The sequence below is a fragment of the Arvicanthis niloticus genome, chromosome 2 (genome assembly GCF_011762505.2).
Source record: "Arvicanthis niloticus isolate mArvNil1 chromosome 2, mArvNil1.pat.X, whole genome shotgun sequence".
Lineage (NCBI taxonomy): Eukaryota > Metazoa > Chordata > Mammalia > Rodentia > Muridae > Arvicanthis > Arvicanthis niloticus.
In genome coordinates this window covers 102,770,873-102,915,051 of record NC_047659.1, presented here as the reverse complement: position 1 = coordinate 102,915,051, position 144,179 = coordinate 102,770,873, and the positions used below count along the sequence as shown (strand labels likewise).

Genomic DNA, 144,179 nt, shown 5'->3' with positions numbered 1-144,179 from the left:
CCTGGGGAGATGTGAGAAGACCGATTCATGGTACTAGAACTTAGATAACCAACCACATGGCAGGATGTAGGTCAAAATAAGTAGGTTACCTTAAATTGTGATTCCAGTCAGAGAAGAGCCTAGGTATATGGCCGAGGTTTTTGTAAATATGTTTTGAGTCTGAGTCTTAGTTCTGAAAGCATGGGGCTGGGAGAAGAACTCAGGCTTATCTTTTACAGTTGAGAGTTGTACATCTTGACCCTCAGGCAGCAGAAGCAACGAGGTGCTACACTGAGTATAGTTTGAGCATATGTGACCTCAGAACCCACCTCTACAGTGACACACTTCCTCCAACAAAGCCATGCCTCCTAATAGTGCCACTTCCTGTGGCCAAGCATTCAAACACATGGTTCTATGAGGACCATTCCTATTCAACTACCTCAGTCGTACTGTGACTTCCTGAGTCACTTAATCAGTGAATTAAACTCATGGGGACCATATCAAGAGTGTTGGGAAATAGGCCTTGTTGGGTGGTATGCCCCTTTGATCCCAGCACTTGGAAGACAGAGGCAGGGAGAGGCTGCCTACCCTAATCTGCATAGTGAGTTCCAGGCCATCGAGGGTTACAAAGATTTGGAAAGAAAATAACACAAAAGTAGCCGAAGGGAGGAATGGGGGGAGATTGTGTAAATGATTTGGAAACAGTGCTGGGTCTGTGAAGGGGACAAACAACAGTCATTTCCATGGGAGGAAGGCACAGAAGGCAAGAGAAGGAGAAGGCAGGGTAAAACTGGAGCTTAAACATTTCCAAACCAGGTTAAGAATTTTTAAGAAGAACACAGGAGGCAGAAGAGTGAACTTTACAAAGGCTGAGAAGATAAAACCCGAAAGTAAACCTGGGTATAAAAAGGTGGGGGGGGGGGGGAGGTTTAAAAAACGGGAGATTTTTAAAAAATCCACTAGCAGCAGCTGGGGAGAGATGAAAGAAGGTTTTTAGGCCAGGTCAGGCTTCTAACACGTCCTAAAATAGGAAGGAAAACCACAGGTGCTGGCCTATGTAATTCCCTATCTGTGTCTCACACTCAGTGAGCAGGACACACTTCTACTTTTGGAGGCCTGGGCAGAGTTTTCTAGATCACTGCTTCTAGGAACAGGCCCTGGAAGCTACAGCCTCCCACTTCTCCTGTTTAATGGGACTGCAGGACCTCCCATCCCACCCTAGTCTCAAACCAGCATCTGCCTTCTAACTAGATCAGGATCTGAATATACTCACGGAGAAGTGCTACTTTAGTGGGCGTGGTGCCTGGCCTACAATCAGCTGGATTGGTTGCTCCCAGCATCACTCAGCCTGATTTCACCACACTGAGCCCCTTCCAACCATGACCACCACAATTCACGTACTTCACCAGACCCGGAGGTAAAAGGACAGTCTTTCAGGTCAGGGCAGTGCTGCTTTCGGGTATCCTTCAGAAGCACGAAGGAAATTCATGGCCACCAGGCAGAATCCTTTCTGCTCAAAGCACTTGATGATCTGGCCCACCAGGCTGCGCTGCATGCCATCTAACTTGATGATAAGGCGCGCAAGGTTGGCCATGGGCTGAAAGCCCGCACAGGTCGGCCAGGTTTGAGATGAGCAATAGGAACGAGGAAATGAGAATTCTTTTGTTTGTTTGTTTGTCTTCCCAAGACCCGGACTCTCTATGTAGCCATGGCTGTCCTGGAACTCTCGTTATAAACTAGCCTGGCTTCGAACTCACAGAGATTCACCTGCCTCTGCCTCCCAAGCGTTGTGAGTACAGGTATACGCCACCACCGTCCAGCGAGAATTCTTAAAAACTATATAAATTAGGGCTCGAGAGACGGCTTAACAGTTAAGAGTGCTTGCTACTCTTCCCGAAAATTGGATTCACTTCACAGCGCCCACATCAGTTGGCTCACAACCACTCCAGTTCCAGAGGATCTCATGCTCTCTTCTGGCCTCCTCCCATACCTTCATGCTCATGGTACACATAAACTCATCCGGATCCTGTTGTGTTCCCTGCCCCAACAAAATCAATCAACCAATCAAATCAATCAATCAATCAACCAATCAAACATCTACTTACCTACCTACCTATCATCTAACATACTCTACCAGTTAAAAGTTGATTCTTTATCTGACCCATTTTTTCCTTTTCTATGTGTTAAAAATTAGCCATTTTATTTTACTTTTGATCATAGGTTCCTTACTGGTCCTGTTTCTGTGAGTAGGTGAGACCAGGGAAAGAGGAAGCAGGACCAGCTGGCTCTGAGAGGGTCATTTCCACAATATTCTAGTTACACACAGAACAGGAAAGCTGAGTCACTATTGCAATTCGATGTTGACAGCACAGGCTGGAGAAGGGCTGAATAGGGGTGTTGTTAAACCTCTCCCACAAACTAGGTGGCTGAGGGGAGTTTGTTCAACCTAAGAAGAACAGGAACATCAAAAAACAGTTTGGGAAAGCCAGAACCTTCAGAGATGGAGGGAGGGAGGAGGAGGTCAGGATGTGAGAGTGACATTTTACAACTGGGGTAAAGGGATTGTCTGTCCCCTGCTAAGATTCTGTCAGCCCATCTAGTCTGGAGGAAGTGGGCAACTTCAACACCAAAGAGGAAGAGTGGAGCGCTAAATGCTCCAGGAAAGAGCAGGAGGTGGTTCACAAAGGCTTGCCCTTCAGGGAGAGATGACAGTACCATCACCTAATTTTTCTGCCAGTATGCAGTGGTCCTTGGCCTCTTCCTAGCCGTTTGCTCATATTTCATCCTTGATCCTTGCTTCCTGCTGATAGAATCCTTGGAGCTGGCATAGCATAGATCATTTTGTTCTTAAAGTCATACTCTAAGGTCCCAGAAGACCAGCAGCTAGTCCTACTTGCTGTCCTTGGGCTAGGCTGTAGCCGCCCGAGGCCACAAGTAAACTGGGTACACCTGAAAGGGGGGCTGGGAATTGAAGGGGGAAGGAGGGCAAGAAGAGATGAGGCCGAGACAAAGTTCTCTGATCAAGGCCCCAAGCTTTAATGTTCAGCTCTCAATTTAAAGGGGAAGACCCAACCCACAACCCCTCCTGGTTTCTGATGGGTGGGATAATCCAGGTCACTGCCAGAGATGTCTCAAGGCAAGCCCAGGGGCAGTTCTGCTTCTGAGTTCTGGGCAGCCAAGGTGGGTAACTCCACCTAGATCCTGTCACTTGACCTTGTTGTGGTAAACAAGGTCTCTCAGGCCTGCTCATGGTGGGGGGAAGGGTACACTAGGCTGCATCATAGAGAGAATAACGGCTGTCCTGATATGACAGCATCTTGTTTTGTTATTTTTGAGACAGAGTCTCACTAGTCCTGGCTGGTCTAGAATTTGCTATGTAGATGTATAACAGACTGGCCTTGAATTTACAGAGATCTGTCTCTACCTCTCTAATGCTGGGATTAAAGGTTTATGCCACCATGCTTAGTTTAAAGTTTTTTTTTGTTTGTTTGTTTTTTTGTTTTTTTTAAATAAATATGTTTTAAGAAGTAAGAGCCAGGCAGGGCCATGATGGTGCACGCCTTTAGTCCCAGCACTTGGGAGGCAGAGGCAGGCGGATTTCTGAGTTCGAGGCCAGCCTGGTCTACAGAGTGAGTTCCAGGACAGCCAGGACTACACAGAGAAACCCTGCCTCTCAAAAAAAAAAAAAAAAAGAAAAAAAAAAAAGAAAAAAGTGAGAGCCAGGCATGCTGGCACATGCCTTTAATCCCAGCACTCAGGAATCAGAGGCAGGCTGCTCATTGAGCTCAAAGCTACCCTAGTTTCTACAATGAGATCCTGACTGAATTAAAAAAAAAATTGGCAGTTCCATATATGTATATAATTTTGATACCCACCCATCCCATGAGCCCTCCCCAGCTCCCGTCTTTTCCTACTTTCTCCTTTCTTCTTCCTAGCAGTTAGTTGTTAGAAGTCCAACCGCAGTTCAGAACAGACCACTCCAGACCACACGGTTCCATGGGGGAAGAGGTTTATTCAGGAGATAGGGCAAAGGTGGGAGAAGAAGGTGGAATAATAAGAGAGAAGAGAAGTAGAGGCCGGCCATGACCACGTGGAGGGGGGGGGTAAAAGAGAGAGTAAGAGAGTAAGAGATTAAGAGATTAAGAGTAAGAGAGTGAGGAGGGGGCAAGCAGTGCAAGAAGTGGGCCAGGCCTACCTGTCTATTGCCAGGTAATTGTGGGGAGGAACATACCTGGCTATTGCCAGGTAATTGTGGAGGTGGAGTTTAGACAGAATACTAATACTAGCTAGTCTTCCTGTTACTTTACTTTTGCGACTTACTGTTATTAATTAGGGTTGCTTGCATGACTCTGGGTAGGGGGTTACTTACAAAAGCAATTTACCAGTGACTAGGGCACTGGGGCAGATGACTCCCCATCTTTCAACAATCATAGGGAAGGGTGAGGTGTTGTGAGCCCTTCCCTCATTGATGATGGGATGCCATGCATGTCTTGTACATATAGTCATAGCATGTTCATGATCACAGTGGTCATGGCATAGCCAGAAGTTTCATAGCCCTCCTGGTTCTATCGCTCTTTCCGCTCCCTTACCTATGTTCCCTGAACCTTGTAGAGCGTGGTACAGAAGTTATGTTTAGAGACGAACACCCAACAGCTGCTTATTTCTCAGCACTTTGACCAGTATGATTCTACCCACCAATTATTGTTCACTGTAAAAAGAAGCTTTTCTGACAGAGGCTGAGTACTGCACTGGTCTATGGACATTAAATATTTAGGGGCTGGAGAGATGACTGCTTTTTCAGAGGGCTTACATTTAGCTCTCAGCACCCACATGGTATTTCATAACTGCTTACAATTCCAGGTCTAGTGGATCTGATGCCCTCTTCTGGCCCCTGCAGGTGCCGGGCACACGTGTGGTACACAGACACACATGCAAACAAAACACCCATGCACGGAAAGTTTTTAAAACGTAATCATAAATATTTAAGTTAAATTTTATTTTTGGTGTGTGTGCACAGTCAGGCAAGTGTGTACATGGTGCTCACGTGGATGGATGGAAGAAAGATCAAATAGGAGTCTTTTTTATCAGATACTATAAAAATTGAGTTTAGGAAAAGAAATTAAAATTTTTTTATCTCACCTTGTAAAAGGTTTATGCAAATGTTTTAATCCCCCTCCGCCAGTAAGCCCTTTGTTTATACTAAGGCCCACAGCTCTACTCCAGGAATTTGATGTCCTGGGTTTCCCTCCTCCATTTCCCAAACACCAGTTCTTTTTGTTTTTTGTTTGTTTGGTTTTTTTGTTTGTTTGGTTTTTTTGTTTGTTTGTTTTTGTTTTGTTTTTTTTTTTTTTGAGACAGGGTTTCTCTGTGTAGTCCTGGCTGTCCTGGAACTCACTCTGTAGACCAGGCTGGCCTTGAACTCAGAAATCCGCCTGCCTCTGCCTCCCGAGTGCTGGGATTAAAGGCGTGCGCCACCACTGCCCAGCACCCAACACCCTCTTCTTGCCTTAACAGGCAGGTGTGTGGCACAGGTACATGCAAGCAAACTATTAAACCAACTAAATAAATAAATTAAAAAAAAAAAAAAAAAAAAAAGCCCTAGCCGGGCAGTGGTGACGCAGGCCTTTAATCCCAGCCCTTGGGAGGCAGAGGCAGGCGGGTTTCTGAGTTCGAGGGGCCAGCCTGGTCTAACAGAGTGAGTTCCAGGACAGCCAAGACTACACAGAGAAACCCTTTCTCGATAAACCAAAAAAACCAAAAAACCAAAAAACAAAACCCCTAACCTCCTAAGTAGTCCCATCATTATTGTGCCAGTGGGCAGGCCTTGCTTCCCGGGTCACTATGATAGCACGCAGGGTCTACCACTGAGGAGGACCACTGATGCCTTTTATCCTACAGCACCTCTGGCATTAAGAATCCTAGCCCAGGAGGAGGAACCTTTCAGCTCAGTTCCAGCTTCGTTTCTCTATGACTTGTAGCTAAGGCAAGTGGTGTCTTCAGCAAATCTTCCCTATCCTTGAGTTCCAGTGGACAACCATGAGCATTGGCGGTACCTTGTATTGCTTCAGGAGCCTCTGGAGTCTCTCTGACCAACAATTCATATGGAAGTGGACCACATTCCATTTCCCAACTCTTGTGAATGGAACAGCAATGAACATGGATGTGCAGGTATCTCTGTCTTGGGTCAAGGAGTCTGATCTAGTCTGGTTCTCTTTTGCTATGATAAAACACTAACCAAAACCAGCCTGGGTAGACAAGGGTTTATTTTAGCTTACAAATTGCAGCTCACCAAAGAAAGAAGTCAGAGCAGCAGCTCAAGGCTAAAGCTGAAACCATGGAGAAATGCTGCCTGCTGGCTCGCTTCCCTCTGCCTTGCTCCACTTTCTTATTTACAGCACCAGCCTAAGGATGATCGTGCCCACAGTTCCCTGGGCCCACATCAGTTGCAATCAAGAAAATGTTCCACAGATATGCCCACAGGTCAATCTGAGGGAGGCGATTTCTCTACTGAGATTCTATCCCAGGCATATCTAGGTTTGTGTCCAGTTAACAAACTAACCTTTATGTATATGCCCAAAGTAGATCAGCAGTGAATAGAGTTTTTTCCTCAGATCATGCTCATAGAATCATTGGGTGCTATTTATTGAGATAAAGATCTCTCCAAATAACCACAGATGTCCTGAAACCCTATGGAGACCAGGCTAGCCTCTGCCTCCCAGGTGTTATGATTACACATGCCCTGCCCCCATTTTCTTTCTTTCTTTCTTTCTTTCTTTCTTTCTTTCTTTCTTTCTTTCTTTCTTTCTTTCTTTCTTTCTTCCTTCCTTCCTTCCTTCCTTCCTTCCTTCCTTCCTTCCTTCCTTCCTTTTTTTTTTTTTTTTTTTTTTTTTTTTTCCGAGACAGGGTTTCTCTGTATAGCCTTGGCTGTCCTGGAACTCACTCTGTAGACCAGGCTGGCCTCAAGCTCAGAAATCCGCCTGCCTCTGCCTCCCAAGTGCTGGGATTAAAGGTGTGCACCACCACTGCCCGGCACCTTACCCCCATTTTCTTGGCAACCATTCTGATAGAATGAGAAGGAATCTCAAAAGAGTTTTAATTTGAATTTCCCTATTGGCTAACAATGTGGAACACTTTAAAAATGTCTGTTCATCATTTGCAGTCCTTGTTTTGTGGGCTCTGTGTTCGGATTCAAAATCGAGCTCCTCCCCCCCTTTTCTTCTTCTTCTTCTTCTTTTTTTTTTTTTTTTTTTTTTTTTTGGTTTTTCGAGACAGGGTTTCTCTGTGTAGCCCTGGCTGTCCTGGAACTCACTCTGTAGACCAGGCTGGCCTCAGAAATCCGCCTGCCTCTGCCTCCCAAGTGCTGGGATTAAAGGCGTGCGCCACCACCGTCCGACTTAGCCTCAACTTTCTAGAGGTCTGCTTGCCTCTGCATCCTGAGTTCTGGGATTAAAGACATAAGCCATCACACCCAGCCATAGAGTACCTTCCATTTTTTGAAGCTGTGTGCTTCTGGATGTTTTGTTCTTTTATTTCATTGTGTTTTCTATCTATTAATTCTTTGCCAGGTATACAGCTGACAAACCTTTTCTTGCATTTTTTTTGGTTGCCATTTCAATTGCCCGACCATTGCCTTTGCTGTACAGAACATTTTTAGTTTCCTGATGTCACCTTTGCCAATCACAGCCTTATTTCCTGAGCCACCTGAGTCCTAGTTACAGAGTCCTTTCCTACACCTATTTCTCAAAGTGCACTCTGCTAGCATTCGTCTGCTAGCGTTTTCAGAGTTTCAGGCTTTATGTTGACATCTGCAATCCATTTGGAGATGATTTTTTGTGCAGAGTGAGAGATAGCTATCTAGTTGCATTCTTTCACATGCTCATATCCGGTTTTCCCAGCACCATTTGTTGACACAGCTGTCTTTTATCTTATGTTGTTGTTGTCATCGTTGTCATCATCGTCATCATCGTCGTCGTCATCATCATCATCATCATTTGACATTTCTGTTAAAAATCAAGTAGCTGGGTGTGGACTTACAGCTGGGTCCTCAGTTCTATTCCCTTGATCTACGCATCTGTTTCTGTGCTATTCCCACTGCTGTTTTGTTTTTGTGGCTCTAAAGTATAACTTGAAATCAGGTTTATTAGTACCTCCGGCATTGGTCTTTTTACATAGGAATAAGTTGGCTTCCTGGGGTTTTTTTACACATCCATAGGACTTTTAAAATTGTTCTTTCTATTTCTATGACGAATGGCCTGGAATTTGGGTTGGGAATACATTGAATCTGTAGATTCCTACTGGAAGGACGGCGACTTTCACAACGTTTCTTCCTCTGATGTACCTGCATGGAGGTCTTCTCATCTTTTCAATTTCTTCCTTTAATGTCTTAAAATTTTTATTGTAGAAGTCTTTTACTTCTTTGGTTAGTCTTTTGCCATGGTATTTCTTTCCTCCAAGGTATTTTATTGAGGCTCTTGAGAATGGGATTGTTTCCCTGATTTTTTTTCTCAGTATGTTTCTCATTGGCATATGGAAAGACTACTGAACTTTAGGAGATATTTATGAACACTGGAAGTTCTTCAGCTCTGGGAATTCTCTTAGGGTCTTTTACATACAGAATCATGTGACCTGTACATTAGGATACTTTGACTTCTTTTCCTATTCATATCACTTTTATTTCCTTCTCTTGTCTGATTGCTTTAGCTAAGACTTTAAGCATTATGTTTAGTAGGAGCGGGAAGAGTGGACACCCTGCTATGTTCTTTATTTTAGTGAAAATGCTAAGAGTTTTTCCTGTTAGTGTGAGGTTGATTAAGCAGACGGAGGTAAGTAGCTCTTATTATGCTGAAATACATTTCCTCCATCCTTAGCCTCTCGAGGCGTTTATCTTGAAAGACAATGGCCTTTGTCAAAATGCCTTTCTGCATCTATTGTTATTGAGATGATTGTGTGATTTCTGTTCATTCAAACCGCCGCAGTGTCATCAGTTGAAGTGAGCACACTGATTGGATAAGATTGTAACTTGGGGTGGAGATCTGTTGGAAGACCCCCAAGGAGCCTGAGGACCCCACACCAAGCTGTCAGATTCTGGTGGGTTTATTTTGCCTGAGGAAATCTCTTTATTTTTAGCAAAGGGTGTATCCCAACCCTGCTCTTAGGTGTTGCACTCTCTGTCCTTGCCTGAGGGAATTAATCCTGTATTGGCTGGAACTGGCATTGATTCCTGGGAAGGAGATATCAAGCAAGACAATACTGGTGTCTCTTAGCATCCTGTTTTGTTTTGTTTTGTTTTTTTTTGCCTGTAGATTGTTTACCAGACTCAAGGCTAAGCAGGCCCTAAGCCACACAGAAATTGTGGTCAGTGAGGAGGAAAAGCACAGCTTACTCTCCTTAGAAATTTTTTTATTTGTCCCTCCCTTTTTCCCTCCCTCTCTCTCTCTTCTCTCTCTCTCTCTTCTTTTTCTTTCTTTCTTTTTTTCAAGATTTACTTTACTATTTTGTTTTGTTTTCAAAACAGGGTTTCACTGTGTAGCCCTGGTTGTCCTGGAACTCACTGTGTAGACCAAGCTTGTCTTGAACTCACAGAGATCCCCTGTCACTGCCTTTGAGTGCTGGGTTTAAAGGTATGGGCCACCACCACCCAGCTCATTTTACTTTCTAATTACTTGTATATGTGTGTATATATCTGCACAGGGCTTTATGTACTGAGTACAGATGCTTGAAGAGGCCAAAGGAGAGTGTCAGACGCCCTTGAGCTGGACTTGAAGATGTGCAATGTCTGATGTGGGTGCTGGGAACCAAATGAGTTCTCTGTAAGAACAGTCTGAGCTCTTAATCAAGGAACCATCTCTCCTGTCTCTTTCTTTCTTTTTAATTTATTGCATATTTATTTTGGGGAGAGGGCACAATGAGCTACAGTGTGTGTTTGTAGGTCAGAGGATTATTTACTGGGGACAGTTCTCTCCTCTCATAATTTGAGTGCCTGGGATCAAACTCAGGTCATCAGGCTTGGAGGTAGCCACTTTTACCCACTGAGCCATCTTGCCAGATCCTTTTTCTTATTTATTCGTTTGTTTGTTGTTTTTGTTTTGTTTGTTTTGTTTTGGAAACAGGGTCTGACCATTTAATTTTGTGTGTCCTCCTGAGTGCTAGGATTAAAAGCATGCACCACCAAACTAGGCTCTTTTTTAAAAAAAGATTTAATGTGCGTGGGTATTTTGTCTACATGGTAAGTTTGTAGACAAACATGTACATGGACCAGAAGAGGACATTAAATTCCCTGGAACTGGAGTTGCAAATGTTGTTAGCCACTCTGTAGGTGCTGGGAATCAAACTCGGGTCCTCTGCAAGAACAGCAAGTACGACTGATTCATCATCTCTTTAGGCCCTTGATTTCTTTTTTTATCACAGTGATAGTCTATGTAGTTCTTAGGTCTGTGGAGCTATCTTGAGGGTATAATGTATAATATAGGAAAGTTTAGCACTTGGACCTAGAAAAACAAAATCAAAGAATGAGAGCAGAGCTTAATGGGCCATTCTCATAGGAGTTTGGACAGGGGAAGCTCAGATTATGGGATTTCAGCAGGGAGCAGAGACTTGTATTAGGAAGTAGCCTGGGGCCATTGATGTGCCAGGCTGGTTAGGAATCCTGCTTCATTCTGCGCATGTCCTGAGGCCTTGACTGCAGCTCAAAGTTGAACTTCAAGATAATGATTCATTTGGTGGAGGAAGAAGTTTCAGGACAAGAGAACATTCTGCCCGGTGCTGAGAAAGCAGCTGCAATTGTTAAAGAGGGCATCTCTGAAGAACATCCTGTGTTGTACTGAGACAACAGCCAGGGTGTCCCAAGGGCAAAACCATATCCAACAAGGGCTGCCCAGGGAAAGATACAAATTCATTTAAAGGAAAGGCACCTACCCTGAAGGTATTTTAAAGTTCCGATCCCCTTTGCCTTGTCTCTCATTCAAAATAAAGCATCTCTAGCTCCAGCCATTGCACCCAACATTCAAAGGGAAGGAAGAAGAAAGACAGTAGGAATGGCACTTATGTGAGGAGGTAAAGCATCTCAAAAATCACTCCAGAACAGCAGCTTCTCTCTCCCTAGGCAGGTTCATTCTTGGCTACGCATAAGACAGCACAACACCCCAGTTAATGCAATCTTCAATAACACTACAATGCTATCAGCAAGGGAAAGGCCCTGGAAAACCTGTGCACCTCTGACCTCTATACTTTCATCTCTGACCGTGTCGCTGTGTCCAAAGCAAACTAATAAGTGTCACTCTCCAAAATGGATTCAAGTCTATTCTTTTGTTTTGAGAAGTCCTAACTCTCAATACCTTAAAAAGTGACTGTACTTGGAGGCAAAGACTTCAAAGAGGCAACCAGGAAGGAAAGGGCCTGATACAATAGGATTGCTGAGCTCAGAACAACTCATAACAAGGACATTTGAGGAAACACATACAGTGGAGGCTGAATGAAGACACACGGACACACACAGACACACACACACACACACAGAGAGAGAGAGAGAGAGAGAGAGAGAGAGAGAGAGAGAGAGAGAGAGAGAGAGAAATCATCTACATGCCAAAGAGAGCAGCCGCCAAAGAAATGAGCCTGTGGGTCCCTTGGGCTCAGACTTCTAGCCCCCAGCAGGGTGGGGGGATAAGTTGCTGTTGTTTTAGACACTGTGTCTTTGTGCTTGTTATGTCAGCTCTAAGGAACTAGTACACTCATCCTGCTACAGAAAAGAACCAACATTTCATTACTAACCCTACAAATCTCTGAACAACAGATTGAACAGACTTGGTGTCTACTGCTTGGAGATTCATTGTTTTAGTAAATTGGAAGGTTACAGAATTCCCATTTTGACATGGAAACTGGATCAACAGAGTTATTGCTTCAAGATAAATCTAGCATTGGGTGGAAAATTGGTCATCAATAAATATTAACCTTCATGATGGCCACATAAGTTAAAATTTCATCTCAGAAAGTCTAGTCACTTCTGCCTCCTTCCCTTTCCAACTGACCTGCCTCTCACAGAAACAATTCTTAAGCTCTTTATAGATGTGGGCAAGACTGCACAAATCACCCAGGTCATTAGACCTGGATATGGATGCTAAGGCTAAGGGCTGAACTATAGCAACACATGCAATTACCTGCTGTTTATTGCTAAAGGGTTATAAATCTCTAAGCTATTGCACTGTTTCATCAGGATGTCAAAGCTGTGAAGAGAAGTTGGGAGAGCCAGTTGGCTTCTATCCACGGAAGGCAGCTGGTATTCCATCAAGAAAATTAACTAGTTCTTATAGTTGGCAACAAAGAGAGAATGCAGGCTTAAATGAGCTAGGCTGGAAGTTAGGAGGGAGAAAAGAAAAGGGTTTGGTGAAGAGGCTCCTTTGTGACGAAGGGACACCGATAGGACCTACTATGTTCGCTGTGCCTGACATAACGATGCCACAGACCATGTGGCTTCATGAACAGTAATGAACTTTCCTAGGCATTCTGGAAGTCCAAAGGTTTCAGTGTCAGCAGGATTGGTATCTTGTGAGGTGGCTCTCTTCAGTTTGTAGATGTCTATCATCTTGCAATGTGCTCACATGGTCTTTCTCTGTGTGCTTGACTCTGTGATGTCTCTGTGTGCCTGCGTCTTGGATGCTTCTGTGTGCCTGCATCCTTGTTGTCTCTGTCTGCCTGAGTCTCTGATGTCTGTGTGTGTTCCGAATACCCCTTTTGTATAAGAACTCCAGTCAGACTGCTGTAAGAAGGCATCTTAAGAAATTCATTCTAATGTACTTTCCTTGAAGTCCCAGTACAGTAATATTGGGTTTGGTTAAGGGCTCCCAGTGAATTTTTGAGGGATAAGAACTCAGTCCATAGGACGGTCTAGTACATTCCTCCCTCGGCTGTTGGAATGATTGACTGTTGCTTACTGCTTTTTTGCCAGTCAGGGCTGCCTTGCTTGGGAGGTTATCCACCCTCGGTAGCTCTCAAACAATGCTGCCTGGTACAGCGATCTTGTCTCCAGATGAGCCAGATACTCGGATGTTCTCCACGCTCCTGAGTGCACTGTGGGATTGGACTAAGAACAGCTCCTAGGTGAAAATCACGTCTTTTTTCAGCTTCTTCCTCTGCCACCTCCTGCTTCCCTCTCTTCCATACTCCTTTCCTTTATTGAGGTACTAGCTCAGTAAATCAGATTGTGCACTCCTACATCCTATCTCAGCCTAGGTGCCTCTGCCTTGCCTGGTGGTATAGGCCTGTAATCCCAGTACTTGGAAAGCTAAGACAGAAGGATCATGAGTTCAAGGCCTGCCTGGAATGCAAAGAGATTTCATACTCAGACTGAGCAACTTACTTAGAATGAAAACATCATTTAAAGGTTTGTTTTCTTTCTTTCTTTCTCTCTTTCTTTCTTTCTTTCTTTTTTGTTTTTAGTTAGCTTGTTTATTTTATGTGTATAAGTGTTTTTTTTTTTTTTTTTTGCATGAATATCTGTGTATCATGTGTGTGCCTGGTGCCCTTAGAAGTGTTAGATCCTTTGGAATTGGAGTTTTGGACAGTTGTGCACCACAAAGTCGGGGCTGGAAATCAAATCTGCAGCTTCAGAAAGAACAAATACTCATAAAAGCTTAGCCATCTCTCTGGCTCCCTTTAAAAATTAAAATATATGTTATTCGTCTTGTTTTATGAGTATGTATATATGTGCCAGTAGGTACTTGTGGAGTCCAGAGGCAAATGCTCTGGAAAAAGATGTGGCTACTGGGAACCAAACTTGGATTATCTCTCTGCCTGCCTCTGCCTCCCAAGTACTGGGATTAAAGGTTGCACCATACTCGGCTCCAACAAGCACTCTGGTTCCACAGAACCATCTCTCCAGCTCCAACAATGAAAAAAAAAAAAATCAAAGGCTGGGGATTTAGCCCATCAAGAAAGCACTTGTCGCTGGGCAGTGGTGGCCTTCTAATCCCAGCAATTGGGAGGCAGAGGCAGGCAGATTTCTGAGTTCAAGGCCAGCCTGGTCTACAGAGTGAGCTCCAGGACAGCCAGGGCTACACAGAGAAACCCTGTCTCGAAAAACAAAACAACAAACAAAAAAGAAAGCACTTGTCTAATTTATGACAAGATTTAATCTCTCAGTAAAGTGTTTGCACACACGCAAGCACACACACACACACACTACTCACACACAAAGAGACACTTTTAAGATTATCCAATTTTATTTTTAAAATAAAATCACTTTATTGCAATTAATTCACAAATAAAACATTCCATAACTGGTTTAAGGCAGCCACTCAGCTATTTGCCCCGCCCTAAGTTCTATGGCTCTCAGTGAACATCTGTGCAGTTTGAATGGCCGTTCTGAAGCCATGGAGCTTTGCTTAGGGCCTTATACTTTCACTATCAATTATAGCTCTTATCCACCTATTTATTTCAGTAATTAGATGACATCTGTGTTTTTTTTTTAATAACGACATTGTTTTAATTTGCTATTTATTTTGATAGTAATTTATTGCTACTTCAAAACTCAGAAAGTTGAATTCACTTGTCCAATTAAAAACAAGGAAAAAGCAATGACACAGTTGCTCTGTACCCTGTTCTAGTTTGCTCTCTGTTGCTGTGATACAACACGGACCAAAAGCAACTGGGGAGGAAAGGGTTTGTTTTTCTTACAGATCACAGTCCATCATCAAGGGAAGCAAGTCAGAGGCTCAAGTCAGGACCCTGGAGGCTGGAGCTGAAGCACAGATGTGACAGCTACTGGCTTCCTCCCAGGTTCATGTTTACCTAAGTTTCTTCTGTAGCCCAGACCCACCTGCTTAGGGATGGCACTGCCCACAGTGAACTGGGCTCTCCTGCATCAGTGGGCAATGAAGACAATGCCCCACAGCATTCCCCAGGTCCATCTAATGGAGGCAGTCCCTCAACTGAGGTCTCTTGGCCAAGGGCCATCAAGTTGACAAGGTAGATTAGCCATCACATAACCTCTTCTATGTCTCATATGTTCCTTTGCCTGCACTCAGTTCCTCCTTGTCTTTCAATATGGCCCTCTCTTGGTCTCCTTTCTAAATTGTAGAGGACACTGGCTTTATTAGTCATGGGTCTCTAGAGGAGCAGAACTGATAGAGTGAATATTTAGGAAAAGGGAATACTGTCTGAGCAGTCCAACAATGCCCAGATCCCTCAGGAGAGGCTGACATCTAGTAGTTGCTCAGGCTAGAAGGCTGCATGTCTCAGCAGCCCCAATCTGGTGCGGAAGACCTGGAGCTTTCCTGGAGATACTTGTCTTCAGTGTGTGCTGAAAATCCAAAGAAAATAGTCCTAATAGCAGTGAACTAGTAGAGCAGCAACAGGATAGATGACCTTGCCAACAAAAGTGAAGGCAAGCAGGCAAAGACCAAAGTTTCCTTCTTCCATGTTGTTTTACCTGGGCTGCCACCAGAAGGAGCTTTCCACTTTTACACTGAGTCTTCTTACTTCAAATAATTTGAAGTTTCCATTGGCTTGTCTTTTAGTTAGTTCAAGTTCCAGTCAAGTTGAGAAATAAGACCAGTTATCATACCTTACACTCACTTATGCCTGTTTATTAATGTACAAGGATACATTGTAGCCTATATATGTATATACATATATAGAGATAGATGGATGGATGGATAGATAGATAGATAGACATATGTATATATACCTGAGGGAACAATTTATTTCTTTCTGTTTTGATACCTTGTTTAATATTATAATTCCCAAGACCACATATTCATGATTACATTTTGTACACATGCCACATTTGAATTATCTATTCATGTGTTGATGGACATCTAGGTTGGTTCCATTTCTTTGTCATTGTAAAAAGAACAGCAATGAACTTGCTTGTACACATATTTTTGTGGTAGAATATGGAGTTCTTTGGGTATGTGTCCAAGAGAAGTATAGCTGGATCATATGGTAGTTCTAGTTTTAATTTTTGATCAATCTCTAAACAGATTTCTGTAATGGATATATTAATTTGTACTCCAACCAGCAACTAATAAGGGTTCCTTTTTTCCCCTCCCATTCTTTCCATTTATCAAATTTCTTTTTCTTTTCTTCTTTCTTTTTTGTTTTTTGTTTTTTTTTTTTGTTTTGTTTTGTTTTGTTTTTTTGTTTTTCGAGACAGGGTTTCTCTGTATAGCCCTGGCTGTCCTGGAACTCACTCTGTAGACCAGGCTGGCCTCTCGAACTCAGAAATCTGCCTGCCTCTGCCTCTTAAGTGCTGGGATTAAAGGTGTGCGCCACCACCGCCCAGCTCTTTCTTTCTTTCTTTCTTTCTTTCTTTCTTTCTTTCTTTCTTTCTTTCCTTCTTTCTTCTTTCTTTCTTTCTTCCTTCTTTCTTTCTTCCTTCTCTCCTTCCTTCCTTCCTTCCTTCCTTCCTTCCTTCCTTTCTTTCTCTTTCTCTCTTTCTTTCTCTCTTTCTTTTTGAGACAAGATTTCTTTTATGAGGTGTGGTAGCTATTCATCTGTAGTGTAAGGATAAATTTTAGAATGTAGCAAAGAGTTATGCTAGTATGGCAAAGTAGTGGTAGGATATTACCCTTAAGATCATGACATCATTAGCTCTGGGAAGTGTGGCTATGTTTCTAGTACTAGGTTTCACGACTTCCTTCCTGTTGACTGGCCTTAAGTCTAATTAGATAGATTTTTGTTACCACCAACAGGTGAGTATCACTTACTGTCCCCTTACAAATACCTTGCCATGCTGGTCCTTGTTGTAGTTTATAGGTGTTGTAGTTGGGTAGGATAATTAACTGATTCCATGTCTTGGTAGCTTGCAAACACTGAAACCAAGTAAATACACAACAAAAATCTAAACTATAGACAAATATCCCTGATAAAGAAAGATGCAAAAATCATTAATAATATACTAGCATACTGACTATAGACAGTTACATTACAAGAAGATCATTCACGATTTTCAAGTTGGCATTATCTGGGAATTGCAGGGTTAGTTCAATATATATGTCAATAAAGATAATAAATAACATTAACAGAACTGAAGACAAAAATCACATGACCATCTCAATAGATTTAGAAACAGCCTCTGGAAAAAAAATCCAACATGCTTTCATGATAAAAGTCCTGCAGACAGTAGGACCAGAGGGAACACACTGAAGCATGGCAAAGGTTGTAAGAGATAGATCCAGTCAATATCACCTTAAATGGAGGAAAACTTGAAGCAACCACTGAAATCAGGAATGAGACGGGGCTGCCCAATGTCCCCACTCCTTTCAGTATAGCCCTGGAAGCATTAGCTAGAGCAATATGGCAAGAGAAGGGAAGTGAAGGCATCAAAGGGGAAAAGAAGTCTTTCCAGGTGATAGTACACATCAGAGATACCAAAAGATCCACCAGAAAAACCTTCTAGGAATAATCAACAATCAGCAATTTCAGCAAAGTGGCTGGGTATAAAATCAGTGCTCAAATCAGTGGCCTTTCTATAGACGAACAACAAACACTGAGAAAGGGATGGTGGCCACACTCGCAATTACAGCATCAGAAAAAATCAGGGAGAGTGGAATAAACCCAAGAAGAGAAGGCCTGTGCACTCATTGTTAATGGTACAGCTGGTAGGTACAACTCACTGTTTTCAGAACTGTCGCATAAAAGATTTTGGTGGGATTAGAAGTTCCTGGTTTATCACTGGATCATTCCTGTGACAACTGATAGGGTTGATAGGGTTATAATTCTGAAGGTGAATGGGATCCAGGAAGCCAGGTTATCCTCATTGCATAAGCAATTTTGCTTGAGATTCTCAGGGCAATGTCTGGGGAAAGCCCTAACAAACCGAGGCCGTTTCTATTCTGATATAAAGTATCTGTATAGTCTGGGTGGTGGTGGCGCACGCTTTTAATCCTAGCACTTGGGAGGCAGAGACAGTTGGATTTCTGAGTTCGAGACCAGCCTGGTCTACAGCATGAGTTCCAGGATAGCCAGGACTACATAGAGAAACCCTGTCTCGAACCCCCGCCTCCCCCCCACACACACACAAAAGGTATCTGTATAGAAAAAGATTAACCTCAAGTTGACTCATGTCACTACAAATGTTCATTTTGCTCACTTCTTCCTTCTCAGCTGGCAGAGGCTTCGACCAGACTCCAAGATGATGGCGCTGTTCCTGTCTCATGTCTCCATAATTTCCCTGTCTTTTAAAAACATTTTATTTTGGATTTAACTTATTATTTTATGTGTGTAAATAAGTTATGTATTCATGTATATACATGCCATCACATACATGCCTAATGCCCAGGGAGGCCAGAAGAGGTGGGATCCCCTGGAACTGGAGCTTCAGATGGTTGTAAACCACCTTATATGGGTGGCGGCAAGTGAACTCAAGTCCCCCAGAAGAGCAGTAAATACTCTTGAGTGCAAAATCAGCTTTCCAGCCCCGTCCTCCAGGTTTCTTGCCCAGCATTTTTGGGATTCTCTTGAAACAAGTTTTTATGCTGTAGCTTAGCATAGCACCGAACCCACCATGTCGCTCAGACTGGCCTCTAGCTTGTGGCAATCAGACCTCAGCCTCATGATACAGCAAGAAATGTTTTTTTTTTTTTTTTTTTTTTTTTTGTTCTTTTCGAGACAGGGTTTTTCTGTGTAGCCCTGGCTGTCCTGGAACTCCCTCTGTAGACCAGGCTGGCCTCAAACTCAGAAATCTGCCTGCCTCTGCCACCCAAGTGCTGGGATTAAAGGTGTGCGCCGCCGCCGCCGCCGTCGCCGCCGCCTCTGCCGCCTCGGCCACCACCACCACCCGGCTTGAAATGTTCTTTATTTAGATAGAATCTCATTGTGTATGTCTGGCTGGCTCAGAACTCATTATATAAATCAAGCTGGCCTTGAATTTACAGAGATCCACCTGTCTCTGCTTCCTGAGTGCTGGGATTAAACATGTGTGCTACCATGTCTAGAGGAATATTTTTAATGTGTAACTCAGTAAAAATTGGTCTGTAAATTTTGTGGTTGTTGTTATTGTTTGTTTTTGTTTTTTGAGACGAAGTTTCTCTGTTTAAAAGCCTGGGCTGTCCTAAACTCACCTTGGCCTTGAACTCACAGAGATCTGCCTGCCTCTGCTTCGGAAGTACTGAGATTAAACCACCATGCCCGGCTCTTCCAAGGTTTCTTATGTGAGAAAAAGAACTTGCCAAGTTGGGGTGGTGGGGTAGTGGGGTTATGGGGTGGCAGTGGTGGTGCATCCATTTAATTCCAGCACTTGGGAAGCAGAGGCAGCCTGGTCTACAGAGTTCAAGGACAGCCTGAGCTACATGGAGAAGCCCTGTCTCAAAAACCAAAAGCAAAACAAAACAAAAAAATAAAAAAAAATTCCATTAATCACTAAGAACTTAGTGTTTGATAGATAAAAGATACTATCTCACTGTGAGTTTGTTTTGGCTTTTGAGAAAAGGTCTCACTATGTAGTCCAAGTTAAGCCTTAAATTTAAGTTTCTTCTCTCTCAACATCCCAACTATAGAATCATAGACATCTTCCACATGTAAAAATATTTTACGCGGTGGTGGCGCACGCCTTTAATCCCAGCACTTGGGAGGCAGAGGCAGGCAGATTTCTGAGTTCGAGGCCAGCCAGGTCTACAGAGTGAGTTCCAGGACAGTCAGGACTACAGAGAGAAACCCTGTCTCGAAAAAAAACAAAACAAAAAAATAAATAAATAAATTTTTACATAGGGCCAGGTGTGGTTGTGCATGGCTTTAATCCCAGCACTCCTGAGACAGAAGCAGGTGGATCTTTGTGAGTTTGAGGCCAGCCTAGTCTACAGAGTGAGTGAGTTCCAGGACAGCCAGGATTTGCAGACAGACTGTCTTGGAAAACCAAATATTTTCCTAATCTGTAACTTTCCACTTTCCTTGGCTGTGGAAGAGTTTTCAATGTATGTGAATAGACAGTAACGAATCTTTTTTGGTTTTGTTATTTTTGGTCTTTTGAGACAGGATTGCTCTATTATATAGGCCACGCTGGCCTCAGACTCGCGAAGCTCTCCCTGCCTCTGGCTCCCAGTGCAGCCATTAAAGCTATGAGATAATATAGCCAGCAACAATGAATCTTATTGTGATTTTTTCCCCCAGTTAAAATATGTAAAGATGTCTCAATATTTTCATCTAGATTTTTGTTTTTGTTGGTTTTATTTTGAGACATGGTCATACCCTGTATCCCTGGCTGGCCTCGAACTCACAGAGCTTCCCCCTGCCTCTGCTTTCTGGCACTTGTGGATGCATTTTCACTTCCTGGCTTACTGTCCCAGTCCTATTTCCCATGAGTCCACTCCTTCTCATACACATGTGCCTCCACCCAGAGCTCATGAGTTTGAGGAAGGCAGGGCATTGCTATGAAATAGTCAAATATGAGGTTGAAGCGGGGGAGGTTCTTAAAGCCAAAGTAAGGAACAAATGTTTGTTTTTTGGCACAGTGCCTCCGTCATGCTGGGCAAGCGCTCTACAGCCAACTATAATCCCTGTGCTTGAATTCTTGCAACAGAGTCTCACTCTACCCCTACTGTCTTGAACTCTCAAGGAGGAAGGAAGTTAGGTCATTGGGAACATGTTCTTGAAAGATATTGAGCCCTGGCCTCTTTCTCTTTTATTTTCTGCTTCCATGTAATGGGTGACTTTGCCCCAGCGACTTCCTTACATCTGCACCCACACTCTGTGACATCCTGTCTTGTCATAAGTCCAGAAAAAGCAGGACCTCAAAAACGGTGAACCAAGACTGCAGTTCCCATTTCTCTTCACGTTTTAAATGGTGGCAATTAAACCTATAGGGCCTCAGGCATGCCAGTCCACTGTTCTACTGCTAAAGCACAACTCCATTCTATCTGTTCACTTTCTTAGCTGTGTCTCCAGGGGACACCTATTATCATAATGCCACAAGGTATAAAATGTGTATGAATAGGCCCATGTGAAGAACCAAAGCCAGGCAAGAGCCACAAGGGCACGAATACAAGCGGGCCCTTACACTGGCACGTGATGGCAGCCTTCTCAACAACTTGCCTTCAACTTCCTGGGAGCCTAGGCATCCCTGCCATCCCATAATCCTCACTTTCAGAAAGTGGAGTAAATGTTTGCAGTAGCTTGCATTGGGATTACTTCTTACACAGCATTAACTAACTGATAGACCCAGCAGTTCTGGTCTTTCCGTGGCAACCATAAGGCCTGCAAACTGTGGTAAGCTTGTTGGTTGTGTCTTTTCCAGTTCTTCACTCGTCTTCCTTTTCACTAACTACTCTTTATCAGGAATAAAAGTACTGCAAGAAGGTAAACCTGTCTCTTTAAAAAAAAAAAAATAGGCTAACATTTTTTCAGTTTCACTGTGCAAACCTGACAACCTAGAGCCTAGTTCTCCCAGTGGAAGGAGAGACCGACTCCTGAGAGGTGACCTCCATGTGTGCACATGGCAAGCAGGTATCTGTATCCTATACACAATAATAAATTAACTTTATTTATTTATTTATTTTTGGTTTTTCGAGACAGGGATTCTCTGTGTAGCCCTGGCTGTCCTGGAACTCACTCTGTAGATCAGGCTAGCCTCGAACTCATAAATCCACTTGCCTCTGCCTCCCAAGTGCTGGGAATAAATTAATTTTAAACAGTCCATTTGAGAATAATGAAAAGCATATAAAGGCCATTCTATTTCATGTGTGAGAGGTGTGGCAAATGCTCTCTGGGCCTTGTCACCTCAGACCTTTCTGGTGCCAAACATCTATTAAAAGGCTGGCATTGGTGATGGTGTATACCTTTAGTCCCAGCACTTTGGAGGCAGAGACAGGAGGATCTTGTGAGTTCTAGGCCATCCTAGTATACATAATGAGCTTCAGGATAGCCAGGACTACTTAGAGAGAACCTGTCTCAAACAAAACAAAACAAAACCAATGACAACAAAAATTGTTGGCATTTCCGGGCAGTGGTAGTACATGCCTTTAATCCCAGCACTTGGGAGGCAGAGGCAGGCAGATTTCTGAGTTCAAGGCCAGCCTGGTCTACAGAGTGAGTTCCAGGATAGCCAGGGCTACACAGAGAAACCCTGTCTCGAAACACCTCCCCACCCCCCACCCCCTTGCAAAAAAATTGCTGGCATCATCTTCTATGGGCCTGTGGTTTTCCCTACTCTTCTCAAGCTTCAACATATAGACTTGTCCAGTGGCAAAGGCTGAATGCGTTGAGCCCTAAGATTCATTCTAAGTCGCCATGTCTCTTGGGAACTAGAATTGTTTTTAACCCTTAGCTCCCACCCCAGTCAGGTAGGATAACTGACAGGTATGCATTTTGCAGTGTCTCTGAAATCCCTGCAGGGGCTGAAACCTACTCCTCTGGGCAGCGTCTCTTTCCTGTCTCACTTCCTCATCCCCCAAGATGGGTGCTTCACTTGGCAAACATACCCATTTTACCTGTTTGTACTTGAGCCTCTTCTTAGTTAGGGTTGGCTTCTGGGGGACCACATGGAGACTAGATGCACCCACAAAAGGCTGGTAGAATACGTTCTGATTCTCTTCTTTGAGTCTACTGAGATGCTCAGTTCTTGCCTCATTACTCTGAAGCTGTGAAAGTCACATTGCTGCTTCATGACAGGAAAACAGCATCCTAGTCATCCTGGAATAAAAAGTACTGGGTGGTCCTTGTGTTTGTCATGCCTCAAAGGAGTCTGCCTCACTGCCACAAATTATGTATTCCTGTTTCCCACATTGGGGGAAATCACAGGGTCAGCACATCCGGAGTACAATAGATCATGGCATCCTGACCATGTCTTTCATGCCCCGCCCCCTGGAAAGAATAGTTAATGCTGTTCCATAATTGTCAAATTATGGAAAATTTACGAGTGAAGCAGAGCCACCACTTTCTTCCATTGTCCTTTCTAGTTTGGTGACAGATCTGCTGGAAGTGACGGGGTCTTGTTTCTTACTGATGGCATGGCAGAAGGTACTTGTTCCTCTGTGGTTATGAAAGTAGCTCATGCTCACTTAGTTCGGTGAAGTGTTTAGTGGCTAGAATTTTAAATTATTTTGTTTGTTTGTTTCTTCTTGAACAACTTTTTTTTTTTTTTTTTTTTTGGTTTTTCGAGACAGTTTGTTTTTTGTTTTTTTTGGTTTTTTTGTTTTTTGTTCTTTGAGACAGGGTTTCTCTGTGTAGTCCTGGCTGTCCTGGAGCTCACTCTGTAGACCAGGCTGGCCTCGAACTCAGAAATCTGCCTGCCTCTGCCTCCCAAGTGCTGGGATTAAAGGCGTGCGCCACCACTGCCCGGCTTGAACAACTTTTAGTAGTTGGTATTTTTCAGTATCTTTTCCAGTTAAGTGTTCCAATAGTTAGTCTGATGTACATAGTTCAGGAAGGGAATGAAGAAAATTGATGAACTGCACCCTCAAAAAATGGGAAAGAGGCCATTTGTTTCTTAAATACCCTGTTCCATCCCTCAAACACTTAGTGTAACCCTAAGAATCTAACTAAAGGCTGAGGGGCTCAATGGTAGACACTTGCCCAGCATGTGAGGCCAAGCTGGATCCTTGTACCACTTGTGGAAATACAAACAACTTTTATCAAATAATAGGCACATTCTGAGCAGGAAAAAAAAAAAAACAAAACAGGAAAAACAAAGGTAATTCCAGTTAAAGGTGATCCCAGCACAGAGAAGACATTCACTTCCTGAGTCAGGCAAGGAGACAAGGCAGGAGACTGACCTAACAGTGATGGACACCTTGAGACCAACATTCAAGGATGTACAACTGTATCACAGAGCCACCTGGTCTTCAGCTCTTTGGTAAATGCTTCATCTTCAGGAATTGCCCTGGAAAAAATTGGAAAATCAAAGCTGGCTTCCAGTAGTGATCCCCCACATGGGTGAGAAAGAGGGAAAGATACAAACTGGCTTTTTTTTTTTTTTTTAAGTTTAATTAATTTATTTGAGACAGAGTCACACTATGTAGCTGACCTAGAATTCACTATGTAGACTAGGCTGGCCTTGAACTAAGAGATTTGCCTGCCTCTGACTCTCAAATGATGGGATTAAAGGTTTGTGCCACCACATCTAGCCCTTGGTCTTGTCTGGTCTTGGCCTGGCCTTCTCTCTCTCTCTCTCTCTCTCTCTCTCTCTCTCTCTCTCTCTCTCTCTCTCTCCCTCTCTCTCTCTCTCTCTTTCTCTGAGGCAGGGTTTCTCTGTGTAGCCCTGGTTGTCCTGGAACTTGCTCTGTACACCAGGCTGGCCTCGAACTCAGAAATCCACCTGCCTCTGCCTCCTGAGTGCTGGGATTAAATGAAATGTGTGTACCACCACCACCTGGCTCCTTGTTTTTCTCTAAAAAAATTTTTAGAATTACATTTACCTATCCAGTGTGTGTGTGTGTGTTTGTGTGTGTGTGTGTGTGTGTGTGTGTGTGTTGGGGGATGTGCTTATAGAACAGCTTCTATAGAAATCACAGAACAAATTTCAGGAGTTAGTTTTCTCTGACACTGGGAACTACTGTAAGCACGTGGAGGTCAGAGGAAAACTTGTGGGAGTGGGTTTCCCCTTCTAATGTATTGTTCATAGAGTCCTCTCTGGCTTGGCAGAGCCTTTATCCTCTGAGCCATCTCCCCTGCACACGCTTGCTGTTCTTTTTTTTTTTTTTTCCGAGACAGGGTTTCTCTGTATAGTCTTGGCTACGCTTGCTGTTCTTACACCGTCTATATACCATTTTAAAGACAGTTTGAGTACTCACTTCAGCACACACATACTAACATTCAAATAATACAAAGAAACTTAACATGCCCTCCCCCACAATACAGAACACACAACCAATGGGTTGTGTGAGTAAGGTGCTGACCTTATAAGCATGAAGATCAGAGTTCAATCCCTAGAGTCCATATAAAAAACTGCATGTGATGGTATTCACCTGTGATCCCAGTCCTGCAGGGGTAGAAAAAGGATCTTTGAAGCTCACTCAGCCAGCTTAATTGGAAACCCCCATGTCCTAGACCCATGCACGAATGCACACTTTGAAGTCAGGAGATGTTAGGATGAAGTGATGCTAGGGGAGCAGAGACTGAATATGCCCTTGGATTAAAAATGCAGAGGGTCCAATGTGGTAGTGTGTGGCTTTAATCTTAACACTTGGGAAGCAGAAGCAGGTGGATCACTGTGAGTTCAAGAAAAACCTTGTCTCCTGTTCTACATAGCAAATTCCAGGCCAGACAAGTCTGCGTAGTGAGAAACTGTCTTTAAAAAGGAAAAACAAAACAAAACAAAAACCCACCACCACCATCACCACCAACAACAACAACAAAAAAGAGGTTTGGGAAATCCAGGGGTTTGCAGCAGTTTGACCTTGAGAGAGTGTGACTCCCAGACTCTTGGACTGTGGGAAAGAGTCTCTGACTCTTAGCTAGGTAGTTTTGAATTCCTGTGGGTTAGCCTCAGGGATGTGGCCATCAGAGAGGACGGGAATGTCAAAGTTTTATTTTCAAGGTCTCTTCCTCAACTTGGCTTAGTGTTTGTATTATATTTGATTCATTTACTGTGCATAGGGATGGGAGTCATGATACTGGATAGGAAGTTTAAAAAAAAAAAAAAAAAAAAAAAAAACCCACAATCCTGCTAAACCCAGTGCCACATGCCTGGTGGTCCCAGTACTCAGTGTACTTGGGAAGGAATTCCCATAGTTCTAGGCCAACCTGGGAACCTGGGTTACATCCATGTCAAAGTGATATAAAACAAAGCAAAACCAAGAAGTAGTGAAAATTTGCTGCCCTGGTCATTCATTCACTGATAATGGTGGTGTATTAGACTATGGAACACAACCCTGTGCAGAAAGGACTGGGGAGCAGGGAGACTGGTCCTCAATCCCAGACTGTGTTCCTCAGAACACCAACATCAATCTCACCTGAAGCTTGGAGGAAGGAAGCATTCCAAACTAGCCTCAGTTCAACCAAATCAGAACCTAACTTCGAAATACTTCAAACCTGTATCAGAGGGCCCAAACCAAAGCTTTCAAATCCAGTCACCTTTCAGCTGAGGCAGAAAGGTACAGAAATGAGCAAGGAGCCTGTGTATAAGAGCCTGGGGAATGGCAGAAGGATGCCCCTCAGCTGCCTGGGCTCAGCGCACTTCATCTCAGTCAGAGGCCATGCCAGCTAGGGCTTTGGATTCTTTTCAAAAGGAGCAGGAAATACAGATTGCTGCGTGGTCCCTTCAGACTTCTAAATGCTGGCAACCAATGTTAAAATTTGTGTTTCATTTTGAGAAATTATGAACAGAGAAACACAAAGGCCTAAATATAAGACACTTATAGGCCAGTGAAAGGATTCAGTGGGAAAAGACACCTGCCACCGAGACAGACCTCATTTGAGTTTGCTCCCTGGAGTCCACATGATGGAAGGGGGAGAACCGAGTCCTGCAAGTTGTTCTGAGATATCCACACATGCAATGTGACACAAGTGTACCTATCTCTCTCCACAAAAATAAATAAGTAAATAAATAAAAGGAAATTTAAAAAATTAAAGATACAAGGGAACAGAGGAAAATCTTTATGGTACTGGATTTGTCAACCAAGAATGATAGTTCATACTTATAATCCCAGTAGTCAGGAGGCTGAGAGAGTAGGATTCCTGCATCTATGAAGCCATCCCAGGCTATATAGAGAATTCCATGCTAGCCTAGGCTACAGTGGGAGACCTTACCAAAATAAAATAGACAAGTTGGATTTCATCAAAATTTCAGATTTTATGTATCAAAGGATACTGTCAAGAAGATGAAAACTCAGCTCCCAGGATGGGAGATAATACTTGCAAAGTGTGTGTTTGATAAGGGTTAAGACTGAGTGCAGAAGCCAGGCAGTGGTGGCGCACGCCTTTAATCCCAGCACTTGGGGAGGCAGAGGCAGGAGGATTTCTGAGTTCGAGGCCAGCCTGGTCTACAGAGGGAGTTCCAGGACAGCCAGGGCTACACAGAGAAACCCTGTCTGAAAAACAAAACAAAACAAAACAAAACAAACAAACAAAAAAGGCTGAGTGCAGAAAGAATGGGCCAAACCCACAATAATGACATGCAAGGCACAGGGTCTTCTTTGTGATTCTGGTCAAGAGTGTGTTAGCCAAGCCAGTGGTGATAGTGCATACCTTAATCCCAGCATTCCAGGGCTGGACAGGCAGATCTCTGTGAGTTCAAGGCTAGCCTCATGTATATAGTGAGATCTTGTCTCAAAAAAAAAAAAAAAAAACAGAACAGAACAGTGAGTTACCTAAACCCAACCATAAGGAGACACCAACAGACAGAGGGACTGAAGGATGCTGTGCTAAACCAGAGACCTGGAGGCTTCCCAGGCATTAGCATCTCCAAAGGCAAAGAAAGGACAGAAACAGTCAGATGAAAAGATTAAGAGGCCTGACATGCCTAAGGACCACATCCGCCCTGAGTAGATTCGGATTCAAAAGAAAAAGTCTATTATTCTCTAGTACTTCTTGCTGCAGGGAGAGGGAACATGAGTAGTACAGACCCAAAAAGGCAGGACCCAACCCTAACTTTTCCTTCTGAAGGTACTGTGGTCAGACCCCAGAAGACATTCCAGGGGCCACCAAACACACAAATCAAGTGGACTGCAAGGGAGGGACAGATCCTCAACTGTCCAGGCTCTTGGCTGGCACCTGGCAGCAGGCCTCAGCCAGAGGGCCTGGAAATGGAGTAATCCTTATAGATGAAACCTGGAGCTGGAGTGTGTGTGTGTGTGTGTGTGTGTGTGTGTGTGTGTGTGTGTGTGTGTGTTAGTAGTAGTAGTAGCAGTAGTAGTAGTTTTATGCTAGACTCCAGGAAGTGGGTGGGTGATGCAGATTTGGGGTTAGCTATGAGAGGGGGTGACCCGGAGACTCGGCTGATGAGACCCTTCATCTTTCTTGAGCATACTGAGCTAGCTGTACTGGAACCTAGAGTCTTGGAGCTGGTGAGTATAGGCCCACCTCCTGACAAACTACTCCCCACAGGACTCTATCTGCCCACCTCTTTTGGGGTGTTTTCTGTACCTTCCCCTCTGTTCTTAGAGGCCCAGTTTGAATATGACATTACATTACTTCAACTTGAGTTTGATCATTCATACTCTACCACCATCTTTAGAGCCCCGAGTCTGTTTTCCCCCCAATCCTGATATGTCTGGAGGTTCAAATAAAGATAGGATTGGACATGGAGAAACAGCATGTTTGCATTGGCCAGCAAGGGAAGGAAGCCATCTTGGCAAATTGGAGGGGTGTTTGTTATACGGGATAAGGAAGAACAGAATCTGGGAAGAGGAAAGCAAGGTGACCCTGTTGTTTGTCTTTGTCTAAGGTGGGCTTCGACTCCTTTGCAGGCTGAGTGGCCCTTTTACAGGGATTGCTTAAGACAATCGGGAAACACAGATATTCACATTTTGATTCATAACTAGCAAAATTAGAGTTATGAAGTAGCAATGAAAATAATTCCATGGTTGGGGCTCACCACACATGAGGAACTACCTATGTCAAAGGGCTGAAGCACTGTGAAGGTTGAGAACTTAAAGCAATCTGCAAAGAATGTTGTCGGGACAACTGGAGGAAGGTGAGTATCGACAGAATGTCACTGAACAGCCTGAACTTACCAGCTGTTCATCCAGGGTAGGACACTGTCAGAATATGCAAGAGAATGTCTTCTTTCTTGGGAGATTCATAGCAAAGTGTTTAGAGGTGAAATGTCAAAATATATATGATATTTCCCAAATGGTTCAGGAAAAAAGAAAGAGATTCCAGAGTCCTGGTGAACGATTTAAATAAAGATATATTCTGTCTTCCTTGTGAAACTGATGTTGAGCATACATTCCTACACTATAACAATGAACAGAACCAAATGGGTTCTCTCTGCCTTGGGGACATTATCCTAAATGAAACAAGCCAGGCACAGGAGGGCAAATTCTGGCAGTTCTGCCAAGGACTGGAAAGAGAATGCTTTGTGCGCTGGGCTGGGATAGGATAGCCAGTTATTGGGAAGTTTCCATTTTACAAAATGGAGGTTTTAGCTATTGGCTACAGTAGCAGTGTGAACACTACTGTATGCTCAAAAATTACACCACAAAAGAAGGGAAAGGAGATAAAGGGGGTGGGGAAGAAGAGAAAAGGATGTATGGAGGGGAGCTCAGCGTTGGGATCCTTTCCAGGTAAATCACACTGTGAACCAGACCTGTAGCCTCTGCCACATTAGGGTGTGTGAGGGAAAAGCTGCCTTGGCAGTCAGACTTGGAATCAAGTGCTGCCCTTGCTTCCTCTGCTAAGCAGGTGGCCTTCCTCGGGCTTTCCTCTGCCCCACCCCCAAATGCTTCAGCTTTCAATCAAATGCTCTCATGAGCCAGCGCTTCAGCGGAGAGCAATGTAATTCGACTTTCAGCCTCTGCAGTAGCGGAGGATGTGCTGGAAAGCCAGTTCAGTTTGGACTGCGAGTTTCCCCAGCACTCTCCCACACAGGTCTATTGCCACCACAAGGATAAATCCTCAATAGTCTGACCCACGTCCTCTGCTGCTTTGTTCCACGGAACCTTCCTGATTCTGATGAACTGGAACTCTTGAACCTGTGAACAGAAATCAATCTTCTTTAAATGGCGTGATCATGTGTATGTCTGTTGCGGCCCGAGCTGCCCCACTTTGGGCGGCCAAAAATGTTGCAGACCGCTCTGCCGCTTTGCTCTGCGGGTCAGGGTCTAGTGAGAGAGAGTGGAGATAAAGGGAAAGAGACTCAAAGAATGGAGACAAAACAGAGGTTCTGAGCAAGTCTCAAGTCTCTTTTATTGAAGGGAAATCTGGGGCATTTACACTCTTTTGTCGTGTGCCTTGTAGGCATATGGATACCACGTGCCTTGCATGTATAGCGTGGATAGCAGTGCACCTTACAGGCATGTATGGCATGGCTAGCACGTGGCTACCACATGCACCACATGCCTTGCAGGCATGGATACCACGTGCGCCTTGCAGCTGGGGGCACTAAACAGCAAAACAAGATATGTGGGATATCAGAGTGTGCTTCAGCTGTTGTAGGCTGTTGAAAAACAAGTCTCATGTCAAGGTATATGGCTTGAGATGGCTGCAAAGCTGATAGCTGCTTTCTGCTACAAGTCAGCTCCCAACGTATGTCCAACCCAATCTCACGTACACACACTCTCATGCTTTCTGTATATACCCACATTCACATACCAGCACAATTGTATATACACTCACACTCTCATAAACACACATAAATTCTCACACACATAAATTGTCTCCACACACAATCAAGTACGACATATTTTCATATGTTCACACATACAAGAGTGTATCTTTTTTTAAAGATTTATTTATTATATTTATATGAGTATACTTTAGACATACCAGAAGAGCACATCAGATTCTATTACAGATGGTTGTGAGCCACCATGTGGTTGCTGGGAATTGAACTCAGGACCTCTGGAAGAGCAGACAGTGCTCTTAACTGCTGAGCCATCTCTCCAGCCCAAGAGTGTATCTTTTAAGGGGCTATTTAGAGGCTGGTGGTGTAGCTCAGTGATAGAGCACTTAAATCTCCAGCAGCCTTTTATGAAGGCTGGGCTCAGGTACACCTGGCATCAGTCGTGTGTGTGTGTGTGTGTGTGTGTGTGTGTGTGTGTGTGTGTGTGAGAGAGAGAGAGAGAGAGAGAGAGAGAGAGAGAGAGAGAGAGAGAGAGAGAGAGATCTTACTACATAGACCAATAGACCAGCTAGCCCGGAACTCACAGAGATCTGCCTGCCTCTACCTCCACTTCCAGAGGGCTGGAATTAAAGATAGGCACCATCGCTCCATATTTAGCCTTTTCTTTTTACTTAGCTGTTATTAATAGCGACAGTTTAAATTTTCTTTATCATCTAGTAAAATGCCTGCACACTGCGCAGCTTGTAAATGTGCTAACATTCACTTAACCAGGCCTTTATTTATTTATTTGCAGGATGATGGGGGGTAGGTGGAGAAAGGTGGGAGGTGCATTGAGACAGGGTTTTACAATCTACCTTTGGTTGGCCGGGAGCTCCCCACAACCCCCTCCTACCCGTTGACACAGGGTTTCTCTGTGTGGCTCTGGCTGTCCTAGAACTTGCTCTGTAGACTAGGCTGGCCTCAAACTCAGAGATCTGACTGCCTCTGTCTTCCCAGTGCCTTAATTAAAGGTTTGTGTCACCAGGCCCAACTTTGGTCCCTATATTTTACAATTAGTCTTTGTTATGACAAAAACTAAGAATTAGCGAAAACATAGGTTCTTAGTGACCTATGTAATTTAAAAATCTGTATTTAAAATTTTCTACTGTAAATTTGTTTGTCGTATGTTAAATAATCGTCTAGGCTGAGCATTTGCTTAACTTTTCTGCTGTAATAAATGAAGTAGACCTGCCGGGCAGTGGTGGCGCATGCCTTTAATCCCAGCATTTGGGGGGCAGAGGCAGGCGGATTTCTGAGTTCAAGGCCAGCCTGGTCTACAGAGTGAGTTCCAGGACACCCAGGGCTACACAGAGAAACCCTGTCTTGAAAAACCAGAAAAAAAAAAAAAATGAAGTAGACTCTGATATGGTGGCACTTACCTTTAGTCCCAGTCCTAGGAGGGCAGAGGCTGGTGAGTTTCTATGAGTTTGAGGTTAGCCTGGTCTAGGTAAAGAGTTCTAGGATATCCTGGGCTACATAATAAGAACTTGTCTCAAAATACATTAAAAAATCAGTAGAGAGCTCAGGGTGTGACTTGGTGCTAGAGTTCCTGCCTTACACTCACAGGACCTTGGGGTCAGTCCCCAGTTAAAGAGAGGTGGCAGAATGGGAACAAAGGAGGCAGTTGGCAGCTAGGGGACAATGCTTTGAAATGTCACACAGCCCTGTCTGAGACTCCACAGGCTGGAAAAACATCAGTGAGGTACCTTAGCAGGTAGAGCCAGAATGCTGGGCAAGGACTCAATTCTTTCGACAGCAGACTCTCCAGCGGCTGGCAGCGTTGTCTGGCTCAGAGTTCCACTCTCCATATGCTGGATTCAAATTCTGGAATAAACCCATTATTAAAAGAAAATCAAGCTTCAGGCAAATCAAGATATTTACAGAGCCCATCTGGACGGACAGTCCCAGGCTAAATTCCTAAACAGACTTTCCCCCACCCAAGAGGAGCCACATCTTATATAGTTAAGAATATTTTATTGAAATCTCATCATGGTCTGGCATAAGGGTGCAGGTCTATAATCCTAGTACTTGGGAGGCAGAAACAGGAGAACCAGCAAGGTCTACATGACCATTTTGGGATTCCAGACCTGTTATGATTACAGAGTCTCAAAACAACTCTCCTCAAATAAGACAAAACAGAAAGTATCTATCATAGGGCCAGCTGTGTTGACTCATGGCTAAAATCCCAGCACCAGAAGACTGAGTCAGAAGACCCAGACATCAAGACTGAGCCAGGCATGGTGGCATACACCTTTAATCCCAGCCCCCAGGAGTCAGAGGCAAGCTGATCTGATGAATTCCAGGCTGGCCAGGTCTATATAGTAAGTTCCAGAAATTCTGTCTCAATAATCCATAAATAAATAGATAAACAAATTAGAACTCAAGGCTAGCCAGGCATTCTAGTATATGCCTTTAACCTTGACACTCAGGAGACAGAGACTGATGAGGTCTGCATGGTCTACATAGCAAAGTCAAGGCAATGCTGGGTTTCAAAGCAAGACATTATCTTTAAAAAAAATTAAACAAATAGAAATCATCACAGGGCTGTGGATGTAGCTCACCAACAGAGTATTTGCCTTGTACAACCAAACCGAGCAAAGGCAACAGCAGCAAACTCACCGTGTATAAGAAGATAGGGTTGTCAGGCTAAGAATATAAAGTATGGGAAACTCAAGTTTTAATTTGGGCTGGGTGGTGGCGGCACATGCCTTTAATCTAAGTACTCCGGAGAAGGAGGTAGGAGGAGCTCTGTGAGTTCAAGGACAACCTGGTCTGTAGATCGAGTTAGTTCCATAAACAAACAAACAAAAAACCCCAAACCAAAACAAATCCAACAACAACTAAATCTCTTTTTATTTATGTGTATGTGTTCATTTCTGAGTTTATACCAAATGAGTTTAGGCTCTCATAGAAACCAGAAGAGGGTATCAAATCCCCTGGAGTTATAGGTGTTTGTGAAGTGCCCTATGTGGGTGATGGGCACTGAACTTGGGTCTTCTGGAAGAGCCATCTCTCCAGCTCCTATGCCTAAGCAAGCTTTAAAAATGAGAGATTATCTGACTTATTTCAGATCATGGTAGGTATTAAACTCATGCCTGCCAGGTAATGAATCAATCTTTGCATTTGAATACTCTTAATACCTCTGGGTTGATCACTAACTTTTATAGTGTGTATTTGTGACAATGTCCCTGTCAATCATGGTTACAGTGATCTGTGACATTCCTTGCCTTCCTAGGGCCTTTCCTGGTTTCCCTCTCTACCCTTCTCCTTCTCCTAGATGACCCCTAGGTGACCCCGTTGAATCCTAGGGTGAAATCACACCTCACTGATGACTCCTGTGTGTAAGACTCAGCCTAGTCCCCCATCCTCATCCTCACACAAATGAGTTCCCTGAAGAAACCCAGTCATTGACCTGATGGTTCTTTAAGAATTTCACAGATGGAAGCCTCCTAGATTGTTTTCCATCCCACCTTCTCCTGTCCCCCTTGTCCATGCTCCAAGCCTCAAAGCTACCCACACAACCTTCTCTTCAGTAGTCTAGGAATTTCAGAGAAGTTTGCATCTGTCTCCTCTCTGCTCCATCACTGCTCTTGGTCCAGGCCGCGTACCATATTCCACAGCAGACAGAGCAATTCTTAAAAATGTAATATGATCCTGTTTATTACTTTGTTTTTTAGATTTATTTACTTTTATGTGTATGAGTGTTTTGCCTACATGTATGTATGTGCACCATGTGTGTGCCTGGTGCTCTCAGAGGCCAGAAGAGGATGTCAAATTCCCTGGAACTGGAGTTACTGAGAATCAAACCCTGGTCTTTTAGAAGAGCAGGAAGTGCTCTTAACTGCTGAGCCATCTCTCCAGCCCCATGTTTGCTTCTCACATCATATTTCTTATAAGGAGCCAGCCAAACAGGGCACCCAGTGCTTTCTCTATTCTCAGTGAGGGCTCAGTGGGGCAGGTGAATATCAAGTGTCATGAAACCAGTGCTTGCCAGGCAGTATATAACCAAGGAAGAGTGAGGTCCAGAAATCTCAGTGGTAGATTGCTTAAAATGTAGAAGGTCTCAGGTCCCACTAGTATAAAAATGAATACATCTTTTTATCCTACATACACATTTCTACTTCCTATGGCACACATTCTGTTAGCTTCACCTCCTTCAGTCTGACTGTCTGTCCTAGGCCTCCTTCTCAGAGGTAGACTATACTACTTTACACAGATGTCGCTAAGTGGAATTTTTTTCTAAGTTTGGATATTATGTTTAATATTTTTTGCATATATGTGCAAAAGAATGCATGTGACTGTGGCATAATGAAATCTCACAGTGTCTAACTCACAGATCATCACATGGCAAACTTCTCAGAAGATCCCTGCTTTTGCTTAGTCACAGTCAACCACAGAATGACAACATCTGGAATTCTATACTGCTGATAGAATTTTCTTCTACCTTTCTCAAGGCTGTGTGTCAAAGGGGTTCTAAGTTCAAATAATTGCCTTTATCAAACAAAGCTAAGTTTCTCAACCCACATCTGGTTATCAGGTTTTAATTAATGATTCATTGTATGTATTCAAGGTACATGATACTATATTACATTAGAAATTACTATATGTTGTACACATTCCTCCAGTAACTTCTACCTGTTTCTACCCCTCCCCTTTCCCCTCAGGCAAGTCCCCCTTGATAGTTTTATAAAATTTTTCTTTACCCCAGCAATGGAGACATTCCATGTTTTCCATCTAGCCTGTCTCCTTCTCGGCTTTTGTGTGGCTAATTTTACATATCAACTTGACTGGGACAAGAGATGGAGAGATAGTATTAAAACCCTATTTCTGGGTGCGGTTAAGTCTCTGAAGTTGTTTGCAGAAGAGATTAGCATTTGAATCAGTAGATTCAGGAAAGAAACCCGACCTCTGTCAAGTGGGCAGCCATCATCACGTCTGTGGAGCATACAGGTAGAATGGGCAGAGCAGAGCTCTTTGCTCTGCCTGGAGCTGGGAGGCCAGCTGCTGCTGCTCTCAGGCATTAGAGTCTCCAGGCCCACAGGCTCGTGAGTCACACCCATCAGCTTTTCTGATTCTGCAGCTTGCATGTAACATTCTGGTGTCATAATGAAGTCACTTCACATAACAAATTCCCTCCTAGATGTCTGTACCTCTCTGTGTCCTAATGATTCTGTTTCTTTGGAGATCTTGTCCACCTCGCTTTCCAGTTCTCTAGGAGCCAAGGAGGCTGACCCCTGCCCTTCTTCCCCTCATAACTTACCTTCATGGTTTGGTCAGTTAGCAGCTCAAGGGCTGGTGCACGGGAGTACTGACTGTGTGGTGGGCTCTGTTTGAATAATGGGCATACAGAACTGCATAAATCAAGATATCTGCCCTGTGGGGGAGGGTTTTGACATCTTTTGGGAGAGAGACAGAGAAAACCACATATCACTCAGTAGGATTTCATTCTAGATGCTAAGAGCTAAGAACTGTAGAGAGTTCACTTACATCAGCCCAGGGACCTGGAAAATTTCCAGGAGAAGGCTAAAGTGAGATGTAATGAAAGAGAATGTTCTAGAGGAATGAGGCCATCAAGATGACTTAGGGCAAAAGTATCCTCTGACCTGTATAAGTAAGCCCATCATGTGTGCTTCCCACACAGAATTTTTTTTTTTTTTTTTTTTTGGTTTTTCAAGACAGGGTTTCTATGTGTAGTCCTGGCTGTCCTGGAACTCACTCTGTAGACCAGGCTAGCCTCAAACTCAGAAATTCAGAAATCCGCCTGCCTCTGCCTCCCGAATGCTGGGATTAAAGGCGTGTGCCACCACCGCCCGGCTGCACAGAAAATTTTCAAAACTCCACACTTGTCTCTGTCTGTCTGTCTGTCTATCTATCTATCTATCTATCTATCTATCTATCTATATATATATATATCTATGTGAAACAAAGTCTATGTAGCCGGTTTGTTCCAGAACTCATTATGTGGACCAGGCTGGTCTCAAGGTCTTAGAGATCTACCTTCTTCTGCCTTCTGAGTGCTGGGATTAAAACAGTGCACCACCCTGTTGGTTAAAAAACGGTTTTGAAGACAGGACCCAGATGTATTTCCTTTGCTCCCAACATTGGTGTTCAACAGGGGCCGGACGAATACGAGACTGGGGAAGAAATCTGTAGAAACACTGTAAAGTAGGCGAAGCCGCAGGAAACGCAGCTGCAAAGCCAAACGAGGACGAGCTTCCTGACAGGACGCAGCATCCGCTGTGCCAAATGCCTCCAGAAAGTTCCAGTAAAGATCCCCAGATTGTGTAATTTGGAGAACATGGCTAATTTGCTTGGGCAGTTTCAGAGGAGAAGCAGGGATGGGAGCCAGATTGCCAGTGGGTAATGAGAGGAGGGAAGTGTGCAAGATGGTGCTTTCTAGAAGCTGTGGCGATCAGTGCTGACATGCAGAGGGTGTCAGAAGGATGTGGTCTCTGAGAGCCTTCCATGGGCAGCTGGTTAAAGGGACCTTCCAGAGAAAGTGGGTTTGTGGGTAAGAACGTGTGCAGGTGATGGAGGATATCTCTTATGCTTGATCTATCTATCATCAGAAGGCAAGAAGCATTGTTTCATGCCAGAGGTAGGAGTAGGGGAAAATGCTTAGGTAAGGAGCTGGAAGTCACTTGCAGATGAAAAGGATCTTTTTGTGAAGAAGCAACAAAGGGAACCTGCAAACCTTTTGTGCTATGGCTCAGGTCTTCCGCGGCTGACTCTGAGCCACTTTGGTCATCACCAGGAAGGAAAGAAGGTATGGAAGAGACTAAAGGGCAGTGGACTATGCTTTGAGCTCTCTGACACATAAGTCCTCTTCCCATTAGTGTGTACTAGTGTGTGGAAAGATTCCGAGGACTGATGTTCTCAGTTAGACCTTGGTAGACATTGCCAAATCATAGTCTAATAAGTGAGTCCATTTGCCTTTCCCCCCCCCCCCCCATTAATGATGCAATTAATTTCTGTCCATCTGGTAGGTGAAAATATTTATTTATTTATTTATTTATTTATTTATTCATTTGTTTTTCGAGACAGGGTTTCTCTGTGTAGCCCTGGCTGTCCTGGAACTCACTCTGTAGACCAGGCTGGCCTTGAACTCAGAAATCTGCCTGCCTCTGCCTCCCAAGTGCTGGGATTAAAGGCGTGCACCACCACAGCCCGGCATAGGTGAAAATAATAATGACTAAATTTTTGTTTCTTCTTCTGGGAGAGAGCCACAGATCCTCAGAGATCAGTGGTTAAGCCCTGTTCCTCCAGGTCAGCTCTTCTCTACCTGTCCCCAGGCTGGATCCTTCTCTGGATAGATAATTTCTTACCTATACTCTCATGCCTCTGATCTATATTCTCATCTTCTTTCAATCTGCATACTTGGCTTTTTCATGAAGACTTCTCATCCACACTCATAGTTATTATGGGTCTCCTGAGAACACTGTCTTTTGGCTTTTGGGGCACACAACTGCATTTTGCTGGTGATAACCTGGCAGTGTGATGCCATTTAGTTCATGGTCCAACAATACAGTGTAACCATTCTTGGCTTTAAAACAGAAGGAAGAAAAAGGTTGTATCAGTACATACTTGTCACCCCAGCACTAAGGAGACTGCTGCAAGTTCAAGGCTAGCTCAGAGTAAGACCTTGTCTCTAAATGCCAAAACATAAAACAAAACAAAACCAAAAAAAAAAAAAAAAAACCCAAAAAAACCAAACCAAAACAAACCAAACCAAAACAAACAAACAAAACCCAGACCCCAAACTCTCAACCTTTAAATAAAACTCAGATATAGGCTAAAACAGAGATGATTCCTAAGGGAAAAAAATTATCCTAGGTGAAAAATATTAGAAAAGAAAGATGAGAATTGTCTGATTCCATTGAACTGGGGAGAGAGGCACTTGGCATTTAAAGCATATAGAGTTTCAGTTTGCAGATGAAAATTCTGGAGGTGGATGGAGTGATGGCTACAAAGCATGAGGAACCTGACAATAGCGAGTATTGTTAGGAAGGATTAAAGGGCAGGGAGTCGTTGTGTATCCTTTGACCTCAGCGCTCAGCAGCAGAAGCAGGTGGATCACTGACTTCAAAGCCAGCCTATACGGCAAGTTCCAGGCCAATTCAGGCTATACAGTGAGACCCTGTCTCAAACAAACAGTATTGTCCTCATCTCCTCCCCAACAAAACCCCACAAAACAAATCCTATATGGTGTGTCTATCTATTTTGTGTTCACAGTAGACACATCTAAAGATAGAGTGTAGATCTTGTGGTTATCAGGGGCTAAAGGAAGGGGAGGGGAATGAGATTACAGACCTGAAAATGCTCTAAAACAAAGCGGTAGTAGTGGTTGTACCAATGAATTGTATTTTTAGATAGGGAATAATACTTATGCATCAATTTACAAAAAGAACACATGGAAATAGGCAGGGAGAGGGCTCCGTGACACACAGTTCTATTTCTACTTTTCAATCCGGAGACACAGAGGTTGCTATGTAGCCTAGGCTGGCATAATACTCCATTCTGTCCTCAGACTTCTAAAATTTGAGATTATGGGCTTGTTTTCAGCTTTTTACTTTTGTTTGTTAATTGAAATACTGTTCCAATGAGGAATACTGAATTGGAAAGAAAGAAAGAAAGAAAGAAAGAAAGAAAGAAAGAAAGAAAGAAAGAAAGGAAAGTCACTAGGTGTGGTGATCCTCTTCATTAAAAAGGCAGAGGCTGTTATGTTAGGTCTTTGGGTGTTGGAGGCCAGCCTGGTCTACATAGCTAGTTTCAACCCAGTGAGTTACACAGTGAGACCTTGTCTGAAAAAAAAAATATATATAATAAAGAAGCAGTCATCTCAGGCAGGTCTCACTGAGCTGCCCCAGGCTATAGAGTAGAGCTCTACGGAGGTGAAGCCAAGGTATGGTAAGTTCTCAGTCTCTTGCAAGCACTTGCCCAGCATTACGTGAAGGGACCTTGCAAGGTTTTTCCTATCGCTCAGTCCGATCTCTCCAAAATTAAAAATGTCTTCCCTGAATTATTCTGAAGAGACAGCTCAAAGTCATAGATAGAAAGAAGCTCAGCAAACAGGGGATCAACTGTGTGCTTTTGTATGAGTTAAGAATGTATTTTATAGAACATATTTTTACTCAACTAAATAAAATCTTAGCAAGATCCTGTACTTGAGAGGTCAGGTGGTATTTCAGTGGTAGAGCGCTTGCCTACCTGGGTTCCACACCTTGCCCCTCCAAAGGAAAAGAGTATATTTATTATATTTAATTATATAATTATTTTTTTTTGTATTTTGAGTTTCATTTAAAAAACAAACAAATAAAACCAACCCCAAAACTATAGGGAATTGTTTTTGGTCCTTGATGCACAAAATACAAAACATTTTACTCCTTGGCCTTTTCTAGAAAGAGTTTGTTTTATCTAAACACCAGAGAAATGTTAGAAATACTATTGTATTTCTAAGTATGTATAAAGATAGACTAGCTGCCAGCAACAGTCACTCCTCAAAAATAACATAGCCTGTGTATGAGGGGGATTTCAATCAAATTAACCAGTCATAAAATATTCTTGACAGATTCTGTAAATTTGAGTTTAAAGAAGTTAATGAGGTTGGGGGACAGAATCGTGCTTATAGCTCTTGTAATAAGAAAGGAAAATAAAAGAGAAAGGAAGTGAGAAGACAAACGCCAGTGTCATTTTTGAATTGATGGTGACAAAAATGCTTGTTTGTAACAGTGAGTTTGAACACCTGTGTGTTGCTGCACTGAGTGACTCTTTTCTATGCATGACCGCACTGAGTCCTCATTAGAGCTTTGAAAAGTTGAAGTCAGGGAGACCCTTGATGTCAACTCCAGTCTGCCAGTGGTAAAATGTAGTACTTTCTCCAGAAAAAAAAGGGGGTGGAGGGGCGTGAGATTAGAAAGTCAAGGGTCTTGAATGCTATGCTTCAGAAGAGACTAGATTCTGTTTATCTTTGCTGGGTCATTATTTAGACAAAGAGGCCCCGAAGGATTCTCAGAAGGGATGTCAAATGGTCCGGCCGGCCGTGTTTTGAGATGATAACAAAGATGGCTGTAGGAGGCAACTCTTAAGTGAAGAGGTTGAAGAGTTAAGAACAAGAGAGAGTCTGTGTCCACGGTTATAGAACACTTCCCTTGTTCAAGCTGACTGCAGGTGACTGAGTGGACACAGAGTCAAAGACATCGTCAGGGTTTTGGGTAGCAAAGTGAGAACTCAGATAGAGAACACTCTGTGAAAGAAAGATGAGTCCAGGGATGGTTCTCAAGCATCCCTAGGGGGTTCAGGGGACTGACTGGTTTCAGGATCCCTCTCCCAAGGGCACTGAAAGCCTCAGTCTGGTAGTCTTTACATACAAGTTACACTGTTTGCCTGCAACCTACAGAAACCTCTGTAGACTATCGAAATTCCGAAGGCAATGCAAATGCCATATAAATAATTGTGTTCTGTGAAGGATTTAGTGACACAGGGAAGTCTCTGCGTACGTTCAATACAAAAGTGCCCTAAATAATCACTTTATTATCTTGGCACTATTAAGTCAGGAATCATTCCAACGCTTTGGAAAGTTTTGATCCACAGTTGCTTGACTCTATACATGTACACCCTGTGGGTACAAACGATGTATTTACAGTTTCTGGAAACATTTAGGAAGTTGTCTGGTTATCACCAGACATGTGTGTCTAGGAGTTCAGAAATGGCTGGTCTGGAAAGAGAGGTAATGGTGGAAGAGGGCTGTGAGAAGCAGAGAGCAGGGGGAAAGACTGAGGAGAAAGGGGACATCGAGGGGACCACGTCTCTAGAAGCCCATGCCTGAGAAATCCTTCCATCCCTAACCTGGGTGAAAAAGTGTGGGACAGTTAGAAAGGCTGAGTGGCTTTATCAAATAAAAACATCTCCAAGAGGGGTTAGTCAATGGAATGTTACTAAGCCAGGGAAGAAAAAAAAAAAGAAAAGATCTGTAAACAGGCAAAAGGATTTGGTACTTAGAAGGTCACGGATGACGTCTGAGAAAGCGGGAGACTGATGGTGCTTTATAGTGCTTGTAGAGTGCTGGGGGTGGGGGAGGAAGAGAAGCAGGAAACCAGGGAGGGAGGGGGAAACTGGGAGTGAGGTAAAGATTTAGAATGGAGCAAAAACTATAAATGGAGAGTTAGGGAGAGGGAGACAATATATATGAAAAAAAATATTAAGAAAAGAGATGAACTGCTGGGCAGTGGTGGCACACACCTTTAACCCCAGCACTTGGGAGGCAGAGGCAGGCGGATTTCTGAGTTCCAGGACATCCAGGGCTACAGAGAAACCCTGTCTGGAAAACAAACAAAACAAACAAACAAACAGAAAGAAAGAAAGAAAGAAAGAAAGAAAGAAAGAAAAAAGAAAAAAGATGAACTGAAAAGATCAGGGGTTCTTGATCTTGGGACAGCCCTTCTATTCCAGAAGGTTCCACACTGTTGAGCAGAAGACACACATGTTTTAAGGATGCTGGAAACTCTGCTATAGAAAGAGTGATGTGTTTCGCTGGTGCTAGTTACAGAATCATCTAGTTTCTTCCTCTTCAGTGAAGATGAAATGCTCACCTATGGTCTTCCAAGCTATACTAGATTTTACAATTCAACTTACTGTTTTAGTTTTTTGAGACAGGGGTCTAAGTAGCCCAGGCTGACTTCAAAGTCATTGTCTCTTCCCACCTCTGCCTGCAAAATGCTGGGATTACAGGTGTGTACCACCAAGCTTCATTGGTTTTATAGTTTGAGAAGATTTAGAGAATTACATATTGATTCCCTTAGCTCGTGCGCACTAGCCTACTTTATAAAATGCCTGTCCTTGCTGGTTACGGTGTGCCCCTATTGATCAGTGTGCCGCCAATCCTCAAGACTGCCAAACATAAACAAAACATAAACAATTCAGAAATAATTTTTTTTTTTTTTTTTGGTGAGGTCAGACGTGGTCGACCATTCTTTATGGCTCTCCGGAGTTGCTTGGGGATGAAAGGAATTACTGGGTTAGAAAAACAACCAAGACAGTGGTTTCAAGATGGAAGACAGAAGAAAGAGCTAATTATTAGGGTTTTGTTTGGTTTGGTGGAGGTAAGGACGCAGTTTTTACAGTACCTTACAAGTTAGTATCTTAGACCACCGCCCGCAGCATCACCTAGAAACTTCCTGGAAACGCAAATTCTGAAACCCACACTTCAGATCCCCAGCTTCAGCACCTCTAAGGGGTGGTACCCAGTCTTAATGGCTCTCTGGGCAAGACTGCCCCGCCTAAGAGCTATGGGTTTATTGACACATGGCCTTTCGACTCAACAGCCTAAGCGCCCATCCAGCAGGCATCCCCTGGGGGGCACTTGAGAAACACGGAATCGCAGGTTGCCCCCAACCCCTCTCTATCAAAACACACGCCCCAGAGAAATCAAGCCCGGTTTGTCTTCTCCCTCATCAGCATAAGCAAGGAGGATCTCTTCCCTAGCGAGTTCGGAAGCCTGACGGCCCAATTGGATAAGCCGCGAAATTGCTTTAAAGAGAGTAACCCTCTGGGCCGGGTGCACTGCACCCCGCTCGCTGTCACCCCACAGCTACCGCAGGGCTTGGAGTCCTGCCGGGTAGAAAGGAGGCTCTGGAGGGGAGAGCCTGCGAGCCTCGAGCCTCCCAGACGGCCCCCCCACCCCGCAGGTGTGTGGGGAAGGGTCGGCGGCTCGGCGCCCCGGGGCGCGCGGGCGGAGCCGGGGGTCGGGCGGGGAGGGGCCGGCGCGCGGGGCGGGCGGCTGCGCGGCTCCCGCCCCCGGCCCGCCCCTCCGCGGCGCCATTTTGCAGGCGGCTGCCGCGGGGACCCGAGGCAGTAGCAGGCACTGCGGCGCGAGCGGTGCGTTCGGCGGGACGCGAGCCCAGCGAGCTGCAGGCAGGTGAGAGCCGGGCCGCCGCGCCCCACTCCCCACGCCCCACGCCGGGTCCGTGGCAGCACCTGCCGGCAGCCCCAGTTGCTCGCCGAGCCCACGAGGCCGGCCCGCGCGGCCCCCGCGCGCTGTCACCCACCCGCGGCGCGGCCTGCGCCCCCACGCCGGCTCGCGCGGCCCGGCGGCCCCGGCTGCCGCGTCAGGCCGTGCGTCCCGGGCGCTCACTGCTGCCCGGCCGTGTGCCCCCGGGACAGCCACCGTGGGCTCGTCGTGCTGCGTGGCTTGCTGCGCGCCCCTCCCCAGGTGGTGCGCCCGGCATCCCCGCGCCCGGGGATTCAGGGTCAGCCCGAGGGGCGGGGGTGGCGGTGCTTGTTTCCAGTCTGGCTTCCTTCCCTCTTTGCGGAGGCGACACGGAGTAATTTTAGATGCCGCTGCTCCAACCTCGCGACCTTTCCCGCTGGCCTGCCCCGCAGGGGTCCCGGGCTGCCTTGTTGCCTCCGCTCTTGACCGAGAAATTGACATTGGAGTGTGATAACTTGAAGGTGAAGAATTGTCTCCATGGTTTGGCCGGAGATGTCCCATTAGATGTGTAGCCTATAGGAACTCGGCCTTCATTCAGGATTAGGGGCTTTACGCGGGTCTGATGGGAAACTCCTGATTCTCAGCGCAAAGGGTGAGGGCAAATGCAGAGGAAAGAAAAGTTAGCTTTTTGAAGGCTACCTGGGGTTGGGGCATTTGCAGTAGCTGTTAGTCTCCTTTTTGCAGTGCTGGGAGACGGGATAATGGGGAAGATGCTATCCCTTCTGACGTTTGGGTCCTCTCAACGACGGCGGCCAGGGCTATGTGAGGACCTGGGATCTGAGTCCTGAGACAGCCTGGTTTGAGCTGTCATTAACTGGCCATGTGACTTCCCTTAGGCAGTTTTCTCCTTTCTAATGGCTAGGCTAGGTGGCTGTAATTTTTCTGTTTTGTGTTTGAGTGCTATTGGGCTGAGGTCTCACCTGTTCTGTTTCTCTGCATCTGCCCTTTCATCTTGTGTGACTTTGCTGGCCTGCTCCTTTAAGGTGTTTAACTCAGATGAAGTTTGTGAGAGGCCTTTACCTCTTAGAAGTTCAGGATTCTCTACTGGGTTATAGTTGACCTTATCAGGGTCACTTTGGAATGTAGAACTACTCTCTATGCTTAACTCATCCAAAAGTTAATAGCTTTGGGCAGCTGAGGCTGTGCACCGTGTTAGCTCTCATGACACATCTGGTAGTTAAAAGGAGACCCTGACCATTCCCAAGCGGACATCATCGAGGCATGAGGTATTTGCTTTCTAGACAATGTCCTTTGCTTAACTGTTAACTGATTCTTTTTATACCAGGCTATTTCCAACCTCTCCCCCACCCATTTACTTCTTGTGGGAATTAATTTCTGTAAGAAAGTAGGTGTTTGCCTGGTGGTGGTGGTGGCGCACATCTTTAATCCCAGCACTCAGGAGTCACAAGCAGGATTTCTGAGTTCAAGGCCAGCTTGCTCTATAGAGTTTCAGGGCAGCCAGGGCTAGACAGAGAAGCCCTGTCTTGACCCATACCCCCACCCCCTCAAAAAAAAAAAAAAAAGAAAAAAAAAAGAGTAAAGAGAGTGGGTGTTTGAAGAACTTTTTCTAGTTACATTTTTTTTTTTCTTTTTGTTCTGGCTGACCTGAAACTTGCTCCAGGCCAGCCTCAAACTCAGAGAAAGCTAAGTTCCAGTTTAAAGTGGCACCCCTTGCCTTTTTTTTCAGATAGTTGTCTGGTACTTAGTTTAGAGTGTGGAACATTTATGCTGAGATTAAAACCTCTACTAAAAAGCAATTAGGCTGGGTGTGGTGGTGTAAATGTGTGTATGTATAATCTCAGCAACTCAGCCCCGCTGGGAAAGATGGGACGCAGGCCTGGGATGAAGGCCTAGCTTTGAGAAAAAAAAAATAAATAAAACAAGCAAACAAACAAAAAAACCCAAAAAACTACCCACACATAGAGTATTTATTTTGAGACAAGGTCTTGCTGTGCAGCCATGGCTGACCAGAATTCATAGAACTACCACATCCCATTAGTGAGACTAAAGGTGTGTACCATCGTGTCCAGCAAGAAAGTTTTAAATAAATAAATAAATAAATAAATAAAGCTACTCATGGAAGCACTTAACTCTAGGTCTGGAGAGATGGTTCAGCAGTTAAGAGCTCTGGCTGGTGTTTGTTTTCCCCTTTAGATTACAAGATCTGGGTTTAATTCCCAGCACTTACATGATGTCACACAATCATCTTTAACTCCAGGGGATCCAGTGCCCTCTTCTGGCTTCTGTGGTGTGAACACTGCACACGTGAGACAACACACTCAGGGAACACCACCCACACACATTTTAAAAAGTACTTGGATCAATATGACTGTCCAGGTGTGAGCTGAACAAGGATGACACCAGTGGACATGCTAGAGAGGATGGAGACAAGGCCACGAGGCTTTAGCCCTACACAGAGAACTGTAGGCAACTGAGGAAAGCCACGAGTGGGAGAGAGAGGTGGGCCTCCCCAGGGAAGAGTGTACCAATTGATTGTTCAGTGCCAGATGGTCAGCCCTGAAAACACACATATAAGTAACTGAACATATGTGTATGTTATATGTAGGAATATATGTTTATGCACATATATGCATACAGTAATAATTACTGAGAAAAGAGGCTGTGAATTTGAAGGAGATTGGGGAGAGGTAGATGGGTGGATTTGGGAGTAGAAAAGGGAAAGGAGAAATGGAATGGTCTCAAAAAGAAAAAAAATTAGAGCATTGTGTCTGGTTTTATTTTTATGCATATGAGTGCACTGTCTTCAGACACACCAGAAGAGGACATCAGATCCCACGACAGATGGTTGTGAGCCACCATGTGGTTGCTGGGAATTGAACTCAGGACCTCTGGAAGAGCAGTCAATGCTCTTAACCTCTAAGCCATCATCTCTAAAGTCACCTTGGTTTAAGTAATTTTTAATGCCATACCACCTCCCTTGTCTGTATAGCAGTCACTAGGACTTAACATTTTTGGAATAAGCCTTTTGTCTCAACGGTAAGTTCATGTAGCCTGGTCCCAATCCATTCACTGGCTCTTCTATTAATTAGGTGGCAGCTGCTACTGAACAAACCATTCTTGAATTAAAACCAAGGCATCTATTCTCAAAAGATCTAAGGTTTAGTTAGTTCCTTGGTTATGGGAATTACTGAGTCAGCTGTTGTCAACTCTACCGTGTTTCTAAAGAAACCTGGGCTCCATCAGGGTTCTGGATTTGATCACACTGATAGTTTATGGAGTTTTCTTATTCTGGTCAAGAAAATTAAGTCATCACCAGTAATTTGTCTTTTTATGGCACTTTGAACCTATAAGTGTAAGCTTAGAGAACGTTATTTACTCTTGCACTTTTTTCTTTTCTTTTTTTTTTTTTTTTTTTGTTTTTCGAGACAGGATGTTTTTTATTTTTTCAAGACAGGGTTTCTCTGTAGACCAGGCTTGAATTCAGAAATCTGCTTGCTTCTGCCTTCAGTGGTAGGATTAAAGGCGTGTGCTACTGCTGCTACTGCCTAGTTTACCCTCGTGCTTTTAAAGTCTCCCCCCAGCCTGCTTACAGGTCTTACTTCCCCAGAGTCCTTTGGTCTCCCATTCATTCTTTGCCCCTGCCACTCTTCCAGTTCTCTGCTAAGAAGGTAGGTGTGTGTGTGTGTGTGTGTGTGTGTGTGTGTGTGTGTGTGTATTGGTGTGTTGGTCTGGGGTTCATTTACTTCTGTCATTCTTGACCATGTTAAGCCTGCAAAGCTGCTAGGTTTAAAGGAGCCCTTTGTGCACTCTCTGGTATTCTTGTCATTCTTTTCCTGGCTTTGCTGTTTCTGTCTTTGCTGTTCTAGGTTGTTGGCTACTTCATAATTAAGGGCTGCTTTCGGCTTGTACCTTTCATGGGCCTTTTACTATCCATCTTGACACTGAATCTTGCTATGTTGCCCAGGCTGGCCTCAAAGGACTTCAAGGACTCTAAGCTTCCCTTCAGCTGATCCCCAGGCCCTGGCTTTCAGGCATTCATTTATTTACATCTAATACATTGTTGGACTGCCTGCTTTTTTCAGGGCAGTAGTCTGTGTGTGGTCAGATGCTGCAGAGAGAAACCCTGGAGAGTTTGATGGTACTTGGTTTTTTGAATGTGGCACTCTCTAGTGGAGGAGGCAGAAAATAGGACTTGGAAAGCATCTTAGGAGGCCTGGGGACTCTGGCAGTGTGGGGATGGGAACAGAAAGGACGAGGGGGCTCGAGTTAGTCTGTTCACACTGCTGGCACAAAATGCATCCGTTTGGAAGGTTTAAAATGGTCATTTATTTCTCACAGTTCTAGAGACTGGGAAGTCTGAGGTCAGGGTTCTGGCTAACTTAGTTCTGATGAGAGGTTCTGTCTGGCTCATAGACAGCCACTTTTCTCATTGAGTGATACTCACATGACCATTTCTTAATGTCTTCTCTCTCCCTTCCACTCCAAAGCTAAGAATTGAACCTGGGATCCTGTGCATGCTGTATCACTAAGTTCTGTGCCAGTGCTCTTCTTAGAGTCTTATTACATTGAGTCCCCTTATGGTAAGACCTGGTTTAACTGTAATTATCAGCTGAAAGTGTCCTCTGAATCTAAGCACATCGTAGGGGTTAGGAGCTAGCTTGGTATATGGATTTGGTTGGGAGAGTAAAACAGTTCAGTCCATAATGCAGAGTATGGGCAGGGTTATCTTTGATTTTCATGCTGGGGATTGAACCCATGGCTTTGGCATGTTAAACAGTGTTTCTACAGCGTTCCACCCCTGGCCCCGATTCTGTTCATAACGAGGACATTTAGTCAAACATTGCTGTTTGAGAGTTGTTGTGGATAGGGTAGGGCTGAGGTGATGAGGAGGTCAAACCATGGTGACTTACTTACTGTGGGGAAACAGTAAGAACTGACTGGATTCCAAGGTAGGGCTAAACAGAAGGAAGATAGGAGAAAGAAGAGGAGGAAGAGTGTGTGTCATGGAGGAAGGCAGACAGACAGACACAGGCTTCTCCCTGACATCTGGAACAAAAATGATCGAAGAGCAGATTCAGGGTGTATGAAGCTGTGTAATAACATGTCATGCCCAAGTCAGAAAATGAGGCAGCTGGGATTTCTGTCTGTCTGCAGATGTAAATCTTGGTATCTTCTCAGTAATCTTCACTTAACTCTCTCTCTTTCAGTCTAGGCAGTCTATAGCCCTCCTGGGAAGTTTACTCTGTGAAGGAGAGTAACTTTTTCCTCTTAGAGCATCTGATGTCTAGACTTCTGTTCTTCAGGGCACCTCATTAACTACCTGGTGAAGGTTACACCACCACCTCTATGTTTGTGCATGCATACATGTCTGTCTGTGTCTGTTTGTACACATGTATGAACCAGAGGACAACCTTGAGTGTTGTTCCACAGATACTGCCGACATTTATTTATTTTTATTTATCATTATTTTTTGAGATTGTATTTTTATTTTGTGTGGATAGGTGTTTTGCCTGCAAGTATATCTGTGCATGCAGTATTCTTAGAGGCCAGAAGAGGGCATCAGGTCTCTCTGGGACTGGAGTTGCAGATGATTGAGAGCGGTCATATGGATGAGGGCGTTAAACCCCTGGAAGAGCAGCCAGTTCTCTTTAACCACTGAGCCATCTTCCCGCCACCCAGAAAGTGTGTTTTGGTGGCTGAAGGTGGGACAGGAGAGTAGTAAAATGATGTGATTATTTCCTGGGGTTGAGAGTGGTAGGTGCTACTGACCACCCTGCTCTTAGAGACATCTCTGCCCTTGGCTAGGTGTTTGGAGCCATGAGTGCTGAGATTGAACCCTAGTCTTCTGGAAGAGAGCCCTTACTCTTGACTATGTTGTCATCTCTTCAGCCGCTATTTATTTTTATTGAGACAAGGTCTTACTGGCCTGGAACTGGTCTGGTAGGCTGGGTCGACTGGCTGTTCAGTCCCAGGAATCCACAAGTTTTCACTCTACCAATTGCTATCTCCCTAGATTCCATTAAAAAAAAAAAGTGTGGGAAGCTTACAGAGTTGAGTCTACCCATTTTTCTTTCTTTCCTTTTTTTTTGGGGGGGGGGTTGTTGTTTTTTTGGTTTTTCGAGACAGGGTTTCTCTGTGTAGTCCTGGCTGTCCTGGAACTCACTCTGTAGACCAGGCTGGCCTCGAACTCAGAAATCCACCTGCCTCTGCCTCCCAAGTGCTGGGATTAAAGGCGTGTGCCACCGCCTGGTGGCGAGTCTTCCCATTTTTGTAATTGAAAGTGAGCGAGGCTAAGTAAGTCTGTAGGAACCTATCTAAGCAGTAAAGGGAACCCTACAAGGGTGAGACTCTCAAGGGTGAGACTGCTAGCCCATGAAATGGGGCCACTGGGATGATGTTTGTGCTAGTAGGTATGGGTGGTTGCACTTGGGGTTAGTATTGCTAGTGTGAAAACCAATGGGGCTGAGTCTGTGTTTGAGCCATATCTCTAGTAACTACTGGGTTTGATTTCTCAGATGACTCTGAAAATCTGGGAACTTAATGATAGAACTCTGTTGCTGCGTGCTCTGCCTGGCACTGATTGTGTCACTCCTGTAATTTGGTCACAGCCCTGTGGTGTTTACTGTTCCCATTTCGCAGTGGGGGATGCCTAGGTTTGAAGGTCTCAGTTGTGTGTTCGTGGTTATAGCCCATTGAGTAGCAGAGTCAGGATTTGACTCCAGGCTGGTTGCCAATTTCAACAATTAGACTATAGTTCTGCTGTGCCTTTTTGGTCTCTGATGCTTGTTGAGGACTTGAGGTTTGGGGGTGGGACCAGCACTGAGGGAGCGGTCATGGTAAGAGAGGGGAAGGTTGAGGAGGACTGTGGGAGGAAGCATACCCTCAGTGTAGCCTAGAGCAGTTAAAGGTGGTGTGGAAGAAGCCAAAAGGGCTCTGGACACTGTCCTGGAGGACCAGAAGATGCCTAGAATGGGTGGGTGGCTTGTTTAAATGTCCACTCTGAAAACTCCGGGGCGAGTGGACTGGGAGGAGGCTGTGGTAGGATCTTCTCTTGTTCTTCGCGTCTGTGTTCTACGGTTGCCTGATCTGTACCCTAGCTTGGACTCCTTTTGTTAGTGTAGGAGTTACCCATGACACTTAACTCTTTTTTTTTAAACCGGCTTCTCTTTGCTCAAATAAATAAATAAATACATGACTTATTGATTTAATTAAAATTTACTAGACATTTTCTTTTTCTCTTCTTCTTCTTTCTTCTTTCTCCTTCTTTCTGTCTTCTTCTACTGGGCTTCTTTGTGTAGCTCTGGCTATCCTGGAACTCACTCTGTAGACCAGGCTGGCTTTGAACTTAGAGATTCACTTGCCTCTGCCTCTCAAGAGTGCTGGGATTAAGGTGTGTGCACTACTCCTGGCTTTCATGCATTTCTTTTTATAACGAGCTGTTTAGCTTTTATGATAAAGTTTCACAGCATGTCCCACAAATGTGTGACATGGGGAGTACAAGAGTGCCCAAGTCTCTGAGGCTGTGTGCTATCTGAAAACTAATGTTAACTGTTTTCTATTCCATCCCTAGTCTATGCACCCAGTGTTGCCCTAGGTCCTCCCCATCTGCACTCAGTGCCACCCTTGGTCCTCCCCATCTGCACCCAGTGTTGCCCTTGGTCCTTCCCATCTGCACCCAGTGCCGCCCTTGGTCCTCCCCATCTGCACCCAGTGCCACCCTTGGTCCTCCCCATCTGTACCCAGTGTCACCCTTGGTCCTCCCCATCTGCACCCAGTGTTGCCCTTGGTCCTCCCCATCTGCACCCAGTGCTACCCTTTGTCCTCCTCAGCTGCACCCAGTGTCACCCTTGGTCCTCCCCATCTGCACCCAGTGTTGCCCTTGGTCCTCCCCATCTGCACCCAATGTCACCCTTCGTCCTCCTCAGCTGCACCCAGTGTCACCCTTGGTCCTCCCCATCTGCACCCAGTGTCACCCTTGGTCCTCCCCATCTGCACCCAGTGTTGCCCTTGGTCCTCCCCATCTGCACCCAGTGTTGCCCTTGGTCCTCCCCATCTGCACCCAGTGTCACCCTTGGTCCTCCCCATCTGTACCCAGTGTTGCCCTTGGTCCTCCCCATCTGCACCCAGTGTTGCCCTTGGTCCTCCCCATCTGCACCCAGTGTCACCCTTGATCCTCCCCATCTGCACCCAGTGTCACCCTTGGTCCTCCCCATCTGCACCCAGTGTTGCCCTTGGTCTTTTCCTTCACCTGCATTTGTACTTTTGTCCTAAGGTTGAGGATTCTTCCAACTTTTATTTAAAATCTTTTCCATAGTTTCTCTACACCCAGGATCTCATAAATGTTAATTAACTCATATTTTCTCTTGTTTTTTAAAGTTTGTAATTAAGCTGGGCAGTGGTGGCTCACGCCTTTAATCCCAGCACTTGAGAGGCAGAGGCAGGCGGATTTCTGAGTTCGAGGCCAGCCTGGTCTACAAAGTGAGTTTCAGGACAGCCAGGGCTACACAGAGAAACCCTGTCTCGAAAAAAACCAAAAAAAAAAAAAAGAAAGAATCTTCTGTTGTCCAGGTTATGCTGTGTTGCTGAGGATGACCTTAGCATCCGAGTCTCCTGCCTCTTCTGAGTGCTAAGATTGTAAGCATGGGCATCATACACAGGTTTTTTTTTAAAATTTTGCTGTTAAATATTTTAAATTCAATTTTATGTGTATGGGTATTTTCCCTATATGTACATGTGCCATTTGCATGCAATACCTGTGGAGGTCAGAAGAGGGTGTCAGATGCCCTGGAACTGAGTTAGAGTTGAGAGCTCTCATTGAGTGCTAGGATTATCCTTTTGAAAGAAGCTAGTGCTCTTTTTTTTTTGGTTTGTTTGTTTATTTTTGTTTTTTGAAACAGGGTTTTTCTGTATAGCCCTGGCTGTCCTGGAACTCTGTAGACCAGGCTGGCCTCGAACTCAGAAATCCACCTGCCTCTGCCTCCCAAGTGCTGGGGTTAAAGGTGGGCGCCACCACTGCCTGACTGAAGCTAGTGCTCTTAACCTTAACCACTGAGATGTCTCTCTAGTTCCATATTTAAAAAATATTTTTCTGGGAAGAATGGCTCATGCCTGTAATCCCCGTACTTGGGAGGCTGAGCCTTAGGCCCGTCTGGGATATATGGTGCAAAGCCAACTTGAATTACCCAGACTTTGCCTCAGAAGAAAACAGAACAGAAATGAGTGCCTTGGATGCTCTGCTGTGGCCCTGTACCCGAACCTCTGCCAACCCTAGGCAGAGTGGAGGGTTTTAAAATTCTTACAAGAACAGGCTGTGCGGATCAGTTCTCTACTACCATATGGTCCTGGGGACTGAGCTCAGGTTAGTGAGTTCACCTGCCTGTGACTTAACCCCTGAGCCCCTGAGTGTCTCTTGGAAGTGTAGGATGGGGCCTGGTCACTGGGGTAGTTCTCCTGTAAGTTCCCCTTCCCGATTGGTTTGAGGATGACCTTACTTTCCTGCCAGGAGGAATTGCATGTGTTATATTTATTTCCCTTTCAGGTCTTTCCCAGAGCTCTTTAGTGTTTAGCCCATACCATTATGTTGTGGAGCTGCTTGCCCTTTTCTGTCAGAATTTTTGAAAACATTCTCTTCCTCAGAGAAGGTTCCCCCTCCCCCCTTCCCTTCTCCCTTTTGCTCTGGTTCTGCTCACTCTGGGCTCTCTCAGAGAAGTTTTATGGGTTTTGTTTTTTCCCCATTTAAAAAAAAAAAAAGGATTATTGCCACGTGGAGATAGACTGAGTATGTGCACAGCACCAGGCTCCCCTCTTTCCCCTCTCCCCCGCTAGTCCACCCACCTTGCTGCTGAACCTCCGTTGTGTCTGAAGCCCCCTAGTTCCTGGCATGCCCACGCTGTGGCCTTGCGTTACTCCCGCTTTCCAGTCACTGGTGTGTGTGTGTGTGTGTGCGCGCGTGTGCATGCGCGTGCGCTCCCTTCCCCACTCCCTTCTCTGGAGTCCACTGTAGACAGTTGAAGGGCATGAGTGGATTACAACAGAAAGCTCTTCTAAGCCCTTTGCTTTTGCCTGGGAGGTGGACTGACTGGGCAGGGAATCTGGTGCAGTATTTCTCATGACAGTCGGACACAAGTTGAGTTACTTGTTCAGGGATGATTTACTGCAGTCTTCAACTCTTGAAAATGTCTTTTCACATTTGAAATCGCACTTTTATTTCTTTGCCAATCAACTCCTAAAATACGTTTTCCAGATTTCATTTTGACAACCCCACTTTTTAACAAGATTTCTCTATCACTGTACAGTCTTGTACAGTGAGCTTGGGTGGAAAGACTACTCTCTCCCCAGCTGAACTGTGTTAAGATTTATTTCTGGGGTCTCTATTATATTCCAGTAATCTATATGTATGTCCTTATGCCAACATTGGGTGTATCCTTATACCACCCTGTCTAAATTACCATAACTTTCTGTTCAGTTTTGAAGCTGGAAAAAACCAAGCCTCTGGTTTTGTTCTTTTGCTATTCTTGGACCTGTGTATTTTTCTGGGAATCTCAGGATCAGTCTGTCAGCTTTTGCTACAAGGCAGATGGGATTTTGATAGTGATTGCCTAGAATTGGTAGATCAGATTATGTTAATGTAATGACATAAAAAATTATGTGACTGGGTGGTGGTGGCAGACACCTTTAATCTCAATACTTGGGAAGCAGAGGCAGAGACAGGTAGATCTCTGTGACTTGGAGGTCAGCCTGGTCCACAGAGTGAGTTCCAGGACAGCCAGGGCTATGAGAAACATTGTCTTGAAAAAATAAAAATAAATTAAAAAAAAAAAAAAAAAAAAAAAAAAAAACAAACAACCTGCTGACCCCAGGCCACCCATCTCCCTTATGGGGCATGTATTAATTATTTGAAAAAAAAAAAAAAAAGATGCTTGAAATCAGCAGTCCTCAACTTAAAAGCAAACTGAAGTCACCTGGGGAACTTTGAGAACCCATGGGGACCTGGTCTCAGCCTAGAGTCTGAGATGCAGTTTCAGCATTCAGTAGGGTACTGGGGTTTTAAAAATTTTTGTCAAGCAGTTTTATTGCACAGCCAGGGTTGAGACCCAGTGCTTAAAGCTCAGATATATGTCACTTTCAAAGCCCTGGCACAGTTAGTTGATAATGATAACGGGATTGGAGGGAAACACACAGGTTACTGACTGTAGAGCCTCTGTTTTTTTTTTTTTTTTTTTTGCATGAATATTGTGACTGCTTTGCCATATCTTAATTTAGTCCCCAACTCCATTGCAAACTTTGTTCACCTGATAAAGTAAATGGTTTTGCAAATTGACTTCACATGGCTTCATAGTTGTCGTTATTGGTCTGTGTAGAGAGCAGAGGTAGAGTGGTCCCTGGAGGGTGTCATTTCTCAGAAATCTGACTTTGTAATCAGAAATGAATTGGAAAAAAAATGCTGGTGATTCATAGCTGTTTTAGGAATGTCCTAGAGAACACTGAAGCTGTTGGTCAGAATCACTGGGAGGGTCTCTGGAAGTGAGAAGCCATCCTGCTCTGCAGCAATGAAGTGGGAGGCTGTGGTGAAATAGCCATTGCTTTTTGAATACCCAGGGTTGCATGTTTTATGGAAAGTAAAATGTCTGTGTATGTGTATACATACATACATATATTATGTATAGCTGTCTACATAGAGGTCAGTGGGCTTCTAAAACTTCTTTAGACCAATGGGACGGCATGATGAGTAAAGATGCTTGTCACTAAGCTAACAGCCTGGCTTCCATGTCTGTGGACAGGTTGGAAGAAGACCTTACTGTGACAAGTTAGTTCCCTTACTTCCATGTGCATGCCAAGGAGTGGGTCCCTCCAATAAAGAAATGAAGCGCCGGGCACACGCCTTTAATCCCAGCACTTGAGAGACAAAGGCAGGTGGATTTCTGAGTTTGAGGCCAGCCTGGTCTACAGAATGAGTTCCAGGACAGCCAGGGCTATACAGAGAAACCCTGTCTTGAAAAACAAACAGACAAACAAACAAACAAACAAAAAGAAATGAAGGGCAGTAAAAACCAAAACCTTTCCACTCTACCTTAGGAATTCGGCTGAATCACTAACTATTTCTTTAAAACTTGGCTTTTAATAACTTGATTGTCTGGAATGCATCACTTTCTACATAATAAATCCTTCTGTTGAATCTTTAGTTTCTGAGCTTCCCCCCATTTCTCTTGCTGTGGTGAATAGATACAATGGAGATTAGCCTTTTTTTGTAAATCTAGGTGCATTTTTCTGGTCATTTAAATTTTTGAAAGGGGCATCGTTTGCAATGTGATAGATTTTTATTTTCATTTGCATGTGTATTTTTGTGTGTCCTGTGTCTATGAATGTTCCTGTATAAGTGCGTGCTTGTGTTCGTGTGTGTGCGTGTGTGCGTGTGTGCGTGTGTGTGTGTGTGTGTGTGTGTGTGTGTGTGTGTGTTGGATGTCTTTCTCAGTTGCTCTCCACTTTATTTACTGAAGCAGGGTCTCTTGCCAGAACCTGGAGTATCAGGAAGCCTTGCTCCCAGCTTGCCATGGGGATCCCATGGTGGGGTTGCACGAGGACTACTCAACTGCCAGACTTTGATGTGTGCACTGGGAACTGAACCCAGGTCCCGAGCCAGAGCAGTAAGCGCTCCACAGAGCCATCTCCTCTAGTCTCTGATGCACTTTCAATGATTTTGTTTTGAATTTACATTTTGTCAGGCTTATTTATTTCTAAGTTCTTAACACTGTTTTTCTTGGTGGTTTATAATAGTTCTTTTTCTATCAAGGATATTAGTATTTTACTAAAATAGTCTAGTTTTTACATCTTTGTAATCTTATGATGCATTTGAGAAATGAATTTTATTAAGATCATTCTTCTTGGGTTTAGTTTTCCAATTTGAAATGTCTTTCCCTTTTTCTTCTTTTCTCCCTTCTCCCCATCTCGAGACAAGGGTTCTTTGTGTAGCCCTGGCTGTCTTAGAACTCTCTGTAGATCAGGCTAGCCTTGAATTCAGAGATCTGCCTGCCTGTGTCTCCTGAGCTCTGAGATTAAAGGCATGTGCCACCACTGCCTGGTAGAGATGTTGTTTTCAAATAGTAGAGTTAGCATGGCGTGGTAGCACTGGGAGGCAGAGGCAGGTGCTCTCTAACATTGAAACTGTGGGGCTCCATGTTGAGAACCTGTTTCAAAACAAAGAAACTATTCCTCCCCTCAAAAAAAGTTTTGTTGGCTTTGTTTTTGCTTTTTATTAAAGGATGAAGAAAAATCTTTCAGACCATGATTTTAAGTATATCTTAGATTACAAATTAATTGTCTACTAAAATATGCACAGTAAAACCAGCTGCCACCTTGGATTTAGAAATTTAAAGACATTTATTTTAGATTTATTTTATATGTATGAGCATTTTCCCTGCATATATTTATATGTGTGCACCACAGGCATGTCTGGTGCCTGGGAAGGTCAGAAGAGGGCATGATATTCCCTGGAGATGGATTATGGTTGCGAGCTATCTTGTGAGTACTAGGAACCCAAACCCAGGCCATGACTCCAGCACCCTCAGATATTTTCAATGGTATTTTGCAATGAAAGTAAGGTAGACTAGAGGCTGTTCTGTTACCCACAAAGAGCAAGGGAGGATGCTAGGTGTGATTCCCAGACCTTCTGTTCAGGTTCTAAGTTTGGGTACTTCCGTGTTGGAACACCTATGCCCTGAGGCTTAGGGGCCTGTGATGTCTGTCTAGGATTGGCATTGGAGTACTCTTTCTGATTCTTTTTGCTTCAGTAGAATGAGAAAATAAAATTCAAAACTGTCGTCAGTGTGCTTAGATGAAGGCCCCAGACGACTCTAATGTGGTCTTTGGCTTTATTTGAACTGAGTCTCCTTTTGCGTTCATGCTCTGGAATCACGAATATAATCCTATTAAAGGGCTTACTGGTCCTTGTGACTCCGAGGTCCTGTTTGTGGCTTTCACGTATCCAGCAGGATACTGTGTCCTGTGAGTGCACCCTGGCACTTCTCACAACGGAGAAAGGAGACAGACAGGTCTGTTTCTGTTTCCTGAGCAGCTGGCAAGCTGCTGCCAGCAGGGTGCGAGTCCAACTCCTCTGCGTCCTCCCCTGCCCCGAGGAGGGGGTGGGGATACAGCGTTTCTAAGTGTTTCATGATTGGTTGCTTTCTCATTTGCCTTGGTCTGGGCAGAACCCGTTTCCAGCTCTTTGGTTTTGGGCTGGGATCTGAGTCACTGTAATGTGCTTATCACCTAATTTTGATCACGCCAAGACATTTGGGAAAGGCTTTAGGAAGTTTTGGTTTGTGCAGATACAATGGCCTTTTTAGTGTGATTGAAGGTTGACTGACTGTTCACGTGGAAAGGAAAGCCGGATTACTGCGCTTTTTTTTTTTTTTTTTTTTAAGGTGTGTTTGACGTTGGTAATTGCCATTGGACTTTTAAACTTTGCCATTTGCCAAGATATAATTATATAATTATATTTTTATTACGTCGATCTTTGTAATTAGGATGGTGAAGCAATAATATTTTCTATCTCCATTTTTCTAGAGATGAGAACATATTGTCCTGTCTGTACTATGAAACTAAACATGCAGTCTGGCTAGTTTTATGTCAACTTGACAGAAGCTAGAGTCATCTGTAAGGCATTTTCTTTAATAGTGGGCGGTGCTACTCCTGGGTTGGTGGTCCTGGTTTCTATAAGAGATCAGGCTGAGCAAAACCATGGAAGCAAGCCAGTAAGCAGTGCCTTTCCATGGCCTCTGCATCAGCTCCTGCCTCCAGGTTCCAGCCCTGTTTGAGCTCACATTCTAACTTCCTTCAGTGATGAACATGAAAGTGTAAGCCAAATAAGCCCTTCTCAACTTTTGGTTATGGTGTTTCATCATAGCAGTAGTAACCCTACCTAAGACACATGCCAAGTGAAGAAAAATATCTTCAGAATTTCTTCGAAGATATTTACAATTAAGTTATTTGGTACAGTTATACTTAATAAGTTGATTTTTGCATATTTATTTATAAAATGTACCTAGGAATACAGAAAGCACATGCACACACACATCTTTTAAAAATATATGCATTAAAAGTATTTTCTACATATTGAGAATTTGTATCAGTAGTGAGAAAGGGCCTTGAGTGATGATAGCTCAGTGGTTAAGAACACTGGACGCTCTCAGGAAACCCACGCTTAAATCTCACACATGGCAGCTCATAACCATCTGTAACTCCAGCTCCAAGGGCTCCAGTGCCATCTTCCCACCCACAGGCATCAGGCAATGTGTGTGCAGACATGCAGGCGCTCATACACATTAAAAAAAAAATCTTAAACCAGTAAATAAAGATCAAACTAGTAAGTTTCAGTCTGGGGGTGTGGGTGGGGCTTCTGAGGCCCCGCCCTAGTTGAAGAGCTCTTGACAGTTGATGGAAAGTTAGTCATGGTTGAGGGTGTGAAGTTGGGAGGGAGAGTGTTGGTGAGCTCGCAGAAGAGTAGGACATAGATGGTGTGTGTGTGTTTGGATAAGATCAAAATACATTGTGTGCAGGTTTCATAGAGGAAATTAAAAAAAAAAGATTCTTATCACCTGGCATCTTTGACATCCTTGAGAGTCTCATAGTTTATAGTGTGTGTGTAGTGTGTAGTGTGTGTGTGTGTGTGTTAAGATTAATTTACTTTTACTTTGTGTGTAAGAATGACTTGGATACCCTGGAACTGGATGTACTTACAAGGTCCCATGAACTGAACCAGGACCCTCTGCAAGAGCAGCATTGCTTTAAACTACTAGGCAGACTCTTTTCACCTCTTACCCATAACTAGGCTTTTAATTAATTAATTAATTAAAAGTTTTGGAGGCAGGGCCTTATGTCGTTTAGGTGGGCCAGAAACTTATGACTCTTCAGCCTCAGTGCCAAGTGCTGGAGCATGTGTAGGTGTGTGTTTCTGTACTCGGCTCCAAACGGACAGATGTGAACATGAGTGTGCTCTGCTGGTTAGTTCCCTATTACTGACAGACGGACTGGCTCATCCCCAAGTCAGCAGACAGACACCATATTGGCTCTGTGGTATTTATGGTGGAAAATAATTGTTGCCATAACTTAGACAATCCTTAAATATTAGTCATTGTTCTACTATTAAAGTAAATACAATTATATCCATTTAGTTATTTTCTAGAATAAATTTGTCAGGTATGTATTTTTAAGAGGTTTATATTTAATCATGAGCATGTGTGTATGTGTGTGTTTGTGTTTGTGTGTTTGCCCCAGAGTACAGGTGCCTGTGCAGAGCAGAAGCACTGGGTCCCCCCGGCGCTGGGTCCCCCAAGCTGGAGACACAGACAGTTTTGAGTCATCTGACATAAGTGCTAGAAAGCAAACTCAGGTCCAGAAAAAGCAGTTCATGCTCTTAACCCTCAGCCATCTCTCCAGCCATTGATATATGTTTTTTATTTAAAATATTTATATGCTGTGCATGGAGGCATACCCCTTTAATCCCAGTAGTTGGGAGGCAGAGGCAGGAGGATTTCTGGTCTACATTAGTGAGTTGTGATAGTAAAGGTGTAGACTACCATGCCTGGTGGCTCGTTTGTTTGTTTGTTTGTTTGTTTTGTTTTTAAAGATAGCTATTTAAGATTTATATTTGACCAGAAATATTGAGCTGAAAGTGGCAGTCACTCTTCTGATTTTCAGAGTGGAGGGACTTTCTAAGCATGAAGGTTATAGAAGGACTGAAAAAAGGTACTAGATTTGACTTCAGAAACACTTTTAAATGACCTTGAAGAGTTAGAGCAGGCAACACAGGCTTACTGCTGCCCTGACATCAAGAGGCACCCACACAGGAGCAAGACAAACATCAGCACTTACTGGAAAGATGGGGGAAGCACCCACAGTTCTTCAAGAACTAGATATGTGGGCCAAAGGAGTCAAGACGGCCCGATGCTCAAAGCTTGCTTTTAGACAAAGAAAGGGCAAGTGAGTCACTTTCTGGGGGATCCTCTCTGGTCTCTCATACTTGGACAGTTCTTTGCTTCTTCTGTCTTTTTCTGCATTCACTTAGTTACTTGTTTAGGGTTCAAAGCAAACAAACACCACAACAAAAAGAATTTTCCTAGTTTATTTGCATTTCCAGTTGTAAGGTATATTTCTCTTAGCCCTTAGAAGCAGGAAGAGTTGCTGAGTTAGTGCTGCTGGTTGGCTGCTCTCTGGGCACAGCCTTAATCTGCACTAAGTACCTTTCCATCCTTGTTATTTAGATGATGACGTGGTATTCTCTTGTCTGATTACTGTTTCATCTGTTAAACTGACACCACAGCCAGGCAGCCAAGGGGGATGACCTGGGGATAATATTCCTCCTGACTTCTGCTTTTCTGGCTGCTGAGCAGTAAATGTCTCTTAGGGAGGTGATGATGAGAGTAATTGAAGTTAAGCCTGATAAAATAGCATGAGATAATTCTGTATTATTTCTGTCCACATTTTAGGTGATTTTATGTATTTTCTGTGTAAAATCAAAGATTGGCAGCTGCATAGGTTGAATATCCCTTATCTAGAATGCCTAGGACCATAAGTATTTGATTGATTTTTTTTTAGTTGAGTTTGTACAATGAGATTTTAGGGATGAGACCCAACTATAAACATGAATTTTTGTATGTGTGTTTTCTATACTTCTAATACATACTGCTTGAAGGTAACTTTATACAATACTTTAAAATAGTTGTATACATTAAATAAAGTTTTATGGTATGGGATTGTGTGGACTTTGTTAATGGCTTTGGAATTTTTGGCTAGATGCTTCATCTTGTGGCTCCTTTAGAACTGTGCTGTGAACAGGGATGCATGCTCCTTTGTGTAGGAGAAGTAGGATGACACCTCCCTCTGCTCTGCACCTCTGAGTGGATGGTGAGTTTTCTTGTCCCAAAGTGTGGAGTGGGAGGGACTAAGTTGAAGGATGCTCACTCACTGTCATGCCTGGTTTGTTCCTTAGACCCTCGTTCAGTGGATTGGAAGCCACATCTGTCCGATCAGCATTAAAACACTTCCCCCAAATAAGTCTTTTGAGTATCTGGGACTTTGTTTGCACTTTATATAATTTTGGGGCTGAAATGAGATCTTAATTGTGAATTTTGAAATTTGGGTTTCTTGGGGAACTCTTATTTTTAAACTAATACTTTTAGCTTTTTTCTTTTTTTCTTTTTTGAGATAAGATCTCATGTAGCCCTGCCTGACCTTGAACTTGTGATCCTCCAGCTTACGCTTCTCAAGTATAGGGTTTATAGCTCTACATCAAAAGAAGCATATACATGTTACAAGTAATTCAGATTTTTCAGAATTGTGTTAATTAGGAAGGTCTCACAATCTTATGCTCCTCTTTCCACTTCAAAGCAACCTGAGGTATGCTCTCAACAGAATATATAGCTACACACACACACACACACACACACACACACACACACACACACTTACTTTCTCAATAAAGGCAGGATTATACTATAAATATTGTGCAACTTGAAATTTTCAAAGAACTGTATACTTATTTTTAGGTGTAAATAATCCATTTTATTTTACTTTTTGTTTATGCATATGTGTCTGTGTGAATTATGCAGTGTGTGTGATGGTGCTTGTGGAGGCCAGAAGCTGGTAACTTACAAGCCATTGGCATCTGCCTCATAGGGGTCTGATAGCAAGCACTTAGCCACGGAGGCCCCATGCCCTGTACCCTCATTACACCTCTTGTGGTGGTTTGAGTAAGCCTGGCCCAGGGATAGGCACTATTTGGAGGCATGACCTTGTTGGAGTGGGTGTGGCCTTGTTGGAGGAAGTGTGTTACTGTTGAGGTGGCTTTGAGAGACTTTCATCCTAGCTGCCTGGGAGTCAGTCTTCTAGCAGCCTTCAGATGTAGAACTCTCAGCTGCTCCTGTGCCATGCCTGTCTGGTCACTGCCATGTTCCTGCCTTAATAATAATAATAATAATAATAATAATAATAATAATAATAATAATAATAATAGACTGAGTCTCTGAACCTATAAGCCAGCTTCAATTAAGTGATGTCCTTAGTCATGGTCTGTCTGTTCACAGCAATAAAACCCTAACTAAAGCACCTCTTGACTCATTTTCAGTGGTGACTGCCACAGTGTACCTCTTTTCTGGTAGTTATGAAGATTTTATTTTGGTAAATTACATTTTTATGGCCTTGCATTGTTTTAGAAAGGAAAATATATTTATTCATATTCTAATCACTTAAAAAATTTCCTTTCATTTATCCAACCATCCATCCAAATTTCTGAATTAAAACAAAACAAAACAAAAACCCAGGTTCATGATGGCTTTTTTTTTTGTTGTTGTTGTTGTTTTGGTTTATCGAGACAGGGTTTCTCTGTGTAGCCCTGGCTGTCTTGGAACTCACTTTGTAGACCAGGCTGGCCTCGAACTCAGAAATCCGCCTGCCTCTGCCTCCCAAGTGCTGAGATTAAAGGCGTGCGCCACCACTGTCCGGCTCATGATGGCTTATTGAAGGTCAGACTGGATTTCCTCTGCTTCTTTACCTCCCCTCCGGCCCACCGGTGAGTGCTGAGCTAGCTTACCCAAGGACAGCTGGTAAGAGTGGAAACTCATCAGCCTGAGAGTTTTCTATCAGTCTGCCCAGACTGTTGGCTGTCTAGAGCTTCTTTCTTCACTCTGATGGGCCAGGCTCATGACTAGGGCTGTGCTGGCTGTACCCGAGATAGCCACTGAGTCTGGCTTTGGGTTTTCGTTGTAAATGTGTGTACAAGTACATATTAATTTTCTGTTGCTGTGATAAAATACTATGGCCAAAGCAACTTATAGAAGGAAGAAGGGAGAGTCAGTCCATAGTCATGGCAGAGGTGTGGCAGCAGGTGGTTAAAGCAAGAAGCTGAGAGATCATATGTCCAACTATACACAGGAAGCAGAGAGCAAACTGGAGGAGGACTGGGGCTGTAGACTCTCTAAGCCTGTCCGCAGTGGTCCATCCTAAAAGTTTATAATCCATTACAGTGCTACCAGCTGAAGAGCAAGTGTTGAGGTACATGAGCTTCTGGGTCCATTTAATGATTCTAGCGGAAGCCTGTAGCGCTTTAGAAGCAGGGCATGATCATCCCAGGGTGTTACTAAATCCCGATTGTGGGGTAGCATTCGAGCAATATGGAGCATGGGTAAATTAAATGCAGCGGCTTTGCTGTCCTGAGGGACATGCATCCCTACTTCCTCACTCTGTGCCCCCAGGCCTGGCAGGAAAGAAGCCCTTTACTCTAGGATGTGGACCAGTCGGTCCATGAGTTGTGAATGTGTACACAGGGTACACAGAGTATGTGAACAGCATCCTTTCTTATGTACAGATACTTGGGATGAAGTTCAGTATATAAACTGCCATAGTAACTAACAGCCACAACAGAAAATAAAGCAGAACAGTTGTGATGTACTCTAATAAACTCACCAACACTGCCTTAGAAAAGATTTAGTGTGCTTGTGTTTCCAATCAAAGCCCTGTGCTAAGGGCGTGATGTTTAAATCCGTGAAAAAACGTCTGATTGAGAGCAAATTTGATTTTGCAGATAGTCTTCTAAAATAAGATCTTTGAAAATATTTTGTTTGCCATGTGGTGGTGGTGGTGGGCAGGGTCAGAGGTATGGGCATCTCTGAATTTAAGGCCACCCTGGTCTATAGAGTGAGTTCCAGGGCAGCCAGGAGTACACACAGAAATCCTGTCCTGAAAAAAATCAAAAGAAAAAAAGAAAAAGTATTTTGTGCAACAAAAGGAGAGTTTTGTTTTGTTGGTACTGTTTGAACATGCTAGGTAAATATTCTAACCACTGAGCTACATACATCCCTAGCTCTTAATATTTTATTGTTTTAGACAAGGAATTATGTTAACAAGACTTGCCTTCTAACTTTGAATTTCCATATCCTAGGCTGACCTTAGACTCACTCTGTAGCCTATGCAGACTTTGAACTTGTGAGCTTCCTGATAGTTGTCATAGACCTGAACCTTCACAGGAACTGAAAGTGTGGTATGTGACCAAGCTTGGTTTGGGCTGGAGCCTTGAAGACGGTCCATAACAGAGAAGCCAGGGAAAGAGTTTTAGGATTGGGCATGGGTGGATGAGAAGTCAGCTCCAGTCCTGCAGAGCACCTCCTGCTAGGTTTAAGATTGGCTTTAGATTTTTAATTCACTACTTGCTTTTCTCCAGCTAGGAGTTGATTCTGCTTCCTAGGACTTGCCATTCAGCTTTGATCTTGGAGCTCAGATGCCAGTAACAGCGTGTGGACCTGTCCACAGCGTGCCAAGGATGTTTCTAAAACACAAGCAGCACAGTTGTGTGTTTCTTCATAGACCTCTGCTGAGAGCCCCTTATCCCTAGAGCCTATACATTTTAGGAAGAGCTTGGGAGTGATGGATTAATTGTTAGGTAAATGCTAATGGTAAGATGATGGACTCCTCTCAGCCAAATTCAGTGTAAATGAAGGACCAGCTCCCTACCTCCAACCCCCCCCCCACCCCCCCAGGATACCCCAAGGCCAAGTTCTTAGCACAAAGGAGATTTATTTACCCTAGAAGAACAAGGGGCAAGGAATATGAGACAAAGGCAGGAGATAGGGGAGAAGGAGAAGGAACAAGGGAAAATGAGAAGGGATATTTGCCCCAGGGGTAGGATGGGGAGGGGCTACAAAGGACTGCCTCTAGACAGAGAGTGGACAGATGTGGATCATAGGCGAATGGTGGTTAGGGGAAACCCATGTTAGGATGAGTTGGTTCGTTTGATTGGTATGTTAAGTAGGTGAGCCAAAAAGGGCCTTTCGGTTGCTAGACTTCAATACTTTATTAGCTGGACCTTGGTGGTCAGCCTCAGGAGGAGGTGGTAGCCAAATAAAGGAATGGACCTTGTTGGCTAGCTTTAGGAATGTAACCTAACAGTTTAGCAAGAAAGAGGCAATGGGGGAAGGGGAAGGCCTGTCAGAGCCATGTTTGCCATGCTGGGGCCTGCTAGAGCTTGCCAGTAAGTAGATTAGAAAATAAACGTGTACAGTCTTGACACTTAGATTAATTACAAGGTAGGAGGTAAATATTTGTTTTGCTTTTTTTTTTTTGCTTTTGGCTTTCGTTATTATTAGCAAAGCTTTGTTGAGTGTGCTGCTATTGGCTGTCCTGGGGTCACCATGGCAGTAGCCTGTTCTCTTACCCCTTCCTAGCACTCTGCAGTTTATTCACTGGCATTAAAGCCTAACATATCACTAAGAAACATTGTTCCTTCTTCCTTTTTTACTGTTCTTACCCCAAAGCTTGAAGGGCAGTATAATGTTTGTTTGTTTCAGTACAAGGGATTAAACCCATGGTCTTTTATATGCTTTACCACCAAGCTGTGCCCACAACATACCCCCTCCCTGCCCCTCTTTTTATTTTACTTTTTAAAAAAATGAGGCAAGGTCTCTCTAACCAATCTATTTAGGCTGGCCTTAATGTCTGTAGCCCAGGGAGTCCTGCCCTGCCTCAGTTTCCCAGGTATCTGGACTCACAGACCTGGCTCACCAGGCTGAGCCCTAGTCTTAGTTAGTTCTGACATTATAATTGATACTGCAACAGCATCTCTTATGGGGGACAATGACCCAGTGGTAAGGCTGTTAGACATAGTACACAAAACATTGATAGATGTTGGCAGATTGTCCTATAGAAAAGTTACAAGAAAGGACATTTTTAGTCATACATTCTCTGATACTTTGTCTTGCCTTATCAAAACTAAATGAATTGAGTATAGTATGAAATACGGTGTCATATTTATTTTTATTTAGTTTTAATTTATATATTGTGAAATCCTCTTAAGTGTATAGTTACAAGACCTGTTACAAATGCATAGAGGTGAGGCAAATACTTTTAGTCCTAGGCACAATCAGGTGGATTCCGTGTTCGAGGCTAACTTGGGCATAGTGACTTCCAGGCCAGTCAGAGTTACCCTGCCTTAAAAAACAAAAACTAAAATACACAGTCAATAAATACATACAAAGGAAGCACTTTTTAAAAAAAATATTTATTTACTCCAATATGTGTACAAGTCATCTCTTGTTCACCATGTGGGTCCCCAGGATCAAACTCAAGTCATCAGGCTCAGTGGCAAGCATATCTTACCACTAAGCCAGCCCTCCAGCCCAATCATTTATTTTAAAAAACATGTACTTTATTTTCATTTATAGTAAAAGACATCTGTGCTTACTATTAAAATAAGCCCAGGGCTGGAGAGATGGCTCAGCAGTTTTCCAGAGGACCTACAGTTAATTCCTAGCTCCTACATGGCAGCTCACACTTGACTATAGCTCTAATTCCAGGGTCTCCAGCATCCTCCTCTGTCCTCTGCAGGCACAAGGCATGCACATGGTGCATGAATACAGACAAAACAATCATTTTATATAATAAAATAATAAAAATAAAAGAATTAGCATATTACAAAGATTAGGAAGACATATCCCTGAGCCTAACACTATGGACATTTTTTGTGTGTTTTGTTTTGTTTTGTTTTTTCTGTGTAGCCCTGGCTGTCCTGGAACTCACTCTGTAGACCAGGCTGGCCTCGAACTCAGAAATCCACCTGCCTCTGCCTCCCAAGTGCTGGGATTAAAGGCGTGTGCCACCACCGCCCGGCTTTGTGTGTGTGTTTCTTTCTCCTTTTGCTTCCTCTGTGTAATGTTTTCTCCACTTAAGCCATTGTCATTAAAATAAATGCACATTATATTCCTGCAACTAATATGCATTGATGCTGAAGGCAAAAGGAGGGCCCATCTGAGGGCAGCAGTTACCACCTACCCTCATGGTCTAATGCATCTCCTCCTGCTTCAGTGAGTTTTCTAATGCTTGGTTGTCTTTAATGGGCGTTTGTCAGACGTATCACCAGCTTCAGCTTGTCTCTCATCCCTGCGATTTGCTTCACTAAATACATTTCCTTATTTCTTTTTCCTTTTTAAGATTTGTTTATTTTTATGTTATATATATGAATGTTCTGAGCCTGGTGGTGGTGGCGCATGCCTTTAATCCCAGCATTTGGGAGGCAGAGGCAGGCGGATTTCTGAGTTCGAGGCCAGCCTGGTCTACAGAGTGAGTTCCAGGACAGCCAGGACTACACAGAGAAACCCTGTCTCAATAAATCAAAACCAAAAATCAACCAAACACACACACACACACACACACACACACACACACACACACACACACACACACACACACACACATATATATGAATGAATGTTCTGCCTGTGTATATGACAGTGTCCCATATGTGTATCTTGGTGCAGTGCAGGCCAGAAGAGGAACTGAGTCACTGATTGTGTGACATCATGTGGGAGCTGGGAACTGAACTTGCTTCTGGAAGAGCAACAAGTGCTATTAAGTACTGGGCCATTTCTTTGGCCCATCTTTCTTTCCTTCTTTTTCACTTGCTTGCTTGCTTACTTGCTTGCTGAGACAGGGTCTCACTGTGTAGCTCTGGCTGGCCTGGAACTCAGGGAGATCCACTTACTTCTGCTTCCTGAGTAGAGCCCTGGGATTTATCATCACCACTCCTTACTTAATTCTGGTCCTAATTTTGTTTTTTCTTTGTTGCCTACTGTTTTTGTCTAGCTACTTCCCAATTGTCAAGAGTGTTCTATATTTGCTCTTAATATCCATGGCTTTTATAGATTGAATCATTAAAGGATCAAAAATATTTAGAATAGGGATGGAAAGATGGCTCAGCAGTTAAGAGTTCAAACTGCCCTTGCAAATTTTCCAAGTTCAGTTCCTGATATGCATATGGCCCACAACTGCCTTTAATTCCAGTTCAAGGGAATTTAATCAATCTCTCTTCTGACTTCTGCTGGCTCTGACATGCATGTGGTATACATAAATACACTCAAGCAATATACATACATATAATATTAAATATTATTTCCATGGCCTTCCCATTATTTTAGGAATTAGAAATAGAGGTGAGTGTTCATGACTGCATGTTACATGCTGGTACAGCCTTATTCATACAAGGACTTAGTCTCTGACTTGTGTTTTGGCTTGGAGGATTTTCTAGAAGCAGTTCACATCTGTCTTACTTAGGGTTTCATTGCTGTGAAGAGATGCCTAAGGCAACTCTTTTTTTTTTTTTTTTTTTTTTTTTGGTTTTTTTCGAGACAGGGTTTCTCTGTATAGCCTTGGCTGTCCTGGAACTCACTCTGTAGACCAGGCTGGTCTTGAACTCAGAAATCTGCCTGCCTCTGCCTCCCAAGTGCTGGGATTAAAGGCGTGCGCCACCACTGTCCGGCCTAAGGCGACTCTTATAAAGGAAAACATTTAATTGGAGCTTATAGTTTCAGAGGTTCAGTCCATTGTCATCATGGCAGGAAGTACAACAGCACACAGGTAGATGTGCTGAAGGATTGGAGAGTTTTACATCCTTATCTGAAGGCTGCCAGGAGGGGACTGTCTTCTGCAGACCAGCCAAGAGGAGGGTCTCTTCCATATTGGGCAGAGCTTGAGCATAGAAATCTGAAAGCCTGCCTACACAGTGATATTCTTCCCCCAAGGAGGCCACACCTATTCCAACAATGCCATGCCTCTTAATAGAGCCACTTCCCATGGGCCGAGTATATTCAAACCACCATGATATCTGATACCAAATGTCAACCATACATAAATTTATTTGCTGCTGCTTCTGCTTCTTCTCCTTCTCCTTCTTCTTCCTCTTCCTCCTTTTCTTCCTCCTTCTCTTCTTCCCTCCTCCTCCTTCCTCCTCCTTCTTCCTCCTCCTTCTTCCCCCTCCTCCTTCTGAGACAGGGTCTCACTACATTAGTCTGAAACTCACTCTGTAGACTGGCTAGGAACACATAGAGATCTGCCTGCCTCTGCTTCCCAAGTGTTGTGATTAAAGGCATGTGCTACTACACCTGGCCTTGTAGCCTCTTGATCTTCCTTCTTGAGATGATTTTGCATTGAACTCTGAAACTTAGGGTTCCCAAAGCTGTGTTCCATTTACATCCTTGAGATGGCTCTGTGAAGGATTGTTTTCCTTCACTTTGTTGTGTGTACTGTGGCTATTTTCTATGCTTGGAGACTCTACTCTACATACCTCTCCCTACACACTAGATTTCCATGAGCACTTCCTTCTTGGTGCTGGTCAACCTGTGAGACTGGCTCCAAGTCCTATTGGGACATACTCATAGGGTTGATTGTATGTTGTGTTTCTCTCATTCACTCCAGACTGTCCAGTTAGATGGGTTCATTCCCACTTCAGTGCATAGACCACAGTCATAGTCAGAAAGCTGTATGATTCATCTCATTCCATTTGCTTTAAGACTGTCAGTACTGCACCTGGGATGCCAAGCTTGTCCTAAACTAGGAACAGACTTTTCACCTTCATGACTGAGAGCAAGCAGAGGACAGTACAGTACTTGGCTTCATAGCTGAGAACACCTGCTGTGTTGGAGGCCAGGAGCATGATTGAGGAGCATTGTAGAAACAACTAGGACTACACAGATGGGGAAGATGTGGGTATCTGCCCTATTAACAGTTTTCAGCAATGAGGAGGAGTTCTTGTTCTATTGGTGTCTATTCCCAAGAGACCTTACTGTGTTTGGAATTTTGTTTAGAGTTTGCAGTCTCTGTGCTGTTGACGTCACTGTCTTACTTTCTGACTATCAAACATGTTATATAAAAACTGTTTATGGTTTGATTCTTAGCAACAAGACAATTAAATATTTACCAAAGAATTAAGTAGTTTCAGGAACCCTTGTAAACTCATGGTGACTTACATAAGGAGAGAAAAAAGATGGTTGGTTGTGTAATGGTGGTCATGAAGGAGATTGCAGGTAGGTCAGGACTCCTGCCTTTTCAACTAGAGAGAACTGGCTTTAAATCAGCAAGTTGGTGCTTGATCCGATATTCTGCATATCAGATATTTGCATTGCAATTCATAACAGTAAGCAGTAAACTTACAATTATGAAGCAGCAACAAAATAATTTTATGGTTGGGGGCTCACCACCACACAAGGAACTGTATTAGAGGGTTGCAGCATTAGAAAGGTTGAGAACCACTGAGAAAGAGGCTTTGTATGTGGAAATCAGCTTATCAGAAGATAGTATGCTGTGGTGGTCTGAATGAGAATGGCTCCCAGAGGCTCATATGTTTTGAATGCTTGGTCGAAGCATTAGGAAGTGTATCACACACCCAGGTGAGCTTGAGATTTCAAAAGACTTGGTGTCATTCTTAGCTCTTTGTGCCTCCTACTTGCCATTTAAGATTTAAGCACTTGGCTGTTCCTGCTGCTGCTCTGCCACTGTGGACTCCAACCCTCTGAAACCATAAACCCAGTTAAATGCTTTCTTATGAGTTGCCTTGGTCAAGGCAAAAGGAAAGTAACTGAGACATACTCTTTTTGTTATGACTTATTTTTATTTTATGATAGGTATGGTCTGTCTGTTTTGCTTAAATGTATGTATGTGCAACACAGGCACCAAGGTCAGAAAAGGGTATCAGATCCCCTGACACTGGAATTATGGGTTGTTTTGAACTGTCATGTGGGTACTGGGAATTCAGATCCTCTACAAGAGAAACAAATGCTCTTAACTGCTGAGTCATCTCTCTGCCTCCTCCCTCCCTCTTCCTTCCTTCCTTCCTTCCTTCCTTCCCTCCTTTGTTTCTTTTTTCCTTTCTTCCTTCTTTTTTTTTTTTTTAAATATTTATTTATTATGTATAAGGACACTGTAGCTGTCTTCAGACACACCAGAAGAGGGCATCAGATCTCATTACAGATGGTTGTGAGCCACCATGTGGTTGCTGGGATTTGAACTCAGGACCTCTGGAAGAGCAGTCAGTGCTCTTAACCACTGAACCACCTCACCAGCTCTCTTCCTTCCTTCTTTCTTTTTTCTTTCATCTTATCTTGTGTGTGTATGTGTGTGTGTAAAAGACAGGTTTATGTAGTCTTAGCTATTCTGGAACAAGCTCTATAAACCAGGTTGACCTTGAACTCACAGAGACCCACCTGCCTCTGCCTCCCAGAGTGCTGGGATTAAAGGTGTGTGCCACCACACATCCCTACTCGTATTTGATTTTAATTATGTGTGTGTTGTAGGGGAGGGTATGTGCACATGAGTCTAGGGAGTACGGAGCTCAGAGGTTATGGATCCCTCTAGAGTAAGAAGTCTTCTAGAAGATCAGGACATACTCATCTCTCCAGACCCAGCAGCTCACAGTCTTTAACGTGTACTGTGGCTGTGATCATACATTTGTGTGCTCTGAAACAGCATTTTCTTCTCTAATTTTCTAATATGTACTTAATTGAGATAAATTACACAATTGTAATAGAAGTCACATACTTCTCTGGTAGTTATGTTAAATAAAATAAAAAGTAAAATTAATTGTAGTCATTAATCTATGCTGAGAAGTCTACCATTAGATAATATATTTTTAGCTTCTAAGCTTTGGAATTTAGGGTTTGTATAATGACAGTCTTTCAGGAGCTGTGTAGCAATCCATTTACACCGTGCATAGTAGTTTCCTGGTGCCTGGGAAGTGCTGTGGACCTCTGCAAGTAAAGCGAGTATGCCTACATGTGTATGTAAGGGTGCCATGTATGTGCCTGGTGCTTGTCAGAGTAGAAACAGATCCCCTGGAACTGGGGTTAGGATGGTTGTGAGTTCTGGGAACTGATGCTGGGCTGTCTGTAACAGCAACAAATGCACTTAACCTCTGAGCCATCTTTTTAGCCTCTTTATCATATTTAAAATATATATATGTATATATTATATGTTTCCACAATTTGGACAGGTCTTTGTTTTTAGGCATTAGTGTTTTCCCATTTGTCTTGAAAACTTGGAATGTGTTCTATTTAAACTAGGTTACATTCTTTAAAATGGTGATATTGAGTGACTAGGAACATGGCCCCAGTCAGCACTCTCACCAGCAGAATTGTACATAAGCTTTCCAGCCAGAGCTTTATTACATTATTACATTATTTATTACATTATTTTGTAATTTTATTATTTGTTGGTTGAATTATAGATGCTATACCTACTTCTGTATATTTTATATTTTTATAAGAATGCTCATGTATAACTGTAGTCCTATCAGCAGTGTATTGAGACTCCTCAGCACAGAAGGAGAGGTAGGGGAAGTCTAGAGGACAAATGAGCCTTCAGTTAGGCTGCTGAGTCTTGAAGACACCAAGAAAGGAAAGGGACAAGAACACAGCTAATGTACATGAACAGAGAGGGTCCCGAGGGTTGGCATGCTAGCATGCATACACACACGTGCACACACATATGCACACGCATACAGTGTGTTTGTAGGGGTGCACACATATGTGGCTGTCTGTGCTTGGCGTGCTTGCGCACAGCTCAGGCACTAGGTTTTCAGGCATTCTGGGCAGGCTTTTTCCCACCAACTTAGACCTCAGCTCTTTCTCTTTTGCCTTTTTATTTTGAGATGAAGTCTCAACTATGTTGCTAACCTGCTTTCAACTTGCAGTCTTCTTCAGGGAGCCTGACCTCCAGCTCATGGCAGCTCTCCTGTGACATCGTAGGGATCTTGAGCTTGCAGAGCCTCCTGTCCTTGGTCACTCTTATTCTGAGATCCCTTTTGCATGCTTTTTCTTAACTGGTCTCTAGTTCTTTTATTTTCCTGTGGGCTCCAAGGTAGTCACATATCTGTCATCTGACCAGAAACCTACTTTTTATTCACAAGCTCCTTCAGTGGGCCAGTCCTATTATTCATGTATTAATTTTACTGACATGCATGTGGCTTATGTGCAGGTGCCCATGGAGGGGTCAGATCCTCCTGGAGCTGGAGTTACTTATAAGTAGGTGTGAGCCACATGATGTGGGTGCTGGGAGCCAAACTCTGCAAAGAGCAGCAAGTGCTCTGAGTGGCCAAGCAGTCTCTCCAGTCCCAATTTACTCATTTTTGTGAGAACTCAGCTGGAGATAAACTCCGTAGTAAGGTGACATTCTCAATCACACATTTACAAGTGTTAATTAAATCTTATTTTTATTTTTAAAAATATTTTAAATTTAAAAAATTATTAGACTTCCTTCCCTCTCAGCTTATATAACATTCCAGAAGTCTGCCACTTCAACCCTGACTTTCATGTTCTAGGTCATTAAGTCATCAGGTACACCTTTCCCCAACTTCCTTCCCTCCCGCCTGATGTAGGCTGAGATAGATACCAGTCTGCATCACAGCACACTATTCTTGTGAGGATGTGAAGTAGTTGCCCCATTTAACAACACTATATACCTACATCTGTGACCCCCTTTTCCCTTACAGGTTTTGAATACAGTTTAATTTGATGTATCCTGTTTTGTTACTAGAAATGAAGCAGGTGCCTGCAGGAGGAGGGTGGCACTCAGAACAAGCAGGGTTTTCCTCACTGGTTTACTATACTGCAGTCCCTGCTGCTGTGGTGCTTAGCAGAGAGGGCCTCTGGGCTCCATGTGAATGTTGGTTCCCACTTCCCTCCTGCCCTGTCCCCAACTGGGATACTGGGATACCGGGATACCGGGATAGGATTTGAGCGTGGAGGAGGCAGTTCCCTGTGGGTGAAGTAATTTCCACTTTACTGTTTCAGTTCTCCAAGTGCTCGTAGGCACACGTTCAGTCATACCTTGAGATTATAGATCAGTGGGCAGCGTTAAGTGATGCCAAGGAAGGCAGTTTAATAAGCCTGAGCCAAGGCAAACAGTGATCCCATTCCTCTCCCATAGATCCTGGCCTTTCAGTGGGAACCTTCCACCTTCCCCGCAGAAGGAAAACCTTCAGCTTCTCCCCACTACACTCCAGATTTGGGTTACTTTGCCAGTTCTCTGTTCAGGTTTTGTTTTTACATTTATTTTTAAATGTGCAGTTTGCTTGTCTTTGAAATATGATCATTATAGCTTACTTACTAAATGTTTATTGGGCTGGGGGATAGCTCAGTAATTCTTGTGTAGTGTGTTTGAATCCCTGGCACTTAGGAGCAGGGGGGACTATGAGATTTCTTCCTTCTTTTATTTTCTGCCATGCTGGGATTAAACCCAAGGCCTGCAGATGGCTTTGTATAAAATGTCTCTGCACGTGTGTGGGTGAGGAGTAGTTTGGGATTTAATATGTCCAAATAATGAAACAGAAACTTCTTTTTTATAGTCTACCCCCACACCCTTCTTCTTTTTAAAAACACACTGTTTAGTGCTAGATGGCCCTGCAGTCAGCAGGAAGAAGAGGAGGCTTTTCTCCCTAGCCGTCCCATCGGCCAGAGCTGGCTGTGTCTGGCTTTATGAGATGCTGGAAAATGTTGGCTGGGCTTCAAAGCCCAGGTACCAGTTGAATTATTAATTGAATGAGAGGTAAGGGTTCGCCCGTGAATAAAACAGAAGCTGCTGTATGAGTCAGCATCAGAAGTAAGTTGAATATAAAATAAATGTATTTTTATACTGTTCTGTATGTTGAAAATGCCCAAAATAAATTTTCGTTAACTTTTTATCCCAGTGCTGGGGTTAGTCTCCAGCCTTGCAATGCTAGGCTCTACCACTCTACCACTGATTGAACTGTGTGGCACCAGATCTAGAAATTTTTTTTTTTTTTTTTTAAAGCTCTTTACCAGTGCCACCTAATATTACAACACTAGAGGGTGCTGTTAGTTAACAGGTTCTCTTCGCTTTTGGTGCTCACAGAGGCAGCTCCCCTCTCATTAGAGTCAGCATAGGTTTTTGTCATCTGATAATCCTAAATTTCTGCTGTTCTCAGGTTAACAGGAGCAGAGGCCGGAAAATGTCAGTGTGTAACATTTGTTTGCAGAGTCACAATCAAACCACACAGACTCTATTGTTTTAAAATTTAAAATTTTAATTGAAATACAGAGTAACCCTTTCCCATAGCAATTTTGTTCACACTTACTTTTTTTTTTTTTTTTTTTTTTTTGGATCAGTGCAGGCCAGATGCTCCTCTGTGTTATCTCCCAGCCCAGCCCCATTTGTACCACTCATCCCCAGTCCTCCTTCAGTGTTGAAATCACCGCTGGTCTTCTACCTTTCCATCTCTCTCATGGGCCTCCTTTTAGTTTCCTGGTCTGAATACACACTTACAAAATGACTATGTTTAAAATTAGAAGCAGTGTGCACACGCACGAGAAGTAGCCTTATTTCTCTACCTCACTTGATATGTTTCCTAGCTTAATTCTTAGAAAACAATAAAGGCATTACATTAATAAAATGAGATGTTTTCAAGTGTGTACTTATTTCATTTTTTAAGATGCATGTGTGTTTGTGTGCACACATGTGTGTACATGTGCATGTGGAGGCCAGAGGCCAACCTTGGGTGCCATCTCAGCAATGTTTTTCCCTTTGAGATAGGGGTCTCTCTCACTGGCCTGTAGCTCACCAGGCTGGCTAAACCAGCTGACCAGGAAGTCTTAGGGATCTTCCTCACTCCCTCCCCAGTGCTGGGTCACAGCCATGCACCACGCCTGGCTTCTGACCTTTGAAAGGGTTTCTGAGGCTCTGGCTTGGGCTTCAGGTTCACAGTTAGCCCTTTATTAACAAAGCCCCTTTTCTGGACTCTCAATGCTGGTCCTAGCCCCCTCTTTCGACAGGGTTTCTCTGGGTAGCCTTGCTAGCTCTGTAGATCCAGCTGCCCTTTCCAGAGTGATGCATTTAAAGTCATTGCCCATCATGCCAACTAGTAATTTCTGATGAAGTAAATCTTTTCATTGCATTTGTCCAAGTTTAGTCTTTTAATTGTTTTGCCTCACTTTTTGTCTTGAATTTAACCATACATAGTTGGTAAGAACAGAGCTGCTTACTTGCCTCTTACCACACTGAGAGAGACATAAGTAGAGCTTTAAATACAGGCAAACGTGGACAGCACTGGAATCCCACTGTAGAGATTAACAGGAGCTCCTCTGGATGCGCAGTGTGGGTCTAGCTGGTGGGAAATCCTGTGAGGGAGGTTTGTGTTAGTCTGTGGAAGTATCGTGGTTCATTTGCTATCTCAGCTTTTCTGTAGTATGCATGTGCGCACGCGTGCCTGTGTGTGTGTGTTTAAATAGTTGTTTCTTATAATTATGTATGATTGGGAGGATTATGCATTTAAGTTCAGGTATCAATAGAGATCAAAAGAGGGCATCAGATACACTGACACTGGCTTGGAGGTAGCTGTGAACCAGCCCATTTAGGTGCTGGCAACAGAAACAGGTCCTCTGCAAGAGCAGCATGCCCTTTTTAAATTGCTGGGCCATCCCTCCAGCCCCTGGTTTTTGTTTTTTGTTTTTTTTTTTTAAATACGTATTTATTTTCATTCCCATTTAAGCATCTGTATGAGTTTATGGCATGTGAATGACAGTTTCTGGAGGCCAGAAGAGAGTGTTAGATCCCCTTGGAGATGGAGTTACAGTGGTAGTGAGTTTTCATGTGGGTGCTGGGAGCCAAGTCTGGGTCCTTTGTAAGCAACTAGCAACAAGCATTCTTTGTAGTGGTTTAAAATAACAGTACCCCTCATAGGCTCAAATATGTGAGTACCTGGCCATTAGGGAGTGGCACTATTTAAGTGGATCAGGAGGTGTGGCCTCGTTGGAGCAAGGGGGTGGGCTTTGGGATTTCAAATATTCAAGCCAGCCCCCCCCCCCCATGTGTAGGGATTTGGATGTAAACTCTCCACTAATTGTCTAGCACCATTTCCATCTGCATGCTGCTGTGCTTCTGCCTTGAAACTGTAAGCTAGCTGCAATGAAATATTTTCTTTATAAGAGTTTGCTATGGTCGTGGTGTCTCTTCATAGTGATAAAACACCAAGACAGAAATTATTATGTTTTGTTTACCTTTCACAGCATGATGCTGTTTAGAGAATAATTTAACGAGTATTACTTTTTAACCAGGCTTATGAAGTCTGTTACTTAGGTCTGCCTCAGTCTTTGGTTTAGGTATGTTGTTAGTGAGCCTGTACATCAGTGGCCTCTTTGCTCTTTCTCTCCTACGAGATTAGAATGCAGCCTCAAACTTCCTTAGCCTAGCCTTCTGTTTTAGGCTGGGTATCTGGAAATGTCCTGTTTGGCTTTTGTACACAGAAGTCACCTTGCCTGGGCATACAGGTCTAACTTTTCCTGCAGCTCATGTTCATGTGTTGTGGTGCTTCACGTTGTCATGAAATCTTGGGGCTACATCTTGAGCCAATGCCAGTAATCATAATCATACTTCTTTTGCTAAAGGAGACAGCTTCTGAGATGTCTTCCTAAGTAATAGGGTTGTGTGCCTACCATAGAATATACCATTCTAGCTGCACCACATCACCTACTGGATACCCTGGCTGTCTGGCAGAGCTACCAGTGTGTAAAAGGTCTTTCTCTGACCAAGTGTTGATATATGGGGTAAAACTCAATTTGAAAACAAACATTTTGTCCCTAGATTGTCTGACTGTCATTGTCCTGGTTGTCTAAATACAGGTTTTCCCTCTTTACATGAGCCTACTGTGTGCTTACAGTGCCACATTCAACCTTTTCTCATACGCAACAGCTTAGTTAATACCTTTTAATGTTATGTCTTAAGTTTATAATATTTGTCCCATTTTTGTTTCTTCAAGATTTATTTAATTTTATGCTTAAATGAGTTTGTGTTTGTGTTTGTGTGTGTGTGTGTGTGTGTGTGTGTGTGTGTGTGTGTGTCAGTGTGTCCATCCTGTGCAATGATCATTGAGGCCAGAGGAGGGCATTGGATCCCTCAGACCTGGAGTTTATAGGGTTGTGAGCTACTATGTGGTGCTCGGAGCTAAATTCTGGTACTTTGCAAGAATAGTTGGTACTCTTAATCATGGAGTCATCTCCACAGCCCTTTCTCATTTCTGCTTTTAAAAGTTTCTGTACGTCTCTGCAGCGCCTCTTCTCTGGAATCCTCAGAGCATTCTGACTAATGCCTAGCTCCCTAGGTACACTGACCCTTGGGTGCGTAGCATGTGAGGATCTGTGTTCTGTCTCTTTGGGGTCCTGTTCTTCTATCCTGAGCCTTTTCTAGTTTTCATCTGTTTCCAGGTATCTTCTCCTCTGGCCCCATGGCCTCTTTTTCTTCCTCCCACCACCGATTTCCTCTTGGTTGTGTGAATAGTGGCACTGTGTGCTGCTGTTCTCCTGATTCTCCTCTCTTTAACCTAGGCTCCCACTTCTTAGGTGTGCAGCTCTGCTGGCATAGCCTCTCCTGCCTCCCACCTGAGCCTTGTGTTCCCTCTGGTCTGGGGAATCTACTGTAAGAGAGATGGGACATATGCTTGAACTTCCCAGAAGCAGAGGTGTTCCCTGCCCACCTCAGTGCCGGCTGGCCCTGTGTTGGAATCAAGACTAGGAGGGGGCAGTCTGGCTGCCTGTGTAGCCCTTTCCTCTGGGACTGCAGTTAGGTCCTGTCTGCCGGACCCCAGGGACTTGGGTTGTGTGGTTTGTTGTGAGAGGTCATTTTGTTGACTTTGCTTACTTTTTAATGATGGGGTCCTGCCTTGACATCACTGCACTTCTTTGAGTTTTGCAATCTGATGTCTTTGAGCTTCTGATGGGGGGCAGAGGGGAGGTGGAGAAAAAGTAATCTCCCTTTTCACTGAGCTGGCAGCAACAAGGGCAGACTTGAACTGTTTGAAAAGACAGGTTTTAATTTCTCCTCTTTGTTTGGGTTTGAGAAATACAATCACAGCAGCTGCTGGGATTCTATAATAGAATACCCAGATTGCTCTGAAGAAGCTTGCTGCAAGACTGATTTCAAGACCATAATAGAGGCCTGCAGTAACTGCTTGTAACCAGGCGGTGGCTGTTGTGTAATACAAATAGCATTTGATGAGGTGCGGCTAGTTATACAATTTTGGCCAGCTCGTGTGGGATATAAGAACTGAAATTACTTCAGCACCTGAAAGCAGCTCCTGCTGCACCTCAGGACAGTCACAGAACTGCACAGCGTGGTGGGTTGCACACTGATTCCAGGACGATTTTGTGGATAGACTGAGATTCCATTGGAAGGTATGACTATTGCCTGGTATAAGAGCTCTGTTTTGGGGGATGAGTTCTGGGGCTTACTGGATTGTGTGTCTGAATATGTCTATGTCTGTTTCTTATGTGCATTTGTGACCATGTGTGTACCTATATATGAATGTCTGTGGGCATATGCCTGTCTCTCTCTCTCTCTCTCTCTCTCTCTCTCTCTCTCTCTTTCTCTCTCTCTTTCCCTCTCCCTCTCCCCCTCTCTGTCTCTGTCTTTCTCTCTTTTTCTCCCTTTATCTCTCTCTGAGTGAGAGAGAGAGGAAGAGAGAGAGGAAGAGAGACATACATATACAAGTGTTTCTATGAGAGACAGACTGTAGGTGGGTGAATAGTTTATAGTTCAGGTTCATCCAGATGTGTTACTAGAAAATGTCCAGACTTTCTCAGTGCTGTCAGGGATTATTTAAAAATTGGACTAAACACTAGCATTTTTGCAACTGTCAGAAGGCAATGCCCCTAGTCATATATGTGAGAACGAGTGCAGAATGTGACAGGCTGTCTGTAGCAATGAAGCATCAGCTGACTTCCAGAAACGTTTGTTTCCTTCCTAGTCTTAAGTCCTGTTGGGACTAACGGGGCTCTGTGTGTTCCTGTCTGTTTTCACTTTCACAACCTTTTAGAACTTTGGAGAAAAACAAGTATATAAATAAAAAGAAATGTAAATAGCAAATTTCATGAAGAGCTGGGGCCTCTTTATAATAGAGTACATTAATTTTTTAAAATCCTTATAATTATAGATTTTTAGATTTTAAGAAGATTTGGTTTGAGAGTTTAGAGAAAATTATGATTACTGTGGTATCTGACTCTAAGCGATTCCAGTTCCTGTGTTAGATGGATATTATTATTATTATTAGTAGTAACATAGGATTTTGTAATGTTACCATGGCTGGCCTTGAGTTCAGTCTTGAAAGCTTGCTTGGGCCTAGAATTGTGTGCCATTGGAAAAACATTTTGAAAAGGATTTTTTAGGAACATTATCCCTTGTAGTGGGTGGTGGTGGGGAAGGGCAACATGGTCATGGCTCTCATTTATAGAAGACTGAGAAAGCCTTGCCCTGTCTCTCACTTTATAGTTGGCTTTAACCTGGAGAAGGATTGCAGTCCCCACCAAAGTAATTGCAGTGCAGTTTAGGCAAACCTATAACCTCAATCCCTTAGGTAAATACTTTACCTTATCTAGGGAAAATGGTGAAATGCAGTCCCATGGGTGGGCAGGAAAAGGATATGAGACAAAGGTTTACAGATGGAGGGGAACCAGTTGATCAAGAGAACTAAGCAGGCAAAAATCTAGCAAAAGTGGGCAGACACATGAATAACTAGGGTGTAAGTAAGTAGAGAGGGGCTCTCTGGGATTATGAGGAGATTTGACTTTGACATGTGACACAAGGAAAAGATGGGAACACCCCAGTGAGGATTGGTGTGGTCCAAAGAGGAGCTCAGAGAGAACTCGAGGAAAGAGGTGGGCAGTATCTAAATGCTTCTCCAACAGGCATGGCTCCCCAGAGTTCACTGGTGTTCTCCTCCTTAGAGGGTTAATGGTGCTGCAAAGAGAGGCCTATAAGGGGACAAGCACAGTATGGCAGGCAGGCTACTTTCACATTAGACAGAGGGGAGGCAGCATGCAACAAAGAGTATTAGAGACCTGGGAAAAGAGAAAGCTGTTTGTAGTTCTTGACACTAAATCAGGAACTTGGAGCTTTCCTTGCCTTGTTCCAAAATGGCTACCAGTCTTCAGAGTTTTGTCCTTTTTCATTTTAATTTTTTAAAATGATTTTATTTTTATTTTAAAATTGTCTGTATATGAAAGTAATGCCTGTGGCAACCAGAAGAGGGGCATCCTGGAGCTGGAGTTACCCCACACAGGTGCTGGGAATTCATCTTAGGTCCTCTGCTTGCTAATTTTATGTCAATTTGATGCATGCTAGAGTCACCAGAAAGAAGTCTCAACTGAGAAAATGCCTCCATATGACTGGACTGCAGGCAAGCTTCTAGGGCATTTGTTAAATTACTGATTGATAGGGGGAGGGTTTGACCCATTGTGGCTGGGGCCACCCTTGAACAGGTAGGTGGACCTGGCTTCTATAAAAAAAACAGGCTGAGCAAGTCAAGGGGAGCAAGCCAGTAAGCAGCATCACTCCATGGCCTCTGTCAGCTCCTGCCTGTAGGTTTTTGCTGTTTGAATTCCTGTCCTGACTTGCTTCAATGATGAACAGTGATATGGAAGCATAAGCCCTTTCCTGCTTTTGATCATGGTGTCTCATCACAGCAATAAGAACCCTAACTAGGACAGGTCCTCTAGAGGAGAAGAAAGTGCAGAGGCTTGTTCTGCAGGAAGCCTTATGGGAGCACAATGCCTGCTGGATTCTCAGAATCCTTGCTTAGCCCACTTTTGCTCTTTGGCACAAACATACCACCCTCTTTGCCTCAGTTGCTCTACTTTGGAATATAGACAACAACCCCTACCAGTGTTTTTAAAAGAGTTAAAGAAAATCATATTTGCATCTGAAATGTACATTCATTTTTTTACTGCTGTGAACAGACACCATGACCAAGGCAACTCTTACAAGGACAACATTTAATTGGGGCCGGCTTACAGGTTCAGAGGTTAAGTCAATAGAGTTAAGTCCAGACAGGCACGGTGCAGGAGGAGCTGAGAGTTCTACATCTTCATCTGAAGGCTGCTAGGAGAAGACTGACTTCCAGGCAGCTAGAATAAGGGTCTTAAAGCCTACACCCATAGCAACACCTATTCCAACAAGGCCACACCTTCAAATAGTGCCACTCCCTGGGCCATGCATATTTAAACTATGACACTTATTGATAAATTTTTATATAAAACCTGCTTTTCAGAAGGATTGGGAGATGGCTCAGTCTGTAAAGTGCTTGCTACACAAGCATGAGGACCTGAGTCTGATACCCATGTGAAAAGCTGACTGTATTTTTTATGACACCACTGCTGGTAAGGTGGAGACAGGTGGGTCCTGGGGCCTCACTAGTCTACTCAGGTGCTCCAGGCCCATGAGAGACCTTGTTTGGAAAAACACAGAGGGCATTTCCTGAGAAACAACACTAAGATGGTCCTTGAGCCTCCACATAACCTGTGTGTGTGCACACATCCCCCATGAACACATTCCATGTATACCTGTGCACAATTAGCTTTCCATGGGCTTCTATGATAATGGGTCATATTGTTATTTGTTTTGGTGCTTGAGAGGAAGCTCGGAGCTTGTCCATGCAGAGACCCTGCTCCTTTGCCTGAGGTGCTCTGAGCCCTACATTTAGGTTTGAATTCTAGCTCTGCCTCTCCTGCTTCCAGCCACAAGATTCCCCGGAATAAACCGGGAGAACAACAGCTAAGTGTTGTTTTTCTCTGCGACTAGAATGCCCTTTAAAAAAAGTTGTTTCCCTAAAAACTGTGAATGCCTTTTATATCCTTGTCACTGTGTCCCTAGTCTGCCTGCTGGGGAAGCTGGACTGATGCCAAGTGCTATGGAAATGTAGAAAAGGAAGAGGCAATTCAGGAACGCTTCCGAGGAGGCGGCCTCTTAAGTTCAAATCTGGAAACTAGAGATAACATGGAAATTAGACATAGCATGATCAGTGTAGATGGCAGCTGGAGCTGAGGAGGAATATCCAAGAGGAGGAGGCCAAAGGTGGTTTATCAGTTTTATTTAAATAGTGTTTGGGGAACCAGTTTCTGCTGGAAGAGTCCAGGTGGACTTAGCATAAAGCCTCTGGTGTGTGTCAGTTCATAGGGTGCTGGCTTTGCAAGTGTGGAGATCTAAGTCTGATCTCCTAGAACTCAGCCAGGGAAAGAGCTGTGTACAGTAGTCACATTTGTGACCCCAGGATCCCCAGGGCTCAGGGGGAAGTCAGTGTAGCTTGAATTGACAAGTTCCAGGCTGAGTGAGAGACTGTCTGTCTCAAAAACTCGGGTGGATTGTAATTGAGGAAGTCACTCAGTGTCAACCTCTGACTTGTAATCCATGTTCATATACATGTGTATGCACACATACAGAGAGAGAGAGAGAGAGAGAGAGAGAGAGAGAGAGAGAGAGAGAGAGAGAGAGAGAGAGAGAGAGAGAAAGAGGGGGAGGGAGCCGGAGCCGGAGAGGAGATTGGTGGTAGACTTTGTATGTACAAGCAAACCATGCTGACATTTCGATGGTTCTACCTCTCCCCCCAGATGAGCATAGTGAATGTCTTGATCTCCTGTAGGGTGACCATCACCTATCCTGGCATCTCTGGGCACTGGGGGATGGCTTCTTGAGCAATTGTTTCTGCCAGGGCTCTGCAGACAGAACCTAGTTTCAGAAGTGTAACTTGCCATGAAACCTGGATCCCCTATCAGAAACCAGGCTTCATCTAATTCTCTTAAAATGCTTTTTTCTTTTTCTTAAAATTTTTGGGATTGGAGAGATAGCTTAGCAGTTAAGTGTGCTGGCTGCTCTTCAGAGGACCTGGGTTGAATTTGTTACACCCAGTGGTAACTGCAGTTCCAGAGGTTCCAATGTCCTCTTCCTGCCTCCACGGGTACCAGACACACATGTGATGTACGGACATATATCCAGACACAATAACTAAAAAAGTAAACTGATCCTTTTCTAAAGAGAACAAATCTGTAAGCTAAGACAGTGACAAAGGGCTTACCAGCCTTTGGTGTGTGAAGGCAATGCTTTTTCGAAGCATAGAGTGAGCAGTATGTATAGGATCCAAGCAGATGTAGATTTGTGGGAAAGACAGACTGCCCTGCTCTTAGTGGGCACTTCCCATGCCTCCTGTAACTAGTGTTGTCATCTTGCTATGTACATTCAACTTTGTCACATGGTTTTCCTGAGTGTGTAAATCACAGTCAATCCAGGCACGGGACTCCTGCTTTATGTCACTATAGAGCTTTTAAATCAGTAGTTTTCAGACTTGCTTGATTTAATTGACCCACAGTGCAAAGAAAGCATTTTACCTCGAAGCTTGCTAAGATATTTAAAGCCGAGTAATTTAAAAAGAAAGGGTGTTTATCTCATAATTTTAGAGACCAGGAGTCTAAACAGAATGCTGCTAATGTGTGGAGGCTGGATCCAGGGCTCCAGCAAGGCCAGGGGCTTGCCTGACTGTAGTCACCTCATGCTGGGTGACGTCATGTCCAGGCTCAGAGGAGAGATCACACGGTAAGACTGGAAGCCAAGAGTATTCTGCAGGATTTGATTGCATCGTTTATAGCATCTCTCTTAACTGGGTTTCCAGAGCTGCCAGAGTCCTTAGTGTCTTCCGATTGGCTCCTATGACATCACCACACTGAGGATCAAGTCCTCAACACAGTCAGAACATATAAGCACTGCACTAAGTTGTCCTTACCTTGTGAGATGTGCTCAGAAAATTGCTGCTGTGTCTGCTTTTGTAGCCCTGGCTAGTCTGGAACTTTCTATGTAGTCCAGACTGGCCTTTAACTCCACCCCTGGCTTTAAAGGCCTAGACTGAAACCTTACCTGTAGAATAACAATTCTTTCTCTTCTGGCAAATTGCTGGTAGCCATCAACCTATTTATTTCTGAATGTGCTTGCCCTAGACAACAGGAGAAACAGGAGAGTTGCCCTTGTGTGGTGGGCTTTTCTCACTTAGTCTAAGTTAAGGAGATTACTGGGTTTTTATTATTATTTTATTTTTTGTGTGAACAGTTTTCTACATGAATAAAGGTTTCTGTGCAGTTTAAATTTTTTCATTTATCATATATATATATATATATATATATATATATATATATATATATGTCTTTTTGCCTGAATTTGTGCACCTTGTGCATCGCTGGTGCCTTCAGAAGACAGAGCTGGATCCCTTGTAACTGGAATTAAGATAAGACAGGTTGTGAAGCTGCCATATGGCTACTAGGAATGAAACAAACGAGTTACTCTGTAAAGAGCTGCAAGTGCTCTTAACCCTGAGACATCTTTCTAGCCTCTGTGCAGTCTTTAAAATAGTGTCATGGCATTGTTTTTATGAGTGGATCACAATTTTATCATAACTCTAAGTTTTTGTCTTAGTCATTACCTTAGAATAAATATACTACTGGAAGTAGTGTACTCTCAAGACAAATAGCATGTTGTGCAAGGCCCTAAATTCAGTCCCAGGACTCCAGGATGAGCATGAATGGTCATAACTCTTATAATACACAAAACCAGAAGATCCCCCTGCCTCTTATGTTATGCTAGGATTAGAGGCTTGTGCCACCATGGCCAGTGCTGTTTATAGCCATTCTTGCTCATTCTTTCAAGATTTTTTGGGGGGGTATTGAGATTACATTTTTATCAGTTTTGCTTATTGAAAAATGAATCTCCTTGCAGTAGCTCCAGTTGGTCTCTGTTTCAGCAGTCACTCACATCAAATAAGATTATGATCACAGACCAGAAATAATTGTTACTTATGTAATAAGAGCTACATGGTGTGCCTGGCATAAAGGCCACTTAACAAATAGAAAGTGGCTATTATTACTGTCAATGTTATCATTATTCCTCAACTACCCTTCCCTCTATCAAGTGGTCAGGGGCCAGACAGCAAGTAGCCTGTGAATTCTTTGTCCTTTTGCAAGGAGTAGGAAGAGAAGCCTTGCCACCATGCAGTAGGAAACTTCCCCAAGTGTTGGAGGTCCTGGAAGATTTTCTTTTTTATATTACAACACAACACAACACAACACAACACACACACACACAAAATTTAAGACTTATTACTTTTGTGTATACATGTGAGCCTGTGAAAGTGTATATGTACTACTTGTGTGCAAAAGCCCTCAGGGTAGAAGAGGTGTTGGGTTTCCTAGAATTGGAGTTACTGCAGACAGTTCTGAGCCAACATGTGAGTGTTTGGAACTGAACCCAGGTTCTTGGCAAGAGCAGCAAGTACTCTTCCAAGACACCTCTCTAGTACCCACAATTTTTAAAATACAGTTTTCTAATGATAATAATATATCATTATTTGCTTTTTTGAGATATAGTCTGTCTACATAGCTCTGGCTGTTTCAGGACTAACTATGTAGACTAGACTGGTCTCTAACTCACAGAGATCTACACGCCTCTGTCTCCCTCATGCTGGGATTAAAGGTATACACTGCCGCACCCTCCCTCCGTCCCTCCGTCCCTCCTCCCTCCCTCCCTCCCTCCCTCCCTCCCTCCCTCCCTCCCTCCCTTCCTTTCTTTCTTTCATCTATCTATTTATTCTTTTATTTAGTTACTTATTTTTAAAATTATGTACACGTGTGCCTGAGTGTGGGCTTGTAACCTTGAATGCAATGCCTACAGAAGTCAGAGATGGCACTGGAGTCTCTAACTAAAGTCACAGGTAATTGGGAGCTGGGAATAAAACTTGTATCTCCAAGAATAGTATGTACTCTTAACCTAGCTACTTGACTCTATGGTCATGTGATATCAGAAATTTGAACAAGTCCCTAAACTTCTCTCTGCCCTTGTCCCTTCCCTTTTACCTTTTGCATTTCCCCCAGACCTTGACATTTCCCATGCAAAACAACTTCATGTGTGGGTGAAGTCATTGATCTTGTGTTGGAACACAGTTTCTGACCTTGTGGCTGTCTCTGAGAGCCATGCATACCACATTCATTTGTTGTGCCTGTTCCCCAAAGCCTTCCTCAGAGTGTGGTCTGTGAATTGGAGGGTGCCTGTCAGCACTGCTTCCTCCTCCTCAATAACCAGCTCTCTTCCACATGAAGCCAAATACAAATATTGCCATTGAAGTGCAAAATCGGCCTTGTTGAGGACTACTATTTTAAGTAGATGTGGATAAAATAAGAATGTAAATGAGTATTTTTCACTTCAGGAAGGTTTGATGGGTGTCTTGGATTCCCTATGTTCTAGAATGCAGTTTGGGGTCCGGGAGATGTCTCAGTGGTTAACAATACTACCTTCTCTCCCAGCACCTACATGGAAGCTAACAATCATCAGGGGATCTGATGCCTTCAGAGAGCAGGCATGCAAACAGCACAGACATACAGGAAGGTAGAACACCTAGACGCATAAAATTTAAAAGTTAGTGAATTTTTTTTTTTAAAGTAGTGTGGTGTGCCGGCTGCTGTGTGCTTTGTTTTCCTTTCTGCTCTCGTGACTGCCCAGTGCTCAGCTGTTTGAGCCTTTTGTTACACATCCCAAGTGGAGAAGTCTTTGAAAAGAAAGTTTCCTACTTGCTTTTTGCACACCCTTTAGTTTGGTTAGATTTTTCCTTCTTGGAGGGAAGATCTCACATTGCTTGCTCTAATAGTCAGCACCCTGTGTGTGCTCTGCCCCTGCCCCCGCCCGCTCCTGTTACCCTTGCTTCATACAAAGTCAGGCACATCTGGGCATGTCCTGTTGTTCGAGTGCCAGCCCTTGTATGCTTTGTGCTTTCTCATCTTTGAAGACTAGTTTTTCGCATGTTTGTTAATCCAGGGTGGATTAGCTGTATTGTCCAGGTTATGTTTCGTGGTTTGAAATTGTTTTAATTTTTTTTTTCTCTTTTGAAGTTTGTCTGCCTAATTCTGCAAGATCTTTGTGCTTTTAAATTTCTTTCTTTGTCTTTCTCTCTCTCTCTCTCTCTCTCTCTCTCTCTCTCTCTCTCTCTCTTTCTCTCTCTCTCTCCCTCTCTCTCTTTCTCCCTCTTTCTCTTTTTTAAGTTTGGGATGTTGGGTATTTTTTGTTGAATAATTCCATCTCTTAGATTCTTCAGCCTTGTCATATCCCTCTCAGATTTAGTAGTGGTGATCTCTCTCTCTCTCTTTCCACGCCTTATGTACCTTCACTTTAGGAAGGTAGAGGAAGGACCTGGGTTTTCTTTTGAAGCTTACTTATGTTACCTAGATGAGCATTGCATCCTTTGACTCCCATTTTGTGGCATTCTAACCAATTGAGAATGCATGCTGTTGTTGCCTTGCTTGAATTCTGCATAGCCATGTAATTGTAGGTTATTTTTGTCTTTTATTAGATGTTGAATGCCTTCTGCCTTCCATAGCATAGTTAGGGAATTTAGAATTATTTAAGTCACCTTTTATTTGAGACAAATTGGCTATATCTGTATTGCCTTGAATGTTAATTAAAATTCACTTCTGCATTGGCACAGCCACTTTTTAAGTGCCAGGTGCCTAGTGACATCAGCTGGACGGGTAGGTTGAGAATGCTTTCATCACTGGAAAACATTCTGTCTGGAAGCTCAGGGTTAATGCATATCATAGGAATAACTTAGCTGGTTTTTTCTTCCTAATATTCTAATATTTTGACATACCATTTTCTTTCTTTCTCCAGGGGGATGGTAGCTGGCTGTAGTAAAGAGGGTGGGTTCTTGAAAAGCATTGTTGTCTTGTCAGCTGTTTGGGTACACTTGTACTTGCCTAATGACTCTAAGTCTCTGGTTGTCTTTCTGACTCTCCTGCACTGTCTTTTACAGGTGATAAGAGATGACAGTAACCTCTGTCTGAGAATCCAGTGTTCCAGGTGCTGAAGAGCTCCCTCTGGTCTTAACCTCCTGGCTTCAGTCAGCTTTCCCTGTAACCACTCTAGGCCAACAGTGGTGTAGATTGCTTAATCTTCCTTGATGATGGGTATCGGCAAGAACACGGCATCTAAATCAGTGGAGGCTGGGGGCTCCACAGAAGGCAAATATGAAGAGGAAGCAAAGCACTCCAATTTCTTTACTCTCCCGGTAAGAGTATTTCCTGACTTCCAGTTCCTCTCTGGAGTATAGGTAGGACATACTTTAACACTTGTATTTTCAGTGAACATGGTGGCATTGAAAATCAACTGTCTCTCATGATGTTATATTGGCTATACTCTTAGCCAGCCTCAGGGGACCTGCTTGAGTTAACCCAAGAAGGAAGTACACACTGCTGTTAATGTTTAAAAACCATTCCAGTGTATTCTGGAGAGAGTCTCCATTTTCTCCCCAGAACTGTACTGTTAAGAGATATGGGTCAGAGTTCGAGGCTAGCCTGGTCTACAGAGTGAGGTCCAGGACAGCCAGAGCTACACAGAGAAACCCTGTCTCGAAAAACCAAAAAAAAAAAAAAAAAAAAAAAAAAAAGAGATATGGGTCAGACCTAACATACTTTAGCTACCTAAATCTGGCTGATACAGCAAGCCCCCCCCCCCCCCCCCCGTCCCCTGTCTCTCTCTCTCTCTCTCTCTCTCTCTCTCTTTCTGGTACTTTGAGAATTTCATACAAATGTAATTTGAACAGCCCTCTTCCCCACAAGTCGTCTTATCCCTTCCTACTCAACTCTGAGATTTCCTTTTTGTTTTCTTTTCCCACTAAATCCAGTTTGTGTTGCCCAGCTTGCCTTGGGAGTTGACTGCTGCTGTGTGGTTTACCTCCTGGGACTCAAGTCATAAGGAAAACTGACTCTCCCTTTCCCTGCATCCATCAAAAGCCAGCAGCAGCTCCTTAGCCAGCCCTGGGATCTCTTGCTCTTTTTCCCCATTCTGTGTTGGGATTTTTGTCTTAAAGCCTCTGTTCTTACAGTCCTGTAGAGCCCTCTGCGACACTCTAGTGGCCACATCCAAGCAAAGCCGGCGGCAGCAGATGCTGCAACAAGAGTCCACAGGCTCCGGGAATCATGCATGGGCTCTTGCTCCTCTCATCTGGGTCTCCTGGAGTGCTCCTGATGGGCTTTATCTCACCTGGTTCTTTAATGCTACTTGTGACATGGCTGTCCCCGGCCCATAGTGAAACTGTAGGCTGTGTCCAGCTTTACATAGAGAGGGGTGGATGGCAGTAAGGATGGCTAATAGGTCTGGCACATACCAAGCCTTTGAGTCACAAGGTTTCACACCTTCTCTACAAAGTGAGGCTTACAATAACTTGAGGGCTTCCTGCTATGGTCTCAGTGTGGTCTTTCCTCTAAATCTCATCTTGACATTTAATCCCCATTAGGAAATAAGAAGAGATGGTAGCAGGTAGGACTTTTAAGAGAACACTAGAGCTCTGCCCTTTTGAATAGATAATCTGTTTGTGAATGCAATTAATAGATAGTATGTAATTAATAGATTGGCTTGGCTGTGAAAGCCAGCTTAGCTAGGTCTCTAATCATGTGTGCTCTCCATAGCTCCCAGACTCTACAGGCAAACACTAGACACACCCCTTGAAACTGGGTCAGAACACAATCATTTTCCTTCTTTTTGTTCTAAACATGTATTTTATATGTATGTATGCTTTGCCTGCATGTATGTCTGTGAATCACACACAGGCAGTTCCTGGATCCCCTAGTACAAGACTAGGGTGTGGGTACTGGGGACCGGACTTCAAATGTTTTATGTTTCTTATCTCTGTGATGTGGAACCAGTGTGCCCAGATAGGTGCCCTGCAAGTCCTTCTTCATCCGGCGGCACCTCACTGCCTGCATTTAGCTTAACATCAGCTCTGCTCAGAGCACTTCCTCAACCGCCCCACAAGCCGCATTATTAGTGCAGATCAGAACCAAATTTATAAAGCTTCAGAAGTATTTCAGTGGCTGTTGGCCTTTCCTCCTGGCTCCCCAGGGCCTCCTGAGTCAAGCTAGAACTTCCTAGCCTGACCCCCAGCGCTCACCCTGATGGGCATCCTGTAGAGCATCAGGACTGAGGCTTGTTTGCCTGGGACATCTCTAGGGTCATTTGCATACACATCGGAGCTTTTGTGTAGCTCAGGGAGTGTCTGGTGTGTGTATGAATAGAAAGTCAGAAGAGCAGTTGGAATTGTGAACTCTTGCCAAAATCTGTTTTTTGGTACCATGTAAAAATTTAAAGTTTAGTGAGATTGGCTACAGTGGTACTACTTTGTTGTAATCCAGCACTCAGAAGACCAAGGCTAGAGAGGCACAGGAGTGTAAGGCTAGCCGGGGCTACACTTTGAACCTATCTCAAGAAAATTTTTTTGAGGTACAGTATGTATAACATAAAGTTGTCAGAGACATGGTATGATCACTGTGCTGTGTAACTACCACCTCCAACTAGTTCCAAATCACCCTTGTTCCCACAAAGCCCAGCAGCCTTAGTTCATGAGTTACTCCACTCCAGTCGCTTTGTGTTATGTTAGGGAAGTTCGTCCCGCCCAGATGTCTCCCTGCTTCTCAGCCGCAAGTGCTGCAGTGGTGCAGTGTGCAATGCTGCAGCTTCAGGCGCACACTGGAATTGGGCTGGGAACATGGCTCTTGCTCAGCCAGTGCAGGCAGCCATGTCACACACCAGGTGTCCATGTAAGAAGCTGGGGTGTGATTTAGAATTTTGTGTGTTTGTCTGTTTGTTTTGGTTTTGGGGACATGGTCTTTCTCTGGCCCACGTTGTCCTCAGACCCACAATCCTCCTGCCTCAGCCTTTGTAGAGCTAGGATTATAAGTATGCACCATTGTACTTGCACAGAAATAGTTTTAAGAGCAGACCTTTGCTTAAGTAATATAAGAAAGTTCAACCCCATTAGAGCGTGTTAAATTAGAGCCCCATTGAGATCTCTGGCATACTTTGAAACTTAGACTTGGGTCTGTGTGCTTTCAAATGAGAAATTTAATTTTTTGCTGGGTCAATTTCATCAGCTACAAAAGTCAGTGGATTGGAAATCTCTCTAGGATGTCTCAGTCTAAGGGAACTTTATACCCGCTATGTTGCTTACTTAGCTCTGTAGTCTTTTTAATGATTCCCTCTTGGAGAAAGAGCTTGTGTTCACTATAGGAAACTACCAAATGTGGAAAAGGAAAAGGAAGGGAAAATAACCTTTGATTAACAACTACTGTTACTATATGGGAGCATGTCATTGTCCTTTGCTTTAAAGGCAGTGTGAAGACGGTACACGGACACATGCTGAGTTGAACACATCTGAGGATTTAGGATTAAAAGTCCTGCTGTTGCTGTCCTTGACCCAGAGTTTATTGTTTCTGGATCTTTTGCCAAGCATATGGATAGCTGGGGAGGTTCTTGGCGTGTGTGCTAGTACTATTATTATAATTTTTTTTTTTTTTTTTACATAGTATTGCTTGGACTTTTTCCTTTGCCAACACGTGAACTTCAGAGTTTCTTTTCTCTCCTCCCTGTCCCTCATTCTTTTTTTTCTTTAGACAGCCTCCTGCTATGCAGCCCAGACTAGTCTGGAACTCAGCAGTATGCTTAGTTTTGATGAGAACTTTATACAAACATACAATGTATTTCGATCCTGACCACGACTTACTTCTTCCAGACCTTCCTGTTCTTCCTCCCAATTTTATCCCATACTCTTCTTCCCGTTGGACAGAGTTCAGTTAGTGCTGCTGTAAATATGTGCGTGGGAGTAGAGCAGTGCTTCTCAACCTTCCTAACACTGTGACCCTTTAACATGATTCCCCACTGTGTGGTGACCCAACCATAACATTATTTTGCTGCTGCTTTATAACTGTAGTTTTGCTGTTGTTATGAATTGTAATGTAAATATCTGATATGCAGGATTTCTGATATGCAGTCCCTGTGAAAGGATCATTCTACTCACAAAGAGGTCTCAGCACCCAGAGTGAGAACCATTGGTGGAGAGCCATCCACTGGTGCCTAGGCAACCTACAAGCAGCCATAACACTAAAGAAAATTGACCTTTCCTGTCTCAGCAGCCATCAACTGCCTGCCAATGTTTCTCAGCCCTAACTGAGTAGGACTTCTGAAGTTCTGTTCCATTCATGCTTGATCTTGTGCAGGTCTCTCCCTTTCCCCTGTTGATATGTGGTGCTCTTTATAAGTTGTTGCTCGAGTCCCCCTTTCTCTATCACATATGTAGTTTCTCTTAGACTATTACCAGTGTTCTCTTTTTTTGTGTTTCTATTTCACAGTGCTGGAATTTAAACTGTATCTTTATCTTTTCCTAATCTATGTTTTGTTGTGGTGGTTATGGTGTTTGAGATAGGGTCTCATTCTGTAAATCTCTTGGAACTGGAGTTATCTATATATGGTTGTGAGCTCCCATGTGGATCCTGGGAATTGAACCTTGGTTCTCTGCAGCCACTGTTTTTAATCACTGAGCTATCTAATTCCTATAAATGGAATTTTTATTACAGTGACATACAGTCTACACATACACACACACACACATACACACACACACTTCATAAACAGGATCTCACTATGTAGCTCTGGTTGGTCTCTAATCTGTGTTTTTAAAAAACTATTTGGAGCCAGACACAGTGGCATCATCCATAGTGCCAGTATTTGGGAGGCTGAAGCAAGGGTATCATGAGCTTCAGGACAGTCTGGGCTATAGTTTAAGACCTTATCCCCCCAAAAAACAAACAAAATGTAATTGTGCTGTTACCACTTATAGCTAAGTTATAGGTGATTTTCCTTGATGTTGACATATTCCAAGTAAGAATCATTCTCTTGGGACTAGAAAGATGGCTTAGCAGTTAAGAGCTGTTGTTTCTTAGAGGCTTGGGTTCAGTTCCTAGTAGTACCCAAGCTGGGTTAGCAGCTTATAACTGCCTACAACTTGAGATTCAGAGGATCTGATGCCCTATTCTGGTCTCCACAGGCACTCACAAACTTATACATACATAAATGTCCATTTTTTTTATGGTATCTGAGTATAATTAGTTTACAGCTAGTTACTGTTACACCTAAAAAGTGCTTGCTTTCTTGAAGTTAAAACCTCTTTTGTTTTAGAATTGCTTCTTTAGAAGAGATTCCTAGGAATGGAGCCATTTGATTAAGGAATGAAAATACTTTGTTTCTTGTTTCTAACCAAATCATGCTGCTCCTCACCAAAGAATACATAGCATAGGGCTAGACCTCCTTTGAATAGTTGGTTCCTCTGCTTCCCAGTTACCTAAGCAGCTACACACAGCAGGCTGCTTATATATAGTCTTCTGACTGCAACGTTTCCTCTTTCTAGAGCAGACAGGCAGTTAGTTACCTTGGTTCCTGAGGAAGTGATCTTAACCAAAGCAGTTTAGACACTACCACTCAGCAGCAGCCTAGTCACCTGCGGCACAACACTGGCTTGTCAGTCACTTCCCTTGCCCTGGAGGGTGTTGAGGATCCTATGGCTAGAGGTTTCTTTGGAATGTTCCATTTCTGTCTTAACTGGGGGACTCTGGCTCACCCAGTTCCTCCACCCTATGGGAAGCCCCACACTTCTCCATTTAACATAGCCTATATACATCAGTTTCATTCAAGAAAACAACCTTTGCCACTGTGATATGTAATGTGCAGTTTAGGGCTCTCTTAAGAATTATGGGAGGCCATTTAGAAAAGCCATATTTCCCTACAGCAGAATGGCACGTGCTGAAACACCCACTCACTGTAGCCTTTCTCTTCAGGTGGTGATCAATGGTGGGGCCACGTCCAGTGGGGAGCAGGACAATGAGGACACTGAGCTCATGGCAATCTACACCACAGAGAACGGCATTGCAGAGAAGGTACCTGTGCCAGGGGTATCTCTTGGTTTGGGACATCATACCTTCCCAGGGGAGTTGGGGTATCTGTATGTTTGTTTTGTAATGGAAGAGTCATAATTACTAGATTTTAATTGTCTTAGTAGCAATTAAGGTTAAAAGCTCTTAAGAGTCATTATCTAGGTATTTGTAAAAGCCTTGGCCAGAGTGTTTGAGAACAGTGGTTAAGAGCTTGAGGACTGAAAGTCAAGTCCAATTAAAGAGGTGACTCAGACTCTAAGGAAATTACCATGACTCTCTGGGTATCAGCTTCACCTATTAAATTGGAATAAAAATATAAGCTAAGTGTACCTAAGGTGGCTATCTGAAATCCCAAACTGGCATTCCAAAGTGTGTGTGTGTGTGTGTGTGTGTGTGTGTGTGTGTGTGTATGTGTAAATGAATGTGTGATTATAGAGGCATATTTGCATTTACATATATACACATACACACATGTAATGATGCATACATATGTGTGTATATACTTGTTCATTGATTTTTAAATACAATTTCAGTGACCATGTTTGTATACTTTTCTGTTTTGCATGACTATAGTGAAATGAAGTAAAGAGAGTTCTATTCTGGCTTAAAAGGTCTGGAAAGAGAAGATAGGCAACCCTAGTGGACATTACCTCATAGTGTCTCATGGCACATAAAAGCCAGTGCTCACATCCTTACCCAGAAAGCAGAAAGGGAGCAGAGAAAGGCAGGGTCCCACAGTGCATCTCAAGAGCTCAGATCTTTGTGTCTGCGCCTCCTCCCCACCCCGACCCAAACTGGCCTTTGTTTACAGTCCTCTACCCTAGCTTCCAGAGTGTTATCTAAAATCTATCTTTTAAAGGCGTCATGATTTCTTAGCCTGTTGCCACCTTTGATGAAGGCTTCACATGGACCTTCAGGGGGCATTTGTTAGGCAAACTAGTATATACTAGTTCACAGAGAGCTGCTGCAGCCATGGCTTCCCCCTTTCAAGGAATACTAGGCAACAGGGCATGGAGTCAGCAGCTCTCTGTGGGATAGATCCATTAGACATGGCTCTAGCAGCTCTCTGAGTTAGATCCATCAGACATGGGCTGCAGCAGCTCTCTGTGGGCTAGATCCATCCGACATGGCTGCAGCAGCTCTCTGTGGGCTAGATCCATCAGACATGGGCTGCAGCAGCTCTCCGAGTTAGATCCATCAGACATGGGCTGCAGCAGCTCTCTGTGAGTTAGATCCATCAGACATGGCTGCAGCAGCTCTCCGAGTTAGATCCATCAGACATGGGCTGCAGCAGCTCTCCGAGTTAGATCCATCAGACATGGCTGCAGCAGCTCTCTGTGAGTTAGATCCATCAGACATGGCTGCAGCAGCTCTCCGAGTTAGATCCATCAGACATGGGCTGCAGCAGCTCTCCGAGTTAGATCCATCAGACATGAGCTGCAGCAGCTCTCTGTGAGTTAGATCCATCAGACATGGCTGCAGCAGCTCTCTGTGACTTAGATCCATCAGACATGGGCTGCAGGGTGATATTATTTCTAGCCATTTTTTGTGGAACATTTTCATTTTGTTTCCTACTATTTTGTTTGCTAGGTTAGAAAATATTTTAAAAATACATACTGTGTTAGTTACTTTTTAATTAATGTGGTAAAATATGTGACAAAGGTTTATTTGGAACTTATGGTTCTATGACCATCACTGCAGGGAGCATGGCAGCAGGCAGGCAGCTGAATACTCAAATCTAAAACCACAAACAGGAAGCAGAGAAGCCTGTACCCAGTGACGTACTTCCTCCAGCAAAGCCATGCCTCCTAATCCTCCCCAAACAGCCACTAACTGGGGATCAGGTATTCAAATGTCTGAGATTATGGGGAACATCACATTCCAACCATCAAAGATATGCACCTCAGATTCTAAGATACAATTAATTATTTGCAGAGTCTTAGATACTAGAGCAATTTTAAGACTCCATGGAAAGAGTGACAGGGTTTCTTCAAGCCATCTGTTCAGCCTCTGTCAAGCCTGAGTAATTGCTAGGCTGAGTTAGTTATCTTGGTGATCTTGACCCTTAGAAGCATGCAATACCTAGCATCTTAAAAATCTTTGCTGCCACATAAAGTAGTATTAGAAATATTTTTTTAATAAATAAAGGCGAAACCAAGATTTAAGTTATTAGTCTTGGGCAGAGGCTCTGGTCAGGGTTGGAGCTCTTGGGAATGAGGCAATGTCATAGGAGACAGAGCCCTCACTCTGAGAATTAGCCCTTTGAGGTGCTCAAAGGACAGAATGGCTACACCAGCAGAAGGTGGCTCTGGGCAGTAGAGGGCTGTGCTAAAATCAAACAGAGCTAACATCGTTCCGGGCAGTGACTAACTCCTCTTTTCCTCTCAACTCCAGAGCTCCCTTGCAGAGACCCTGGACAGCACTGGGAGCCTGGATCCCCAGAGGTCGGATATGATCTACACTATAGAAGATGTTCCTCCCTGGTACTTGTGCATATTCCTTGGGTTGCAGGTAAGATGATCATCTAGGGTGTGTGACCTTTGGCCTAGAGCTTGTACTGTCTACTGGCTGCTAAATTTTCAAGATAGTCAATGTTTATTTTCTATTTTATTATTTTTAGTTCTGTATATTATGTTTGGGTAGGCATGTCACTGACTATAGGTGGCTATGGAGGCCATAGGTGTTGGAGTCTCACTGCCTAATGAGGGTTCTGGGAACCGAACTCCAGTTTCCTGCACGAACAGTACATATGTTTAAACTGCTGAGCCATCTCTTTAGTCCCTAGGTTTTATTTTAACTAAAAGAATTTTCAACATTAGAACAGCAGGAAGAAGAAAAGAACTGGGGAGTAAATGTTCAGGGAGTGAAAGAAGTGATGCCGTGGGGAGTGTGTGGGGTGTGACTGCAGGGAAGCAGAGCAGGGGAGGGAAGAAAGCAGAAACAGAAAGGGATAAGTAGCCTTGACCTCCCATACTGACCTTAGTGATCCAGGATGGTGATCATGGCAAGTATCATGGCCAGGAAATGAGGGGAGGCTTTATTGTTTTTTAAAGGAAGGGAAATCTGCTGCCTCCCAGCCTTAGTCTGCTGACAATAGACAGATCTACTGTGACTTTAGTGCTTGTCCTCAGTACCCCTGTCCTGCTCACAGGATTAAAGTGGATTTTGAGAAATGTGGGGGTGCTACCTGCCTTCTGGCTCCTGAGTTGGGTTTAGACCCATTTTGAGGTCTGAATTTCCACGCTTCCTTGCTCAAGTTTGTGTGATCAGTTCCCTTCAGATTTCTCAGGTGTGGAAAAGTCAGTCTTGTTACTCAGACTCTATGCCTACTTGGAGCTGGACTTGGTGTCTTGACCCACTGATGGCTGTTTGGGCTTTCCTCCTCATCTGGCAGCTGGAGGGCTGAGTGGGCTTGGTGAATAACTTGGGTCAGGTGCCCTGGACCTAATATAACAGGCACACCTCTCAGATTCGTCTGTTATAGATGTTTCTAGTCAAACAGGAGTGACAACTCTTTTAAGATGGGAGTAACAACTCTTTTGCCTCCTGTTCTTAATAATACACAGTACATCGTACACTGCATTGAAAGAGTTTTCAACAGAACATACCTGAGCATTTGAGCTGCAGTCAGTGTGCTTCTCTGACTTGGGCAGACGTGGAAGGCTGTGGGGAAGAAAAAGAGGAAGTTCACAGAACAGAAATAAAGAACTAGAAAGTTGGGGGGAGGAAGGGAAATGAATTGTGAGTGCTGGAACAATCTTCAGGGGCCATGGGAGGGGGGATGGGGTACTTAGAGGGAGAGTGAATATTTGCCCAAGGGTGCCAGACCACAGAGCAAGGCAGAAAATGCCTTCTGCTGTAAAATCACTATGGTATAATCCCCAGTCCCAAGAGGGCTAAAAGCAAATGAAAGAACCCCACAGACTAATATCTTAGGAATGCAGATGTAAAATATGAGCATCTCAGCTGGGTTTGGTGCATTTCTGTTATCCTTGGATAACGGGAGGCCAAAGCAGAAAGATTATGGGTTTGAGATCAGCTTGGGCCATATAGTGAGTTTAGCACACCGTGGGTTCCAAAGTGAGACCCTGACTCCATGAAACATGAGCAAAACAAGACCTTATCAAATCAAGTCCTAGAGTATACCTAACGAGGGTCTCTTTTAAGACTGCAAGAGTTGTTCGGCACAATGTACTGAGCATATTGGACAAGTGTTAGTGGGGACAAAAAGTAGGTCTGTCTAGTAAGAAATATCCAAACTTCTGTTGAGAACTGCCTTTGTGCTCATGTGAATTCATGTCAGTGATGTCATAGGACATGGGTTACAGGGAAAGGAATGTTACAAAATGGCCGAACATGTGATCAGAATGTGTAACTCGTGTAACTAGAGATTCTTCATGTGATCTGTATGTCCTAAAGACACCAGGGCACCAGTGTTAGGGGCAAATCAAGCAAAAGCAAGGGCAGGTTTACTTTTCTCTTTGTCTCTCCTCGAGCAGCACTACCTGACGTGTTTCAGTGGCACAATCGCGGTACCCTTTTTGCTGGCTGATGCCATGTGCGTGGGGGATGACCAGTGGGCCACCAGCCAGCTCATCGGGACCATTTTCTTCTGCGTGGGAATCACTACATTGCTGCAGACAACATTCGGATGCAGGTGAGACAGGGGTACTATGGGATTTTTACACCCCAGTAAGGCACTAGAAGGATGGGCACTTTGCTCAGGGCTACTAAACAGGTTAGTTGGTGTTACAGCATATCCCAGTGGCCATTGGTCTCAGCCCACCTTTACAAGGTGTCTCTGGCCCCATATTTTCTCTCTTCATGAAGGGAACAACTGTGCAAACTGGAAAAATAGCCTTTTTATTTCTGTGGCTGGCTGGCAAGTCACTGCCGGCCACTGCCGGTCTCTAGCATGCCTTCCAGTCCTCTACTGTAATTCAGACCCAGTCTGTTTGACCTAGTTTCCATTTGGTCTCTTGCACTGAGACTCTGCTATCTGTGTACTCCTAAGCCCCTGCCATCTTTCTACCGCTCCCCTCCTTGGGTTACCCAGGCTGCATTCTTTCTGGTGTACAACTTGTGCTCTCTCTGCCTTTTCCAGGTTTTCACCTCAGCCTCTGAGACCTGCCCTACTACATGTCCCAATGCCCTGCCCACACACCTGTACATCCTCCGCCCCACTTGTTCCCCTCTGGAAATTCCTGAAATACTTTGTTCTCCCCTGAATTTCTACACATGTGTTTTATGTTCTTTGGATTCACTCTTCTATCTAGTGTGGCTTGCTCTTCTGTCTTTGCCCCACTTTCTCATGGTGCTCTTTTTGGTGCTAGCACTTTGGCTCATTTACCTTTCCTCCATAGCCCCAGTAAATAGTGTGGAGCTGAGCCAGGAAGTACAAGTAGCAAGCATTCCTAGCTTCTGTAAGTCGGCCTTTTCTTCTTTTCCACAGTCAGCCCTGTTCACAGCGCAGCTTCCTACTTGCCCAGGCTCTGCTGATTATCCTCAGAGTAAATAAAGTCTGTGGATCTCTGTCTGGAGACGGTGCAAGTGGGGCTTGCTTTTCCCTGCTTGGAAGGGGCAGTAAGAGGGACAGTGACTAGCAGGCAGCTCCGGACTCTGAAGGGCTACCCTACCAAGGGACAGTGAGCAGCTGGGGTGTCTGGTTGTAGTAGAAGTGGAGTGTGAAAGTGAAGGGCACTTTACAGGTCTGCTAGTGGAGAGAAGTTGCTTGTACTGGATGGAGGCCATGGGGCTGGCAAGCTGTTTGTTCTTTGACAGTCTGCAGCCACTATACTGAACAGAAGAGTCAGGGGTGTTCTCATCAGGAGCCCAAAGGAGAGGAGAAGGGGTGTCATTGATAAGCTAGGGAAGGAGATGAACCCAGCCTTTCACAAAACATTCAAGCCGGGCAGTTAAATGTGGCAGTTGTGACATTGGTATTTGGTGTTGATATCCAAGGCTCCAGGTGGAGCACCTTTTGTTGGCTTTACATTGTCCACAGGGCATGGCACTCTGAGGAAATAGTTTTCCTAAATAGCTGACCTATAGTTGTTAGAGGTGGCTAACATGAAGAGGTGGAGAAACTCTCTCTTACGCCGCATCTGCCTATGTAAGCTGCATTTTCATGCCATGCCAAAGGCCTGGCCCAGTGACTGCTGAACCTGTTGAACAGACTTACATAAGATGACATAGCAAGTGGACCTCAGGGACTTCAGGCAAGTGCTCTTGGTCTTGGGGGTACCTTTTAAAAAGCATCAGGCATCAGCCCATGGAGAACAGTGTGGTCTGTGCAGTTCATCTCTCCTTTCTCCTAGAGAGCAGCCAGTCAAGAAATAACTTGAGAGGGTGCTGCCATCTGCCCACTTAGGAACTGGAAATAAGGACCTGCGTGTCAGTCTGAAGTGTCTATGCAGTGTGTTCATGAGGCTTTACATGTCCGGTGGAGTGACAAGCAGCCTGTTCCTCTTCACCATGTGTGGCCACATGCTTGGTTCTTTATCAGTGGGCCAGCATCCCATCTAAGAACCAGGCAATGAGTCTGGGAGAGTGGGTGCTATGGTATCAAGCTGGACCTGGGATGTGGGATTCTGTAGCTGTTGAGGCATGGGTGGTATCTAATCTTGATCTTTGAAAGGAGGGAACGTACTGACAGCCCCACAGACACCTAGTGACCTATCTGTATAGAAGGTGCAAGTGACTTGACTCCAGGTGGCAAGCAGACAGGATCGTGCATGTATGCTGATGTCCAGACCCCAGAACATTGTATATATCATGCATATATCATGTCTAGGACTTGAGGAGGTGGCAGTAGTAGAGATATGTCCCAGAGCCTTGTGGTTTTAGCCCAGAAGGATGAGGGGTATCCTTCACCTTGGCAGAGGTAGAAGCAAAAGCAGTTTAAGTTATGACCCAGCACAGGATTCCTGTCACCAGGTATAAGCCAGGACTTGGCTGAGCACTAAGACCCCGTAGTGGAGGGACTGTACCTTGAAGGCCTTAGCTTATATACAGCATGTGACCAAAGAAGAGTAGTGGGACAAACCTTCTCAGCCTCAGGACATAGGCAGATCTCCTTGGGAGGATGAGGGAAACTGCCTTCAGTGTCCCTGGGTGACAGTTACTGCCTTTATCTTGTAATTTTGCAGCTTACTGGGCAGTTGTAGAGTGTAACTGCTAGATAGTGATCTGGACCATCACCAGGTGCTGAGTTATCATCTCAGTTGGCATTTTAAATTTCCTTGTTTAAAACAAGCATTTCACACCAAGGAGATGCAAGAGTGGATAGATGGGCAGAGGTGTGGTGGTGTGGAGTGGATCCCAGAGCCAGGCTGACCCCACCACTTAGCTAGGACTGAGGTGCTCTGGGCTTTGGTTTACTACTCTTTTTCCAGGCTTCCCCTCGTATAAGTTTTTTCATGTTAAGCTTTGTGATTTCTCGACAGATTCTCACAATTTCCCAACTCTGTGGTGGTTTATCTGTGTTGTGTCATAAGTTCTGTATGATGTGTTTTTCTGGCATTTGTTGCCACCCAGTGCTTCTATCAGCTATGGTGATTGAGCTCTGCCTCTGAGGGGTGGCCTCTTCTTCTGAGGAAGCTAGACAGGGAAGGAGGAGTGGTCTGTGACTAGGTCCTTCCCCCTTCGTTATTGCAGCCTTGAAAATGATATTGTTCCATTAAAAATAGAATTCAGGAAAGATGTTGGATTTGGATGCCTTTAATTCCAGCTCTTCGGAGGCAGAGGCAGCTGGACCACTTTGAGTTTGAGGCTAACCGGCTCCATAGAGAGAGTTCTAGGGCAGCCGGTGCTGCATAATGAGGGCGGTTTCCAAAAAAGAAAGAAAACCAAAATGGATCTTTGAGAAACAAAGATGTTGAAACAGATATATCCCTTTGCAGACCTAAGGCTTAACCCAGAGTGCTCCTCCTTGGCAGAACTCAAACTGAACCCAGAGTGCTCCCCCTTGGCAGAACTCAAACTGAACTCAGAGTGCTCCCCCTTGGTGTGTGTGCTGTCCCTGAGCTGATGGACCCTCCATGGCTGTGTCTTCCTTCCCTGCTTTGCTGCCTAGGAGTATCTTCCTTGTCTCTGGGGACTACCATCTTTTCCAGAGCAGGTTATGAGGCTTACTGCCCAGAGCATGGGTGAGCTGATTTCCAGGACACCTCTTCTTGTTGTCCTTTCTTCTCTGCAATGCCTCGCCCTGTACTTACATCTTCATTGCTCAGCTCTTTTGATGGAGAAGCAACAGTTCTCCTTCTGGTTATTTGCTTGTCAGTTTTAGTTAACCCCTTGAGCCTGTTCTCAGAGCTGGTACCAAACCTTTTAAGATCGTCCTCTTGTCGGAATAGGATTATTCAGATTCTCCCTAAGCCACAGCCACCAGGCTACAGTAGTCATGGCTAGAGGCCACCTCTGGGAAGATACCCTTCCTCCATGTGGAGGAAGGTTCTCTGAAACCCTGTGCTTCTCTGCCTCACTGATTTTTCTCATAGATGTGGCCAAAGGAGAACCCCATTAGAGGACCCCTCAAGCCTGCTCTGTCATCCCCAATACTGTCAGTGTGAGGATAGGGGCTCCCAAAGGGACCCCTTGTGGTCAGACACAAACCTGCTTAAGCACATAGCAGATTCCTTTGCTGAGAGCCACTGACACTAGTTTAAGTATCTGGTTTCTGATTAGCCACTGCCCACAGGAGAAAGTCCTGCTTTCTATTTTATTAGCTTCTTGTGGCCATGTGGTATGTGTGGCAGTGTGAAATACATGTAGGGGTTAGTGGGGAGCATGTACAAGTGGTGTACTCCCTGAGGGCAGTACACTTCCCAGGTCTTACATCTGGGGACTTTGAACCCATATTATCAGAGTACAGAGAGGTTATTTAGGGAGATTGAAAAATTCCCCATGTTTTTTCATCCCTGAGAAGTTCTTGTGTTTGTTTTAGTCTTTGTAAACCAGTTGGAAATAAAGTTGCAGATAGCATGCTGTTCCACTCAAGAATGTCCTAGGGATGATAGTCTCTGAGTAACCACAATGCCATTCATCAACTTAAAAAATAATTATTCCATCATATCATCTAATATGCAGTCTACATTTAATTTCCCCAGTTGTCCCTAAAAGATGTGTTATAGCTGTTCCCCAAGCCTCTCCACACCATGGTCCAATTAAGCTCATAGTGTGCTTTTGCTTGCTATGTCTCTCATCTTGAAGTCCAGGCCAGGTGTCATGGACTCATGATCCTACTTTGTCTGCTTGTGTCCTCTTGGTGCTGTCTAATTTGCTGCACAGTCTCTTAATTGTTTTGAACTGGAAGATGGGCCAGAGACATGGATGATACAGGGTAGACGTTTCATCAAAATTGCCAAGTCAGTGATATCATGACCTTTGTATTCTGTGCCAAGCAGCACATATTAGCTGGTTGTAGTTTTCCCACAAATAAAAAGTTTACTGCCTACTTCACCAAGAAAGCATCTTAAATAGTGTGGTGAAATGAAAGGCTAGTGCAAACCTGGAAGGAAACGACCTTGAAAGGCATCATTTCTAGTCTGCCTCACTGGAGGTATAGACTTAGTGGCGTGGATCCCTTTGGACCACTTACCAGCCATGAGACTTCGGCCAGGCTGCCAAGCTTCTCAAAGACCATTCCATCGGATATAAAATAATACAGAGCATGTTAAAGAGTGTGGTGCGAGGCAGTGGCTGCCCCGCTGGTGCTCTGGAGGGGAGGTGGAAGTCTAGGTAGAGCAGCACATCCTTGATGAATGTGACAGGACTGGGTGTGCACCCGGGTCACACTGGCAGCACCCTGACCTGGATGAGGAAAAAGTCATTAGAAAACAGCAGTGGTCATTTGATCCAGATCCTCCTGAGGCCTGAGCCAGTCCTGCCTCAGTTGCATGTTTTCTGTGGCAGGGATGCTAGCCATGCTTCCTGATATTACTCTTTATTGTTGTTTTTAAAATCTTTTAACGTGTCAGGGATTAAAAGACTGCCTAACTCTTTGCTATATGTGTATTTAATGAATTTTGTTCCTTTTACACTGTTTTTATGGGGGGGGGGGATTTTTTAAAATAAGGTTTCTGTGTGTAGCCCTCTTTTTATTTATGAGATCCTGCTAGCCTGGCACATCCCCATGCCATGGGTTGCCCATTCTCTTCTTCAGTGCTTCTCATCTCTAGGCTGATAGCTGACAATAGTGAACAGAAACAGGTCCTCACCAAATGTCAGGAGGAAGGAAGTGCCTTCTCTCTGTCCAGCTTTGAGACTGTTATCCAGCAGCAGGACTTTAAGCTGCATGTTATCTTCCCATATACTCCCTCAAAGAACTGATAGATGTGCTTTTTAAGAAGTCCTGTGCTAGGTGTGGTGTACATATCTTTAAGGCAGATAGATCTCTGTGAGTTTGAAGCCAGCCTGGTCTACATGGTGATTTGCAGGCCAGACAAGGCTACATAGTGAGACCCTGTCTCAAAAATGGATTAAATAAATACCCATTATCTAATGAGTAATTGCATTAACACCTAATTGTATTAGCATACAGTAGAATGCACCTTTTCTAAGGTGTGCAGTCAGGTGAGTTTTCCGGTGTGCACAGTCACACCACCATTACAGTCAGCAGATAGAGAGCCTTGCCACGTCATGCAGCCTGTATTTGGCTTCATTTTATGTTAGCAGTCGATGTTTGCCAAGAAGATTATCCAAAGGAAAAGATGATCTGATATGGTAAAAAAATATCCGAGAAGTGCTGGTTGGCCTGGGGGTATTATCTTCCTGATTCTCTCCCCCCACATCTAATCTCACTTCTGGTTACTACACAAAGGGCCTAAAAACAGTGAGCCCACTCAGTGTCCAGATCTCTGGTCCTCACTACCATTCCTTAGAATAATGGACTAGTTAGTATTTTCGCAGCAAGTGGCTGACTTACAGTGGGGACTGAGAGGACAAGTTCAACTTGGAATATCTCATACCAGAAGGCTATGTTCAAAGAATGATAGAACGTGTGGAGGTCCTTTCAAAAGGAACAGGAACCAGCAGGCTGTTCTGGGCAGGTTTATTAAGGGCAATCCAGTTATCAAGCACATACATAGTAGTAAGTTATAAAACTTAAATTCATGTGCCTGCAGTGATGTTCAGGAAAGGAAGATGGAGAAACAGGGAGAATGTAATTAACAGAGAATGTTAATTACAAACATAGATGGAAGTCCAGGAGGACAGCCTGGACTACATAGCAAGGTTGTGATTCAACCTCATTCTAGAATTTAAAGTTAGTGGTAATATCACACAGTGGAAGAATCACTTCAGATTATTTTCTATTAGTGAGAAAACATGTCACATGATGAGATAACTCACCCACCTTAAATAAGCACTTTCACAGAGTGGGAGATCTGGATGGATGGGTTCCAGTGTGGCAAGTAGGTATTAAGAGGATTCCTTGTCAGGATGCTGAGTTTGTGGTACACAGGCTTCGATTGTACTGGGTGTGGGAACTGTAAATACTTGAGAAACAATTAGAGAAATATAGTTATGCTTGAATATTAGATTACTGTTTTATAGTTATTTTTTCCTGGGAGATATAGACAGTCCTAATTGCTGTTCAAGTATCTGGGTCAGGTATTTTCAATATGTAATCTGATTCCCAACAGCTGACTGATTAGTGTGGAAACACCACCAAAGTGTTGCTCATTTGCAGGTCTTGGCACATTGCTTTGCTTCCGTCAGAGGTGTCCAGTCCATGTTTCTGGTGGTTGGTTGATCCAGTGATGAAGCTTGTTCCTTAAAGCCAAGTCTGCTTGAGTCCCTTAGGGATTATTATTTTTACATTCTTCTGCAGTCCGGATTCAAGCTTGTGTTCATTTGTGATTGATAGATTTTGCATTAGGTTTGGTCATCGCCTATACTGAGCAAGCTCAGACTACACTACAGTGAGGAATTTTGTCAGAGCAAATACACCGTGCACCTTCATGGTGCTTCTGCAGAACTCGGGGTCTTTGGACATGTCAGAGACCATTCTCCTTCCATAGGGATTGCAGAGTTCCTGAAATTTGTTGTGCTCACTTCCTTTCTGCTCTCTTCTCAACCTGAACAATACCCTACCCAGGTGGCATTTTAAATCCATGTGAGGAAAGCCTAACCTCTTAATTTTAATCTAACAAAATTTCTTTCCAAGCAGGTTTGTAAATAGCTCCTTAAATTCTTTACTGCTGCTCCTGGGGATAAGATTGTGAATGAAAGGGCTGCATCTTTCTGTCAGGCAGTTGTAGCTTCAGGACAGGACAAGCAGAAGGGAACCATTAGAGGCTAAGAGGCTAACAGGTTCTGGCCCTAGCTGGCCTAACCCCAGAGTCAACACAGAAGGACTTGGAATTTGGTCAGGTAAGGACCACACCTAGAGCTATGGCACAGCCTGTTCATGTCTGAGAGCAGCTTCCAGGTGACAGTCAGCCTCCCCATTTCCCTCAAAGTGATCCTTTCAGCGCTTAATCCCCTGAGCATTTTCCTTTTTGCCTACAAGTGCCACCGGTGGCCTTTCACCTTCACTTTGTCCCTTTCTCGGACGTCCCCTGAGGTTAATTATCTATGTTCTTGGAGACAGGTATCCTATGGACTCCATTTTGCACCTCTTCTCTTTGCCTGGGTTCCTCATAGCCTCTCAGCACGTGGCTCAGTGCTTCTCAGTCTTTTAAAACAACCTTAATTGGCAGGTGACAGAGTCCCACAGCATCTCCCGTTATTCAGTTGGAAGTCTTCCTAGATGACTGTGATTATTGTCTCGTTCACACAGCATTAGCTCCTCAGGACCCAGGAAGCTTTTTCATTGCCGTTAGTTGTGCTTGTATCAGGCCAGGGCTGCCTTACTATTAGATGACAGAATCATTATCCTTTCATCTAGAGCAGTGGTCTCAACCTTCTCAATGCTGCAACTCATACAGGTCCTCATGCTGTAGTGACCCCAACCATAACATTATTTCATTGCTACTTTGTAACTATAATTTTGCTACTATTATGAATCGTAATGTAAGTTTGTTATGTTACCCCATATTTCTGATGGCCTTAGGTGACTCCTGTGAAAGGGTAATTCATACCCTCTCCCAAAAGGGGTTGAGGCCCACAGGTTTGAGGGGCTTAAGGGGTTTAGGGCTCAGCTGCGCCTTGAAGTGATAGATCAGAAATGCAGATTTGGAGCTCAGCAGTTAAGAGTGCATGCTGCTCTTACATAGGGCTCAGGTTCAGCTCTGCCCCCAAATTAGGTAGCTCACAGCCTCTTGTAGCTCCAGGGGATCCTGTGCCCTCTTCTGGCATATACACATACAGACACATAAATAAAAATAAAATACCTTTTAAAGATGCTGAATTGGTATCACCAACCCAGAAGCAGAAACTGTTGATGGACTTCCTGGTGCAGTCTCCCTGGGAAATACTCCACCTACTGACCTAGGGATGCTCCTGTAGCATTTCCCAAGAATTTAAGTCATGTTTCTGATTTGAAGTGATGAGTCCGGGAGGCTAGCATGAGCATCTGACAGCCCATCTTAGGAGACTTCATTGTCACCTGCTCAGGACCCCAGAGTCCCAGTCAGAACTGCAGCCTCACTCTTACATAAAATGCTCACCTTAGGTGCCAAGATCAGGTTCAGATGAGAGTGGAGCTTAGCATCAGCCTTGACGTCTGTCACTTGCCAGGAAGAACCAATGGATGCAGTGATCAAGATCTCTAAGTGCAGTGAGCCTGGCGCACACCTTCAACCCCAGCACTCAGGAGACAAAGGCAGCCAGATGTCAGAGTTTGAGGCCATCCTGCTTTATGTAGTGAGTTCCAGGCTATCCAGGGCTACGTTGGAAGGACACCTCCTCCCCAAGAATATGAATACATATATGTACATACATTCGACTCAATGTTTGTTATGTTACCCCATGATGTCTTGCTTGAAGTCTGAAACTGTGGTAAAATAGTGTTATTTGGACTGTTCGAGATAACATCTATTCTTAATGGCACAGTGACGTCTCTTTATCTTTACAATATATTCCTAAAATTTTGTGTGAGGAATTTCCATAAGTCAGTGGCTGTTTTCCCTTTGATGTACACTTCCACTAAAGAGAACCATCACATTTAGTGGCACTGTGCTCTAGACCCCTCTAACCCGGTAATTATAAGCACACCGTCAGTGAGGGAGTGCCCATCTCTGTCTACTCTGCATCCTACCTGCTCTTACTAAGGTCACTGTGGCTAAAATGGCCAGGGGGTTATTTTTGACAAAGGAGCATATCAGAAAGGAGCACACCAGGTTCTGGGATTGACAGCAGCCAGCTGTTCTTTGGCCAGGGCTACTTCTATTTCCGTGTATTCTTTGTCTCTGACACAGAATTTATCAGTAGGCTGCTAGGTCCCTACTTTGTGAGCCAGACCACTGGCAAGGCTGTCTGGGGCATCTAAGGATGTGTGCTTAGCCTCCTGGTCCTGCAGACAGCAGGAACAAGATTTGTACTTTACCCTCAAATACTGTGAAAAATAGTAATTAAGTTCTTATGCTGTTAATTTAGCTAACAGTCTACATTTCTAGGAAAAATAGCAAAATCATTGTGATTTGATTAGTTGCATTCAGTTTGAGAATGTGGGTAGGAGATTTAATGGGGAGTTTACCAGGTTTTTGAACTTTTTAAAATGTATTAGAATACTTTTAAGTATTTTGTATGATTAATCAGAACATTTATTATATATACTCTCATATTGTAACTTACAACTTTTTGGATACATATAGATCAATAATATGGCTTTAATATTTATCTTATGACTAGGGCAGACTTTAACTCTTGGAATGAAGTAATGGAATAATGAATGAGAATTTGAAACTGAAGAGCAGGAAGAAGAGGAGGAGGAGAAGGAGGAAGAGGAAGAGGGAGAGGGAGGACCTACACTGGTGTTTATTAGGGATCCCATGAGCTCAGCAGGAAAGCAGGAAGCCCAAATCCCCACTGACCCACCTCCAGGGGGAGAGAAAACGGTAGCAGGAACTGGTATTGGGGTGTTAGCACTGACTATAGGGGTCCTCTGGAAGTGCCCGAGGCCAGAGCAGCAGGAGCAGGGGGGATGGAAGAAACCAGTGGCTCCAGCTATGTGCTGTCAGAGATCTTTACAGAGATTCTTTACAGGTGTAGCTGTGTTACTCATGTGCTGCGTGTCTATGGAAAAGACTGTTAAGCTGTCAAATAGTGAACTACCTCGGTAGTTCCCGATGCCGTGATCATGGTTTTGGTCTCGTTTCTTTTAGGTTACCCCTGTTTCAGGCCAGTGCTTTTGCATTTTTGGCCCCTGCTCGAGCCATCCTGTCTTTAGATAAATGGAAATGTAACACCACAGGTAATTGCAGTTATTTCCACATATGTCATTGGGGTCCTTTAAAGCAGGTGGAAAGGGGGCCTGGACATCTGCCAATAACAGTGTTCTTTCCTATATTGAGTGTAGAATATACCAGCCCATAAGCAGCTTAGAATGCTCCAGTCTGTGGACCGTGACGGTTTCTGTCTTTACATCTCCTCTTCGTCCCTAACCTTAGGACAAGCTAGGACCAGAAATGACCTCATTTCTGTTTGCCAGTGAAGCTGATAAATAGGGGGATAGGATGACAATGTTTGTGCTGTTTTCCTGCCTCTCTCTTTCAGTGGATTTTATACCTACCATAGTCACTCTCTCGCTGCATCAGCATCCCTTCTCTGAAACATCTTTGCTTTTTAAGGGTCTGGCTACTGTGGTTTTCTGCAAGTGACTTTCATTCCCCTTCGTAGCGATTGCAAAGATCCTTTATAGAACCTGATAAACTCAAGTTGATGAGAAAATCAGACTTGTACTCTCAGAGTAGTTTACATTTTGAGGTTCTAGGAGCCAAGCTTTCCTGATTGCCTTGCCTTCCCTGCTCCTAGGGGTTACTTTGTGGCCATTGATTTTGATTTGGGAATCAAATTGATTTGATTTGATTTGATTTGGGAATCAAATCTAGATTTTTAAACCTCAGCCCAGCAGTTTTGCTTTTGGGCATTTCAGGTAGCTGTTTGCAGAGTGGTTTCTGTGAAGCTGGCACTGGCTAGTAGCACCGCTTCAGTCAGCCTTTGACACACTGAGGAGCTCTGTCAACAGTACATTTGGTCACTTAGTATTGGGAGCCCATCTCCAAGTATAAACCCTATTTTCACAGGCTGAGCTTTAGGAATTGATACTTAATTCAATGAAGAAATTATTAATGGTTATAATAAATATTGAAACATTAGTGTCACTCCAAGAAAAAAAATCTCTCTTTGTTTTCAAGAGATTACAGTTGCCAATGGGACGGCAGAGCTGTTGGAACACATTTGGCACCCCCGGATCCAAGAGGTAAAGGATGAGCGCTGGCCACTCGTGTCTTCCTACCCCGATGCTGATTGTGCCCAACAAGCTGCAGTTGCTTGTATTAAGTATTTGTTGTTTTCAACTACTGGAATGCCCGTTTCTACTGTCTTTGTGTCGTCGGTCCCCAGGACTGCCTGCTTGTCTCTTCCAGTGTGGTGGCTGAGGCTTGCTGGCTCTCAGAGAAGAGGTCTGGCTGCTTTGTGTCTATGTGTTTTTAGCTGTCTTGTTGCTGTGTCGGAATGTTAAAAACAGCTTGAATGGAGAAAACTCAGTGTCCAAGACTTTGTCTGTCATGGTGGGGAGGTCATGTTTCAGCTCATGGCAGCCAGGAAGAGAGCAAGGAACACAAGAATGGAGGGGCCAAGGCAAGATAGAGTCCCCAGACAGACATTTCAGTGTCTGCTTCCTCCAGCTAGGTCCCATCTCTCAATAATGTTCTCATGTTCTGAGCTGTCCATTGACTGTTTGCCTCTGGAAGCAGCATGACGGACACACCCAGAGGTGAGCTTTACTAACTCGGGCATCTCAGAACAAGTAAGTTGTTAGTCACGCCTGCTTGTTGAAAGACCTCAAGATAATTTTGGGGGCCAAAGTGCACTTGAGCAGAGCTGATTGAAGCTGTCTTCAGGTACAGAAAACTAGCTGATGAGTGTGCATATATTCATAGTGTCACCATGAAATCTTTAGATTTAGTACAAATGTCACTTTATGTGACAAAGACTTTTTTTTAGAATTTTTGTCAGTAACTCTGTCTTTTGGATGTCTTTCGGGGGCTTGGTCTTTTAAAGATGTCTATACTGAAGTATCTCACAGGGCTCGATTGACAGTATGCTCATCTGAGAGCTGAGAGATCTGTCCATCTCACCCTGCAGTGGAAAAAAGCAGCAGATTTGTCATCAGTTCCCATTTCTGCAGTTAACCTTATAGCAGTGATGTCATGTTAGTGTTCTGGTCCTCAGTTACCTCAGTAATAATATCATATTAGTGTGCTGGTCCTCATTTACCTCAACAGCAATGTCATGTTGTGTGCTAGTCCTCATTTACCTCAGCAGTGATGTCACATTAATGTGCTAGTCCTCAGTTACCTCAGCAATGATATCACATTAATGTGCTAGTCCTCAGTTACCTCAACAGTGATATCATGTTAGTATGCTGGTCCCCAGTTACCTCCATGGAAACCTTGCTTGCAGGGCCCTGGGGAGTATCCCAGCTGTCATCCTGCTATATGAGAGGACTTGTTGCCTTGAAGAAATGTCAGTTGTGGTTGCAGGTTACATTCTGAGTATTTAAACATCACTCTCAAACTGTGCCCTTTTCTGTTTCAGATCCAGGGGGCTATCATCATGTCCTCATTGATAGAAGTGGTCATTGGCCTCCTTGGCTTGCCTGGAGCTCTGCTGAGGTATATTGGACCCTTGACCATCACACCCACTGTGGCCCTTATTGGCCTCTCTGGTTTCCAGGCAGCAGGAGAGAGAGCCGGGAAGCACTGGGGCATTGCCATGCTGTAAGTGTTCTAAGAAAACTCCAGAACTGGGGACAATTTTTACCACTGTGTGGGACAGCCTTGTGGAATACTTGGAACAGTCACACTAACTTGAGAATGAATAAATCTATTAAGACGAGAATGTTCTGACACTTTAAATTTTATTCAGTTCAGGCTAGGGCTAGTTAAGTGATTGTTTTAGATCAGGGTTTGAGACATGGGAATGGTCAAAGGCAGACAGCAGTGATGTGTGCAGATGGGAGAACTCAGATTTGTTCATTGTGTGGTCCTTGCTCCTGCCCTTTGAGGTCATACAAAGCCTCATGCAAGTTTGCTGTGCTGGGGCACCACATTGTTTAGATGAGGCTGGCAGCAGAGAGATGTTGTGGACAGACCTCTGTGCTCTCATCTGCTCTCAACAGGAGTGCACTCTGACGGTGAGGCCACAGTCTCTCACAGGACCTACTTGGGCAGTATTGGTCCTTCTGGTTGATTCTGCATAGAACCAAATGCATTGAAGATATTGATCAGTATTGTATATTAATGAAGACGTAGGACTTTAACAATCTTATAAGAGAGACTTCATATTCTTTTTTACATGCGTAGAGTAAATGTAAGGATTATATCATAGGAAAGTGCTTCCGAGGATCTGTCAAAATTTTGCCAACTAATAAAAGTTTTAAAACAAAAATATTAAAAAAAAAAAAAACTAAAAATATTTCCAATTTTTTTGTTTTGTTTTGGGAAATATTCCATATTGAATAACACAGCATTTAATAATTTTTTTTACTGTACTCTGTGCTTTGTTTAATGATCACATAGAAGGTAGAGACTAGTGTTCTGTATGCATAACAAATGAAGAGACAGAGGCACAATGAGGCAGCGTGACTTGCCAGAGTCACACAACTAGTCAGACAAAGGTGAAGATCTCTGAGTCCATGTGACCTGACTGTGACTCAGCTCATGCTCTCTCCTGCCTCTGTGGTGTGCAGGCATGGGAAAATAAATACCCATGAATTCTTACTTTCTGCCTTCACTGAAGACCCGTTAAAACCCTCTCCATACAACATGTGTGTATAGATACTGGTAAGGGATTTAACTCAGTAAGTATTAGAAAGTTAACATCGTGTTTATAAAACATTAAAATTTAAGACCAATAGCAGAAAGGTTAGGGGAAAGAACTCATAGGAATTTAAAAACATAAAAATTTATATAAATAACTCCTAGTCATCAAAGAAATTGGCGCAGTTCCTAATGATTTAGCAGGTGATAGTAGCAGCAATGATAACTACGGAGTGCTTAAGTCCTGAAGAAAGTGCACAGAAACCTTTCTCTCCAGTAGATAGTAAATCATGTGTCCAAAGTGGGGGAAGTTTACATAAAAGCAGAGAAAACAAATAGCAGTAATACACAAAAGCCATCTGTCTGAGCTAGGAACCTTACAGACCTGCCTGGCAAGGCTGAGTGTAACAGAGTGTGTGTGTACATATGCAGTGAGGGCTAACCCTGTAGATTGGAGAGATCTAGATCGAAAACAGTGAAATTTTTCCAGAGAACTATAAATGGTGAAAATGGACTCCTCATACTGTCCTCTGAGAAATCCCATAGCATCCACAGTGTCCTCTATGTGAGAAACACATGAACATATAGCCACCCCATAAACTCTGCAGCTAACTTGTCCAGTGCTGCTCCACAGGGTGCCTGGTTTTACACTGCCACGTGCAGCCCAGGACAGGTTCTGCATCTGTTTTCCTCCCTGGGGCTTTGCTCCTCTTTGGTCCCCAGCTCTCCTTGTTCTGCCCTTTTCTGGCCACTTCTAGTCTATGCAGAGCTTAGCCATTAGTGTCTTCCAGGACCTTTCCTCTTTCCCTCTTTTGAAATATCAGTGTAGACTCAAGCTAGACTTTTCTCAGCTCTCTCTTTTTCTTGGTGAGTCTCTTTAAATGTTTTTGAAAAGAGAAACACTACAGTGCAGGTGGTTGTTGCGTTGCTCGAAACAAAGGTGACAGGTAGGGTTGGGGGCTCTTTGGGACATTGTAGATAGTGTTTATCTTGAATAAATAAGTAGTTTCTAATACTATGTTGGTTTTGGTAGAATTTCAGTTTTGTTTTTGTAAATTTCTCTGCCCCCGAGGAACTGAAGTAAGTGACTTGGGCCCCATGAGTATTCTTAACCTTGACCTAAGCTATCAGACTTCCATGGGTTACCAGTTCATCTAATCGCCACAGCCGGCAGGCAGCCTGTGCTCAGCCAGGCTTTGCACTACACCTCATTAGAAGTGCAACAAGGAAGTCAATTTTCTTAGCTAGTAATCCTATCTCAGCAATTGGAATCATTAAGCTTAGATTTGAGAACACTCTTCTGGTCAACTTTACCTTAGGTGGCAAGTGAAAAAAGTCACTACAAAGAGGATTTAGACAGCGTGTTAGGGGTCAGGCACATCATCCTGTGCCTTTGTTGTTTCCATGAAGCAATAGATCAACCTGGGAGGATGAGAAATGGCCTCCCATTTGCCAGCCACTTGGGCCTTCAGGTTGGTGTAGGGGTCCTGCTGCTGAATATTCTGGGATCAGGAAGTTTTGTAGTCAACCCAGGCAGTCTTGCTCTTAAGACAAGTGTAGAAGAAGTAATTAAACCCTGGGCTACAGATCTAAGTAGATCTGACTGAACGGCTGACTTGGTGCCTGTGGAAAGAGCATGCTCATAGAAGGCGCCTCTCAAGAAGCTGTGCACTTTTCTTTCTTTTTTAATTTTTAATTTTTTTTTAAGACAGGGTTTCTCTGTCAGTCCTGACTGTCAGTCTGTAGACCAGGTTGGCTTCAGACTTAAAGAGATTTACCTGCCTCTGCCTCCCAAGTTCTAGGATTAAATGCATGTACCACCACCACCTAGCCTGTGCACTTTTCTTGAATATTGAAGTTTCACCTTTTTTTCCCCCAAAATGAATTCAGTATGAATAAATCAAAAAATAAAGGAAAGTGGGAACAATAATTACCAGTCAGTTAAAACTGTGAAACTGATCCCTGGTGGCGTTTGGATCATGTATGGAACCAAGTGTACACACTTCCTTCCCACTGGTGTGTGTGCACACTTCCCTCCTCGTGGTATGCACAGTAAGTAGTCCCTTAGTTGCTTCAAGCTTGTTGCCAGTTGTAAGTCTATTCTCTGGTATTGTTGTATCTGGTGTCATTTCCTTCCATGGAGTGAGTTTTCCTACTCTCTGGGTTTTTTTACTTTAGTCAGTATCAAGAAATTCCAGGCCGGCTGATAGTGACATTTTTCTCCAGATGATAAAGTAACATTTCCAAATTGTAGTGAGAAGGACTAGCATAGGTGAATGAACTGAGCACATGAAATCAATTAAAACTTTAGATGCAACAGCTCTTAATTTTATGAATTTTCTTTCTCTTCTCAGGACAATTTTCCTAGTGTTACTATTCTCGCAATATGCCAGAAATGTTAAGTTTCCTCTCCCAATTTACAAATCCAAGAAAGGATGGACGGCATACAAGTTCCAGCTTTTCAAAATGTTTCCTGTGAGTAGCTGATCATGTCACCCTCCCATCTACCAACACATGCCTTTGTTCACATGTTAAGACCTTAGGTAAAGACTACAGGGAGACCCTCCTACATCTGTGATGTTGACACTGGAAGGCTGACTACCCCAGGCAGCACAGCCTTAAGGGCTAGATGCCATCTGTGTAAGGGTAGTTCCAAGATCAGATCACATTATTTTGTAGTGCCACAGAAGGACTCCTGTCCATGGCTCTGAGATGTGACCCACGTGATCCCTGCAGACATGTTACCCACTCTTCTTTTACTGGCCAGACTTTGGAAGTGTCCAGTGACTTTACCTGCACAAACCTCTCAGTGCATTTCCACTGAAGCAGTTTTACACAGTGCTGATGATGGTGGGCTTGGGGTGCTGGTTGCACAGTAGGAAGGGATATTTTACCCAACAAAGATTCTGCCCTTGACCACTCCAGATAATCCTGGCTATCCTCGTGTCCTGGCTGCTGTGCTTCATCTTCACGGTGACTGATGTCTTCCCTTCCAACAGCACCGACTATGGCTACTATGCACGCACAGATGCCAGGAAGGGTGTACTTCTGGTAGCCCCATGGTTTAAGGTTCCATACCCATGTAAGTATCAGGAGGGCCCAACTGAGAAGGGTGGGAAGTAGGCAGAAAGTTCTACACAATGAAAAGCCTTTTTGGAATGCTCTTTACTTAGACATTTTTTTCTAATCATTTATGTTGTGTGTGTACGTGTGTACGTGTGTACGTGTGTACGTGTGTACATGCAGGCAGGCAGAGAACAGCCTCAAATGTGGCTCTCACCTTTCCTTTGTTGAGAATTGGGACTTTTTATTGTTGGCCACCATGTACACCAGGCTGGCCATGCTGTGAGCTACAGGGGTGTTCCTTCCCACCTCCTCTCTGGAGAAGCACTGGTATTACAGATAGGCAGTGCTGTGTGGGTTCTGGGGAGGTCAGCCCATGTCCTCACACTTTGCACGGCCTGCACGTGGCGAGCTCAGTACTCAGTGAGCCTTCTCCCTAATCCTGAAGCTGGAACCTCATAATGGCCACTGTGGTCACTTGGGAATTAGTGGAGGGAAGTTCTTGTCCCCAGAGGTCAGTCATCCACACACAATCACTGACCAGTTTCCCTTTCAGGTTAACTACTTGTCCTTTGGAGCCCTGTTAGGCTCTGAAATCCTAACAAATGTGAGCTGTCATGGTGAGGATTTGAGGGCAGCTGCTGAGAAAGACAGCACAAAGCTCCTTGGTACCAGAGCTGTGAAAATGAAAAAACCTGGAGATTAGCTATCGGACTGCCCTGCTTGCAAGGTTTATGTAACCGGTTTACTTTGGTCACAGATATGGAGGTAAACTAATACTTAATGGCAGCCGGAAGCCAGAGCTTAGGCCTCAGTATTAGGTAACTCAGGGTCAGAGCATGAACCTCCACCCAGATCTCCTGAGTGACATGCAGCATTCTCCAGATCCCAGCTCTAAACCATACTCACATGAACCAATGGCTATAATGCTGGCCCCACATTTGGGGGTTTTCTTAGAGAATGAGCTTGGCCAGGCTGAGCCAGTTACCCATTGAGCTGCCTTATGTTCTTGTTTTACAATGAGAAACCTAAAAAGCAAGAAAAGCCAAGAACATTAAGGCTGGGTCAAAGATGACTCCTGCAGGCATGCTGAATAGTGGTGATGTTGGCAGCTCTCCCCTTTACATTACAAAAGCTTTAACAGGCTTAGCCTTCTAAAATAACATTCTTGTCACATGGTGTCTCAGTGTGTATTTATATATACTATCCTGTTTCCAGAAAAATGTGCTTGGTTCATAAATATACCTATAATCCAAGATAAAATGAGACTAAAGGTTACTTGGTAAGGCACCATGGGAGGACAGAACAGAGAAAGAGCCTCAACATATGTACATGCCCTGCTCCTGCTTATGGCTTCTCAGCTAACAGCCAGTGGGAATACAGGCAACCAGCTGTTCCTGTGAGGGACTCTCCAGGGTCCTTATGTGGCCCATACATGCAGTGGTGCCACTGAATAAGCAAGGTGTGTGACGTCACCATGAGGGTAACTGAGCTCATAAGGGTCTCTTCAGGGTAGCCTTCAGCTTCCAAGATCTAGCTAACTGTCTTCTACTCAGTTCCTGAGTAAGAAGATACCCTCAGTCCTGTGCACTTTCTAGCAATTTGGATCAGAGAGAAAGTTTTCAAATATTAAGCAATGCTCTCAGCCTTCGATATTGGAAGGATTGCTTAGATTAATGTTAATATACAGACTTCTGGTCCAAGATGTCAGCAATGCCAATTTTGAGAATCTGTTGTACCACCCTGAAAAAGTTGTACTTAGGCCAGGCACATGTTCCTATAGATTGCCAGCTCTGGGAGGCTGAGGCAAAAGGATTATGATTTTGATTGAGATCACAAACAAACTCAAAACAAGTTAGCAAACAAAGTTCTAGTTAAAAGGACAGATAAAGTAACAGCTTTAAGGCAGAAGTAAAAAAGGTATGTGTGTGAACACACATACACAGAATGAGAACAGACAAGCCAATGAAAAGTTTAAGAAGGGGCTGGAGAGATGCTCAGTGGTTAAGAATTCTTCCAGAGGCCTTGGTTTCTATTCCCTGCAGCCACTCGATGGTTCCAAACCACCTGTAATTCCAGTTCCAGCAGGGATCTCATGTCCACTTACAGGTGTAGCACACACATGTACAACCATCCATGTAGCTACACTCAAAAACATAAAGTCTTTAGAAACTTCAAAAATATTCCAAACCTTAATGTTGATATAAAAGATTTTTAGAAATCAGACTTAAAGACTTTGGGTAAAAGGAATTTAAAGAGTACTTCATGAAAAATGATGCAGGTTGAGTGTCCTCTTTTTCCAAACTGATTGGCGCCCTGCATAGCTTAGAATTAGATAGTTTTGGATTGGGAGTTTCAGAACACTGAGGGCAGGTCTAAGCATGAAGGTCATTTTACACAGGCTTCTTAGTACAGCTGCATTTATTTTTATTTTTAATGTATATAGATGCTTTGCCTGCAAGTATATGTGAGCATTATTTTCCTTCCTAGTGCCCATGGAGGCCAAAGAGGGAATCTTCTGGAGCTGGAGTTACAAATGTTTGTGAACTGCCATCTGGGTGATTGGAATCAAACCCAGGTCCTCTTAAAACCCAGTGCTCTTAGCCTAGGAGCCAGCCTTCCTGCATTTTGGCTGTAATCTAAGCACAGAAAATTAGATTTGGAATTTTCCACTTGTGATGTCATGTTAGTTCTTTTTTTTTTTTTAAAACACCACCAGATTTTGGAACATTTTGTATTTTTTAGTTAGGAATATATTCAACTGAAAATGGTCGAATATAATAGGAATCTTCTCTCAAAATCAGGATACTAAAGGGAAACCAGTGTTAACATTGTAACAGCCAAAGCTTATTTCAAAACTCCAAATAGAACTTGACAAATAAGGTCCATGATCCAACCCTGAGAGAAAGTACAGGCCGGCAGTGAGGCCCCTCTGACTGCTCCCACGGAATAGGACAACCCCCAGCAGGAGCACTCCTGCCCTAGGCTGCAGTCCTGGTCTGTGCATCTTACTTTGAATGTCATCTTTCTCATTTTAACTGTTCCTGGTTATCTCAGAGTGCCTAGAGCTACAGGATTTGCTCTCCTGCACTAGAATTGTGTTTTATATTTTCCCACTATGTGGCATCTGGGTTATCATTCCTAATGGTTCAAGGAAGAAGGGCAAGAGAGTTTATCAGGAGTTTCTTCATATTGGCAATAAAAGATAGATATAGTTTCTAAAGAAAAGTAAGTTTACTTTCCTAACATTGTTTGTAGTATGCTCTGACAACAAACAAGCCTGCGAGCAGCAAGGGAGGGTTGCGGGACACTTGACTGTCGGATTAAAGGAGCTGTGGACTGTTCACTCGACGCCACTACCTTGTACCCTGATTCCTACCACTGTATTATGAACCCCTGGAACAAATTTCTATTCCAAGCCAGGAATGTAGTCCCAGCCCTATAATCCCCACACTCTGGAAGCTGAGGCAGGGGGCTTGCCCCCCCCTACACCCCAGGTTATCCAGTAACACTATTTCAATAAACAAAAGCAAAACAAATTTTTGTTCCACCATAGCAGGCAGTGTTAAACTCTATGTTAGTAGAACTAGGAACATGACTGTGAAGAAGACAACTTCCCACCTCTTCCACCTAAGTGAAGGTTTTCTTACGATGAGGAGGTCAGCTCTCAACCAAGGCCCCAACTCAGTAACCTTCCCACACATCTAGTGTACTAATGACTTAAGATCCAGAAGCAACCAGTTTGCAAGAGCTTCAAAATCCTTCAGAGACAGTGCAGAGTTCCCTGAGGTCCTTCTAACCTTTGCCTGTCCCTAGAGGTAAGTGAACATATCTTTCATGGCTGTCTTCCCTCCTCAGTTCAGTGGGGGATGCCCACCGTCTCTGCAGCTGGTGTCATTGGCATGCTCAGCGCTGTCGTGGCCAGTATCATTGAGTCCATCGGTGACTATTATGCCTGCGCCAGGCTCTCCTGTGCCCCACCACCTCCTATCCATGCAATAAACAGGTATGTCCCAAGAAAGACCTGCTCACCTAGCCTTGGGGAAGAAGCTGGGAGCTTTTTAACTGGCCATTTGTCTTTGGCCAAGTCACTGCCCTCAGCACCCTGCTTGTCTTGTCGTGGCACAGAGCAGCATCCTACCTTCCTTCCTCCCAGTCTCTCCAGCTGATTGGAGAGGAGAATATATCTCTTACGAGCTTGAAGACACACATGAAGCTCAGTAAAACAGACATATACATTGCCATCTTTGCTTGGCTTTGAAAGTAGACACATTGTCTACTTTGATTTTCTGTTGTCTTGTTTCCCCAAATGGTCACCTCACTTCACATTGCCCCAAGAACTCAAACTTTAGATTGATTGTAGTGGAAATCTTTAGGGTTATTTCTGAATTGAGTTGAGTTGTGTTTTTCTCCCATTCAGTCCTGGCTGCCTTAGTCAGACAGATGACAGGACATTTTTCTTGCATCAGACAGTAACTGCTGTAGGTATGTCAGTGGATATGTTTCAGTTGCCCTTTAGGGTGATCTGTTCACAGTCATGATTCACAGAAACAGACAAGAACAGGGAGAGATGAAAACTCTTTAAGATCAAGAGTCTTACGAGCTGGGGGGTTTGCACTTCGGTAGCTTCTGGAAGTCATCCGGAATTCATCCTAAGGAAGGCACCAGAAAGGAGTACAAGTCACCTCTCCCTGTTGTTGCCCCCCAACACCAGTCAGCATGACTTGTACTGGGTGTGGCTGGGGCCTCTCTAAGGCTTTTCACAATTCTCTCAGAATTGCTACATGTGAGGCGACTGCTCATTTTAAATTTTCAAAAAAATATAATAGTTACAAGGTTGCAAAGCATTTTTTCCTTATGAAACTATCTTAATAGCAAGGAATCAAATTGATGTGTCTTACTTTAAAGCACAACTGATGTTTCTTTTAGATTCAGTAGTTCTTTGGTTTCATTTGAAATGGTTTTAAAGTATTAGTGTCTAATGGGCAGTGTGGAGCTAGCCTTCTTAGAGTTGCTAAGCATATGGGGAGTCCTCCTCAGCCCGTCAGAGAAGGGCCCTGAGATTCCGCATCTGCTACTGATCAGCACCCCTGCCCCGCCCAAGGGGGCGTAATTGTTGTGGGTTTCAAATATTAAGAGCTGGTTACAGTGTTTCCCTTGAATGACGTTTCTCTTTCTCCTCCCTCCCCCATCCTCTTTTTTTTTTTTTTTTTAAACTTAGGGGTATTTTCGTGGAGGGGCTTTCCTGTGTTCTCGATGGCATATTTGGTACCGGGAATGGCTCTACCTCCTCCAGTCCCAATATTGGAGTTTTGGGAATTACAAAGGTATAAATGTTTTCCTAATTAAATGGCTGAGCATCTGTTCATTTCAATGATGGGTCTGACCTGACCCTTCCCTTGTGATTATCTTCCTTTTCCATCTTCTTTTCCCCTTGGATGAGTTTGGAGTGCCAGCTAGGAGACCTCTCTTCATTTGGCCATAGGGTAGGAGGCATCTGGGTATAGCTGTGGCGTCATGCATACATTGATTAAGCATCTGCCTGTGTCAGGCCTCTGCTCTAAGCGCTTAGGTGGGCGGTGCATGATGAAAAAGAAAATTGGAGTTTACATCTGATTGAGGGAAGACCCCAGAATTCAATAGAACATGTTGGAAGAGAGATGCCTGCTACTATAGAAAACCATCTGCCACATTAAATAATGGTCTCAAACTTTTGGCACAGAACCCTTTTCAGTAAAATCTGAAGTCATAGTGAAACAGATCCTGGATCTGGCTCCTAAACTCACTTGACCCTACCAAGTACTCTACCAGACCCTAGTTATTGACATGTATACAAACCTACAGCTGCCCCACTCCCAAACCCCACTTCTGTAAGAATGAGTCTGCTCTATACCTGTCAGCTTTATTATGGGCAAGTAAACTTTTTGTCCCAGTTGCCTTATAGTGCTGCTTGCCAGTACTGGTTGGCCCAGCAGTCACTGATGTTGTGTAACTAAAGACTGTTAAGATTGATTCCCCTTTCTTTTTGGGCTGCATGAGTCATAAGTCTCCTTACCTGAGAAGCCAATCCGGAAGCCTTCTAGACCTGTTTGACCTCTAGCTCCATGCCGGATTCTATAACCAGATAAAAAGAAACCCAGTACTGTTTGGTTCATCTTGATTACAAATCCAGGTGAGAGGGAGCAGCATCCAGATGCAGGAAGTACACCTGACATGTTTGTTGATCTTCCCATAAGAGGCAGGCCTGATGTAAGCTCAGCTTCACCTGTGCCGATGGCACCATCTGCTGCCTATTGCTTCCAGTTCATGGCACAGAGGGAGGGAAACTTTATGGTTATTTCCTTCAGTACTATTGCTGGAGTCCCAAGTGCTGCCTATGAAAGGTAGCAGATGTGGAGCCCGGGGAGTTGAAGGTATGATCTGATGGGCAGAGTGTGCATTAACCAGCCACCCCTGAGCCTCTGTTTTCCCACGAGCCTATGGGCAAATAACTAGTTATAAATAGGCAGGTTGTAAAATTGCTGAGAGGGCCTCTTGTTTAACAAGCACTGTCCTTCTGTATCCTTGCAGATGCCACAGAACAGCTAAGGTCACTGAAAGGCAACACATACCCTTTACAGCATGACCATGGTAGCTCAGGGGTGACTGACCTTGAATGGTAGAGCTTTTCTGAAGTGGTGCCCTACAGCATTTACTCACTTTGTTGTGCAGGGAAAATGTATCCATGATTGCAGTTCCCACAAGGCCGGAAGTTAGCATCAACTCCCCTTGGTGCTGAGCTAAGGTACTTGTGAGTCTTTAAACATGGGTAGGAAGAACAGTATGAGCTCCTAACCTCTGAGCTAGCTCTTTATCCCATCACTTAAATTGCTCTGAATCCCTTAGTTCTCCAGGCAGAAGCTGTATTTCTTCAAGACACTCATGTCAAGTCCCTAGTCTACATCTGCCTTAGAGCAGGGAGGTGGAGCTTGAAGCAGAAATGTTTATGTGGCCCTAGCCCTGTGGCCAGCTAGGAAGACTCCCTGCTTGGCACTGTATTAGACCTTTCATCCTGCTAAATGGCATGGGACAAACAACCTTTATGACTAAGGCATAGCCTCTAAGTCCTGCAGTTCCAGGTCTAGATCCAGGCTGTCTAACATGGCAGTCAGTAGCCACATGTAGCTGTGTTCACTTAAATAAGTTAGTGTTAGATTTTCCTTATCCTGTCACAATGACCATATTTCAAGGCTCAGTCATAGCACACGGGTTGGTGGCTGGTAGACAACAATACATTCAGAAAACATCTCCACTGTAGCAATCTCCTGGACAGACAAGGCTGAGCCATTGAACCAGACTTGGTTTGAAAGGCTGGTCTGTCCTCCACCAGTCTGCCTGCGTTTATGGCAGCTCTGCTGATTGCAGCTTTTATCCAGTTACTGCGTTCCTTGGACTTGGAATTAAACTTCTCACCAGAGATGAGCTACCTGCCTTGCCTGTGCTAAGTGTGGGCCATGTTTCCCATATAGAGGACAACAGGACACAAGTGGGAATGGCTGCTCTGGCCCCGTGACTTTTTCTTATCATGGTCACAGCAGGTTACCTCTTTGGTCTCTCAACCTTGATCTGTAAAAGTAGCTTGCAAGATGTTAGAATATATTACCTGATACCAGTTCAGCATAGCTTTCTGGCATGTTCCAAGTATCATCTGTGTTACATATACTTTCAGAGGTACAGTGGGCAAGCAAACCAGCAGTTTGCATTCTTAGGCCCATTCACTATACCACCTTTTATGGCCAGACAGCTTGAGAGGAGGTGCTTCTACAAATGGAAGGATGCTATTTACCTGACTCCGGGAGGTGGAGTGGAGTCACAGGGACTTTTGGTGGTCTGTTTTGGGTGAAAAGTCATATGCAAAAAGTGGGAGAGAAGCAGGAACAGTATGTGTCATTGTTGTATCCATGACTCCAGCCCAGGAGGTCATTTCAACCAGTGGCCTTGAAAGCCCACACTCAGCTAAAACAACTAAACCCAGGGAATAGATAAAGTCTTCATCTCTAACTCCTGATCCCAGGGGTCACCTGTTTACAGCTGAAACAGTGAGCTGAGGTAGTAGAACAGAAGGGGCCAGGGTCAGAGGGGGTCTTGTGTTGTTTCTATAGTCCCCTTTAACAGAACAGAAAGTTTAAAGTAACCTAGATCCTGCCCTAGACACTGCCATATTTGCCCTGGGAGACTGAGTTGAAGAATGTGTCTGCACCTGATGTGTCCACAGGTTGGCAGCCGCCGAGTGATCCAGTATGGTGCAGCTCTCATGCTGGGGTTGGGCATGATTGGCAAGTTCAGCGCCCTCTTTGCCTCCCTCCCAGACCCTGTGCTCGGAGCCCTCTTCTGCACACTCTTTGGTAAGGGCCTGCTTCCTTGGTAGCAGATTTACTATCACCTGCCCTTCTTCATGTTGGCAGATTCTTTTTTAAAATCAAAATGTTTATTGTTGCTCTTTGCACACAGACTTTTCTTCAGACCCAGTAGAAGTTTTGTGCAATAGAAACTCAGCACTCAAAATCTGGACCATAAAAATACATGCAAAACATACTTGTCTGAGAACACTGAACTTTGAACAGAGCACTGAGCAACACAAAGGTAGAATGAAAGCAGTGTTTCAGCTTCACCAAAAGCAGTCATCACAAAGTGTCGCCTCATACACAGCAGCTAATTCTTAATGGAGATTTTGGTGATGTTGTCAATAAGATCTAACAATAAAATCTAATGGTTTCCACTTTAAATTGTAAAAGGTGGTGCTTCAGAGATGCAGATATTTGCATCAGTGTCTAAGTTAAATGTATGTTAGAGATGGAAGCAGTCACTAAGAAAATTATATGAAAATTAAGATAAAATTAATCCCTTTAATTAGAATTTCTATTTGATTTAATTCGATACACTTCCCCAATAAGTGAACCCTTTTAACTGACACTTTCACAGTGGGACTTTGGATTTGATCTGCACCTTTCAGATGCAATCATTGTGGACATGCACCAGATTTCTAAAATGGGTTTAATCAGAATGCTTAGAGAGAGTAAGAGATGGCTCAGCAGTTAGAGCACTAGCTGCTCTGAGGGGACCTGGGTTCAATTCCCAGCCTCCACATGGTGATTCACAACTCCAGTTACAGAGCATCTGACATTGACTTCTGGCCTTCATGGTCACTAGGCACACACACTTGGTACACAGATATAAATCTGAGCACAATACTTGCATAAAATTAAAAAAAAAAAAAAAAACTAAACAGAGCCATTGTCTGTCTACTTGATTTAAAGGAAATGTATGATGCTTGTTTGTGTTGTAATAATTCGGGTCAGAGACAGGCGGTCATATTCTACCAACCCTCTCTTTCTGCCACTGCACTGGTCTCCAGGCTGGTTTCTGAGGGACAGAGAAAGAACACGTGGGAATCTATTCTCAGCCTCCAGGATAACCTGTCAACATGCTGTAGACAGACTCAGTGGAACTGTATTCTGATGCTTTTCTCTGCAGGAATGATCACAGCTGTCGGCCTCTCTAACCTGCAGTTCATTGACTTGAATTCTTCCCGGAACCTGTTTGTGCTTGGATTTTCCATCTTCTTCGGGCTTGTTCTTCCAAGTTACCTCAGACAAAACCCTCTGGTCACAGGTAGGAGAGAAAGGTCTTGAATCTCAGGTAGGGCAGCTGGAATTTCAACTGTAGATTGACAGATAGCTCTTGTAATGGGAAGGGACCTTAGAACCTCAGGTATGTGTTGCTGACTGTTTTCTCTGCCTCCCTTCTGCATCCTGCTCTGATAATTTCTGTGGAAGCCACCAGGCTATCCCTCAGACATTAGCATGTGCCTCCATACTTGCCTGGGGGTGCCTTAAATTGGTGGACATGTGATATGGTGCTAAAGTCTCAATGTTTTGTTTTGTTTTTGTTTTTCGATTGATTGGTTGGTTTTTCAAGACAGGGCTTCTCTATAGGCTTGGCTGTATGCCAGGCTGGCCTCTAATTTATAGAGATCTGTCTGCCTTTGCCTCCCAAGCACTAGGGAGCCACTCAACACCACGCCCCCCCTTTTTTTTTTCCTCAATTTTTCTGTTTTATTTTACATGGGTAAATGTTTTTCCTGCATTTGTGTGCATACATGCTTATCAGCTGCATGCAGTGCCAGAAGAGGGCATCAGCTCTCCCTGGAACCAGAGAAACAGAAGAATGTGAGGCACCATGTGGATGCTAGAAACCAAACCTGCCTCTCTCTACACAAACAATAGGCACACTTACCCAGTGAATTGTCATCTCACTGGGTCTCATTTTTTAAATGGGTACCTCTCCTTTGGTTCTGTAAAACTTTTGATTTCTCAGACTCATGCTGTATTGAATTGTATAATTCCTTAAAAGTCAACTTCGATTACAACAGTGTTTCAATTATAGACTTTGATATAAGGTTTTCTGTTTTCAATTCAATTCAATTACTCTGGGTCCAGTTTTCAGCATCCACATGGAAGCTTACAACCTGATCTGGAAGTCTAAAGCTGTCTTCTGACCTCTGCAAGCACTGCATGCAGATAGTGCCCAGACTCACATGCAAGCAGACACACATCCACACGAGGAAACAGGTCTCTAAATAAACAATGCCCATCTAGGTCCTGCTCTTTACTGTAATAAAGCCCTGCTGTCGAGCAGCGTGGCCAAAGGAGGGACCTTTTTAAGAAACATCTGTTGCTACTGATGCATTCCTTTAACAATTGAATAATTCAGGACCATTTGTTCAAATTTTTTCCCTACATAGGCTCTCATATGTAGTCCAGATTGGCACTGAACACACTTAGTAGGCAAGACTGACCTTGAACCTTTAATCATTTCTGCCTTCACCTCTCAAGTGCTGGGGCCATAGGCATCTACTGCCATACCTGGCTCAAAATAACAAAGCGGGCAATCTAAATTTGAGGGCAACCTGCTTTACATAGTGAGTTTACAGATAGTCAGGGCTAAATAGAAAGATCCTGTCTCAAAAAACAAGCAACAGCAATAAAAGATACCCATTTTTAAACTGGCATAAACAGAGAGGCCTGGTGGCTCTTTTGTAATCCCAGCACCCAGGAGGCTGACACAGGAAAACTGCCATGAGTTTGATACCAGCCCCAGCAATGGAATGAGTTCCTCTTAAGCCTGAGCTATATGTAGACTTTGTCATGTCTCCTTGCAAATATTGTTATTGTTTATTATTCACCTTGTAATTTTTTGCAGCATTAAAACAGGTACTTATTTAAAAGATTTAATTTTATTTTATAAGTATGTGTGGTTTTTGCCTGTGTGTATGTCTATATCATATGTGTGCAGTACCCATGGAGGTTAGCAGAAGACATTGGATCCCTGGTAACTGGAGTTACACATGGTTATGGGCCACCATGTGGGTGCTGGGAAGAACAGCCAGTGTTCTTAACTGAAGAGCCATCTACCAAGTCCCACAACAGCCATTTTTAGTATTGAATCTTTTGTAGGTCTATAGACCACACCTCAGTACCTCTACAGTCTGTTACAGTGTTAAAGTCACTTTATGTGGTTCATCTGCTGTGTCCCATTGTTAATACCATTAACCTACTGTTGCAAGTCTTCGTAGTAGCTTTAAATGTTACTGGCAAGAGTATGTACATGTGTACAACTGAGAGTTTCATATGCTTAAAATCCTCTGTTGACTTTCAGAGGTGTCCAGTCTGCTGCCTCCCCTTCATGCCTCTTAATGGTGGTTCTGTTCTGTGTCCAGGTATAACAGGAATTGATCAAGTACTGAATGTTCTTCTCACAACTGCTATGTTCGTCGGAGGCTGTGTGGCTTTTATTTTGGACAATACCATCCCAGGTATGTGCCGTATGTTAGGCTTGCTAGATGCACAAGCGGTTCTGGAGGAAGAACAAGGCCTCAGTGTAGCCCAGGTCTTGAGCTTGTCACCCTGCCTTTGTCATACAGAAATGAGAACCACAAATAGTGCTCAGTGACCTTTGCTGTGAGTACCAGCTACCCAGGAGGACTCCCTAGGTAGTAGCTAAGGCAGGAGGATCTCTCCAGCCCAGGAGGCCAACCTGGGTAATATAGTGAGACCCTGTCTTGGGAGTGGGAATAGGAATAAATCAGTTCAAAGCTGTCACTGGTAAACACTGTTTTCTGAAGTGGATGAGATGACACTCCATCCAAATGACTGTTATAAGACAGCACATCAGCCTGTGTGTGCCAAGAAGGCAGAGATGGCTCGGGCACACCCTGGGTTGCTGTCTTCCTTCTCAGCCTGAGCTTGCTGCTCTTCATTTGCATAGTCCCGAGCTGCTGCTGGTAAATCTCTGAGAGGGTGCTGTGCCATTGTTAGCTGCTGCTTTTGACAGATGACACAGTCTATCTGTCTGTGTCTCCCATTGGTTTCTCAGCAGTCTGTGAATGAGACATTTTAGTGTTGGATTGGTTTTTTTGTTTTGTTTGTTTGTTTGATTTTCTTTTTTAAAAGAATTATTTACTTACTTTATGTACATATGAGTACACTGTAGCTGTCTTCAGACACACACCAGAAGAGGGCATTGGATCCCATTATAGACATTTGTGAGCCACCATGTGGTTGCTGGAAATTAAACTCAGGACCTCTGGAAGCAATCAGTGCTTTTAACTGCTGAGGCATCTCTCCACTGGGTTTTTTTTTAAGGGGTAATCTTAAAACCTTCAAGTCTAGGAATAAAACCAGTACACCTCCCATCCCCCATATCAAACTGGAACAAAACAGTAAAAGCTTAGGTGAGTCCAGTGGCTCTTTGAAAACAATGTGTGTTTTACATTATCATTTTAGAGAGACAGTTCTTTTACTACATTTCAATAGATGGTGAGGAAGGCATGGTGAGGTGACTAGCCAGCCAGTTAGGAGACTGGATCTGTGATAACCAGGAAAGTGGTTACTTGCCTACATCAGACCTCAACAGTAAAAAATGAGTCCTGTAAAAGGACAGGGAGGACATGAAGTCACAAAGTCACTTGACTGTGGAAAATGTGGGATAAAGAGGAATAGCCATCCCAAACCGTTTATTTTGGCACTTGATGAGCTAAGTATCTTCAGCTCCTCAGGTTTTCTGTTGCTGTCATTGGGCAGATTTGGTTTCTAGAACACGTGTGTATGCACACGTGTACACACACATACACATGCACATATACAAGAGCACTTTGTCATCTGCCTGCCTCATTACTAAGATAATTAAGTATTCCTTTTGTGTTTCTGTGTGTGCGGAGCAGGTACCCCTGAGGAAAGAGGAATCAAGAAATGGAAGAAGGGTGTGAGCAAAGGAAACAAGTCTCTTGACGGCATGGAATCCTACAATTTGCCATTTGGCATGAACATTATTAAAAAATACAGATGCTTCAGCTACCTGCCTATCAGCCCAACCTTTGCAGGCTACTCATGGAAAGGCTTTGGGAAGAGTGAGAACAGCCGAAGTTCAGACAAAGACTCCCAGGCCACAGTATAGCCTTTGCTGTGCCCTGTGGCCTGGCCACAGTGAGGCATGTATCTAGTTCCTTGCTGAATAACAAGAAGATATATGTTTGTATATCTACATGGCATCCTGCACCTCAGAGCTAAGACAGATTGCACATCACTCTTCTGTTGTGGGTGGTGATTGTGTCCAATATATGGTGTCTCACTTGTGTCCTTATTGGTCCCTTACCCTTTCTGTGTCCATTGCTGGCCATGGTCACTGAACTTGAAATCACCCGCCATTGGAGTGGGCATTTGGAATCTCTAGTGCTCCTGCTTTCAGTCCCCTCTGCCTTCCAGTACTCTCTTTCCTACAAGCTGCTTCGAGGTCCAGGGGTTTCCGCTTCTTAAACACTATGTCCCAGTCTTCTCATGTGACCTCAGCCTGAACCCTATGGAGACCTCCTCTGGCCAGGGGGCCACTGGTGTCCTTACTTTGTTGTGATTCTGTTATCCCTGATACCCCAGGAGCCTATTGACCTGACTGAGAATAATGGCGTGTCTGTCTTGTGACCAGATGTGAGTGTGCATAAGGTCCTGTATAGCTATGACTGGGTGGAATTGTGTAGGAGATTGACGGAGAATGGAAAGGTCCTGAGTCAGCGGGATTCCCAACTATGCTCCCTCCTTGTTACCCTGAACCCATCCAGGCAAGCACAGTTCATATAGTCTGTTTTACTGGCTGAGACACCCTATTTGGCATTTTCACTGCTGGCTGGTGTGATGTATAGAGTGCCCACAGATAAGTCTATGATGTCTTGGCTCTGCTCTCCTGTACTTGTGTGTGTTTTATTCCTATTTAATGTTATTGACTATAGCAGATTTTTGAAATCAGTGTTTTCCGTGTGAACTTCCAACCTTGCATCCTGTTCCTTGTCCTGTACTCTTTACTCCATCAAGAAAAGAACCAGCGTCTGCAAAAACCGTGGGTGCCATCAGGGAAGCTTCTTGTGTGGCTGTTGAAAGCCAGTGACAATTGTTGTGGGTGTGTTTTGTACTGCTCTATACCATGAAAGTGTAAATACTGTAATGTCTAATCTATTTATCACAACTGACTACTGGACCAGGGCCCAGAAATGTGGGTCAAGTTACATGTGAATTTGTTGGTGAAGAAGGGAAGCTGGGACAGTAACGGAGGTGACTCATGGGATGTGCCATTATCTAGCTAAGGTCACTCCTTCCTTCTCTTGCAAGTCATTGCTGGCAGATCTGGCTTAATAAGACTTTGTGTGGGTTGTCAGGTCACGTGTCCACTGGATCTTGATTCTTGCAGGAGGGAAGATTTGATCCCTTAGTCAAATAGCCTGTGGAATTTGTTACAGAAGATAGTAAGAAAAGCAGTCTTTGGGTGCCCTCTGTGAAGAGTTCTAAATTGGAAAACAAAAGTCTTGCAGTCAAGTGAATTTGGCTTTGGTTTCCAAGCCAAGGGAAAAGCTGAAGACACAAGTAATGACCTTGCTTCATGAGATTGTACCTCTTAAGTGGCTATGGACCTGGTTGAACTGTGGGTGGCAGTGGGCATCTCTGTCACCCTTAGCAAGGTGTGGTTCTCAGTGCCTGTCCATGATATGTGTTTCTGTGCCCAGGCTGGCTCAGTGTCATCATGTTGCCAGGTCTTTGTGTTTCTGCAACCCTCATGACCCTTGAGAGTTTAGGGTTGCAGTAATACCTCAGAGCCACTGCATTGTTTTGCCAAAATCTTACCCCAGATTAAGTACAGAACATGGTTTCTAACCGTATTTAGTTTCATATGTATATTTAGACAATTAGTGCTTTGGAAGCACATTGGTGAGTAACTTTTTGTCCCTCCTTACTTAGCAAGCTGGTTGGCTGACAGCTCTCCTGCTCTGTGTTCGCTCTGTGTCTCCATTTGCATTTAATTTAGTTGATCCAGTTTCTCCGTTCTGACAAGGTGCAAAACTGGTAAACATCTCAGATCTGCAGTATTGGGGTGCTACAGTGAGCAGGAGCAGGAATCCACCCAGAAGCCTGGGAACGGCCTGTAATCCAGGCCGTGTCCTACTACCTATGCCTGTACTGCCAAGTACCACTCTGTTTGGCTGTAGTTTGCTCTGGGGCTTTCACTATCAATCTGGGGCGTGGGCTCAGCAAGTATCTATGTAGCCAAGAAAGTGCTATGCCAACATCTCCTGTTAGAAACAGGGTTTCCCCTTTTTGCTTCATCAGAGCCAAGTTTTGATATTCTTGGAGGGGATAGGAGATGGGAGCAAAGAGAGGAGTAGCCTATGCATGTGCATCCAGGGAGTGGGATGCTGTCTGTACTACCCTGAGTGAGTGTTACCTTGTAAGCACTAGTAAGATTTGTCCATGCAGCTTGTTGTCCTCCCAAACATATAGGGAATGTGTGTTTATGTACCAGATGAGGAGTTTTTAGGGGACTTGGTGGCTATGTGATGTCTGTCCATTGTGTGTCCAATGTTGAACTGCATTACTGGAACTTGGAGCTGTTCTGTTTGGTTACCAGTGGACTGTTAGAAAGTATTTCAGATGTGAGCATCTTACAGGACATTCCATCCCTAGTTCTCAGAGTGAACACCCACCTCCTCCCTCTGAGAGCAAGCATTTGTGTCAGCCACAGGAAGCAGAAGTATTAAGGAAAGAGTGCTGGCAGCTACCCTGTGGGGAGACTCCCGTAGGAGAGTGGCATTGGCAGCAGGCTTCCTGACTCTCGTTCTCATGTACAAGTTAGACTTTGATTCAGTAGAACATTTATACTCAGAATGTTTCTTAAGAGAGTTTCCAGTATTAACTTTGGGATTAATCCAGGCAAAAGAAGAGGCTTTATCAGAGAGCTGGGGTGAAGAAGCATTGTGGGTCCCGTTTTCACAATAACAAATTCACATGCAGGACTTACTTAATACTGTAGAATACTGACTTTCATGATGACAACTTGATTTATGCATGAATATCAACAGTATTTCCATATAGTAAAATAACATTTCTGCCCAGGATAATAGTCACAGTTTTCCAGGGAGGGAATGATATAATTTTCATGACAATGTCATGTGCTGATAGAATTTCTCCATTGATGAACCTCTAGTATGTGTGTATACTTTATTTGCCCATGTGTATATTTTATGATCATGATCTAAGCTGTTAATTCTTTCATTCATGTCCCTGCTGAGACACTGATATTAGCAACTTAGATTTAGAGTTGGTGATTTTAATCTTCAGTCATACCAGCTCCACAGAGATGAGGCCTCAGTCCAGAAGCCATCTTAATAGGAAAGCAGCAGGAGCGTACAGACTGCTGTGCTTGGAACAGACATTTGGCTGCCAGTAGCAGGCCTGGCATGGTGTGCCATGAGGGGCCTAATTACCTAGCTGTCGCTGGACACCAGCTATGCATACCTGAGCATGCCCAGTGCATATTGGGTTCATGCACAGCTCCTAGACCCAAGCTCTGGCCTCCAGGGAGCTGTGTCTTTCTCCATCCTGGACACAGATAACACATCTTCCACTTTCCTACGGTCATCTTTCTACATCAGAACCCCAGTAGTACAAGAAGGCCCCTTGTGTGGCAGCATTCAGCTCTCATCCATGTAACCCGAAAGCGCAATAGTGCTGGGCTTTCGTTTCCAGCAGCCTCACAGACCTCCCCATCCTTCCAGGATGTTGACTGCCATGTCACCACTCTGATACCCAGCATTCTCTGGTTGCTGTATGTTTCCAGTGTTTAGAGCATTCATAACTGACGTTGCTGTCTGCTGCCATCTGACAGACCAGTGAATCCTTTTCAGTCCGTTCCTAACAACTTTTATTTGACACATTAAAGAATTTCTGACTGTCCTTAAGACAGTAGAGATGCCTCTCCTTTTATTTGAGTTTTGTGACTGACTTTGCCTATATATCTTTCTGGGGTTTTGTTTGTGTTTATTCTTATTTTGCATACTGAGGGTATTTGGGGTGGGGTTGTTTTTTGAGATGTGTAATTCTTTTATGGAGTTTTTAAAAAGAATTTTCATATTGTTTTTCTAACATGGCTTCATTAAACGTTTAAGTATTTTAAAACTATGTAATATTTGGACCAGATGTTGTGAATAACAGTAGAGAAAAGCTATTTTATTCTGTATTTTTAAAACTGTTCCGTACAAATAAAAGCTCTCCTGGATGTAGTTCTGTTGTCATGCGCCTCTTTCTTGGGCTGGAATCCAATTAAAAGTTATGAGTATTAAGGTTCTTAAGAAACAGAGCCCCACCCCCACCCAACACCCCAACACATGCATAGCAGAGGACTGCCAGGTCTGTTCTCAGTGGGAGAAGACATGAACCTAACCCTCGAGAGACTTGAGGCCCTAGGGAGTGGGGAGGTCTGGTGGGGTGGTTTGGGGTTATCCTCTTGGAGATGGGGGGAGGAGAAATGAGATGAAGAACTGTGGGAGGGTGGACTGAGATGTGGGCAATGACTGAACTATAAAAAAAGTAAAAAAAATAGCCAATGAGATTGAAAAAATATAAAATATATATGCATATATACATATATATGAATTTATTATATATACAACACTTAATATACATATAAACTATATATATGTGTGTGTGTGTGAATTTATTAAGTCAGCTTACATTAAAATAACAGCTGAGAGACTGAGAACCAGATAGTTTTTCTGTTCTTGAGGCCGGGTGGCTCAGTAGTTAGAGTCACTTGTCACTGGAGAGGCCAACCACCCAGTAGTCTCTGTCCACAAGGTATGGCACACCAGCAGTGCTAATCTGGTGTCATAAACCTGAGAGCTTCCTGGAAGGATGCTGGTGCTTAGCCTGTAAGAGAAGCTAGTTCTGATACAAGTGAGGAGTTAGCAGGAGCAGCAGCTGAGTCAAAAGGAGGACCAGCCCAGCAAGCAAGAAGCCAGTAACCTTCCTCTTTTAATCTTCCATGGTCCCTTTTTCAAAAAACTGTGTCTGAACATCTGGGGAGCTGACAGAAGGCAGCTATCATCCTTGCAGCCATCTTGAGCCATATACCCTGACAAAAGACTTGTTTACAACAGCCTACAACAGCTGAGCACGCTCTGATAACATCTTGTTTTAGATACCCAGGATCTTCCCTTGGGTGTGTGAGACTTAAAGGTGTGAGACTTAATGGCATGACTTAAAGGCGTGACTTAGAAGTGAGACATATAAAAGGCGAGAGGCAGACAGAAGAGGGTACTTAAGACTGGGAACTGGAAAAGAGACTAGCAAGAAAGAACTAGGAATTAGGATTTGAGACTTATTACAGCTGGAACAGGGATTAGGACTTGAGACTTGGTGCTAGGAACTAGGGACTTGGAGAGAAGACGAGAGATTGGAGAATAAACGGGATTGAGTCACACTTTGGTCTCCATTCTTCACGTCCGTCCTCACTCTCTTCTCTCGTTGAACCCCGACCCGTGGACTGGAGCAGCTTGGGGCAGTGCGGGCTCTAACAACTTAACCCTCAAGGCTTTTGGCAGTGCGGGTTCCAACATTGACAGAGCAGTCCGTGACATTTTGGCCCCCAAACATGGGGCAGAGTGGCTCTCAACATGAACAGAAGGTTCCATTAATGCAATGAGCAACTATCTGGTTCTTCAGGTGAGACTCCCTACTCCAGTGAATCTAATCACACCACCACCCAATGGAGGCAAACTGGCTAGTAAGGAATTTAACAACTTCACAGCACATAAGAACGGAAAGCTGGGGTGGAGGGGGTTAATCTGAACCAGTAGAGTCTTGGGAAGGAACAGGGGTCTCAGAGAAGAAGTGATTATGATGGATTATGGGGACAGGTTAGGCTGGGATTTTAACTGCTTTATAAGCAGCAGTCTCACTAGGAAGCCAAGTTGTGAGAGGCCGATGAAGGCCAAGCACGGCTGCTTTGCAGCCAGGTCCCATTCAGTAGGCACTGTGCTGCGGAGGAGGCCAAGGGCAGATCTTGAGGGGTTGGACATAGTTTTCAAGTTGGAGCAAAGTTAGAATGACTCAGTCTCCATCCTTGATTCTTCCCCAACAGTCCAGGACATAATGACACTCGCTGCTTTGTGGGCCATGCAGCCTGCTACTGCCATTCTCTGTTGAAGGAGTTATGATAGCTGAGGTTGTCCTCTGCCTCTGAGCACACACAGAATCAAAGAACAATCTAGAAGCTTCCAGAGAGAATTAGCAAATCTGAACCCAAAATAATTAGGATCCAATAGACATCAGTATTCTCCGTGGTGAAGTCTCTTTCCCTCCCCCATCTCTCCCATTTCCCTCCCCTCTCCTCTTTTCTTTCTTCATCCCTCCCTCAGCTTTGAGAGATGTGATCTCTTTGTCCCACAGAGTGGTATCAAACTTATAATCCTTCTGGCTCCGTTTCCCAAGTGTGAAGAGGGCAGGTGTACCATTATGTGGGACAAGAAGACCCAACATTTAAATGCATGGATAAGTACTTCTCCAGGAAGAGAAACAACCTCAGAAGTGCTGTGTGATGACTGAAGGGTGGGTCAGCAAGAAGCCTGGTGAGTCTCTCAATAAAACGCAATAACCAAAGGAGGAAAAACTGTATCCACAATGTTACCAAATTAAGGCCATACATATCAGAATGGTAGTGGGAAAAAAAGAGGACCTAAGACGTGAGAGAAAGAAACAGGCCCAAACAGACCAATAGTCAAAAAAAAAAAAAAAAAAAAAAAAAACCAAACTGCCAGTCAAATGTTCATCTGGCCATGTAAAAATCCTAAGACATGCTCCTGAACACTCGTGTTCAGAAACATGTTCTGTGATTGTTAGAAGCAGCAATGGCTCATTCTAAAATTGATCGTGTCTTAGCAATCCATATAAAGAAAAAGTATCTAATCATTTTTGTTGAGCCTAAAAACAACTGGACTTGTGTATGTTTAATTTTTTTGTTTTGTTTTGTTTTGTTTTGTTTTTCGAGACAGGGTTTCTCTGTATAGTCCTGGCTGTCCTGGGAACTCACTCTGTAGACCAGGCTGGCCTCAAACTCAGAAATCCCCCTGCCTCTGCCTCCCAAGTGCTGGGATTAAAGGCGTGCGCCACCACTGCCCGGCATTTTGTTGTTTTCTTTATAAGGATCAGGCTGCTGTAGGTTGGGTTGGAGGGGGGCTGACTAGACTTAAATGGCATCCTCTATCATAGATGTACTGAGGGGCATTGCTTACAGCATGGTTCTGGTTTACATAGGATATACAAAGTTACACCTAAGAAACTGAGGAGAAAATCACCTTGGGCCGTTACTAATGGCCTACCAAATCGTCAAAGACAACCCCAAAGGGAGAGATCCCCACCCAGGGCCAGACCTTTCTTGTTGACGGATGAAGCATTTCTCAGAGGTTTCTTTCTTACTGCATTCATTGAAGGATGTCCGAGTTTGTTTAGTAGTAGGCTTTGTAGTCGTTTTGGCTGAGAATTTTCTCCCAGGCTCATTTCATGGGCTGATCCTTTAGACTTTTGTCTTGGTCTGTTATCTAACTCCCTGACTTTGCCTTCATCCCCTTCTCAGACCCTTGTTTATTCTGCAGTGACTAATCACAGACTCCTTTGTGTTTGTGTGAATAGGTACTTAAAGTAACAAAGTTACTTAAGAATCTTAGGAAGATAGAGTTATGGGTTACTTTCAAAACTCTGTATTTCCAAACTACTTTCTACTTAAAATACAAGTTGTATACTTTTGTTGAAAGAAAAGAAAGAGGAAGAAAGGAAGAAAGAAAAGAAAGAAAGAAACAAAGAAGGAAAGAAAAAAGAGGGGGCAGGGAGGAGGGAGAGAGAGGAAGGAAAAGAGAGAAGAAAAGAAAAAAAAACCTCCAACTTTATCCTTTCTTTCTGAGGAAGGGTGTCTGAGCAACCCTGAGTGTGGACTTTCATCTATAATGAAACTTTGTCCTAATTCCTAACTCTATCTCTGAACTTTTGGTCCTGAGGCAGCAAGGGCCTGGGAATGCTGAGCAGGGCTGAGAGCCCTGGCCTTCACTAGCATCGTCCTTGCGTCTGCTTCATGACTCTCAGTTTAATTAATACTCACGTAAGACTTGATCAGTGCCTACCTTTCCTACTGAACGTACAAACCCCAGCACTGGGGAGGCGCCTTACATGCAAGTAGCAATGAAAAATGTTTGTAGAAGCAGGGACTGCCCTGGCCTATAGTCCTAGGTACGACAGAGGCTGAAGCAAGAGGATAGAAACTCAAGGCCTGCCTGGGCTATAGAATGAGGTCAAGGGGAGCATGGGCAGCTTGGCAAAACCTGTCTAAGAGCAAATAGTAACAATAAAAAGGAGTGCTGAGAACTGCTTATTAACACTCTGCCCTGGCATGCACCTGGCCCTGCCTTCCCAGGACTACAGAAAATGTTTGTAGAGATGATAACTTTCTGGCTACTTTATTGGGTTCTTATATCTGCCACCCTTCTTTACCCCAATCCCTTCCAACTCCTAATACTAGGTAGGTAGGGGAAAAGGTTAGAGGAGAAAGGGGGCATCCATCTCATTAGACTGCTTCCTGCTGATTTAGGGTTGTTCAGTTCCTTGGTGCAAGTCATCAGGATATCTCTAGCCAGCAAGCCAGCAAAAGCAGCAAACACAATTAGCAACCAGCAATCTAGCGACTAGCAAAAGCAACCACAGCAGAGGTATCAGCAGCTATTGCAGCCTCTCAGGCCTCTGGCATTTTTATGCCCTCTCAAGAGTCCCCAGAATTCCAAATGTAAACTCTCTTCAGCTGGCAGAGTCAGGCCCCTGCCTGAGGATGAGTTCAACCCTAGTCAGCTGCTGTGGACAACCTGAAGCAGCCCCATATCCCAGACCTGGAAGCAAAACAAAAACATATTCACATAACACAACTAATTGTGTTTTTTAGGAAACCAAAATTTACACTACAGGAGATACAAAGACGAGAAGATGGATCAAGGCAGATAGAATGGCTCAGTGGGTAAAAGTGCTTCCACCGACCCTATCACTCGAATTTGATCTTCAGAACCTAGATGGTGGAAGGAGAGAACTAACTTTTGCAAGTTGTTCTTTAACTTCCACATATATGACATGCCACACCCCCAAAAAGTAAGTAAATAAATGTTGTGGGAAAGAAAAGATATATTTAACAGTTGCCCTGGTGATTTAATAGTTGGTGGTGATGGTTGATTCTGAAAAAAACAAAAACAAAAAAGGTCACATCTATATTAAGCATTCTACAAGGTTAATTGACTGTGCGTAGAGAGTTAGAATGTTGCAGACCCATATCCACTTTAACTTGGACTATCTCAGTCTCTAAATAGTCAGTCATTGTGTGACATAACATCCTGGTGACTATTAGGTATATACTGACTTGTAGCTTCCACTTAACCCAAAGGCTAAAAATGTCATCAGATAATATCTGTGGCCTATAGCAGATGAATCCAGGCTTTGCCTAACCCTTCTGTCTAACTTTGCTTTTGTTGCTGTGATAAACACCAAGACAGAAAACAGCCTGGGGATTAAAGTGTTTGTTTTACCATTCAGGTTATGACCCATCATCAAGGAGTTGGGGCCTCTAACCATTGAGCCATCTCTCAAGTCTCCTCCACTCATATTCTCCACCAGTATTTTTTTATACTATGTTTCATTTTAAGAGACACCTTTTGGATATTGTATATATCAATATACTGTACAACATATATCAATATCTGCACTGCAATCCCTCCAATGATGAATCTATTGCAATTTCTTGCTAAGAAATCACCAACGAAGTAAATAAATTTCTGGAAAATATTTGTGAGAGAGAAAGTTAAGTACTCTCAACCCATAGAGTTCCTTTGAGTGCTTACATAGCTAACTATGCTGCTGTCTCCATGGTATGGGTCCTGTGAGCCTGCCTGAGTCCTGTCTTGTGAATCGGTGCCTGTGCCTGTGTCTCTCTGTTCTATGTCTGTGTCCCTCCATAACAAAGAGCTTTTGCTCTGTATTTTTTGGCCACAGAAAGTATCACATTGGGAAGGAAGAAGGGATTCAGTCATTGACTCCAACTGACCCAGATAACAAACAAATGCTTAAGTCAAGCAATACCCATATATTGTCTTCAACATGTCCAGCAGATAGTCACCTTAAAAGGTTGCTTTCAACCTATTTACTGTTTCCAGTATTTGTTACCATAACACACACACACACACACACACACACACCAACCACACTATTCTGGGTCGAGGGCATATAAGAGTATATAACTTAAGATTTCAGCTATGTATTTGCTTAAGTTGTAAAGGTTGATCACATGAGAAATCTAAGGCAAGGAAAGTCAATTGTTACATTGTTCTCTTAAAGGCATTTTAAACGCATAGGCTGAGTACACAGTAGGACAGCAATCTTAAATCTTAAGTGACCTGAAGGTGTATTATTAACTCTGGCTGTGAGGTCCAGCAAAAGTTCAAGGTTCTTAGAATGCAAGAGACACTCATGTATTGCACCGCCACACTGGTAGTCTAGAATTTCATTCTTGATTTTTTATGATGCAATTCATTTGAAAATATTTTAGTTCTGTTTTATGTGTATAAGTATTTTGTGCATGTATATATTACACCATATGGGTGCCTGGGGCCTAGAGAGGGAGTCAGAGACCCTGGAACTAGAGTTATAGGTGGTTGTGAACTGCCATGGGTGTGCTAGACACCTTCTGCAAGAGCATCCATTGCTCTTAACCACTGAGCCATCTCTCAATACCAGCCCCTGTATGCATCACTTTGAGAGTGGTTATTGATAGTTGATCAGATGTTCTTTCAGCACTAAATGTTTTTATTATATGGTTTTGAGTTTTTATTTATTATAATGAACTTAGTATCCTGTGATAGCTTCTGCTTTCGAACCACATTCTTTGTTGTTTGTTTTTTGTTCTTTTTTCAAGACAGAGTTTCTCTGTGTGGTCCTGGCTGTCCTAGAACTCACTCTGTAGACCAGGCTGGCCTCACACTCATAGAGACCTGCCTGCCTTTGCCTAGGATTAAAGGCTCCAACCAGATTTTAATCACTAAAATACAGCAAATGTCACCAGTGGTCTGGACTTAGCGCATGACTGTGTCTGTTTGCTAACACTCAGTAAGGAATTTCACAGTTGTATTCCTAAATGCAGCTGTTTATAATCTGGTTTCATTTTCTGTATTCAATGTGAGCATTCTAATTAGTTCAGCTTCATAAATCAATTAGGAAGCTTTTAGTCACCTATGACCTAAAATCAGTATCAATCATCATGGTCTCTCTCTCTCTCTCTCTCTCTCTCTCTCTCTCTCTCTCTCTCTCTCTCCATATGTAGAATCAGTTGGATGCTATGGCGCAGTAGCAAAACAACAGTGAGAGGTCCACCATGGGCTCCTGTGAGCTCCCCAGACATAGGCTCCTGGCCAGATTTTCATTTCCTCCTGTGAAGCTGGCCTTCAATCCAACCAGAAAGTGGGTGGTCACTCCACATAGCATTCAAAGAGCTCGAGTGATGCAGGCATTGAAGAATTTAAGTGTGTAGATCCGAGCATAAAAAAACAGAAGGTAATAAATACATTTATTGTGTAAAAGAGTGAATGAAAGGAAAGAAGCAAATGCCCTATGCTGCCCTTCCCCAGAAGCATTGGGAGGTTTAGCTAAGAGCCTTTGTCCTGGGAACTCAACCAGAATCAAAGACTGTGGCTCAACTCTGGCTTCTCAGCTTCCTACTGTGTGAGCATTCCTACTGCATTAACCAATCTAAGCTACACATTTCCCAGAGTTCCCTTCCCTACATGGACTCAGGTCCAGGTTGGCCATAAGAGAGTTGGGCGTACATTCTAGAAAGAAGCATCAGATGACAGCAGCTGCAGTTATGTTTGGAAGATGGGCAGCTGTGCACTAACCTGCTGCATGGCATCACTGGTGTGTGGGCAGGCTGCAGCTCATTCTTCTTCCCCCCCCCCCCCCCATCTGGGCTCTGCTGTCTTCCACTGGCCACTCCCTGGCATGTGAAAAGAAGGCATGAGTGCCAGTGTTTCCTGATGTGACTGGGTTCAGGTTTGTCCTTACTTTCCTTGCTTTGGGTCCACCTTTCCTAACTGTGTAACTCTAGCTGACCTGGGCTTACTACTTCACACAGAGAAAATAACCTTCCTTTCATAGAGTTCTTCTTCAATTCCCTGCTGGGTTTCCTGAGCTCTCATTGGCCTTCTTAAAGTCATTACAGAGGAGTTGGCCAATAAAGTGCATGCTACACAAGCATAAAGACCTGAGTTCAGATCCTCAATATCCATATGAGCAGCTGGGCAGGGCAGAACACATCCGTAATCCCAGCGCTGGAGCTCACTGGCCAGCCAGCCAGTCTAGCTGAACCAATGAGCTGCAGGTTTGGAGAGAGCCCCAATGTCAAAAAAATAATTAAAAGGTGAATGAGGAGCATACCCACGCGTGCACAAATGCATGTGTACCCACACACGTATCTATTAACACAGAGAGAACTTGTACACACACAAAGGGTGTTACCACACCAACTGCTACTTCAAGGCTATTCGGTCTATGCTCACAGTAAATTCAAAGGTCACCCCGTTCATTAGGAAGACAATCCCAAACTCTTCACTATCACCCATGATACAAAGGTGACCTGACTCCTCCCACCCCTGTGTCCTTCTCCTCTGAGCTGACCTTCTCCCTGTATTCCTGGATACTACCTTATCATTCCTTCAAAACATGGCCAACAGCCTGGGCATTGGAATTACATTCTCTGTGGAGAATCACTTAGCCTTCTTCCCTGGAAACTAGGATCTGGAGAGGAATTGGTTAAGCTTGTTAGAAGGGCTGGACAGTTCAGGCCTGTTCTCAATCAGGGCACAGTAGGAAACTTGGGAAAGACTCCATAGCGAAGTGATTAGGTTGAACGTGGGAGAGAACATGCTGATAGTTCATCTCTGTGTGAACCGAGGAGGATGGAGGGCCGGGACAGGGGGGAGAGCAATCAAGGTCTCACAGTGCTGAACCCTTGAGAGTTGGCTTTGCAACTGCAGAGATCAGGCCAGCTCTGGCAGAGGGTCAGCGTCTCAGGGTCGGCTGGAAAGAGCCCATGGACTATCCTGCTGGTTGTGCGGTCCTGCCTGCCCCTGTTTGGCATCTTCCTGAAGTTTCTTGGCCCAGGAAGCATGCTTTTTCTCCAAGCAACTCCCCGCAGCTGGCTTCTCTCTATAACTCCACGTGAGAGGAAGGTGGTGTCAGTTCCCTGGCCAGCCCTCAGTCTGAACTCATTCACACACAGGGAAAGATACTCAGTGTTGCTGAAACGCCATGGGAAACAGGCGGCTCAGCTCATCTTGGGTTCTGACTCTTGGCCGTGTAAGTGGAACAGAAAACATCTCTCATTCCCACAGTTTGCTCCAGGCCCACAGCACCACAAGCTGCTTTCTCAGAGCTGGGTCTTCATGGCTTTGAACTTGCTACTCTTGCCTTAGCCCAGAATGTTTCTCTCCATCTCAGGAGCTCCTGCCACCCCTTAAGCCTGGAACCAGATGTCAGCAGTTCCACAAGGTTGCCCCTTATACCCATTGTTGTTCTTTCTTTCTAGACACTTCCATGTAGTGCCTGGCACTGAAAATGGTGGAGCCATCTTCAACCTGAGGAATACATGTTCATCTTACGATACTTCAACAGATGCTGGAGGCTAGTTCTGGTTTTTTTGTTGTTTTTTTTTGTTTTGTTTTGTTTTGTTTTTCTTGTTTATTTATGAGAGAGTCCCATGTAGTGAGGCTGGCCTTAAATTTACTATATAGCTGAGACTGGTCTTGAACTCCTGATCTTCCTTCCCAGCTCTGGTTCTGAGTTCATCTCAATGCCCAGGTGAAAGCTGATACCTGTCTACAGACTCTAATCAGGAAAGAGTTAATGCATTTATGTTGAATTTCCATGTTAAATATTCTGGTGTGCTACACACAATACTTAAAAATCATACTTTATTCTCTCCTTTGAAACTCTGTGCAGCCGGTAACAAAAGTCATGATGATCGAATTCAGGCAAACTTGGCCATTTAAGGTAGCTCGGCAATGCCTCTGTTGGTTGGCCACACCCTAATGGTGGCACTGTGTCATACCTCAGCCATTGGGGTGAGAAGGGGTTTCTGGTCTTGAGTGGGGGGCATGTTTGTTTTAGGTTCAACATCCTTCCCCACAGTCCCTACCAAGATATTACAGTTTCGCGGGGCAGTGGTGGCGCACACCTTTAATCCCAGCAATTGGGAGGCAGAGGCAGGTAGATTTCTGA

At 43.9% G+C, this 144,179-nt stretch overlaps 1 protein-coding gene across 1 annotated transcript; it reads left to right on the top strand.

The window, feature by feature from the left end:
• The first annotated feature begins 42,959 nt into the window (after nucleotides 1–42,959).
• Nucleotides 42,960–134,110, top strand: Slc23a2 (solute carrier family 23 member 2). Its single transcript, XM_034494121.2, has 16 exons — nucleotides 42,960–43,079; nucleotides 88,537–88,791; nucleotides 94,388–94,486; nucleotides 96,878–96,994; nucleotides 98,983–99,140; nucleotides 109,750–109,838; nucleotides 110,782–110,846; nucleotides 112,187–112,368; nucleotides 115,764–115,884; nucleotides 116,335–116,491; nucleotides 120,331–120,478; nucleotides 121,694–121,799; nucleotides 124,727–124,856; nucleotides 125,986–126,123; nucleotides 128,231–128,326; nucleotides 129,734–134,110. The coding sequence occupies exons 2-16, from the start codon at nucleotides 88,684–88,686 to the stop codon at nucleotides 129,964–129,966; spliced, it is 1,947 nt and encodes a 648-aa protein (XP_034350012.1). The 5' UTR covers nucleotides 42,960–43,079; nucleotides 88,537–88,683; the 3' UTR covers nucleotides 129,967–134,110.
• The last annotated feature ends 10,069 nt before the right edge of the window (nucleotides 134,111–144,179 follow it).

Coding starts and splice junctions, on each gene's coding strand:
- Slc23a2 (XM_034494121.2), top strand. CDS start 88,684: ATGATGGGTATCGGCAAGAACACGGCATCTAAATCAGTGGAGGCTGGG. Junction 110,847..112,186: donor GGCACCCCCGGATCCAAGAG/GTAAAGGATGAG, acceptor TTTCTGTTTCAG/ATCCAGGGGGCTATCATCAT. Junction 121,800..124,726: donor GAGTTTTGGGAATTACAAAG/GTATAAATGTTT, acceptor ATGTGTCCACAG/GTTGGCAGCCGCCGAGTGAT.